The sequence below is a fragment of the Mya arenaria genome, chromosome 6 (assembly GCF_026914265.1).
Source record: "Mya arenaria isolate MELC-2E11 chromosome 6, ASM2691426v1".
Lineage (NCBI taxonomy): Eukaryota > Metazoa > Mollusca > Bivalvia > Myida > Myidae > Mya > Mya arenaria.
In genome coordinates, this window is record NC_069127.1 from 3,416,000 (window position 1) to 3,560,178 (window position 144,179).

Genomic DNA, 144,179 nt, shown 5'->3' on the forward strand with positions numbered 1-144,179 from the left:
TTTGTTGTTGTTGTTGTAAGTTGTGTGCTATTGTTCCATGTTTCTGGTGTGTAATTGCCTTTTTATATTCTATGGCATTGACGCTGACCCTGTGCCATTAAACGGGTTTTATGTTTAAATGTTCAACTACTGGACTAATTTCTGTAGTTTTTCATATAAACATTCACCCACTGCAAAATCAAGGCTTCAGTACTGTAGAACAGACCTTTTTTCAGGAACAGTTCCTTCGTAAACATTTTCAATGCAAATGTAAGGAAATATTTACATTTGAACCGCTTCCAATACCATATTTGTTTTGAAATCCAGATTTTCAAGCGAAAAAATCCTTCCATTTATCCGTAATGCTCTTTTCGAGTATTCAAAATATTGGCTGGATATTGTAAATTCCGAAATATTTCAGTGCAATCTTTATAAAATCAATTATTTAATAATATTGGTAATAATGAATTTGTAAATCAGTTTGCATGTTGAAATTAAATTGAATAATTGGCGAAAATTAGTTCTAAAATTAACCATTCTGTTATGCAACTATTAGATACCATCTCCAATAAGTGTTCTGTTCAAAACTTTAAAAGATGTGCTTCACAAATATCGTTTCTGTGCCCAAGCCTTTAATGATAAATAAAATAAAACAGTGATATAATGAAAAGTTATGAGGGAGGCGACGAACACATGAAGTGTTCCTAAACCATAATCGTAAAGGTCAACGGTTAAGAATTTCAATCAAAATAAACGTAAATCCACTTTATTTTTATTTTGGAATGGATTAAAGTACAAAACAAGATCTAAAAACGCAACTGACAGAGGTACACATAAGAGATATTGGTTTTTACCTTTTCTACTTAAATCTTTACCAATGTCACCATTTATGTCCGTGCCAAGGTTTGTCATGTAATGCATCATGTTTTTTTGTCATTGAGAATAGCAAATACAAACAACACAACCTTTTCTTTCACTACCTCGTCATGTAGCTAGAAAATAAAATAGAGTTTTATAAATCTGATTATCACTATGCAATCATTCTTATTGAAATACATTTCATATATACATGCCAAACATCGTTAGAAAGCGCTGTTTACATGCTTATATGTGCATGCCTATGTATCTGTCCTATTTAATATGTTACAGCCTGCCGACCCCCATTTACAATGCGGTTGTCATTTCCGATGTGGCCGGGATATAGATGGGATTTATTATGTCCATATCCTCATCACTGTCAGTGGTGTATTTCTCATCTCCGGGGTATTGCTCCAAATTAGGCATATGATCGTTATTGAACTTTACCGCTTCATTTTCTTCGGCTTTGTCAAACCTATTCACATTGTCACTTTTGTGACGAGTTTGGTTCTTCATAATTCCTTTCATTGGTCCGACTTGAGAGTTTGCAGTATGCATGTTTTTGTTATCTTGGTTTGATCCTGGTTTATTTACAACTGCGTACAGGTCGCTGGTTCCTGATTCTTGTGTATCGTCCACTGCTTCTGGTACTGGTGATTTAAATTGAATCCCTGGTGAACGAACGATTGATCTTTCAGCTGGAAATGTATTATTTTCATAATTAGGACCTGGGTGCTTATTTATAGATGCGTAGGTTGGTGAACTTTCCACATGAAATGACGAAAGACCGTTGTTGTTTCGAGCAACATCAAGGTTAGAGTACATAGGATTTGTAATAGCAGAGGAGTGTCTGGGGTTATAGGCGTTAATAACTGAGCCAGACGTCGGGTCGTTGATCGCATCCTCTGTATCCTTTTGATCAAAGTTCGGTCCTCTTTTCCTGGTAATGATTAAGGATATTTGTCAATTAATTGGGGTTTTTTATCGAATAGAATGTCATGATAAACAGATGGGTTACATCTCTGATAACAAATTTAATTTGATACAAATAATAAGTATCACATCCGTGCCGACTGAACAATTAACAAAATTTAACAACAGGACACATACGACGCTATTTAGTTAAGGATTGAATGTTTTAAGTATTGCGGTTTATTGGTGTACGAACACATTTGGTCAGTGCACGGCTTGTTAAGTCCAAAGGACTTCACGAGTATCCGTGTACTGACAAAATGTTAACATACACTTATGGTTCGAAATTCTGAGATATGCTATGTTTTTATTTACATTCATTATTCAAATTTCTACATCGCTGAAGGAACACTTCTAAGACATGTAAACGATCTATTAATTCGGCTGTTTGATCAACGACAACGTCTATGACGTCACTTGTTTTATGACATCATATACGTTTTGACCAATACCAATGGTTGTTGTTGTCTTTTTAAAATAGGAAGTATTCCAAAGATGTGGCGATCATAGGAATATGTATGCAATTGAAAATATATGCGTCCATCGACGGAAGCGCGAAACGAGAGTTTATAGTTAAGCATAAACCGCTTACCGGCATATTGCACATAAGCACATTGGTAATAACAAATGTAAATGTTTTGACTAGGACGTTACCCTGAATTACCTTACTACATAGACGCTGATGGCAGTCACAATGGCAATTAGCAAGATACAAGAAACGGTGCTGATCAATATAATTGCTGTAACCAGAATAAGAACAAAACGTTCAACATGTCACTACTAAAGGTATAAATCACTGAAACAAAATATTAAAATAATGAAATAAACATCTTAAACATGAACAAATGAATAATCTCAAAATCAGATACATATTTGATTGGCATACCTAGCTCTGGAAGTCTTGTTGCTGTCCTCTGTGCTCTGGTAAAGGCAGTGCTTGTAAGAGTTGTGTCAACATGATGACTAACAGAAGAAAGATCTGTCGTGATCAAAGAAGTTGAAACATCAACTGAAGCATCGTGTGATACTGGCTGTGTATATGCAGTCGTGACCATTTGAACAGTTCCGGTCGTACTGTCTGATGCTGGTGGTTTTGGTGTTGAAGAGGAGGTCAGGGAAGAAATGGTTGAAGTGGCATGCGTTTGTGATGTACTAGTATGTAACGGCGATGATGTTGATGGAAGTTCTGATATTGCTGTTGACAATATTTTCGTAGTGGCTGTTGTGTCTTGGTATTTTGTAGAAACATCAACTGAAGCACTGTGTGATACTGGCTGTGTGTATGCAGTCGTGACCCTTGGAATTGTTCCAGTCTGAGGCTGTTTCTTTTATTGTAGAAGATGAGATAAGGGAAGACATTGTTGTGATGGCATGCGTTTGTGATGTTCTATCATGTATTGTGGATGTTTGTGATGGAAGTTCTGATATTGCTGTTGATAATAGTTGTTAAATTGTACGGTTTTTGAGATGATGAAGAGGATGTTGTCTCTAGTGTTGTTAAAACCGACGTCGTCGAAGTGGCAAGATACCTGGTAGTTGTAATTTCCGTTAGTTGGTCGCCAATGCCATAGCACGTGATACTAATGTTTTTTTCACCTGTAAAATATAAACTCTTTTTCGATTTTATGAAATATTCTTTTGTTAGGTATTTATTGCACGGTAAAAAAGTAATGTTTGACATACTTATGCAAGATTTGATGGAAATCAATTCTGTTAGAAATCTCAGTCATACTATCAATACATATTTAACAGTACCTGCATCAAAGAACATGCACCACTTGTCATTATCGAGGTAGGTTTTGACGAAGTTAAGTCTTGTCGTAGTTGACACTATTGTTGTAGGACCACTATGGCAGCTAAAAACAACATTTTGTAGATAAAGTCGCGTTCCACAGTTATCGTGCCCAGGTCCATCGAACAACACGTCTATGTTTACTGGGCCCTGTGATTGGATATCACACGAACAATTAACTATTGCATCATTTGGTACATCAGAGTTGCGTATTCCGACTCTTTTTCCCGATGCACTGCCGGCGCTGCAGATATTGACCTCTAAAGAAACAAATATGTACATATCATTTTATTGTTAAGACATGTAATGTAGAATGGCATGTTAATCTGTATAATTTCCAGCATACAACTGATATTGCATTTATGGTAATCTAGTAAATGCAACTGTGAACATGTGTGTCTTTTGATGTTATTCTGTGTGGGTTCTGGTTTTCAAACCATGAATCAAAATTTCTGTAGGTGTTTGAGTTTATTGATCTATCTCTGTGGTTTCATTTGCTTTATTATCTACATAAAATAAAAGGTGATTCTTACCGTAACTCGAAGAGTATATACAGCGCTCAGTGACTGAAAGTAATATAAGAACATGTATAAGAACTCAACAGATATATAAGGCTGCTAACGTATAACATTCAATTTCTATTCCACTGGAGAGGTTGATGTTGTACCAAGGCGGGATGGTAATACTCGACAAATGGATATTAATCCCCTCTCCGTTAAAAAATATGCTTACCCTCTCCCCCCCCCCCCCCCCCCCCCCCCCCCCCCCCCCCCCCCCCCCCCCCCCCCACCTCCCCCGAGTAGATAGTTTGAATAGTCTGGATAAAGTGTCTGGTGGAGTAAGATCGATACAGTTTGTTATGCATGGATTCTGATGGGAGCATGTTTACGACAAAGGTAACAAGTGATATATAGGGATCTCCTTTTGATCATTGCGATAGTGTTTGGGGTTCAGGGATGACACTGGCTTCTGAAGCGAATATCTGGCATGTTGTGTGTGGCGACCGTATTTTGTCAACGGTGTTGTAAGTGATAACACTGGCTTATGAAGCGAATATCTGGGACTCAATGGCGGGTTACCAGATACAACTGACGGGATGCCTCTACAAGCACTGTGATGTTTTGCCGGGCTGCCTGTACATGCATTGCGATAGTGGTATACTTGGCGTTGGTAAAGTTTGCTAGACAGGGTCGCAGTGATGCTTCGTCCTGTGTAACTTTTGTATTACTGCTTGGCGCAATGATGATAAGGGACGTTTGGAACGCAGCAATATAGAATATAAGATATACTTAGTAAAGATGGACCTACATTGTTTTACAAATACAATCATATAAGTAATCATTTTAATAATGAAAGGTCAAGAAAGTCCAAATAAAGATATATATATTTGCAGATTGTATTGTAAAACTACGCTCGAAAAAACGTTTATTTTTACTTCGATATGGATATTAGAAAGCATTTCCTGGTGAAATACATTTTAGGTAGTTGATCAGCGATAAATTGACATCGCTCCAGACTAAAAGACTCAGGGAACATTATGTGTATGTCAGTCCTAAATCGGAACTTGTTGAATTCGTACAAATCTAACGCATGTATTTTACATTTTAAAAAATAGAATTGTATAATTTACATACCTGGCATATACAAAAAGCAAAGGTTAACCAGAAAAAACAATATTTCACGGTACACTGTCATTGTTGCATCCTATATTCAAGAACAAATCCAGCTTTACAGTGTCATTATGGATACGAGTGAATAAGGAAGTTTCTGCTTTTAAATATTTTATTTTACACTGAGCAAATGCAAAGCGGATATAGCGGCTATGTTAGGTGCATTTTTCAATTTGAAAACTACCCGCCTTTGTTAGGATAAATTGATGGTTGCAAGGGGCCATATCGAGGGATGAAAGCGTTCTATCTTCTTCTTTAGTTAATGTCACTTAGAACCTTTTCGCATGCACCCCTCGATATGATGCATTAATGATTTCATGGTATATGCACAATACAATCTGTGAAGGTTTGAATATTTAATGTGTGCGGTAGTGTTGAATTACATCAGTTTTTAACCTAGACAGACGTAAGTTTTTTTTATACTTTTATATGATGAATGACTTAATTTTCACATCGTTTAAATTGACACTGCAGATATTAATAACGAAATAAACGTTATATATTTATACATTATATAGTATATTATATGTACATACTCAACGTATTATACTACAAAAACTACCGGGATAAGCCCACTTGTCAAAATTAACAAGTTAACACTGCACAAGGCAAGGACATAAACGACAATGAGCTAGACACACAGACGTACAAACAAAACACATACACACACATACACACAAATACTTACACCGAAAACTTACCACATCTGCCTCGAGTATATAATGGCATTACCGCCTTGGAGCGGTCAGTGTGGCGGATCCGTGGTCTTGAGGTAACACACTTCACTATCAATCCAGGTGTCGCAGGTTCGATCCCCCGTCGCATCACTAAATGTGTTATACACTGGTGCACGTTAAAGAACCAGGGTAGCTCTAACCAGGGTAACATTCTGTCTGTGCACTGTGCTCCAAAAAAACTAAAATAACAAACAATCTTTACGGAGCACTCGCCGAATGGGCAAGGCCCGAGTGCGAGTATAAATAAGCGAGGTCACTTGAGCACGAGCCCACTTGAGCACAGCCCACTTGAGCACGAGCCCACATGAGCACGAGCCCACTTGAGCACGAGCCCACTTGAGCACGAGCCCGCTAGGTGCTTAAACTTGTTGTTTGGACATAACCATCATCTCACACTTGTCCCATCATTTATAAAACAAAATACAATACTAAAAACTTCAGCTCATCAATTGTTTATATATTTGTCAACATTACCTCATTTAAAATATATCCGCTAATGACAGCTATCCGGTTTTGCTACATTTATTTATGAAATTACGGTCGGCGTAATTTCACCAAACCAATAAATACTCGAATTTGTTTTACGAAGCCATTAAAAATCTGCATCAAAATCTGAAGTCAAAGAAAAGAGAAGCACATTTTTAATTTAAGATTTTAAGATAATACTGCAAATGTCTAGAAAAACTATCCGGCGCTGGTTAATCAAACCAAAGACTTAATCAGTTCATCATATATGCAATTGACAATATCACGAAAATACTCAAGTAAAATCTTACTCATTTTACCACATAACAGTATGACACATTATTCAAAATAAATTATGTTTTACTATTTCTCAAAATATATTCCTTTCTGAATTACGTTGATAACGATAATGTTGCAATGTTCTAAATAAGGATTTTACAACACAAAATGTCCTTGAAAAAAAACTTAAAATAAAAATTGGTACTTTTTTCGCTTACAAATCATTTTCTAAAAAATATTGACCAAAAATTATATCAAAATAATCTTGAAGGAATGCGAATATAAAAAAAGTAAAACATTTACAACTTTAAATCATATAAAGCTGTAATATGATTCGTTTGAAAGATTTAAGCGAGCGAAATCCCATTTTAGAGCTGTCAGCGGAGGCTCTCCGAAACGTATGTAAATAATATTTTTGATAACATCGATAACGCGGCAGGAACTGATGATGAGATATCTTGACGCCTTCGCAGAAAGTTGAAAAATAAAAACACTAACGGTGTTTCAAAACCTGAGGTTGACAGTGTAAAGAACGAGCGTGAGACGATAAAGAATTTACCGATCTGTATATGATATTGGCTATAATAAACCGCTCTCAGAGTTTTAGCATGAAGTAAAAGACCGAATTTATGGCAAGAATCGCGAATTTTTACCAGATGATATAACATTTGAAGACATTTCATAAAAAGAAATTAGCGACCCGAATTAAAGTTTAAAAAAGCGTCTGGTTCAGAATCGGTGTTAAATGAACACGTTTTATACGATGGGCAACCAATTATTATGGCCCTTAAGGTTCTGTTTAATAATACAGTACGCTATGAGGAGTATCCAGAGTCATGGAAATAAGTTATATCATTCCTATTTAGAAGGGAAATAGCAAGCCAAGGCCAAGTCAAAGAAGTTGCAGGCCGATTTCACTTATGTCTACTTTCTGTAAATAGATTTGATGAAAAATCATTTTCATAATTTTCAAACAAACAACAGCAATGATTTAAAAAAAGACTGAGTTTTATAACTGCAGCCTTTAATATTCAGGGAGAAATTAAGCATAATCTCGATAGTGGAAGTAATGCCTATGTAGCCCAGCTAGATATGAAAGGCGCCTTTGACGTTGTCTGCCACAACTCATTATTGTTGAAATTATACGAGCGTGGAATTTAAGGCAAGCTGTTGAAAACGCTACTTAACCAAAACCCTACATCATATATGATGTGGTCTGGCTCAACTATTAACTTACATGTACGTATATCTGACCACCAAGGGGTGCGTATTATCAGGGTTTTTTGACTAGGGCACTTGTGGCCTAGTTCATAGCGATACTCACGATATCTGCATTCTCAAGCCGCATCTGGGGGTTCACTGACGTAATGTATTCATACGCTGTATTTTGATTGAATTGCCGTTAGCGAATTTGAATAATCCAAGTAGTACCAGAACTGATTACAATGAAAAAATCCAATAAAAATAGTTCACCTAACAATTCAAGCTAACCGTATGTTCTTTTAATGAAGCATAAGAAATTCATACATAGCGAGTGAGTTAATCGGGTTAACTAAATGAATGTTCTTGCATACGGTCAGATTATATGCAATAAGAAAATGAACATATTGGAAAAGAACGCATCGAAATTTTCCCGTTCAATGCTCTGTATTGATAGACTGGTAACCTCTTTCTCTTTTATCCGAAAAAGAAACCAGTATCAGATAACCGCGGTGCCCATCGCGCATTCGAAATGTCTTGTGAATTCATACGTAAAGCGACTAAAGAGTGCGGTCTAAGTAGAAAACAACCAGGAAAGTTTGTTTAAAAAAGTATTGTTAATATTCTTTGTATAGAATGTTGGTATTTATTTATAAAAACGATATCCATTGTTAATAAAAAAAATCCGAAGTCGGTCCCTGTTCTTTTTTTCGACATAATTTGCATGTTTCCGTGATATTTTCTTTTTGATACAAAGTTTATTTTTTAACTAATTATTGCATGGCACTAAGCACTTTTTCAAACACAACATGATTTTTGGTATTTATTGTTCAAATACTATTAATGTTAACTAAAACCCATATGCCGCGTACCTGTATAACTTTATATTTTTGAGGAAAAGTAAATCAGGGTACCAGTCTACTGTATTTACCTCATTTACTCTGATCAGAGCGCCCGAATGATCCAGACATGTATGTTATCACTACTTTCGGATGCTGATGATGTGAATTTCATACGTGTTGATTGAATAAATTTATCAATAAAGCCGCCATTGAATGATTACCACCATCAAACGGATTTATTTTCATCTTACCGTGGGTAGCATTTTTAATTTGACACGTAAATTTTCAAGCAATACAAGTTCGTTTGATAAAATCATGTGATTTCAATTTTGCAACATGGAGATAAAAAATATCAAATATGCGCATACTTATTTATGAAGTTTCATTCTAAATGAAGCCAAATGTATGAATGCTCTTACCTTAGATCCCCGGGTTGCGTGGTTATTCACGGGATTTTACCACCAGTTCGTTCCCGCAGGGCAGGGATTTTACCGGGGACTGGCTGGACCGAAAGTCAAAGTACCTGCTGTTCCCTGCGGGGGGGGGGGGGTTACAATTGACTCGTGCATACTTTACAAGTTCTTTTTCTGAAGACGCTTTGTGCTCACTTTTTGTTTTCTAGCCAAGAATGAAAATCAATAGTCAGTCAGAGATACAGTTTGGTGATGCATTGTTGTTGATATATCAATATAAATTTGTGAAATATTTGAGGGAAAGGTATTTGGTTATATAATTTACAAGTGTAACTTTTGAGTTTTATTTAACAATGCAGTGCCGAATATTGTGGAGATAGAATTGAATTAATTTGTATTAATCAGTTGACTTGTGGCGTTTAGGGAACAAAATTTAAATCAAAATATTCAATAAAGTTCTATTATCACCCAATGTTGTGGAATAGTGAAGTAAAGAAGATTTAACCTCACAACAGTCTTTCTCAAATACTGTCCAGGCTTTTTTATGCTTAAGAATAACTAACCTGGCAATGTTAGAACAGAAATCGTCTTGGCATGAGATTGGATCACAAGGATCATTATACACCAGTCAATTGTAACCACGGCTCCCACATCCGGGGGTATACCGGGGATAGCCGTCGAAATGGGCCATGTTTTTGCCTTTCAGTAGGCCCCGCAGTGCCGGGTCTTCCCGGAAAATACAGTGTGGATGGGGCTTAACCTAATGTCCCTTGGGTGCGTGTGCATTTGGTGGGGACTTAACCACCAGACTATCTCCGCAGGGCGGGGAATTTAGCTGGGGTTGGCTGGACCGAAAATAAAAGTTCCCGCTATTTCGGGACCGGGAGGGGGGGGCAGGGTTACAATTGACTGATGCATTAGCTTGTGTATTCAGATTCAGGGTTTTGGTGCGCAGTTGAAAAAATAACTAATTGCCTAATTACATATTAAAAGTTAAGAATATATATTTATTTATATAAGTTATACTTTACAGTCCAAATCAAAGATACATTGTACTATCTAACGCAAGAAATGTTTGTTTATTCAAGTAAATAAAGCAATCCCATTACCAAAGAACTGCAGTATTGCTTAACCAGCTTAATTGACATTATGAGTTGGGAGTTCAAATTGCTGCAATTAAAGGCACATCTAGTTTTCAGAATTATTCAAACTCTGATTTAGCAACCTTATTATAGTTATATGAACAACTTTTGCAAAATAAAAGCTTTTTTAGATTAACAAGGACGGGTGAAAAGTATTTGCCAAATGTACTGCAACACCTGATACACCTACGAATCCAACAAATTCTAGGCACTCCAAATGTTACAGTACTATTCAATTCGAAGTGCCTGAAAAGAAAGCTTCTTGATTCTACATTCAACATCTTCGTTCTGTATGACATATTGGACCAGGGAATCATGAACCTACAACCTTTTGCATCTATTGAGATAGGGAGCTATCAGGACAGTGACACAAGACAATACAATAATGGTCAACTGCTGCATTTATTGAGTTATCTAATGCATACAAATTAAGACGGAGAAAATAATTCTCATTTTTCCAAACTACTTCCTTAGCATCTTGTATGTAGTCTGACATGTAGTTGTCTTTTACAATGATTGTTCAAAGTTACAATGGCCCTGTGGGTTAAAGATGCTCTGTCCATGGGGTAACAGGTTTTGTACATAATAGGGTTATAAGTACTGCATACAATGATTGTTCAAAGTTACAATGGCCCTGTGGGTTAAAGATGCTCTGTCCATGGGATAACAGGTTTTGTACATAATAGGGTTATAAGTACTGCGTTTTGATCCAAGAGGTTGTATTCGACTCAAGTAGATTTTTGCAGATTCGGTTTTCACAAGGCAAAAGCCGAGTAAAATCAAAGTCTACAAAAAACTATCAGAATCGAATATGACATTCCGCCATATCCGGATCAAAACGCAGTACTAATAATCCTTTTATTATATACATTACTGATTAGATCACTTAGAAGCCACATCTTTGCATAATAAATTGCATTTTAAGGATGCACTCATTGGTTTAATGACGTCAATTTAATATTGCGCAACATACTTGTTATGACGTGACGTCACAAGAGTGGTATATGGCGGTATTACACTGGAGCAGAATATGGGTTAAAGTATTTTGTGATATATATTGCATGTGGATTGATGATGGGTATATAATACAGAATATGATTATGTTTGGTATTCCATTCTCACAAGCAGTGTGATGAGCTGCTGACACCATGTTATGAAATTTGATGGTCAATGTATTTAAAAGACATTTCAATATTTCATACTTGATAAACGATATTCATCTCATCTTAGTCTATTCAACTTGCTTTGTACAAAAGTCTGCAGCAGTAATAAGAATAGCATGAGACAGAAGGCAGTGCCTAATATTTATCAACAGCATTAAGTTATCATGGTAACATTTTATATTAATTGAATACCAAGCACTAATTAAGAGGGAGAAAATAATTCTTCACTTTTCAAATAAAAACTAGTTCCTAATAGCATTGTGCATGCAGTCAGACATACGTGTACAATGTAGATGTCTTTTACAAAGATTGTTCATAGTATGGCCCTGTGGTTAAAAGCTCCCCCGAAAAAGAGGTGACAGGTTTTCTAGTATATAATCATTGAAAATCTTCTCTGAAACTGCAAATAACAGACCTTTGATATAAAATATTTGATCAAATTAAAGAAGTATGTGTACTTTGGTTAACATACGCCAAACACGTAAATTAATTTGTACAAGTCTGATTAAACGACTTTGAGAAATTCAAAAGAACTATGACTTTATCCGATCTAACGCTTTAGCCCCACACCCCGCCCCCCCCCCCCCCTCACTCTACACACACTTAACGAGATTATCAAATTTCCTTTGCAGCTTGCAAGCAATTTAAGTCAAAAGTTTAAGCTAGCCCATTAAACAGTGACCCCTTGAGATGTGAGCCGATATTTTCAATGCTTAGAACATGGTTGTCAACATTCCCCTAAATGAAGCCCTAGTCCATCAGTGCTTTCAGCACTTTGATTTATTATTTAGTGCATATTCACGACCTACTCGATCGCTTAGAAAAATCTGGCTACCGCGCAACCGTTGGTACAATTGCTGCAGGGAATCCTACCCTCGCAGACGACATAACACTCCGTCACCTTAGTGCAAGAACTGAATATCTGCTTCTTTTTCTATATGCAGTTATTGAGTTATTGTATCTAGGTGACAACTCGTTGCTTTGATGCCCTCTGGTCTTCATTAAGCTTGATATCGTTCAGGACTACGCGGTCCTCTACAAGTTTGAAATAAATATTACAAAATCGTATTGCTTGTCGTTCTCCATAAAACGCTTGTCAGTTCCATTATTGGCAATATTTGCTGGACAATTGCTTAACTGTGTCGAATCTTCCACTCATTTCTTAATAAGGGTTGTGGGCTACAACATGTATTGAACAGCGGAGCCAAAAGGGAAAAAAACTCATTCCACGCTATGAAAGGTTATGGACTACATGGTGAAGGTCTTAGTCCACTAACTTCCGTAAGCATGTATCGAAAGATCATTATTCCAACAATTTTGTATGGAAGCGAATTGTGAAATAACCTCAAGGCATCGGATCTTGATAGTATTAATATCACTCAATATTAGGTAATTAAAATGATCCAATGCTTTAATAAACATTTGACGCGACATCTATTTATAAGGAAATATAACACTTCTTAATCGCCAAACAAGAAATCAAATGCTTGGCTATATACCTGACATATGCGTAAATAAAAACCGCTTACACCATTGCCATGACGATAACATATAGTATAATGTAGCACGTTCGAAGTCGAGCTGAAAACAACTGTCCATAAAACCGTTAAACATACAGAATTTACACATTTTACAGGGATTTTTTACTATTAAAAATCTCAAGCATCGAATTGAACTATGTGCTGTGTGGCAGTCCGTAAATAATGGCTAGACAATTCCTCTTTACTGCACTCCTTGTTTTTTAATTTGCAAACGCCTTTTCTTTGACAAAACCGAATATATTGTTTTAGCTTTTCCGTACACAGCTACAATACAGGACAGTTTTTTATATTGATCTAAACATGGTAATTGTTGAACATGTCGAGTCCGAGCTTTAAAAGATTCGACTATTTCCAGAGATTTTGCTTTAGAGAGCAATTACATACAAAATGAATACCGTAATCAGTTGCTGTTATGCGAGCTCAGTTTTTATCTTGTGCAAGATGCATTCAATATATACACTACTTTCGCTTGTGTTTAAATACGGATACATTGGCCTTTGTGCACGCATGACGTTAAGCTGATTATGTTTATAGTATATGTTCGTCGTTTGTATGTCAATAATATTGTGTTTGACTTGAACCCATTGTATACGTGTATGTATTATTCTCATGTTACCTTATGCATGAAATAACTATATGTTCTAACTTATTTAATCATGCACATATGGATTACATTGCGTTCAAATCTTCCTTGCGGAGGACATATTGAAATGAATGAATGATTGATTGAACAAGAACAATACATTTATATTAAGTGTTGTCGCCAAGGACATGACTCGCGTCAAGCAAGAGAACAAATCATGACTATAACTATTCAAATGTAGTATGTCATCATTTTCTGATCTCGCAAGCTGTATGACCTGTCCAAAATGTGTTTTTGTTTTTGTGTTGTTGTTTTTTTCTAATATGTGTCTGCAAAATAGAAAATATTAAACTGTACCGTAGTTTTTGGTATGTTTTTTAATAAATAAATGGACAATAGGGTCAACGGAACAACGCGATATAAATGGTTTTCATCCTTTCATTGATAGTGTTAGTGTTCAACGCGTACTAGGAGGTTTTCGGCACTGCCTTAAATAACCGTTGGTACTTTTTAACATGTTTGTTAGTTTATACAATAATTTTAATGCATATGTTATTTTATATTGTAACAAACTTTTTACAGGGTTTCCACGATTATTTAAATAACTTAATGTGGCCCGGGTCGATTATCGGTCATCGTATTACGGCCCACCTGAGAAACGTTCGCACAATAAATCATTTTTAGTTTTAAAAAAATGTCGACCGTCGAAACCGAACGCGGTTAAGGAAAGTATGCTAGTTATTCATAACCAATATACACTAATAGGGCGGTGTGTTTTTATAGCGTTGACATTGACAAATACAAAGCAAATTTGTATTGCCTTCATCAATACGAGATTCATTTTAAAATAAAAGTTGTTCTTCTTGCTAGGAATTCCTTTTTATTTAGACATGAAAAGGAAATGTGCTATTGGTTCGTGCAGTAGAAATTCGGATAGACTTGTTGTGGAATTTTCATCCTTTCATTGATAATTTTAGTGTTCACAAAGAATGGATATGCTGAAAGAGTGAATTAGCAACACATTGAATGTGAAAATGATACAAGTTCAGTCTAGGTAAACGTAAAACATATGCATAGTAAACTTAAAAAAGAGAAAAAAATGTAATATATTTAATTGAGTCTAAAACATGGCGGAGCATTGCGTTGAGCGATATTTGGCCCTTCTGCTAAAAACGTCCCTTTTCTACGTCTCGACCATGTACTAAGCTCTTCGGTATACGTATTCCTTGAAATAGATTAGAAAAACACCAGACCCACCAGTTAACAGTGTACATGCACGTGACCAAAGCACATTATTTTATTCATACCTATTACAGACCAGGATACGAATACCAGCGTTTAAAAAATTGTTTTGAAAAAAATGAACAATCAAACAAACGCATTTTCTAAAGCTTGGTAGTATACATTTTTGTTTCTAATGTACAGTAACTATGGAAACAAATATCTCTGAACAACAACAGCCACAGGAGAACCTAGGAAACAGCGTCGCATTATGATTCAGAAGAAACTTGCACTTTGTTATAGCTCGTCTAACAAGAGTGGAGTTGAAATCTACCTGAACGGCACGTAGGGAACCTTATAAGACTTCTTCGGCTACAACACCGAGAGCAAAGACATTTGTGTTGAAGTGCGCCCAATTTCTCTGAGAACGTTATGATTTTGTTTTAATATTGTAGGTTCCTTAGATGACTTAAAGTTTTAGTTTGTATTTGTGTTTTAACTCACCTTTGTAATGACCATGAAAGTTATGGTCAACTTAAAATCTGCCTTCGCATATAACATCTCGTCAAGTGAATGGTCAACGAGCGTTCCTTGCTATACTTCAGCTTCAACAGTCAGATCGCTGGCGTCTCCGACTGTGACCACTAAGAGGACGTCGCTGCTGTGTGCCTAGAGCATTCTCATTAATTCAATGCATTGTAAAAGGGTACTTCTGTAGGTGATGTCATAAATTATATAACATATTTAAATTCGCAATTGTTCTCAAAACCTTTACTGGAACTTGATGGTTAAGCTTTTATCTACAAAATATCGTAGAAATTGATGGAATAATGGAAACGTTATTTATTAATCTGACTTAGAATTGAAACTTAGAAATGGCATTTCCCTGTTATGTCTCAATTCCCAAGGCTATAGCATTGAGTTGAGGTATTATTCTCGACAGAAAAAAAAACAAAAATGAAATTGTACTAAAGCTTAAACTTAGAAGATGTTTTCTTTTGTCTTGTTTCAGGTAAGCCATATATTACTTTAAAATAGTGTGTCAGTATCTTTTTCAAATACCAAGGGCAGACTACTCCAAAGCTTTTCGAGAATGGTTAGAAGGGTTTCTAGTGATCCAACAGGTGTACACTCTGCTCTACTGAAACACGTAAAAGTTTATACTGAGATTAACGTATGTTTATTATACCTTTTGGTTATGTTCGTTGACACTCGCTTAAAGTAGAACTGAACTGATATTTGACATTTAATTATTACATAACGATATAAAAGATTGATAATTTTCAAGTTTGATACGATATGTTATTCAGTTCAAATCATTTTCATAAGCTGGCAGTTCTGTTACAAACTACCCCCTGTTCCGCATTTTCCGAAATACTCGACTGACTTGCCTCCCTTGGCGTTGCTATACGTGCGTAGTTGCTTCCCTTTATACTGCCTCTCGGTTTTGATAGATAATGAAGATGAAACGGGAGCCAGTCAATCGACATGCCAACTTCCGCGTCCGCGAAAATTCAGTAAAAAAACATGGAATTTCCGAGGTTTTCAGTCCACTAACATGGTTTAATCACCAAAATAACGAGTAAAACATATGGATTCTGCTTAATCTTCCGAAGTAGACGCTTTTAATTTGAAAGTTAACAGAAGGAAATGGAACGAATCAGTATGTTCAACCAAGTCAAACACTGAAAGTTTGAAACAGTTTCAAACTGATGATAAATTTGGGTTCCTGAACCGGCTGAAGTCTGAATCTGTGAATAATTTAGTGTACCAGTATCAGTCTAATATGCAGGGGCAGTTCTAGAATTTCACTGGGGCTAGGTGTGTTTCCCCTAAGTACCCCAAATAGGCAACAGCCTTGCCTCTGTCCAATCCACTCCTTTGACCATATGTGCTGTTGAAAGACCAAGAAAAAAATTGCCAGCCATCAAAAATTTAGTTACTTAAATGCTCATGAAAAACTTGGCATAACAGTAGTGACACACAAAACGATGGCAATGCCAAGCTGATTTAGTGGCAGTCATTTGACTGACAAAAGGAATGTCGTGCTAGTATCAACAGCCTTTTGATGACTGTAAAAAGTACAAATTTTTAGTAAAGTCACTGAACCTTATTTTCACCCAGAATTATGAACTGAACTTTTCACAAACTCTTAAGTTGTTGAATTATGACTTTTTTCAGTCTTTCTTGTTTTTATTTGTTTTATTTGTTTTATGGATCACGCCCTAATTTTATGGGTTACTAAAAGTGTAAAAATTATGTGATTATGGGGGTTAAAGGCCCATAACTCTAGCTCAATGATTTGTTTACAGATTTATTTTACAACATATTTAAAATAAATAGGCAAAATAAGTAAGTATCACTTAAATGAAAACCAACCATTGTTGTTTTTAAAATGTGAATAACAGTCTTTAAAATCTAAAAGTCTCTTTTTGGCCAATATAAATTAATTGCTAGATTAATTGCTTTTCAACCATTTTTTTTTAAATTTGGGTATTTTGGTGTTCATTAGATGAATGTTCATGCTCTTTCTTAATGCATAAGGGGCCATAAACAAAATTTAGTTTCTAGGCGATCCACAATCAAGATCATAACATTTCTCCTATTTTACAAGTCAATGTTTTACATCGAAGAATAAACTCAGTTCCTAGACAGTTCTGGACAGATATGCAAATGCATACCGGTACACTAGATCAACATTTTTATATTAATCAATATTTCTAATTGGCGGAAAAAAACGATGTCGGGGGATGAAAATCCAGCAAAGAATTGATAGTTGCCTTATTGTTGTACTGTGCGTTGTATTTGGGGAAGCAGCAGCTTGGTTAGCTAAGTTAATAAGAATTCCATGCTAACTTTTGAGTGTTTTTTGGCTAGAGTCCAACACCGGATGCACTGTTCATTCAAGGTTTACTTTGATGTTAAATGCAAGGGTGTCTTGATAAGTCTTTAGATAAAAGGGAGAGGGGTGAAGTTTGTGGGTAATCCCATACGAACATGGGGTATCAGTTAGTGTTTTAGTGATCATAGAGTCGAGCCCATCATTGGGCCCACTTTTCCTGACAGATTTACTGTTAACTGTTATTGTGGAGGTCATTCTCTGACAAAATACAAGCAATTATCAAATCACTCACCTTTATCACTCACAATTTTATCTTCCTATGTAGAGTGCAACACAACATTCCATTAAAAATGCTGACTTAAAACAGCCAAATGTAAAGCAATATTATGGAATGCTGGTTGTTCCAATTTCCTTGTGTAAAAAAATCTTCAATTTTTATAACCTGTCCAAGTCCTCGCAAGTACGATTAAATGACACTGCATTTATTGTATGGTAAATCAATCCGTTCCAACCAGCTGCTCTAACATACGAGCAAGGTCGTACAATTTTAAGATCGTCTGCATTTCATTATCGCTACCTTATTTTGTGCCACTGACTTGTCTGTCATTGACGGTTTCTGAAAATAGTGTTGCCATGGCCTCCATTTTAAATGGCTTATTTTAATCCAAGGGAAGTAACACGTTTATATTTATCGCAGGGATAAAGAATGACTTCATATAAAACACTTCGTATCGCTATTCAAACCGACATCGTAGATTTTGTAGATATAATTTTTATATCAATATGTTGGCGATATCAGAAACTTAGAAATATCTTACATTTTCCGGGAAATTAAAGCAATGCATTGTGGTAAATGGTGCAATGCATTGTGGTACTCGCTGGGCATGCGCACTTAAAACGAAGGGAGACAACACAGTCTCCACTCATTTCAAGGGCATTAATTCATCTAGCAACCATAGAATGGGCAGAACAGAGGCCGGATTCCGTGGTAACGGTAGACCGTAGAAGCAAAATTTACGATTTGTATATCAAATTTGAGCGCGTTTAGTAGAAAGAATGAATAAAATTAAGAACTAGAAATTACAGTTCAGTTCACCTTTAATTAGTTTCCATTGTTATTACATATGTTTGATATGTCCATGTCCATGCGTGCATGTGTATGATACAAAAAAAAGGTTTCTTTACGTGAACGTACGCATTGCTTTTGTGATGTAGATAAAATATATTGACAATCTTTTACGGTCGGCTCCAGGACATTTATAAGCTGTCTTACTTTAAACACAGGGTGAGAAGGTATGCATCGGTTTCACCAGATATGTCAATACCATCACTAGTGTAATAGTTGTTAAATTATAAAGAATTTCAGACACTACATACTCCATGATATATTGACTTCTATGTCTTTACTTCAGAATTGGATATATCACCTGCACTACACGTTCCTTACATATGTCGAAGAAATTCTGTTTGAAGTTGAACCAACATTGAATAAAACATAAATGTGTTACTATATATCCATTATATATAACAATTACCTTATCGCAACCAAGCATACACCATTCTTTGGTATTGAAATTCCTTTTTATGTTAATGTTTCGTGTTTTAAATATTTATTTTGGTTTTCACATGATGTGCAGGAAATCTGGCATAGTTCCGGGATTCTTTTTAGAGTTTGAAAAACTTATATTTCTTGTAGAAATGAATATCTGTGACAGATTATGGTGTTTTTTTAACCTCAAACATGCTTAAAAATAAGTTTGTCATTTCGTTTTGTATACTGTTTTACCGGCTTTTGTTAAGTACAAAGGCGCATGTACTCAACATTAACCAAATTAAAATGCAGATTTTCTCTACGTAGTGTAACTGAACCATAATCGTTAAGGCCAACGTTTAAGAATTTCAATCAATATAAACGTATATCTACTTCATTTTTATTTAATATTCTGAAACGGATATAACTACAAAACACGATCTTAATACGTATTGACAGAGGTACATATAATGGATATTGGTTTTATCCTTTTCTACTTAAATTGTTTACCAATGTCACGGTATGTCCGTGCCAATGTTTGTCATGTAATTGATCATGTTTATGTCATTGAGAAAAGCAAATACAAACAACAACCTTTTCTTTCACTACCTCGATATGAAGCTAGAAAGTGAAACAGAGTTTTATATATCTGATTACCACTATTCTATCACACTTATTGATATATATTTCATGTATATATGCAAAACATTTTTAGAAAGCGCTATTTAGATGCTAATATGTACATGCCTATGCACATGCCTTATTCAATATGTTTCAGTCCCCACCCCCCGCCCCATTTACAATGCGGTTGTCATAGATGGGATTTATCGTGTCAATATCCTCATCACTGTCAGTGGTGTACTTCTGATCGGCGGGGTATTGCTCCAAATCAGGCATGTGATCGTTATTAAATTTGACCGCTCCAGTTTCTTCGGCTTGGTCAAACCTATTCACATTGTCACTTTTGTGACGAGTTTGGTTCTTCAGAATTCCCTTCATTGGTTCGACTTGAGAGTTTGCAGTAAGCATGTTTTTGCTACCCTGGTTTGATCTTGGTTTATTTACAACTGCGTAAAGGTCGCTGGTCCCTGATTCTTGTGTATCGTCCACTGCTTCTGGTACTGGTGATTGTATGTATGTCCCTGGTGAACGAACGTTTGATCTTTCAGTGGGAAATGTATTTTCATAGTTTGGACCTGGATTCTTATTTATAGATGCGTATGTTGGTGAACTTTCCACATGAAATGACGAAAGATCGTTGTTTTTTCGAGCAACATCAAGGTTAGAGTCCATAGGATTGGTAATAGCAGAGGAGTGTCTAGGGTTATAGGCGTTAATAACTGAGCCAGATGTCGGGTCGTTGATCGCATCCTCTGTATCCTGTTGATTGTAGTTTGGTCCTCTTTTTCTGGTAATGAAACAAAGATTTGTCCCATAAATGTTTATCTAATAAGAATGCAGTGAAAAAACGAAGGTTTAACATATGTAATAAGCCATATAGATTTTATAAAAAGATGTAGAACTTTCATGCTGTTAACTTAAATGCAGAACATTAAACAAACCGTAAAAGCAGTACACATCAGACTGTTTTTATTTAAGGATTGAAAGTTGCAGTATTGCGGTTGATCGGTGTATGAACACATTTGGTCAATGCAAGGTTACACGACTCTCTGTGAACTCACCAAATGTTAGCATACACAGATGAACCGCAAGTTCAAAATTTGTAATGTTCATATTGGCATTCTTTATTTGCAAAATCCCTTCAGTATTATATATGAATGTAAATATGAAATATATACATACTGCACATAAGCACAATTCTAAAAACGAACAATAACATCTTGACTAGTTTAAACCTCAATTTACCTTATTACATGGACAATGATGGCAATCACGGTGGCAATAAGCAAGATACCACAAACGGCGCTGATCAATATGATTGCTACAAGATACATGAATCTTTATTAAAAGTCGCGTATATGATAACAAGACACATAAGCTCAATGAGTTATTTTCCGACATTTCTGTAACTAGAAAATAAGAAAGCAAATCTAAATTTATCACTGCTCCGACTAAAAACCAATAACACTGAATAAAAATAGTGCCTTATAAAAGAGTATAATTTTGGAAATAATGCATATTATATTAGCATACCTAGCTCTGGAAGTCTTGCTGATGTCCTGCGTGCGCTAGTAAAGGCAGTGTTTGTAGGAGGTGTGTTTGAATAAGGACGAACGGAAGAACTTTCAGTCGTAATCAAAGTTGTGGAATTAGTGTCTGAAGCATCATGTGATACTGGCTGTGTGTTTCCAGTTGTGACTTTATGAATGGTTCCAGTTGTGCTGTCTGCGGTTGATGCATTGATTGTCGAAGAGGAGATAACGGAAGAAATGGTTGTAATGACATGCGTTGTACTGGGTTGTAACGAAGATGGAAGTTCGGACATTGCTGGCGACAATGTTTCCTTAGTAGGTGTTGTACTGTGGGATTTTGAAGATGATGAAGTCATGAACTTTGATTCCTGTGTTGTTGACGCTGACGTCGAAGTGATGCCAAGGGGGCTGGTAGTTATTGTCATTTCTGGTGGTTCTTTGCCAATGTTATAACACGTGATACTCATATTAACTCCTTCTGTTAAATATTTAAACTTTGGTATTGGTCGACAAAACAAAACAAAAAATTCAATTTTAAAAAAAAGTAAGGTCACAAGTTAAAATAGAGGTATCTACTTTTTCATTTGCCTACATATTGTGAAAACTTTTTACCTGGTTGAAGAAACATGCACCATTCGTCATTCTGTGGACTCAATTTCTTGAAATATAGCCTCTCCCTGTGTAATTCCATTAATGTTGTACCATCATGGCAGGAAAATTTACGGTTGTTTATTAAGAGACTTGTTCCACAGTTATCGTATCCAGGTCCATCAAAATACATCGTAGTGTTCGTCTGAGGTTGTGCTTCAATGTCACATACACATTGGACAATTTGGTCATTAGGGACTTTGCTATTTCGTATTCCGATTAATGCTCCCGATGTACTCCCCGATGTTCTTCCATCGCTGCAGATATTGATCTCTAAATCAAAATTATGGTTTGTTATTTTTTCAGAAAATATCACGTAGTAAATGGCTGTAAGCATATAATTATACACCATACAGTAGATACTTAATTATGCAAGGTTCTTTATATTATACTTCTGACATTCATATTGTTTATAATATAAACTACTTTTCCTCAAGCATCTAAGAACATTGGAATTCCGGTCATTAAACATGAACATTGTGACATAACGTCAACAGTTTTATAGGACCCTGTTTGTAATACGTATACTAAACGATGGCGTAAGCTCATTTCAATAAAGCTGTCGTTTTTGTTTCTGCTAAACTTGCGAGCAGATGATTCGCCAATGATGGCATGTGTTCGGATATTGATGTTAAATCCAGTTTCGCACTTCCCAGTCGATACCGAGAAATGACAACCTCTAACGGAAATATTTGCTTAACTTCAATTTTGTCCCTCGCAAAAAAGGACGCCGAATGCTATCGCCATATTCACGATGGTTAAGAGAGGTCGGGGGCCCACGTTAATCTATTGCGAAAGTAGAATATTTTTTATTTAAACACAATATACGCCATAAGCAGGTTTACGCGTCAAACGTAACGTTTCTCGGTCACATGATCATTGCTGAAACGGGGCTTTGGCACACAATTGTAAGCATTCATGTGGCGCTAATGACGCCAACTGAACAATTATTTGTTTAGCGCAGTATAACGTATTGTGAGATTTTAAATAGAGTATTTCTAGGCCTGAACGTAACATCATAGACAGTGCTGATTTAAAGTATCGAAAACTTACATAAATGACTAACACGCCCGTATACTAATGTATATATAAATATATGTTTCCGTTTCTGACCTAAAATCCTAATAGTCGCCTTTTTAATAGAAAAAGATCTATAATGCAGGTTTTTGTGTTGTATTCATCTAATCAGTTCTTTTTTGCTACTGTTTCCCAAATATATACTTTTGTTAAGTTGATTACCATATTGCCAGTATTGATGTTTTTAATTGTATGTTGAATATGTTTGTGTGAGCGCGCTCGTGGCTCGTGAGTGAGTGTGTGTGCGTGCGTGCGTGCGTGCGTGTGTGTGTGTGCAGGCGGGCATGCGTACGTGCGTGAGTGCGTGTGCATTTGTATGCGTGTGTTTGTTTGCGCGTCCGAAAAGCGTACCAATGAAAATAACACTTCAGATTTCAATGACCTCAGAATTTTATGAGTAAAGTACTAAAAACAACAACAGATTTAGTTTTAGATTAAGTAAAATCATATGACAGAAAAGCTCGGTGGTAGTTATAGTTTATTGTTAATAATAAATAATTTTTAACCGTTTAATACGCCATAGTCTATGAAAAAGTATTTTCTTAATATACCATTGGTAAACGTGTAGGTGCAGCCGTCAGCTTCTGAAAGTAAATTAAATATATTAAATAAACATGTAACAGCAGATAAAGAGCTGCTCATTTATGACATCTCCTCACAAAGGTCACGTGGTTGGGGTGGGGTACATGTGCGCTTTCTAAACCCACCTCGCTATTTCACTATGGTTGTTTAGTGAAATGAAAATCAACAGCACAAATCACCAATTAGCGCCAAGCCTTTACTGATAAAACACATTTTAGGTACATGTAGTTGAAGGCAAAAAAGAACAACAGCGTATTCTTCAACCAAAACAGTTTCTGCCAGCCGACACGGACGTATCTATTCCTCACATTACTAAATTACATTTAACTTACATTTTAAAAATTATCATTGTATTATTTACATACCTGGCATATACAAGAACCAAGAGTAAACCAGAACAAACAATAGTTCACGAAACTCTGTCATTGTTGAATCCTATATCCAAGAACAAATCCAGCTTTACAATATCATTATGGATACGAGTGAATAAGGAAGTTTCTACTTTTAAATAATGAATTATACACTGAGTAAATACAAAGCGTATACAGCGATTCTGTTGGGTGCATTTGCCGATTTGAAAACTACCCGCCTTTGTTTGGAATATTGGATGATTTGAAGTGAGTATAATGTTAAACAGGAAGAATATTTTACGGCCATATTATTGAACATAATTGCTTTAATGGTTTACGCACAATAAATCTGTAAAGTTTTGAATATTTAAGGTTTGTGGTAGTCATTAATTACATCAGTTATTAACCTAGCCAGGCGTATCTTATCAAGAATATCATATAATGTATCATACATTTATCGTTTAAGTTCCGTGATTAATTTTCGCAGTCTCACTTTAAACGATATGTTGGCATTACCGCCGTGTAATGGTCAGTGAAACACGGGAACACGAGTCTACTGAGCGCTTAAACGAGTTGTTTGACCATAACCTCACTATTGTACCATCATTTATCAAAAATTACAAATCGAAAAATTTCAGCTCATCAATTGTTTCTATCTTTGGCCACATTATTACATTTAATATACTCGCTAATGACAGCTACCGGGTTGCTTTAGTCATTTTGCTGCTCCAGCTTATACATTTATGGACCGTGTTATTTCACCCAACCGATCTATAGAAATGATCTACGAAACCATTAAAATCTGAATTAAATTTCTGCATCCATAAGTTTGATTTTAAAAACATTCGACTCAACAGCAGGTCTTATCAAATTGATTTTATGTTTATGATCAGGTAAATTCCAACAAAACTCTACCAATAAACAGAAAAGCTCATTCTTAATTTAAGTTTTTAAGATATGAATGCAATGGCCCATAAGCTATCCGGCACTTAATTCAAATAATTATTTTTCAAAAAACTTGTCGAATAATTTAGTTTTGAAGCATTTAATTGACGCTTTACGTAGATACAAGTTAACAATATGAACTCACTCCTGCGCCTCTATGGCATGCCGCGAGACAATAGTATCAGACTTTAAAAGAAATTTTGTCTGGTTAGCGCAGTGGTTAGCGCCTATGAGTTTGGTTTGTGGTCACCAAGCCGGACAAGTGGGTTTTCTCCGGGTTCTCCGGTTTCCCCCACAACACAAAACAACACTCTCACGTAAAAGTCGTGCCAACGAGAGTAATTAATAAAATGTTGTTATAACTTGTTTCACAACCGTTGTAAAATAAATATGTTTAAACTAAAAAGAAATTGTGTCTAAAAGTCACCTTTTGACTATTTTGCAAATTTAAATGATATAATTGGTTGAAAATATGAGATAAATATTGGTCAATCAATAAACATTTGGCTAACTTTGACCAAACCAAAGAATAAACCAGGTAAACCTCAAGTCAAATCTCAATCTTACTCTCAACTTATTTTTCCACATCACGGTATGACACATAATTCAAATTTTAATAATAATAATAATAAGTTGTCAAAACAGAAATCTGTGATGGTGCAGCTTTAATAACAATTTCAATCAATATAAACGTATAACTACTACATTTTTATTCTGGAATGGATAAATGTACAAAACAAGATTTAAATACGCAAATGACAGAGGTAAAAATAATGGATATTGGTTTTACCTTTTCTACTTAAATTCTTTACCAATGTCACGGTTTATGTCCGTGCCAATGTTTGCCATGTTATTCGTTATGTTTATGACATTCAGAAAAGCAAGCACAAACAACAAACTTTTCTTTTGCTACCTCGTCATATACGAGAGCTAGAAAATGGAATAGAGTTTTACATATCTGAGTATCACTATTCAACTACTCTAATTGAAATATATTTCATTTATACAAGCAAAACATTTTTAGAAAGCGCTATTTACATGTTAATATGTATATGCCTATGTACATGCATTTTTTAATATGTTTCAGTCCCCCATTTACAATGCGGTTGTCATTTCCGATGTGCCCGGATTATAGATGGGATTTATCGTGTTCATATCCTCATCACTGTCAGTTGTGTACTCCTGATCGACGGGGTATTGCTCCAAATCAGGCATGTGATCGTTATTGAATTTAACCGCTTCATTTTCTTCGGCTTTGTCAAACCTATTCACATTGTCACTTTTGTGACGAGTTTGAATCTTCAGAATTCCTTTCATTGGTCCGACTTGAGAGTTTGCAGTATGCATGTCTGTGTTATCTTGGTTTGATCTTTGTTTATTTACAACTGCGTAAAGGTCGCTGGTCCCTGATTCTTGCGTCTCGTCCACAGTTTCTGGTACTGGTGATTTAAATTGAATCCCTGGTGAACGAACGATTGATCTTTCAGCTGGAAATGTATTATTTTCATAATTAGGACCTGGGTGCTTATTTATAGATGCGTAGGTTGGTGAACTTTCCACATGAAATGACGAAAGACCGTTGTTGTTTCGAGCAACATCAAGGTTAGAGTCCATAGGATTTGTAATAGCAGAGGAGTGTCTGGGGTTATAGGCGTTAATAACTGAGCCAGACGTCGGGTCGTTGATCGCATCCTCTGTATCCTTTTGATCAAAGTTCGGTCCTCTTTTCCTGGTAATGATTAAGGATATTTGTCAATTAATTGGTTTTTTTTTATCGAATAGAATGTCATGATAAACAGATGTGTCACATCTGTGATAACAAAATTAATTTGATACAAAGAATAAGTATCACATCCGTGCCGACTGAAAAATTAACAAATTTTAACAACAGGACACATACGACGCTATTTAATTAAGGATTGAATGTTTTAAGTATTGCGGTTTATTGGTGTACGAACACATTTGGTCAGTGCACGGCTTGTTAGGTCCAAAGGACTTCACGAGTATCCGTGTACTGACAAAATGTTTACATACACTTATCGTTCGCAGTTCTGAGATATGTTATGTTCATATTTACATTCATTATTCAAAATTCTTCATCGCTGAAGGAACACTTCTAAGACATGTAAACGATCTATTAATTCGGCTGTTTGATCAACGACAACGTCTATGACGTCACTTGTTTTATGACATCATATACGTTTTGACCAATACCAATGGTTGTTGTTGTCTTTTTAAAATAGGAAGTATTCCAAAGATGTGGCGATCATAGGAATATGTATGCAATTGAAAATATATGCGTCCATCGACGGAAGCGCGAAAGGAGAGTTAATAGTTAAGCATAAACAGCTTACCGGCATATTGCACATAAGCACATAGGTAATAACAAATGTAAATGTTTTGACTAGGACGTTACGTTGAATTACCTTACTACATGGACGATGATGGCAGTCACAGTGGCAATAAGCAAGATACAAGAAACGGTGCTGATCAATATAATTGCTGTAACCAGAATAAGAACAAAACGTTCAACAAGTCACTACTAAAGGTATAAATCACTGAAATAAAATATTAAAATAGTGAAATAAACATCTTAAACATGAACAAAAGAATAATCTTAAAATCAGATACATATTTGATTGGCATACGTAGCTCTGGAAGTCTTGCTGCTGTCCTTTGTGCGCTGGTAAAGGCAGTGCTTGTAAGAGTTGTGTCAACATGATGACTAACAGAAGAAAGATCTGTCGTGATCAAAGAAGTTGAAACATCAACTGAAGCACCGTGTGATACTGGCTGTGTGTATGCAGTCGTGACTCTTGGAATAGTTCCAGTCGTACTGTCTGAGGCTGTTTCTTTTATTGTAGAAGATGAGATAAGGGAAGACATTGTTGTGATGGCATGCGTTTGTGATGTTCTATCATGTATTGTGGATGTTTGTGATGGAAGTTCTGATATTGCTGTTGATAATAGTTGTTAAATTGTACGGTTTTTGAGATGATGAAGAGGATGTTGTCTCTAGTGTTGTTAAAACCGACGTCGTCGAAGTGGCAAGATACCTGGTAGTTGTAATTTCCGTTAGTTGGTCGCCAATGCCATAGCACGTGATAGTAATGTTATGTCCACCTGTAAAATATAAACTCTTTTTCGATTTTATTACTTATGCAAGTTTTGATGGAAATAAATTCTGTTAGACATCTCAGTCATACTATCAATACATATTTAACAGTACCTGCATCAAAGAACATGCACCACTTGTCATTATCGGAGTAGGTTTTGTCGAAGTTAAGTCTTGACGTAGTTGACACAATTGTTGTAGAACCATGATGGCAGGTAAAAACAACATTTTGTAGATTAAGTCGCGTTCCACAGTTATCAAACCCGGGTCCTTCGAATAACGCTACTATGTTTACTTGGCCCTGTGATTGGATATCACACGAACAATTAACTATTTCATCATTTGGTACATCAGAGTTGCGTATTCCGACTCTTTTTCCCGATGCACTGCCGGCGCTGCAGATATTGACCTCTAAAGAAACAAATATGTACACATCATTTTATTGTTAAGACATGTAATGTAGAATGGCATGTTAATCTGTATAATTTCCAGCATACAACTGATATTGCATTTATGGTAATCTAGTAAATGCAACTGTGAACATGTGTGTCTTTTGATGTTATTCTGTGTGGGTTCTGGTTTTTAAACCATGAATTAAAATTTATGTAGGTGTTTGGGCTTATTGATCTATCTCTGTGGTTTCATTTGCTTTATTATCTACATAAAATAAAAGGTGATTCTTACCGTAACTCGAAGAGTATATACAGCGCTCAGCGACTGAAAGTAATATAAGAACATGTATAAGAATTTAACAGATATATACGGCTGCTAACGTATAACATTCAATTTCTATTCCACTGGAGAGGTTGATGTTGTACCAAGGCGGGATGGTAATACTCGCCAAATGGATATTAATCCCCCTCCGTTAAAAATATGCTTACCCTCTACCCCTCCCCCTCCCCCGAGTAGATAGTTTGAATAGTCTGGATAAAGTGTCTGGTGGAGTAAAATCGAGACAGTTTGTTATGCATGGATTCTGATGGAAGCATGTTTACGACAAAGGTAACAAGTGATATATAGGGATCTCCTTTTGATCATTGCGATAGTGTTTGGGGTTCAGTGATGACACTGGCTTCTGAAGCGAATATCTGGCATGTTGTGTGTAGCGCCCGTATTTTGTCAACGGTGTTGTAAGTGATGACACTGGCTTATGAAGCGAATATCTGGGACTCAATGGCGGGTTACAAGATACCACTGACGGGATGCCTCTACAAGCACCGCGATGTTTTGCCGGGCTGCCTGTACATGCATTGCGATAGTGGTATACTTGGCGTTGGTAAAGTTTGCTAGACCGGGTCGCGGTGATGCTGCGTCCTGTGTAACTTTTGTATTACTGATTGGCACAATAATGATAAGGGGCGTTTGGAACGCAGCAATATAGGATATAAGATATACTTGATTAGTGTAAAGATGGACCTACATTGTTTTACAAATACAATCATATAAGTAATCATCTTAATAATGTAAGGTCAAGAAAGTCTAGATAAAGATATATTTTTATTGTAGTTTGGTCCTACTTTCCTGGTAATGATTAAGGAAATTTGTCAATTAATTGTTTTTATCGAATAGAATGTCATGATAAACAGATGTGTTACATCTGTGATAACAAAATATATTTGATACAAAGAATAAGTATCACATCCGTGCCGACTGAACAATTAACAAAATTTAACAACAGGACACATACTATTTATATATTTGCAGATTGTATTGTAAAACTACGCTCGGAAAACGTTTATTTTTACTTCGATATGGATACTAGAAAGCATTTCCTGGTGAAATACATTTTAGGTAGTTGATCAGCGATAAATTGACATCGCTCCAGACTGAAAGACTCAGGGGACAGTATGTGTATGTCAGTCCTAAATCGGAACTTGTTGAATTCGTACAAATCTTACGCATGTTTTTTATATTTTAAAAATAGAATTGTATAATTTACATACCTGGCATATACAAGAAGAAAAGGTTAACCAGAAAAAACAATATTTCACGGTACACTGTCATTGTTGCATCCTATATTCAAGAACAAATCCAGCTTTACAGTGTCATTATGGATACAAATGAATAAGGAAGTTTCTGCTTTTAAATATTTTATTTTACACTGAGCAAATGCAAAGCGGATATAGCGGCTATGTTAGGTGCATTTGTCAATTTGAAAACTACCCGCCTTTGTTAGGATAAATGGATGGTTGCAACGGCCATACCGAGGGATGAAAGCGTTCTATCTTCTTCTTTATTTAATGTCACTTAGAACCTTTTCACATTCACCCCTCGATATGATGCATTAATAATTTCATGGTATATGCACAATACAATCTGTGAAGGTTTGAATATTTAATGTGTGCGGTAGTCTTGAATTACATCTGTTTTTAACCTAGACAGACGTAAGTTTTTTTATAGTTTTATATGATGAATGACTTAATTTTCACATCGTTTAAAGTGACACTGCATATATTAATAACGAAATAAACGTTATATATTTATACATTATATACCATATTATATTTACATACCCAACGTATTATACAACAAAAACTACCGGGATAAGCCCACTTATTAAATTAACAAATTAACACTGCACAAGGCAAGGATATAAACGACAATGAGCTAGACACACAGACGTTCAAACAAAACACACACATACACACACACACACACACACACATACACACAAATACTAACACCGAAAACTTACCACACCTGCCTCGAGTATATAATGGCATTACCGCCTGGGAGCGGTCAGTGTGGCGGATCCGTGGTCTTGAGGTAACACACTTGACTATCAATCCAGGTGTCGCAGGTTCGATCCCCCGTCGCATCACTAAAAAAACTAATCGTCTTCCGGGAGGGACGTTAAATGGGGGTCCCGTGTGACAGTGCTATACACTGGTGCACGTTAAAGAACCAGGGTAACTCTAACCAGGGTAACATTCTTTCTGTGCACTATGCTCCAAAAAAACATAAATGACTAACAATCTTAACGGAGCACTCGCCGAATGGGCAAGGCCCGAGTGCGAGTATAAATAAGCTTACACACCCGGAACGGTCAGTGATAATATATATGCAAAAAGCTAGAGCCCACTTGAGCACGAGCCCACTTGAGCATGAGCCCACTTGAGCACGAGCCCACTTAAGCATGAGCCCACTTGAGCACGAGTCCACTTGAGCACGAGCCCACTTGAGCACGAGCCCACTTGAGCACGAGTTCACTTGAGCACGAGTTCACTTGAGCACGAGCCCACTTGAGCACGAGCCCACTTGAGCACGAGTCCACTTGAATACGAGCCCACTTGAGCATGAGCCCACTTGAGCACGAGTTCACTTGAGCACGAGCCCACTTGAGCACGAGCCCACTTGAGCACGAGCCCACTTGAGCAAGAGCCCACTTGAGCTCGAGCCCACTTGAGCACGAGCCCACATGAGCACGAGCCCACTTGAGCACGAGCCCACTTGAGCACGAGTTCACTTGAGCACGAGTTCACTTGAGCACGAGCCCACTTGAGCACGAGTTCACTTGAGCACGAGTCCACTTGAGCACGAGCCCACTTAAGCATGAGCCCACTTGAGCACGAGTCCACTTGAGCACGAGCCCACTTGAGCATGAGTCCACTTGAGCACGAGCCCACTTAAGCATGAGCCCACTTGAGCATGAGTTCACTTGAGCACGAGCCCACTTGAGCACGAGCCCAATTGAGCACGAGTTCACTTGAGCAAGAGCCCACTTGAGCTCGAGCCCACTTGAGCACGAGCCCACATGAGCACGAGCCCACTTGAGCACGAGCCCACATGAGCACGAGTTCACTTGAGCACGAGTTCACTTGAGCACGAGCCCACTTGAGCACGAGTTCACTTGAGCACGAGTCCACTTGAGCACGAGCCCACATGAGCACGAGCCCACTTGAGCACGAGCCCACTTGAGCACGAGCCCACGAGCCCACTTGAGCATGAGCCCACTTGAGCAAAAACCCACTTGAGCACGAGCCAACATGAGCACGAGCCCACTTGAGCACGAGCCCACTTGAGCACGAGCCCGCTAGGTGCTGAAACTAGTAGTTTGGACATAACCATAATCTCACACTTGTCCCATTATTAATAAAACAAAATACAATACTAAAAATTTAAGCTCATCAATTGTTTATATATTTGTCAACATTACCTCATTTAAAATATATCCGCTAATGACAGCTATCCGGTTTTGCTACATTTATTTATGAATTTACGGACCGCGTAATTTCACCAAACCAATAAATACTCAAATTATTTTACGAAACCATTAAAAATCTGCATCAAAATCTGAAGTCAAAGAAAAGAGAAGCACTTTTTTAATTTAAGATTTTAAGATATTACTGCAAATGCCCAGAAATGCTACCCGGCGCTGGTTGATCAAACCAAAGAATTTCTGCATTACGTTGATAAAGATAATTTTGCAATGTTCTAAGAAAAGGATTTTACAACACAAAATGTACTTGAGAAAAACTAAAAATAAAAATTGGTACTTTTTTCGCTTACAAATCATTTTCTAAAAAATATTGACCAAAAATTCAAAATAATCTTGAGGGAATGTGATTATGAAAAGAGTAAAACATTTACAACTTTAAATCATATAAAGCTGTAATATGATTCGTTTTAAAGATTTAAGCGAGCGAAATCCCATTTTAGAGCTGTCAGCGGAGGCTCTCCGAAACGTATGTAAATAATAGTTTTGATAACATCAATAACGCGGCAGGAACTGATGATAAGATATCTTGACGACTTCTTAGAGAGTTGAAAAATTATAACTCCAACGGCGTTTCAAAACCTGAGGTTGACAGTGTAAAGTGGGAGCGTGAGACGATAAAGGATTTACCGATCTGTATATGATATTGGCTATAATGAACCGCTCTCAGAGTCTCAGAGTTTAAGCGTGAAGTAAAAGACAAAATTAATGACAAGAATAGCGAACCTTTACCAGATGATATTACATTTAAAGAAATTTCAGATGAAGAAAGTAGGGTCGCGAATGAAAGTTTAAACGTAGAAAAGCGTCTGGTTCAGATTCGGTGTTAAATGAACAAGCTTTATACGGTGGGCAACCAATTATTATGGCCCTTAAGGGTCTGTTTAATAATACAGTACGCTATGAGGAGTATCCAGAGTCATGGAAATAAGTTATATCATTCCTATTTAGAAAGGAAATAGCAAGCCAAGGCCAAGTCAAAGAAGTTGCAGGCCGATTTCACTTATGTCTACTTTCTGTAAATAGATTTGATGAAAAATCATTTTCATAATTTTCAAACAAACAACAGCAATGATTTAAAAAAAGACTGAGTTTTATAACTGCAGCCTTTAATATTCAGGGAGAAATTAAGCATAATCTCGATAGTGGAAGTAATGCCTATGTAGCACAGCTAGATATGAAAGGCGCCTTTGACGTTGTCTGCCACGACTCATTATTGTTGAAATTATACGAGCGTGGAATTTAAGGCAAGCTGTTGAAAACGCTACTTAACCAAACCCTACATCATATATGATGTAGTCTGGCTCAACTATTAACTTTATACGTGTACATAGATCTGTCAACCAAGGGGGGCGTATTATCAGGGTTTTTTATTATTTAGTGCATATTCACGACCTACTCGATCGCTTAGAAAAATCTGGCTACCGCGCAACCGTTGGTACAATTGCTGCAGGGAATCCTACCCTCGCAGACGACATAACACTCCGTCACCTTAGTGCAAGAACTGAATATCTGCTTCTATCTATATATGCAGTTATTGAGTTATTGTATCTAGGTGACAACTCGTTGCTTTGATGCCCTCTGGTCTTCATTAAGCTTGATATCGTTCAGGACTACGCGGTCCTCTACAAGTTTGAAATAAATATTACAAAATCTTATTGCTTGTCTTTTTTCTTCATAAAACGCTTGTCAGTTCCATTATTGGCAATATTTGCTGGACAATTGCTTAACTGTGCCGAATCTTCCATTCATTTCTTAATATGGGTTGTGTGCTACAACATGTATTGAACAGCGGAGCCAAAAGGGCAAAAACTCATTCCACGCTATGAAAAGTTATGGAATACATGGTGAAGGTCTTAGTCCACTAACTTCCGTAAGCATGTATCGAAAGATCATTATTCCAACAATTTTGTATGGAAGCGAACATGTTGAATAACCTGAAGGCATCTTATCTTGATAGTATCAATATAACTCAACATTAGATAATTAAAATTATCCAATGCTTTAATAAACATTTGTCGCGACATCTATTTATAAGGAAATATAACACTCTTAATCGCCAAACGAGAAATCAAATGCTTGGCTATATACCTGACATATGCGTTCTGGTAAATAAAAACCGCTTACACCATTGCCTTGACGATAACATATAACATAATGTAGCACGTTCGAAGTCGAGCTGAAAACAACTGTCAATAAAACCGTTGAACAGACAGAATTTACACATTTTACAGGGATTTTTCACTGTTAAAAATCTCAAGCATCGAATTGAACTATGTGCTGTGTGGCAGTCCGTAAATAATCGCTAGACAATTCCTCTTTACTGCACTCCTTGTTTTTTAATTTGCAAACGCCTTTTCTTTGACAAAACCGAATATATTGTTTTAGCTTTTCCGTACACAGCTGCAGTACAGGACAGTTTTTATAGTGATCTAAACATGGTATTTGTTGAACATGTCGAGTCCGAGCTTTAAAAGATTCGACTATTTCCAGAGTTTTTTTGCTTTAGAGAGCAATTACATACAAAATGAATACTGTAATCAGTCGCTGTTATGCAAGCTCAATTTTTGACATGTGTAAGATGCATTCAATATATACAATACTTTCGCTTGTGTTTAAAAACGGATACACACTTTGCTGATTATGTTTATAGTATATGTTCGTCGTCTGTATGTTAATAATATTGTGTTTGACTCGAACCCATTGTATACGTGTATGTTTTATTCTCATGTTACTTAATGCATGAAATAACTATATGTTCTAACTTATTTAATCATGCACATATAGATTACATTGCGTTCAAATTTTCCTTGCGGAGGATGTCGCCAAGGACATGACTCGCGTCAAGCAAAAGAGCAAATCATGACTATAACTATTAAAATGTAGTATGTCATCATTTTCTGATCTCGCAACCTGTATGACCTGTCCAAAATGTGTTTTTGTTTTCGTGTGTTTTTTTTTTCTAATATGTGTCTGCAAAATAGAAAATATTAAACTGTACTGTAGTTTTTGGCATGTTTTTTAATAAAAAAAATGGACAATAGAGTCAACGGAACAACGCGATATAAATGGTTTTCATCCTTTCATTGATAGTGTTAGTGTTCAACGCGTACTAAGAAAGATCTTCGGCACTGCCTTAAATTACCGTTGGTACTTTTTAACATGTTTGTCGGTTTATACAATAATTTTAATGCATATGTTATTTTATATTGTAACGAATTTTTACAGGGTTTCCACGATTATTTAAATAACTTAATGTGGCCTGGGTCGATTATCGGTCATCGTATTACGGCCCACCTGAGAAACGTTCGCACAATAAATCATTTTTAGTTTTAAAAATATGTCGACCGTCGAAACCGAACGCAGTTCAGGAAAGTATGCTAGTTATTCATAACCAGTATACACTAATAGGGCGGTGTGTTTTTATAGCGTTGACATTGACAAATACAAAACATGTATTGCCTTCATGAATACGAGATTCATATTAAAATACAAGTTGTTCTTCTTGCTAGGAATTCATTTTTATTTAGACATGAAAAGAAAATGTGCCATTGGTTCGTGCAGTAGAAATTCAGATAGACTTGTTGTGGAATTTTCATCCTTTCATTGATAGTGTTAGTGTTCACAAAGAATGGATATGCTGGAAAAGTGAATTAGCAACACATGTTTGCTTGCATTTTTTCCGACTCGGTTTATTCTCAGCAATATTTCGTATTAGAATAGGTTCAGCTTGAATGTGAAAAGGATACAAATGCAGTCTAGGTAAACGTAAAACATATGAATAGTAAACTTAAAAAAGAGAAAAAAAATCTTAATATATTTAATTGAGTCTAAAACATGGCGGCGCATTGCGGTTGAGCGATATTTGGCCCTTCTGCTAAAAACGTCCCTTTTCTACGTCTCGACCATGTACTAAGCTCTTCGGTATACGTATTCCTTGAAATAGATTAGAAAAACACCAGACCCACCAGTTAACAGTGTACATGCACGTGACCAAAGCACATTATTTTATTCATACCTATTACAGACCACTGACTTACCTTCTTTTAAAGATCGAAAGGTGAATCCAGAATACGAATACCAGCGTTTAAAAAATTGTTTTGAAAAAAATAAACAATCAAACAAACGCATGTTCTTAAAGCTTGGTAGTGTACCTTTTGTGTTTCTAATGTACAGTAACTATGGAAACAAATATTTCTGAACAACAACAGCCAAAGGAGAACCTAGGAAACAGGGTCGCATTATGATTCAGAAGAATATTTTTCAACTTGCTCTTTGTTATAGCTCGTCTAACAAGAGTGGAGTTGAAATCTACCTGAACGGCACGTAGGGAACCTTATAAGACTTCTTCGGCTACAACACCGAGAGCAAAGACTTTTGTGTTGAAGTGCACCCAATTTCTCTGAGAACGTTATTATTTTTTTTAAATATTGTAGGTTCCTTAGATGACTTAATGTTTTAGTTTGTATTTGTGTTTTAACTCACCTTTGTAATGACCATGAAAGTTATGGTCTACTGTAAAATCTGCCTTCGCATATAACATCTCGTCAAGTGAATGGTCAACGAGCGTTCCCTGCTGCACATCAGCTTCAACAGTCAGATCGCTGGCGTCTCCGACTGTGACCACCAAGAGGACGTCGCTGCTGTGTGTCTAGAGCATTCCGATTACTTCAATGCATTGTAAAAGGGTACTTCTGTAGGTGATGTCATAAATTATATAACATATTTAAATTCGCAATTGTTCTCAAAACCTTTACTGGAACTTGATGGTTAAGCTTTTATCTACAAAAAATCGTAGAAATTGATGGAGTGATGAAAACGTTATTTATTAATCTGACTTAGAATTGAAACTTAGAAATGGCATTTCCCTGTTATGTCTCAATTCCCAAGGCTATAGCATTGAGTTGAGGTATTATTCTCGACAGAAAAAAAACAAAAATGAAATTGTACTAAAGCTTAAACTTAGAAGATGTTTTCTTTTGTCTTGTTTCATAATTAAGCTATATATTACTTTAAAATAGTGTGTCAGTATCTTTATCAAATACCAAGGGCAGACTACTCCAAAGCGTTTCGACAATGGTTAGAAGGAATGCAGAAATGCTTCTTGTGATCCAACAGGTGTACACTCTGCTCTACTGAAACACGTAAAAGTTTATACTGAGATTAACGTATGTTTATTATGCGTTTCGGTTCTGTTCATTGACACTCGCTTAATTAGTTTCCATGCGTGCATGTGTATGATACAAAAAAAAGGTTTCTTTACGTGAACGTACGCATTGCTTTTGTGATGTAGATAAAATATATTGACAATCTTTTACGGTCGGCTCCAGGACATTTATAAGCTGTCTTACTTTAAACACAGGGTGCAAAGGTATGCATCGGTTTCACCAGATATGTCAATACCATCACTAGTGTAATAGTTGTTAAATTATAAAGAATTTCAGACACTACATACTCCATGATATATTGACTTCTATGTCTTTACTTCAGAATTGGATATATCACCTGCACTACACGTTCCGTACGTATATCGATGAAATTATGTTTGAAGTTGAACCAACGTTGAATAAAACATAAATGTGTTACTATATATCCATTATATATAACAATTACCTTATCGCAACCAAGCATACACCATTCTTTGGTATTGAAATTCCTTTTCATGTTAATGTCTCGTGTTTTAAATATTTATTTTGGTTTTCACATGATGTGCAGGAAATCTGGCATAGTTCCGGGATCCTTTTTAGAGTTTGAAAAACTTGAATTTCTTTGTAGAAATGATTTGTGACAGATTTTTTTTAACCTCAAACATGCTTAAAAATCGGTTTGTCATTTCATTTTGTATACTGTTTTTACTGGGGGGGGGGGGGGGGGGGTTAAGCTAAACAGGCGCATGTACTCAACATTAACCAAATTAAAATGCAGATTTTCTCTACGTAGTGTAACTGAACCATAATCGTTAAGGCCAACGTTTAAGAATTTCAATCAATATAAACGTATATCTACTTCATTTTTATTTAATATTCTGAAACGGATATAACTACAAAACACGATCTTAATACGTAATTGACGAAGGTAAACATAATGGATATTGGTTTTATCCTTTTCTACTTAAATTGTTTACCAATGTCACGGTATGTCCGTGCCAATGTCTGTCATGTAATTGATCATGTTTATGTTATTGGGAAAAGCAAATACAAAAAAAACCTTGATTTACACTACCTCGTCATGTAGCTAGAAATTGAAATAGAGTTTTATATATCTGATTACCACTATCCAATTACTCTTATTGATATATATTTCATTTATACATGCAAAACATTTTTCGAAAGCGCTATTTACATGCTAATATGTATATGCGTATGTACCTGCCTTATTTAATATGTTTAGTCCCCCCCACCCCATTTACAATGCGGTTGACATTTCCGATGTGCCCGGAATATAGTTAGGATTTATCGTGTCCATATCCTCATCACTGTCAGTGGTGTATTTCTCATCTCCGGGGTATTGCTCCAAATTAGGCATATGATCGTTATTGAATTTTACAGCTCCATTTTCTTCGGCTTTGTCAAACCTATTCACGTTGTCACTTCTGTGACCAGTTTGGTTCTTCAGAATTCCTTTCATTGGTCCGACTTGAGTGTTTGCAGAATGCATGTCTTTGTTATCTTGGTTTGATCCTGGTTTATTTACAACTGCGTACAGGTCGCTGGTTCCTGATTCTTGTGTATCGTCCACTGCTTCTGGTACTGATGATTTAAATTTAATTCCTGTTGATCGAACGTTTGATCTTTCAGTGGGAAATGTATTTTCATAGTTTGGACCTGGATTCTTATTTATAGATGCGTATGTTGGTGAACTTTCCACATGAAATGACGAAAGATCGTTGTTTTTTCGAGCAACATCAAGGTTAGAGTTCATAGGATTGGTAATAGCAGAGGAGTGTCTGGGGTTATAGGCGTTAATAACAGAGTTAGACGTCGAGTCGTTGATCGCATCCTCTGTATCCTTTTGATTGTAGTTTGGTCCTCTTTTCCTGGTAATAGATCAACGTCTTTGGCAATTTTCTTTTTTTATTAATTGATAATAATGTTATGATTCTTATATGTGTGATTATAAAATTAATTAACAAAAAAGGCAATGTTTTACTTTTATGTTGACTGAAAGACTGTACAATAAACAAAAACAAAATAACAGCAGTACACATCAGACGCTATTTACTTAAGGATGGAATGTTCTAGTATTGCGGCTCATTAGTGTCTGAACACATTCGGTCTTTGCACGGTTTGTTGAGTTCAAGAACTTCACGAGTAGCAGTGTACTTACAAAATGTTTGCATACACCTATGGTTCGCAATTCGAAGACATTCATTATTCAAAACTATTTAGGATTTTCAAAACAGCACTAAATGAACACATCCAAGACAAGTAAACGACCCATTAATTATGTTGTCCAATCAACGACAGAGTCTATGACGTCACTTGTTTTATGACGCCATAAACATTTTGACCAATAACAAGGGTATTTTGTTTTGTTTTGTTTTTAATCCGAGGAATTCCAAAGACGTGGCGCTCATCGAAATATGAATGCGATTGAAAAGATATGCGGTCATCGACGAAGGAGTTTTAATAGGTAAGCATAAACAACTTAAAGACAAACTGTACATAATCAAACTATGGCTAAACGTCCACCTACCTTACTACATGGACAATGATGGCAATCACGGTGGCAATAAGCAAGATACCACAAACGGCGCTGATCAATACAATCGCTGTAACCAGAAAAAAAAGCCAAATGACAGGTCGATATCAATGTAGTAAAATAGTGCATTAAAAAAATGTACGTAAAGAACCAAATACTTTTAGAAAAAATGCATTCTGGATTGGCATACCTAGTTTTGGAAATTTTGCGGCTGTCCTGCTTGCGTCACTTGTAGTGTTTGTAGGAGTTGTGTTCGAATGAGGACCAACAGAATAACTTTTTGTCGTTATAAATGTAGAAGATGCAGTGACTGAGGCAATGTGTGATACTGTCTGTGTGTTTCCAGTCGTGACTCTCGGGACGGTTCCGGATGTGCTGTCTGAGGCTGGAGATTTTGGTGATAAAGAGGAGGTAATGAGAGAAGTGGTTGTAATACGCGTTGTACTAGTATTTGGTATCGTTAATGTTGAGGGAAGTTCCGATATTGCCGATGTTAATGTTTCTGAAGTAGATGTTGTGCGGTGTGAGTTTGAAGACAATGATGGAGGTATTGAGTTTTCTTGAGTTGTAGACACTGACGATGCAGAGGTGCTTACAGGGCTGACCGTTTTAAGTTCTGGTAGTTCTTCGTTGATGCCATAGCAAGTGATGGCCATGTTATATATATCTGCAGATACAGACATTATATATTAATTTAACATTTGTATCCTATTTTAAACATGAAATGCATTGGTACAATTTTACATTGAAAATTAGTAAAGGGAACGGATGATAGTTGTAGGTTTGGTACCAGTTAACAACTAAATAATAGAGTTTGAGTATCATTAATAACATTTAAGATACCTGCTCGAAGCAGCATACACCACTCGTCGTTAAAAGTGTAACTTTTCTTTAGAGTTAGCCTGTTCGTTTCTGAACCGATTATTGAAGAACCATCTTTGCAGGAATAAATTGTTTTTTGTAGATAGAGTTTTGTTCCACAGGTCGTATACCCAGGTCCATCAAAAAACACAGTAATATTTGTTTGACTCTGTGCTTGAATATCACACACACAACTAGCAAGTGTATCGTTTGGGACGTTATTGTTTCGTATTCCAATTTCTGTTCCCGTTAAAGTGCCGGCATTGCAGATGTTGATCTCTAAATAAAATATATTTATTGTTATTGTCTGAAAATATAACGTAGTAAATGGCATGTAAATGCTGGCAACTGATTTAATGAATTCTACTTTGTACAATATTATTATGTTAACGTGTGTCTTTCTTGATATTTGTTTGTCTAGGTTTTTGAATAAGGTGCCATGAGGCGAAATCAGTATAGGTCTCTGTAGTTTCCATTTCTTTTATTATCTACATAAAAATAATGTTAGTCGTACCATTGTTAGACGAATATGTGCAACCGTCAGCCTCTGAAGCAATAAAATGACATTAATTAGATTCGTTCAACATGCAGTTCAATGTTGCCTAACTTTATAATCTTACCCCTCGTATGACCTTCAATTGTCAACTACACTACTCACTGTAATGAGAAGTATTGACTTTGAGTTAAAATGATTAAAACAATGCGTTTAAAAATAATCAAATATCGATTTCTTATATCAGGATTCTGTTCCGTTTTCTGTCCATATAAATAATTTGATTCTGAAATGTATACTTGTGAGCGAGTTCTAATAAAACACATTTACATAGTTGAGACTTAAAGCCGCAGGGAGCAGTAAGATATATATCATTCTTAAAACGGAACGGACTAATTACGTAAAAAATAACGCATATTTTAAATTGATAATTGTTATTCACATACCTGTCAAGAAGCAAAGGTTAACCAGAACAAACAATAGTTCACGAAACTCTGTCATTGTTGAATCCTATATTCAAGAACAAATCCAGCTTTACAATATCATTATGGATACGAGTGAATAAGGAAGTTTCTACTTTTAAATATTGAATTATACACTGAGTAAATACAAAGCCTATACAGCGATTTTGTTAGGTGCATTTGTCGATTTGAAAACTACCCGCCTTTGTTTGGAATATTGGATGGTTTCAAGTGATTATAATGTTAAACAGGAAGAATATTTTACGGGCCACATTATTGAACATAATTGCTTTAATGGTTTACGCACAATAAATCTGTAAAGTTTTGAATATTTAAGGTTTGTGGTAGTCATTAATTACATCAGTTATTAACCTAGCCAGGCGTATCTTATCAAGAATATCATATAATGTATCATACATTTATCGTTTTAATTCCGTGATTAATTTTCGCAGTCTCACTTTAAACGATATGGTTGCATTACCACCTTGTTATGGTCAGTGACACACGGGAACACGAGTCTACTGTGTGCTTAAACTATTTGATTGGCCATAACCTCACTATTGTCCCATCATTTATCAAAAATTACAAAACGAAACACTTAAGTTCATCAATTGTTTCTATCTCTGTCAACAGTATTACATTTAATATTATCGCTAATGACAGCTACCGGGTTGCTTTAGTCATTTTGCTGCTCCAGCTTATACATTTATGGACCGTGTTATTTCACCCAACCGATCTATAGAAACGATCTACGAAACCATTAAAATCTGAATTAAATTTCTGCATCCATAAGTTTGATTTTAAAAACATTCGACTCAACAGCAGGTCTTATCAAATTGATTTTATGTTTATGATCAGGTAAATTCCCAAACCCCCCTACCAATAAAATAAAAACAGTCGAAAAACAGAAAAGCTCATTCTTTATTTAAGTTTTAAAGATATGAATGCAGTGGCCCACAAGAAAAAAGTTGATGCATAGCATCAAGTCGGTGCAATAAAATCAGAAGCAAAACGTGCATGCAGATAACTAAAATGTTTATTATTTCAATTATAATATTTTTGTTTATGTTGGGTGTACATATGCTCAAAGGATATGGTTAATGATATCGTTACAATAGTTTTAGCCCGGAATTATAGATAATCTGTTTTATTTTCCCAACTTAATCCTCCGGTACAAACTAAATTATAACAAAAATATACATACGTTTCTTCGGAAGAAATAGAGTCAATGGTCTAATACATAGAGTTCAATAGCATGAAATTCACCTTTTATTTGTACCGGCAAGTTATGTGAATTCCTTGCTTTATATTTTGTATAAGTTTTTGTAACACATTTCACTAATATGAGTATATAGAACGGGGATAAAAAAAACCTATACATCAAGAGGGAATTATCTGGAGTTCATTCTTTCGAATGACATTTTCAAAACAAACAATTAAGCTCAAGGTTAATATTTTCAAAACTCGGCATTTTGCATCCACCAAGGGAGATAACTGCGTATGAGGTTTACAAACATAAAAAGGATTGTAATAGTACCGTGTAACCATCATCTATATTTAATATCAATCGGAACACCTCGGCCTGTATCTATCTCGGAGATGGCCTAGTTGTTATGATTGAGTTGGTATTTGAAATCAAAATTTTCAAAATGATAAGTACGGCTATTATTATCTAAGGTTTCATTATCAATTAAAGTGTAAAGTTTTATAAAACATACTAATCTTCATATTTTATCATGCAACGTCAAAACTATTGAAAGCATTGTTCTGCAATTTATGAACTTGTCCCTAAGTTGGAATATTTCTAAAGTAATATCAAATATAGTCGGCGCCCTTTTGTCGATAAATTTAGTTTTGAAGCATTTAAATGACGCTTTACGTAGATACAAGTTAACAATATGAACTTACTCCTGCGCCTCTATGGCATGCCGCAAGCCAATAGTATAAGAAATTTTGTCCGGTTAGCGCTGTGGCTAGAGCACTCGCTTCTCACCTAGGCGACCCGGGTTCGATTCCCGCCTTGGGCGCATATGAGTTTGGTTTGTCACCAAGCCGGACAAGTGGGTTTCTCCGGGTTCTACGGTTTTCCCCACAACACAAGACCACACTCTCGCGTAAAAATCGTGCCAACGAGAGTGATTAATATAATGTTGTAATAACTTGTTTCACAGTCGTTGTAGAATAAATATGTTTAAACTAAAAAGAAATTTTGTCTAAAAGTCACCTTTTGACTATTTTGCAAATTTAAATGATATGATTGGTTGATAGAAAATATGAGATAGATATTGACCAATCAATAAAGATTTGGCTAACTTTGACCAAACCAAGGAATAAACCAGGTAAACCTCAAGTCAAATCTCAATCTTACTCTCAACTTATTTTTCCACATCACGGTATGACACATAATTCAAAATTACTACTGTTTTATTATTTCTAAATCGCATTCCATAGTGCATTATGTTGATAAACAAAATTTCGCAATAATCTAAAAAGGAAACTTTATACAGCACAACATGTACTTGAGTAAAACATGTACAATTTTGAATCATATAATGCTGTAATGTGATCAGTCTGATATAGATATTTGACTTTTTTTGTATTTTTGTAATATTGGGGTCAGTTTTATTTACTGATTGGCTGATATTTAATATTTTCCAAACACAAATTCCTTAAAATAAAGAGATTATTATGACATTTGAAGAAAACCTTACTAACATAACGCCTCGAATTAAATCATTGATACCGTTTGTAAGAAGTAATTCATGCAAGCGGTTATTTCGTCCCCATTTACATTTGTGTACGTAATAAGCTTCGTCAAATGGAATGATTCTCATATTATGGTTCGATCTGTTGCTTTACTCTTTTACAACATTTTTAATTACCGGTTTTGTGTATGTCTCTTTCATTAAGCAAATATAAAGATGAAAGGTACTACTAACAAAGACAAGCGTCAATTGAAAATAATAAGCTCCTTCTCTAGAAAGGTTATGGTTTTCTTTTGCAGATGTGGATTAGTTTTTAATTACACTCCTGAAATGGGGATTGACTTTATCCTTTCACACGTACCTTCTGGGGGACAAACGAAGTCGCGATGTTGCAACATATGGTATTTCCAAAGGTGTACCTATAAAGAAGCGAAAGGCAGAAATTACATTAGTCCCTTGGTGCCTTATGTGTGTCGGAATGGAAATAAATTATTCCATGATTCATAACAAAAGTGCAGTGTGCGAAATATTTCAGGTCATATATAGATAAACACTCTGTTAAAGTTGCACTTTCACAGATTGACTGATTTGACAACAATTTCATTTTTTTGGCACAGACACAGCTGAATTTAACATCAGTGTTGTCAATTTAGTCATATAAGTTTACTCACATAAGAACAGGTTTCAACTGTTTGAAAAAATGCCGAAAATTTTTATTAAGCGTTAGTAACGCTTTTAGCCATAAAACATCAATTTTCAAACGTTAAAATTAAAAACTGCGATCTGATATTTTGTCTGCAGTCTTATATCACCGGTTTTCAGACACTGGCGCAAAATTTGGCTCATTTCATAACTTAATAATAATAAGTTGTCAAAACAGACAATCTGTGAGGGTGCAGCTTTAATAACAAACCTCTTCGTTCTTTTGAATTGTAAATCACTTCATTGTAGTTGGCTTAGCCGATTAACCATATCGTCATGTTTATTGGTACCTGTCTTCTACTTAAGTGAAGAAGAATCTTCAGACTATACTTAGTATAAAGTATATACTAATTTATTTTAGCTCACTTATGACGAAAGCTGAGATTATAGAAACACTCTCGGGTCCGTTTCCTGGGCAGACACCAGTACTGTGCCCTTTTTGAGAGGCCATGAGAAAATACCCCTGGTGCGGATTGAACCCGCAACCTCTTGGGTGAGAGGCGGACACCTATACCTTAAGAGTAGACATAAAACATATATTCAACTATATTTTGGTAAAAACAAAGTACTAACATGTTTGTGTTTTACTTTAATATGGAGTAGGGAATCTGTGAATAAAATCCAGATTTCTTCCAATACAATTTTCTTGGCATGATATTCACATCAAGATTTCCAAGACATGGATTTTAGATTGTTAAAGCATGCTCTTATTGTACACATCGCCATTGAAACGATTGTTTACATATTATTTTAGTTTCTGGTTATCTCTCTCTTTTTTAAAATGTTTGTTGCTTCATAACATTTGAATCTTTCATTCAAATACATTATTGCTTTGAAAACCAGTTCCATGTTTTATACGCAAAATATGTTGTTGTTTTTTGTCTTTCTTCGCCTGGCACGTGAGTATAATTGTGTTTACATTGATGTTATATTGTTCTGTGAATAACTGGTTTTATGTAAACTATGTATATTGATGATATACTTGACACACGTCTGAAACACATCTTAAACCAGGCTTGTCTCTGTTGTTTTATTGTATTATTGAAATATTATCGTGTTTTGAAAATAGGTATATTTTCCCGCTCAACGTCACCATCTATCAGTTTGGACAAATTCGAGTGGAGAGTTCGAACATATTCTTTCTAAAGAATTAAATGCAGATTATTAGAGGATATTTGAAGCACACGTGTTTTATATCATTTTGTGAAATAAACCCCACGCTTTAATTTTTAGCTGTAGCGCAACAGCCTGTAAGTGGCCCAAGGTCCTTCAATCTCCCGATACAATGATACGTATACACTTACTCAATCAAAAAATATTTCCACGTAAATACGTTTACAGGTATATCTATTAAGCCGTACAGGACTAATCAAGGGAAAAAGAAAAATACCAAATGTTGCCACCTTTTCAAATATATGTTTAAATACAGAAAGGTTATTAACGACGTGAACGCAAGTGGTATGAAAGAACGTCATTTCTAAGGACAAGTGGTGTGAACGTGCAAGATTATGAGAGGCCCTCCCTATCCTTAAAAAAACTATTTGAAATTGCCTATATCCGACTTGTAGTGCCTATTTTATGTACAGATAAGTATACAAAATACTATAATTTCTTTGTCTAAGACATCATCTTAATCGGTGTACTCACAAACAATGATATTTGTTTTACAGACATTATAACTGATTGATCATAGGCCATGATTCTATTTCAGTTCCTTATTTTGACTTTGATTTTACATGGTTAACTATATACATTTAAAAATGAAGTCCTATTAATTGTGTTATGTACGTGTATTTAGACGTTATCCCAGGATGCTTACTTTTAATAGATATGAAGCAAAATAATGAAACTAAGACAGTATTATTTCAGTTTACGACTGTAATCGAATACAATCTTTATTGAAACGGTTCCCATGACAACTATCTGAAGCAGCGTCTTATATTGTCGCATAAAAAGGAGACATTTGGATGAGGAGCCTCCAGAACTGTGCATAGGCCTTATCCGAGATCATTGTCCAATTTGGTGGCACGATTTCAAAGACAGAGAAGTAACACTCGACACTAACGGTGTCCAAGGACTCCGAGGACACTAACTTTATTAGAGGGACACCAAAGCCTCAAAACCAGCTGTCCTGGTGGGACAAACGAATTTTAGGTAGATAGTTAAATAGGAACCCAATGCATAGGTTAAGTGCAGACAGAAATTTAATCATAAGTTATTTAATCTCTATATAACACAGGAGGTTATATAGCAGACACACTGACAAAGTTGGTTAACGTGCTCGTACTAAACTCGTTTGGTGGTTCTCTTAATGCTATATTTTAGACACATAAGATATCGATTGGGGGATTTCAGAGCCTCTTTGCACCATACATTATGTGGAATTCTATGTAAAGCAGGCAAAGTATACTTTCCGTTAATAATTTGTTGTATGTATGCCCTTCCAGTTTGCCCTTCTTTGTTCGCCAATTGCCAATAAGGAAGAAAACAACGACAAATTAACAACTCTTCGAAGGAACTCCTACATTCGGGGTAGGACACATAACTTCAACTAGTGGTGTCCCTCAGGAACTCGGAAAACATAGAAAGTATCGACCCCTGTGTAGACTGTAAAGTCCAGACAGGAGCTAAATGGCCTTAATGGTTTCTTTCATATGAGAAAACACATAGATCTGTTAGAACTCATATACGAATTTAATACTAACGGAGGAAGTTTTGTATTCTGATGAGTTCTAATTAAAATAATCTAAGAATGATTTTAATTCGTTCCTGACTTTAACATTGTGTTACACAAAGAAGTTGAAATGAACTAGGCTGAAATGAGACAAGTTCGCATGACAGATAATATAAGTATTAAGTCAGCATTATTCCATATGTCCTATAGGTATGCATGCTTATTAAAATAAGATCCCATATACACGATTCACGACGTTAAGCTACGATGTGTTATGTAATAAAGTGAACGTCATGATAGGGTTTAAGTGAAATTAATATGTACGCCTACGTTATTAGTGATCAACGACGCTCTTAAGCAAACGAAAGGAAAATCGTCATGGCCTCAATATTTCCTTTATGAATGTATCCGCTCAATTGCAACAAACAACCTCAGCGATTCTCTTTTCAAAATATGTAGTGTGTTTCTTTCTTTCTTTACAATTTCCCCGTATGTAAGAGTGGAAAGCGTTACGTGTAACAGATGTCTGTATATAAATGCCGGCGCCCGGGCTTGTAGCCATACAGTAAGAAACATACCACGGAATGGAATTCCGGGTTCTTACAGTTATTGCCTGTTTAGGCGCTCTGACACTCGTCAGCGGTGGTGAGTTGACTTTTTCTTTCACAAATACAATACGTTTGAACGAAAACAAATGACATTCTTATAAGTTACAATACAAATTGTATCAATGTATTTCTGCGCGTTTAGAGTCAATTACAGTTTGTAGAGTGTATCTCAAATGCATTAGGCAATATGCCCATGCGTACCATGCAGTAAAACATATTTATGTGCTAGTTCATAGTCAATGGTCATACAACTATCAGGTCATATAAGTACGTATTACACCATTTAAGTTAATACAATACAATACAGCAAAACAAGCGTGAGGAGAAAGAGTGTAACCATTTGTCCGTGATAATTATAAAAATATATTCTTAAATCTTTAGTGTTAAAAACATACATCGTTAGCGTTCTATTTACATTGATATTTTGAGATTTTTTTCATTCTTCAAATGTTATCATATTTGATTGAACATAATAAAACTAGCATACGAATGTTGTTTATTTCTAATGTTAGCATATAGTTTACATTCAAGAACAAAATGATACTTATCTTCGAGTACATAACACAAATAACATTTTTTTCTGTATATGGTGGAGTATCTTTCTAAAATAAGCTGTTTTGTTTGATGTTTGATACTCGTTAACATAATAAAGAATCAGAATACCGGAACCGATATTCATAAAACAACAGTTTGAAATATTTTAATTCTCGTGTTGTTATATTATGGTATAAATTATTATAAAAGAAATTATGTAAATGAAGTATTGTTGACATAATCAACAAATTATTGCATATAACCAGTGAGATTCATTAAAAGGAAAATGACTTAAATAAGGACGGCCTTTAAACGCCAGCTCCACCACTTAACGGTGGTACAAAGAAGATGAGCTGTCGACACTTCCGTGATGCAGTAGTGCCCTATGTTTACCTGCACACACGTGAGTATAGTTTATATTTTATTTGATAATTTTATTAAACGGACATATTTCGAAAATCGGAGAATGTGGTACCGGGTAAAGACACTTTTGCTGTAGGCTGGCTACGATTTCGTTTCAATATTGTGCGGACTGTGGTGCCAGGAGCTTTTCTCCCTAATCGGACTTGTGCATATTTTGAGATCTGCTTGCATTTTTAGTTCAATTCGTTGCTTACACACACCGTAAGAACATTCTGGCGCATGCAAATATAACTGTTATGTACAGTACTTACGCCTGAACACAACACAACTAATAAGCACTTCTTAAAAAGAAAATATACACATATTTATAAAAGTGGTGGCGCTGTCGAGTAGTGGTGGCACTAGTGGTGGCGCTGTCGAGTATGTTTTGCGCCCGAAGTAACATAAAAAATGACTTGTAACAAGTTACTTTTAGAGTAAAGTGTTCATTGGTGTTGTATGTCTTAATAAAAGCCATGCACCGATAATTTCCCGTACTAGTTAACAAAGCAATTTTGGCATGCCCCCAAATGCATTAAGATATAATAATTTCCTTATATGGCTACCTATCCTATAATTATTAATTAAAAAGCGTACGCTCGTCTTTGGAGATCTGTCAGGATTTCTTCAATGCACTGTTTTGCACTGTGATAAAGTTTAGTATCTAAAATGTAAGAAAAATGTTGACTTTGTAAAGCTTTAACAAAAAAAAGATAACGCCATATAAGTGTTAGCTCGTTACAGATGGGAATTGTCAAAGGCAGAAAGAAAAAAAGCCCTTTTCTGATAACCAGAAAATAAGAAAGCCAGCTTTATTGCGTTTTTCGGACTGGTCTAATAAAACAAGCACGCCCTGGCAGATGCACTATTCAAAAAGAAAAAGAACTGCCAAAAAATCATTGCCATGCAAAAGGGCAAAAATTGTTTCACCAATCAAAAAGCTAAAATCCCCTTCTAGACAAATTTCAAAAGCAAAAAAATATGTCTGTAATCCTCTGATACGCATGGAAACACTACCATTAAATATTTCGATTCGGACAATGATTGTTTAGCTCTTGACGAAGTCGAATGTGAGACAGAAACAATGTCAGAAGTAATCAGAGATGTATTAAAAATATTTGAAATAGAACACAAAAAGTGAGTTTCTGACATTCCTTAAATTAGTGCCCGCCGAAAAGTTTCCTCTTGATAATGTGGCATTTATGTGGTTTCTAGATGTGATCAAATGGTTCAATTATGATGACATTCGGCAAGTTAGAAACACGTATACATTACTTCTGGCTAGGAAAAACGTTATCAGGCTCATGTCAGGTCCAAAGAACGAAGCAGATGTCAGTCGTGGTAAAACTTAACTAAGACCAATGGATTCGAAGATTACCTTTGCATTTCCAAGTGAATCCATTCTATGATAGAGGTAATTGAAGTTATTTTCGGTAAAGTACTGAAAGGTTATGAAAAGTTTACTTTTATATCGGCCACTACCCTAAACATCAGACGTTGCTTCGATGACTGAGGTTATAAAAGAGGTCGTTTGTGGTAAAATTTACGGCAACAAGTCTATTGTTTTCGGAATAGTTTTCACTTTGATTAAGGTACCTCGCGTAAAGTATTGTTTCCGCAAGTAGTGGGCATAACCAGCATAACAATGTATGATAAGCATAGCCACCTTTGTATTCATTCCAAAAAATGTTAATTCATTATACTACTTCTGGCGCAAAACATACTCAAAAGAGCCACCACTTTTCAACAGCGCCACAACTAGAACAACAGCGACGCCACTTTTATAATATAAATATGTGCATATTCCATTTTAAGAAATGCTTATAAGTGTTGTTGTTTTTTATATTCCGATGTAAGTAATATATACATAATAGTCATATTTGCATGCGCCAGAATGTTCTTACGGTGTGTGTAAGCAACCAAGTGAACTTGAAATGCAAGCAGATCACAAAATACGCACAAGTCCAATTCGGGAGAAAAGCTCCTGACACCACAGTTCGAACAATATTGAAACGAAATCGAACTCAGCAAAAGTGTTCTTTACACGATACCACATTCTCAGATTTTCGAAATATGTCCGTTAAACAAAATTATAAAATAAAATACAAATTTTACTCACGTGTGTACATGTAAACATATGGCACAGCCTCACCACGGACGTATCGACGGCTCATTTTCTTTGCACCACCGTTGAGTGGTGGAGCTGGCGTGAAGTGACCGTGTTTAAGGGGATGACTAAAGCTGATTCAACAAAACCGGCGCAGACGTATGTCCAAAAGAAATCGTGCAGCTTACAAGTAACTAGAGCTTGAGTAACTATACTTAGTCAAGTCAAGTCAATATTTTATTGGCAAATAAGTATAGCATAAGTATGCAAACTATGTGGGTTGATAAGAGCATTGTCAACACTAAACATACCAAGTATTTTATCAACATGAAAGAGGATTATTCACGCCTTTTAAAGCTGCACTCACACAGATATACCCTTTTTACGACTTTTTTTATTTTTTTGTCTTGAAAAGAGCAAATGTTTGCGTTAATATCTGCAAACCAATGATAAAATATTTCTGACAAAAGATCAGATCGCAGATTTGCATATTTCCGTTCGAAAATTAATGTTTTATGGCTTAAACCGTTACAAACGGTTTAATAAAAATGCATAAAACATTATTTTTTGAACTTAAATATAAAAATCTGCGATCTTATTTTTTGTCAGCAGTTTTATATAACTGGTTTCCATGGATTTTCGCAAAACTTGGCTTGTTCCAAGACAAAAAATAATTAAGTTGTCAAAACGTTCAATCTGTGAGAGTGCAGCTTTTAAGGCTTCATAAAATAAGCTGCATGCCGCTAGATGCCCCGAAAGTGGCGAGTTAATACCGCTGGATGCTCACTCAGTAGCGATTTAATGCCACTGGATGCTCACTCAGTAGCGATTTAACGCCGCTGGATGCTCACTCAGTAGCGATTTAATGTAGCTGGATGCTCACTCAGTAGCGATTTAATGTAGCTGGATGCTCACTCAGTAGCGATTTAATACCGCTGGATGCTCACTCAGTAGCGATTTAATGCCGCTGGATGCTCACTCAGTAGCGATTTAATGCCGCTGGATGCTCACTCAGTAGCGATTTGATACCGCTGGATGCTCACTCAGTAGCGATTTAATGCCGCTGGATGCTCACTCAGTAGCGATTTAATGCCGCTGGATGCTCACTCAGTAGCGATTTAATGCCGCTGGATGCTCACTCAGTAGCGATTTAACGCCGCTGGATGCTCACTCAGTAGCGATTTAACGCCGCTGGATGCTCACTCAGTAGCGATTTAATGCCGCTGGATGCTCACTCAGTAGCGATTTAATGCCGCTGGATGCTCACTCAGTGGCGATTTAATACCGCTGGATGCTCACTCAGTAGCGATTTAATACCGCTGGATGCTCACTCAGTAGCGATTTAATGCCGCTGGATGCTCACTCAGTGGCGATTTAATGCCGCTGGATGCTCACTCAGTAGCGATTTAATACCGCTGGATGCTCACTCAGTAGCGATTTAATGCCGCTGGATGCTCACTCAGTAGCGATTTAATGCCGCTGGATGCTCACTCAGTAGCGATTTAATGCCGCTGGATGCTCACTCAGTAGCGATTTAATGCCGCTGGATGCTCACTCAATGAACAGAACTAACTAAAAAAGAGGCGTATCTTGTATGACATGCGTCGTTGCTATACTCTAAAGATACAGTGTTCATCACTAAGAATAGTTATGGCCTTAAAACTATTTGTTCTATAATGTATTCATTAAAACTATGTTTGGACTAATAATGAAATCACTTGAAATAAATTATGGATATCTTATCTTTTAAAATCTTTTATTGAACTTATACGTTTTTACATGGGATTTTTTTATTTCGATTCATACATATTTTAAATGAATAAAGATACTACTAATATAGTTTCTTTTTTGGCTATCATTATTTGCCTTGAATAAGTATTTTACAATTATAGAACAATTCTTTTATCTTTTTTTTAGCTATAATAATTCTATTGAATAATTTTATCTGACAGAACGTTTGCCAAACCATGATGTTAATGTTGTTGTTGCTGATGTTGCTGCTGCTGTTGTTGTTGTTGTTGTTGTTGATGTTGCTTATAATAAACATGTTCTGAAATTATTATTGGAATCGATTCTTGTTGAAATTAACGAAACCTGTTTAATTTGGCTGGCAGGAAGGATCAGATCAGGAGGTGGCAAGGTTAGGCTGGCGACCTCGCTTGAAACCGAAGTCTCATGCACGGAGTCCTGTGGGGAGAACGCCGAATGTAACCCACACACTGGACAATGTCAGTGCAAAAATGGCTTCTACGGAGACGGACATTCATGCCAACGTACGGGTAGTTTCTCGGAAAAATGTAGAATTTTTTACTTTATGGTATTAAGTTGTCAAAGAACAAAATCTGTGTTTACGATATTAAAATTACTCGAGTTAAAAACCATCTTAAAATACGTTTTAAGTTAACCATTCAAGCAAAGAGTAATGCGAGTAAAATAAAAACAACTTATTACAACTACTAAAATATGTTATGGTAATGTTCACAGTGTCATGCCTGTGTGGTAAATGTTCACAGTGTCATGCCTGTGTGGTAAATGTTCACAGTGTCATGCCTGTATGGTAAATGTTCACAGTGTCATGCCTGTATGGTAATGGTCACAGTGTCATGCCTGTATGGTAAATGTTCACAGTGTCATGTCCGTATGGTAAATGTTCACAGTGTGTCATGCCTGTATGGTAATGTTCACAGTGTCATGCCTGTATGCTATATGTTCACAGTGTCATGCCTATATGGTAAATGTTCACAGTGTCATGTCCGTATGGTAAATGTTCACAGTGTCATGTCCGTATGGTAAATGTTCACAGTGTCATGCCTGTATGGTAAATGTTCACAGTGTCACGCCTGTATGTTAAATGTTCACAGAGACATGCCTGTGCTCGGCTGTTGGAGACCCACATTACACGATGTTTGACTCGGAAGGCTGTAAGAGATGCAAGGACAATATGCAGGGACCATGTTTCTACACTCTGTCCATGCGCGACAGCATTGTCGAGCCCGAGTGTAACTTCCGGTACGTTGCTTTTAAAAGTCAAGTCATAATCTTTGCAATGTGTGTCCAGTAAAGAGGCCAAAACCATAACAAAAACTGATACGGCGTATAAATATGTACAACGGTTGTTGTTTTATCTATGCATACTCTATGATAGTATTTGCAAACTCGACTTATGTGACATATTTCAATTTCAAAAAAATATATATTTAACTTTGACTCCCTTTAACTCGATTTGTTTTTACTATTTTATGATACATAAATTACAACAACAAAAAAGTTATGTCGTTGTGTTAACTGGTAACATACACCCCCTTTAAAGGATGCCTTGGCTGGTATTCAATATTGGTCTTAACTGGATCGATGTAGCTGATCGGATTACTGGTGTATTCAGACCTGAAGCCAGTAAATTATTTTAAGAACATATTAAAGCTGCACTTTCACAGATTTTTCGTTTTTCCAACTTTTTTTTACTTTTTGTCTTGGAATTAGACAAAAAAAAATAAGATCAGATCGCAGATCTTCATATTTCCATTCCAAATTTAATGTTTTATGGCTTAAACCGTTAGTAACGGTTTAAGAAAAATGCATAAAACATCAATTTTGGGACGAAAATATGTAAAGCTGCAATCTGATCTTTTGTCAGCAGTCTTTTATCACTGGTCTGCATATATTTACGCAAAAATTTGCTCGTTTCAAGACAAAAAATAAAGTTGTCAAAACGTTCAATCTGAATAAAAAAGCCTCGAATGTCGAACACAAACTAGTTCGCCTATCAAATATCCTAAATGCAAGAAGATCGCGGAAGTTTTACCGCTAAGTTAATTTCTCTGCGATGCATATAAACAAAGTAAATTCGTAAAAATATGACAAGTACGAATCAGTCAAAATGAATGTCTTTTTTATTGTGACGGAACGAAGATTTAAAAGCCGTGAATTCAATTATACATATGTACAATAGGTTTAAATGTGAGATACGACAGATATATTATGATCACTATAATAATCAGTATTTTACACATTAAATTTGTAATAAATATTGTTTAAATTGACATTGAGGATAGACAAACAAGCGTTAAGCAAAATATTAAAACTATATTTGTCACAAAGAGACATATCATATAACAAACATGTACTTTGTGAACATTTTTAATGTATGAAGAAATATTCACTATATAAATAAAATAAATAAAAAAGAGTTAAGTTCTAAACGTAAGCCATATCTAGGTGAAATTGGTTACGAAACAATATTAACAATGCTATGGCGTTCGAATCCTTTAGAAATAAATTAATGCACCAGTCAATTATAACCACGCCTCCCCCCCCCCCCCCCTCCAAGGTCCGGGGAATAGCGTTGACTTTGACTTTCGGTCCAGCCTAGCCCGGGTAAAATCCCCGCCATGGGGACGAACTGATGGTAATATCCCCGCCAAATGCCTCCGCACCCCAGGGAACAAAGGTAAGGCCCACGTCCCCGCTATAATTGGCGCGAAGACAAAACCACCGCATTCAACCGGCACTGCAGGGTAACCTAGAGGGTACAAATACGGTCCATTTCCCCGGCTATCCCCGGTATACCCCGGACCTAGGGGGGTCATTGTTACAATTGACTGGTGCATAAGTTGAATGGTATAGTTCTTATCTTGCATAATGTCAATGAATTTCACTTTGCTTTGCCTAACAAAGTAGTTTCGTTTTAAATTCCAAACATTTGAAAAACCAGCTAAGGCCAGCAATATTTTTTACATTACTAGCCCAGTTGGACTTTCCCTTCGTAGAGACTGCTACAAGACCATTAGTCATTGTGCTGACTATAAGATTATCGTTATTGAGTGTTTTACAAAATTTTATAATTCGTGTATACCTTGGTATATACAATGGTTATCTACCAAGTTCACCATATATCGACATTGATGTTCATGTTTTACGTCAAATAATACTTTACAGAGCTTTAGATGAACCCTTTCAAGCTCTTTAAAAATACATAGCTAGATAATTATCGCAAAAATAAATCATCAAAACGAAGCAATTCTCGAACACCAACTTTGCACATGTGTGTATTGATCCACTTAACAATGCAATGTGATGACGTAATAACTTAAAGCTGCGCCCTAAAACCTCAGAATCAGGCCCCAATTTCTCGAAACTTCTTAAGCTTAACAGGCTTAAGTAGCTTATTTGAATTTAAAAAAAATACATACTGAAATTGAATTTTGATAAATGAAAAATGGTTAATTAGATCAACATAAACATAACTCCTATCCTAAGTATAAAAACTCTTAAAGAAGTTAATATTACGCAAATTATTGAAGAACAAAAATAGTGAGCTTAGCTTAATCCTGTTATAAGAGATTTAAAAGAAGTTTCGAGAAATTGGGGCCAGTTGATTTTGGTATCAATACCTTCAGTTCAATCATAAAATATACAATATAACAGATCTCAATTCTTTGGGAAACGCAGGAAATTATATTTTTCTTATAGCGCTTTTAGCCATAAAATATCAATTTTCGAATGTAAATATGATAAACTGCGATCTGATCTTTTGTCAGCAGTCCTGCATCATTGTATCTATGGTCACTCTGTGAGAGTGCAGCTTTAAATCAAAATATTAACCATTGTTTATGATATATACTACTTCAAAAATAATTACTTTTCTTTACTTCATGACTCCTACGAAATATCCACACAGTGTAGAACAAAGCATGAATAATGTGTTCCAATAAAATGTATGACGAAATTTGCAACAGCCGTTCATTGATGACTGTTACTTCTAAGCTGTTTCTATACAATTTGAGTTATTAAAATACATAAATGATTTATCTATGACTGTTATTGTATTTGACCGAACGCCAGATGTCAATCAGTTGACAAAAAATAGGACCTTTTGAAGCGCCCTTGTATGCAGACGTCCATGCAAATGTGTTTCTCCTTTTTGTTCTGCCCATGCAAACGATGTTTGAACTTGTCTGGCGCCCCGGCGTCTTGAGAGGTAAGAAACATACACGTACCTGGTGTTTTCATCATTTACAGTGTAAACGTGAAGAACGAGTACCGTGGCACCAACATGGATGTTACTATCCTGCGACTGGCAGAAATCACATTCCCTGGTGAAGAAACGGTCATTTTTGGGCCAATGGCGTCAGTAAAGGTAAGAAAGAGGGTTGTCTTACATGATTTACTACGGGTAAGAGGGTCCTTTTGTATGATTCAGTATGATTCAGTATGGGTAAGAGGGTTATCGTTCATGATTCAGTGTGGGTAAAAGTGTTGTTTTTCATGATTCAGTGTGGGTAAAAGTGTGGTTTTTAATGATTCAGTGTGGGTAAAAGTGATGTCGTACATGATTCAGTGTGGGTAAGAGGGATGTCGTACATGGTCCAGTGAGGGTAAGAGGGTTGTCGTACATGATTTAGTGTGGGTAAGAGGGTTTTCGTACATGATTAAGTGTGGGTAAGAGGGTTGTTTTACATGAGTTAGTGTGGGTAAGAAGGGTTGTCGTACATGATTCAGAGGGGTCATAGGGTTGTCGTACATGATTCAGTGGGGTCAGAGGGTTTTCGTACATGATTCAGTGGGGTTAGAAGGTTTTCGTACATGATTCAGTGGGGTAAGAGGGTTTTCGTACACGATTCAGTGGGGTCAGAAGGTTGTCGAACATGATTCAGTGGGGTCAGAGGGTTGTCGTACATGATTCAGTGGGGTAAGGGTGATGTCGTACAAGATTCAGTGGGGTCAGAGGGTTGTCGTTCATGATTAAATTGGGTCAGAGGGTTGTCGTACATGATTCAGAGGGGTAAGAGGGTTGTCTTACATGATTAATTTGGGTCAGAGGGTTTTCGTACATGATTCAGTGGGGTAAGAGGGTGGTCGTACATGATTCAGTTGGGTCAGAGGGTTGTCGTGCATGATTAAGTTGGGTCAGAGGGTTGTCGTACATGATTAAGTTGGGTCAGAAGGTTAAGAGGGTGGTCGTACATTATTCAGTGCGGTCAGAGTTTTCGAACATTATTCAGTGGGGTAAATTGGTTGTCCAACATGATTAAGTTGGGTAAGAGGGTGGTCGTACATGATTCAGTTGGGTCAGAGGGTTTTTGAATATTATTAAGTGTGGGTAAGAGGGTTGTGGTACATGATTCAGTGGCGTAAGGGGGTTTTCGAGCATGATTTAGTGTGGGTAAGAGGGTTGTGGTACATGATTCAGTGGGGTACGAGAGTTGTCGAACATGATTCAGTGGGGTCGTACATGATTAAGTGTGTGTAAGAGGGTTTTCGTACATGATTCAGTTGGGTCAGAGGGTGGTCGTACATTATTAAGTGTGGGTAAGAGGGTTTTCGTATATGATCCAGTGGGGTAAGATGGTTTTCGTACATGATCCAGTGTGGCTAAGAAGGTGTTCGTATATGATTAAGTGTGGGTAAGAGGGTTTTCGTACATGATTCAGTGTGGGTAAGAGGGTTGTCGTACATGATTAAGTGCGGGTAAGAGGGTTTTCGTACATGATTCAGTGTGGGTAAGAGGGTTTTCGTACATGATTAAGTGTGGGTAAGAGGGTGGTCGTACATGATTCAGTGGGGTAAGAGGATGGTCGTACATGATTAAGTGTGGGTAAGGGGGTTGTCGTACATGATTGAGTAATGGTAAGAGGGTGGTCGTACACTATTTAGTGGGGTAAGAGGGTTGTCGTACATGATTTAATTGGGTAAGAGAGATTTCGTACATGATTCAGTGTGGGTAAGAGGGTTGTCGTACATGATTAAGTGTGGGTAAGAGGGTTGTCGTACATGATTTAGTGTGGGTAAGAGGGTTGTCGTACATGATTTAGTGTGGGTAAGAGGGTTGTCGTACATGATGTAGTTGGGTAAGAGGGTTTTCGTACATGATTCAGTGTGGGTAAGAGGGTTGTCGAACATGATTAAGTGTAGAAAAAAGAGGGTGGTCGTACGTGATTCAGTGAGGTCAGAGGGTTTTCGTACATGATTCCGTGGGGTCAGAAGGTTTTCGTACATGATTCAGTGGGGTCAGAGGGTTGTCGTACATGATTAAAATGGGTCAGAGGGTTTTCGTACATGATTCAGCTGGGTAAGAGGGTGGTCGTACATGATTCAGTGCGGTCAGAGGGGGGTTTTCGAACATTATTCAGTGGGGTGAATTGGTTGTCGTACATGATTAAGTTGGGTAAGAGGGTGGTCGTACATGATTTAGTGAGGGGAAGAGGGTGGTCGTACATGATTTAGTGTGGGTAAGAGGGTTGTCGTACATGATGTAGTTGGGTAAGAGAGATTTCGTACATGATTCAGTTTGGGTAAGAGGGTTGTCGAACATGATAAAGTGTAGAAAAAAGAGGGTGTTCGTACGTGGTTCAGTGAGGTCAGAGGGTTTTCGTACATGATTCCGTGGGGTCAGAAGGTTTTCGTACATGATTCAGTGAGGTCAGAGTGTTTTCGTACATGATTCAGTGGGGTCAGAGGGTTTTCGCACATGATTCAGTGGGGTCAGAGGGTTTTCGCACATGATTCAGTGGGGTCAGAGGGTTTTCGCACATGATTCAGTGGGGTCAGAGGGTTTTCGCACATGATTCAGTGGGGTCAGAGGGTTGTAGTACATGATTCAGTTGGGTAAGAGGGTTGTGGTACATGATTCAGTGGCGTAAGAGGGTTTTCGAGCATGATTTAGTGTGGGTAAGAGGGTTTTCGTACATGGTCCAGTTGGGGTAGAGGGTTTTCGAATATGATTAAGTTGGGTTAGAGGGTTGTCGAACTTGATTTAGTGTGGGTAAGAGGGTTGTCGTACATGATTCAGATGCGTAAGAGGGTTTTCGTTCATAATTCAGTTGGATAAGAGGGTTTTCGTTCATGATTCAGTTGGATAAGAAGGTTTTCGAACATGATTTAGTGTGTTTAAGAGGCTTGTCGTCAATGATTCAGTGTGGGTAAGAGGGTTTTCGTACATGATTCTGTTGGGTAAGAGGGTTGTCGTCAATGATTTATTGTGTTTAAGAGGGTTGTCGTACATGATTCAGTGTAGGTAAGAGGGTTTTCGTACATGATTCATTTTGGTAAGAGGCTTGTCGCTCATGATTCAGTGTGGGTAAGAGGGTTGTCGAACATTGTCCAGTGTGGGTAAAAGGGTTGTCGTACATGGTCCAAGGTGGGTAAGAGGGTTGTCGAACATGATTTAGTGTGGGTAAGAGGGTTTTCGTACATGATTCAGTTGGGTAACGGGGTTTTCGAACATGATTCAGTTGGGTAAGAAGGTTTTCGAACATGATTTAGTGTGTTTAAGAGGCTTGTCGTCAATGATTCAGTGTAGGTGGGTTTTCGTACATGATTCATTTAGGTTAGAGGGGTGTCGTACATGATTCAGTGGGGGTAAGAGGGTTTTCGTACATGATTCATTGGGGGTAAGAGGGTGGTCGTACATGATTCAGTGTGGGTAAGAGGGTTTTCGTACATGATTCAGTGTTGGTAAGAGGGTTTTCGTACATTATTCAGTGTGGGTAAGAGGGTTTTCGTACATGATTCAGTGTTGGTAAGAGGGTTTTCGTACATGATTCAGTGTGGGTAAGAGGGTTTTCGTACATGATTCAGTGTTGGTAAGAGGGTTTTCGTACATGATTCAGTGTTGGTAAGAGGGTTTTCGTACATGATTCAGTGTTGGTGAGAGGGTTTTCGTACATGATTCAGTGTGGGTAAGAGGGTGGTCGTACATGATTCAGTGTGGGTAAGAGGGCTTTCGTACATGATTCAGTGTTGGTAAGAGGGTTTTCGTACATGATTCAGTGTGGGTAAGAGGGTTTTCGTACATGATTCAGTGTGGGTAAGAGGGTTTTCGTACATGATTCAGTGTTGGTAAGAGGGTTTTCGTACATTATTCAGTGTGGGTAATAGGGTTTTCGTACACAATTCAGTTGGGTAAGAGGGTTTTCGAAGATGATTCAGTTGGGTAAGAGGGTTGGCGAACATGATTAAGTGTGGGTAAGAGGGATGTCGTTCATGATTTAGTGTGGGTTAGAGGGTTTTCGTACATGATTCAGTTGGGTAAGAGGGTTTTCGTGCATGATTCAGTGTGTGTAAGAGGCTTGTCGCTCATGATTCAGTGTGGGTAAGAGGGTTGTCGAACATTGTCCAGTGTGGGTAAAAGGGTTGTCGTACATGGTCCAAGGTGGGTAAGAGGGTTGTCGAACATGATTCAGCATGGGTAAGATGGTTGTCGAACATGATCAAGCATGGGTAAGAGGGTTGTCGAACATGATTCAGCATGTGTACGATGGTTGTCGTACATGAGTAAGTGTGGGTAAGAGGGTTGTCGTACATGATTTAGTGGGGGTAAGAGGGTTGTCGTACATGATTTAGTGGGGGTAAGAGTGTTATCGTACATGATTTTGTTGGGGTAAGAGGGTTGTCGTGAATTATTCAGTGTGCGTAAAAGGGTTGTCTTACATGATCCAGTGTGGGTAAGAACGATGTCGTACATGATTAAGTGTGGGTAAGAGGGTTGTCGTACATGATTTAGTGTGGGTAAGAGGGTTGTCGTACGTGCTTAAGTGTGGGTAAGAGGGTTGTCGTACATGATTCAGTGGGGATAAGATGGTTGTCGCACATGACTAAGTGGGGGTAAAAGGGTTGTCTTACATGATTAAGTTTGGGTAAGAGGGTTGTCCTACATGGTTAAGTGTGGGTAAGAGGGTTGTCGTACATGATTTAATGTGGGTAAGAGGGTTTTCGTACATGATTCATTTGGGTAAGAGGCTTGTCGCTCATGATTCAGTGTGGGTAAGAGGGTTGTCGAACATTGTCCAGTGTGGGTAAAAGGGTTGTCGTACATGGTCCAAGGTGGGTAAGAGGGTTGTCGAACATGATTTAGTGTGGGTAAGAGGGTTGTGGTACATGATTCAGTGGCGTAAGGGGGTTTTCGAGCATGATTTAGTGTGGGTAAGAGGGTTGTGGTACATGATTCAGTTGGATAAGAAGGTTTTCGAACATGATTTAGTGTGTTTAAGAGGCTTGTCGTCAATGATTCAGTGTAGGTGGGTTTTCGTACATGATTCATTTTGGTTAGAGGGGTGTCGTACATGATTCAGTGTGGGTAAGAGGGTTTTCGTACATGATTCATTGGGGGTAAGAGGGTGGTCGTACATGATTCAGTGTGGGTAAGAGGGTTTTCGTACATGATTCAGTGTTGGTAAGAGGGTTTTCGTACATTATTCAGTTGGGTAATAGGGTTTTCGTACATTATTCAGTGTGGGTAAGAGGGTTTTCGTACATGATTCATTGGGGGTAAGAGGGTTGTCGTACATGATTCAGTGTGGGTAAGAGGGTTTTCGTACATGATTCATTGGGGGTAAGAGGGTGGTCGTACATGATTCAGTGTGGGTAAGAGGGTTTTCGTACATGATTCAGTGTGGGTAAGAGGGTTTTCGTACATTATTCAGTGTGGGTAAGAGGGTTTTCGTACACAATTCAGTTGGGTAAGAGGGTTTTCGAAGATGATTCAGTTGGGTAAGAGGGATGTCGTTCATGATTTAGTGTGGGTTAGAGGGTTTTCGTACATGATTCAGTGTTGGTAAGAGGGTTTTCGTACATTATTCAGTTGGGTAAGAGGGTTTTCGTACATTATTCAGTGTGGGTAAGAGGGTTTTCGTACATGATTCAGTGTGGGTAAGAGGGTTGTCGTACATGATTCAGTGTGGGTAAGAGGGTTGTCGTACATGATTAAGTGTGGGTAAGAGGGTTGTCGTACATGATTCAGTGTGGGTAAGAGGGTTTTCTTACATTATTCAGTGTGGGTAAGAGGGTTTTCGTACACAATTCAGTTGGGTAAGAGGGTTTTCGAAGATGATTCAGTTGGGTAAGAGGGTTTTCGTACATGATTCAGTTGGGTAAGAGGGTTTTCGTACATGATTCAGTTGGGTAAGAGGGTTTTCGTACATGATTCAGTTGGGTAAGAGGGTTTTCGAGCATGATTCAGTTGGGTAAGAGGGTTGTCGTACATGATTCAGTTGGGTAAGAGGGTTTTCGTACATGATTCAGTGTGGGTAAGAGGCTTGTCGCTCATGATTCAGTGTGGGTAAGAAGGTTGTCGAACATTGTCCAGTGTGGGTTTTCGTACATGATTCATTGGGGGTAAGAGGGTTGTCGTACATGATTCAGTGTGGGTAAGAGGGTTGTCTTACATGATTAAGTGTGGGTAAGAGGGTTGTCGTACATGATTAAGTGTGGGTAAGAGGGTTGTCGTACATGATTTAGTGTGGGTAAGAGGGTTGTCGTACATGATTAAGTGTGTTTAAGAGGGTTGTCGTACATGATACAGTGTATGTAAGAGGGTTGTCGACCATGGTCTAGTGTGGGTAAGAGGGTTGTCGAACATTGTCTAGTGTGGATAAGAGGGTTGTCGAACATGGTCCAATGTGGATAAGAGGGTTGTCGAACATGGTCTAGTGTGGATAAAATGGTTGTCGTACATGGTCTAGTGTGGATAAGAGGGTTGTCGAACATGGTCTAATGTGGATAAGAGGGTTGTCGAACATGGTCTAGTGTAGATAAGAGGGTTGTCAAACATGGTCTAATGTGGATAAGAGGGTTGTCGAACATGGTCTAGTGTGGATAAGAGGGTTGTCGTACATGATTCAGAGTGGGTAAGAGGGTTGTCGTACATGATTCAGTGTAGGTAACAGGGTTGTGTAACATGGTCTAGTGTGGATAAGAGGGTTGTCGAACATGGTCTAGTGTGGATAAGGGGGTTGTCGAACATGGTCTAGTGTGGATAATAGGGTTGCTGAACATGGTCTAGTGTGGATAAGAGGGTTGCTGAACATGGTCTAGTGCGGGTAATAGGGTTGTCTTACATGATTCAGTGTAGGTAACAGGGTTGTGTAACATGGTCTAGTGTGGATAAGAGAGTTGTCGAACATGGTCTAATGTGGATAATAGGGTTGCTGAACATGGTCTAGTGCGGGTAATAGGGTTGTCTTACATGATTCAGTGTAGGTAACAGGGTTGTGTAACATGGTCTAGTGTGGATAAGAGAGTTGTCGAACATGGTCTAGTGTGGATAATAGGGTTGCTGAACATGGTCTAGTGCGGGTAATAGGGTTGTCTTACATGATTCAGTGTGGGTAAGAGGGTTGTCGTACATGAGTAAGTGGGGGTAAGAGGGTTGTCGTACATGATTCAGTGTGGGTAAGAGGGTTGTCGTACATGATTCAGTGTGGGTAAGAGGGTTGTCGTACATGAGTAAGTGGGGGTAAGAGGGTTGTCGTACATGGGCCAGTGTGGGTAAGAGGGTTGTCGTACATGATTCAGCGTCGGTAAGAGGGCTATCTTGCATGTTTCAGTACGGGTGAATGGGTTTGTCTTTCATTATTCAGTGCACATCAGGGTTATTTTCATTCAGTGTTCTTGTCTGGTATGTCATATATACAATTCCCCTTTTAATACATTAAACAAATGTTCTTCTTGGCTTCTTAAACAGTTATTGTAATTATTGAAATACGAAGTTATCAAAGCAAGGTATCTTGACACTAAGAGCCTAAACGATCGGTATTTATTATTTATTTCTAACTATTATATGTTTGTGACTTTTAATATTCATTGCAACCCTGATAACACTATACAATTGTAACGGTCGGCTGCATTTTCAATCGGTGTCGAAGAGCTTTTAATATGGGTCGATTGTATATAGAGTTTTCCTCAGGCTACCTTGCCTGATAAATGGAAATAATGAAGCAAAATGAATATGTTTTTTTTTAATAATAAGAAACCGCCAACGCTCACTTCTTATTTAGCTTCATTGTTTGAAAAAAAAAAATCAATAACGTTCATCACAAATGACCTTCATAATTTGACCGGTGTTGGTTTCGTAATAATGCGAAACACGCGAACATTCTCCCCGACACATGATCGTAACACTCTGAGGTCAGCTGAGGTCAACTTAAGATCCATAAGCCCGGCTCCTATCCTATATTAAACGCTGAACCATTGTCAACAAATAGATCGTAATGCTCTGAGGTCAACTGAGGTCAACTCACAAATTATATGCCCTTTTTCCTATCCTAAATTAAACGCTGAACCCGTATCAACAAACAGATCGTAATGCTCTGAGGTAAACTGAGGTCAACTCAAGAACTATATGCCGCTGTCCTAGATTTTTAGATAAATTCTTAATCATTGTTAATAAACAAATCGTAATGCTTCTGGCCAACTCATGACATTAAAAGTTTCAGTTTCAGTTTATTGGCAAAATCAGCAAATGCATGTATTTGGCCCAACACAGACATCAATATATATAAACAGATGGCTACCCACATAAAATTGCACATATCCCACAGACACCGCATATCCCACAGATTGCACATATACCACAGACCGCACATATTCCACAAACCGCAAATACACCACACACCGCACATATCCCACAGAATGCACATATACCACAAACCGCACATATTCCACAGACCGCACATATCCCACAGATTTCACAGATACCACAAACCGCATATATTCCACAAACCGCACATAAACCACAGACCGCACATATCCCACAGACCGCACATATACCACAGACCTCACATATCCCACAGACCTCACACATCCCACAGACCGCACATATACCACAGACCTCACATATCCCACAGACCTCACATATCCCATGGACCGCACATATCCCACAGACCTCACATATCCCACAGACCGCACATATTCCACAGACCTCAAATTTTCCACAGACCTCACATATCGCACCGACCACACATATCCCACATACCGCACATATCCATCAGACCTCACATATCCCACACACCGCACATATACCACAGACCTCACATATCACACAGACCGCACATATACCACAGACCTCACATATCAGACCGTACTTATACCACATACCTCTCATATCACAAAGTCCGTACATATCCCACTGACCGTACATATCCCACAGACCGCACATATCCCACTGACCGTACATATACCACGGACCGCACATATCCCATAGACCGCACATATCTCACGGACCGCACATATCCCATAGACCGCACATATCCCACAGACCGCACATATCCCACTGACCGCACATATCCCACTGACCGTACATATCCCACTGACCGCACATATCCCACAGACCGCACATATCTCACGGACCGCACATATCCCATAGACCGCACATATCCCACAGACCGCACATATCCCACAGACCGCACATATCCCATAGACCGCACATATCCCACAGACCTCACATATCCCACAGACCGCACATATCCCACTGACCGTACATATCCCACTGACCGCACATATCTCACGGACCGCACATATCCCATAGACCGCACATATCCCACTGACCGTACATATACCACGGACCGCACATATCCCATAGACCGCACATATCTCACGGACCGCACATATCCCATAGACCGCACATATCCCACTGACCGCACATATCCCACGGACCGTACATATCCCACGGACCGTACATATCCAACTGATCATACATATCCCTCAATAGACACTGATCCCTTAGAGAGTTTATAAATTCAATGAAACAATAATACAAGTCGCATTTGTTTTGAAAGGCGAATAACATGGATAGACAGCCACCAGTGGAAACATCGAAATATTCGATTGTGTACTCGGACAAAATGTACCGTCTTGTGACCTCGTGTGGAGTGACCGTGGAATATGATGGAAACAACAAGCTGTACGTCCGCGTGCCAAGGAAATACGGAAATGACCTACACGGCATATGCGGAAATTGTACGTACCACGTGTACTACTCATAATATTTGAAGGGTTTATAACCCCCAATGAATTCTTTCGTTGATTTTCATTTAAATAGGTTTGTTTTAAGTTAAAGCTGCACGCTCACAGATTGAACGTTTTGGCAACTTTTTTTTGGTCTTGGAACAAGCTAGTTTATGCGAAAATGCATGGAAACCAGTCATATTAGATTGTTGACAAAAATTAGATCACAGATTTTTATATTTATGTTCAAAAAATGATGTTTTATGCATTTTTAGCTCTACTGGCCAAAGGCCAGAGGGGCATATGCGATGGTAATGTGTACGTAGTATGTGCATCCGTGCGTCCGTGCGTCTGTAAACAATTCCTTGTTAACGCGATATAGCCTTCAGTTTTGATTGTATCTTGATGAAACTTGTACAGTATCTACATATCCATTAGAGCTCGGTTCCTTTCGAAAACCAGCCAGAACTGCCCATGCATGCCTAGATTATTGGCCTTGATAGTATAAAAAATCAGTGCGCCTGTAAACAATTCCTTGTTAACATGATACAGCCATCAGTTGTGATTGTATCTCGATGAAACTTATACAGTATTTGGATATCCATTAGAGCTCGGTTCCTTTCGAAAACCAGGTAGATCTGCCCATGCATGCCTAGATAATGGGCCTTGAAATGATTAGATTATGGGCCTTGATAGTATAAAAAATGCTATTGTGTAAAAAAATGCTTGCGAACATGATACAGTCTTCAGTTTTGATTGTATCTCGATGAAACTTGTTCAGCATTCAGATATCCATAAGAGGTTGGTTCTTTTCGAAAACAGTGTTGTTGACCACACAAACCCAGCCAGTAGAGCATAGGCCCTTTTGGGCCTCTTGTCTTTAAACCTTTAGTTACGGTTTAAGCCATAAAACAATAATTTTCGAACTTAAGTATAAAAAACGATCAGATCTGCCATCTGTCTTTTACCACTGGTTTTCAGTTATTTACGCAAAAATGTGCTCATTCCAAGACAAAAAAATTAAAAAAAAATTGTAAAAACGGTAAATCTGTGAGAGTGCAGCTTTAAGGCTTAAGGCGAGGTTAATCTTGTATACGTTGAATATGTAGAAATGGCATTTCTTTTCTTTGACATACTTTGAGAAATAGCGACTTTTTCTGACAAGGCTAGTAGTTCAAAAAAAAATAAACATGTATTGCAGTTTTCATATCGCTGTTTGTTTATTGACACATGTGGTACTCCGATGACTTATTGTTTTACTACTATATTTATTATTGTCTTGTTTCTGTAACATGAAAAAGACACATATTCTTTTAAACATAGCTTACCTGTAATATTAGAGAGGTTGATCATTATAGATGCTAAAGATGAAGTTTCTGAATAGGTAACGGAAACAGGACTGATGATTGCCGAGGGCCGGATGGGAAGAGCTATATGGCAGACGATCATTGTAACGGGGAGAGCCTTGGCTTCGCCTGGAAAATTAACAACAGTCCATATGAGCCGTTTTACTCCACGTATGTACAATGACTGCATGCTAGGTATAGAAATTAGGAAATTGTCCGTTTGGGTATAAATCATTGACCTTGTTTTATTAAATAAGATAAACCTGATATAACTGGGGCATGTTGTGTTCGAGGCTGTTGTTGTTTCAAAACTCTGGCATGTGCTCAAGTGGGGGTCCGTTTTCTTTCTCTGGTGACTTAAAGAAGGAAAAGAACAACATTATTTTCGAATAAGTGGACTTTTACCATACATACTATTTGTATATAGTCGCCAATAAATTTAATGGTAGGTGTATTCCTCTTCTCTTACAGCTGTTCAGAGAGCCAGGCCGAACCCGAGGTTAAAGACACTTGCGATATCGACACGCGCACCCTTGCCGCTGACGCCTGCAAGCTCCTCAACATGGCCGACGGCGCCAGCGGTCCTTTCTCCATTGAAGAGCTTGGACGTCTCACAGAGGATAAACTGGTACATCACTATCGTTCTTAATATGCATATCGAATTCGAACATTCCGAGTTATCATAAGGATACGGTTACCTATAATTATTGCTATTTTTACTGTAAATGTAAACACAGGTAATATTGTCACGGTAGATAAATAACGTGAAAAATAAACAGTCATGTTTAGGAAGTCCTTAATGTACGTAAAATTATCGGTAAAGCATCGTGAAATTAGTGGCATGGCGGCGTGAAATCAGCGGCCTGACGGCCTTGCGGTTTTCCCTGCGTGAAGTTTGAAAGGACAGAGTGGCTGCAAACGCGACAGTTAACGTTCGCTCGACTATCGATAGACCTGATCGCATTATTTACAGACTGCGGTGAAATTCCAACAAGCGCACTCCACCGATTACGCCCAGACCAGTCTTGAAAAATTAAAACAGTTTAATGGATTGCAAAACGTATTTTGGATCGTGTTCAGCGTGAAAACTAACACACACACATTTCGTTCTTGGAATTTAGAGCGAAGCTTTTGTTTTGATCTTTATTTAATGAAAATGGTAATGTTACTGCTACAGATTATGAAATATTTAAGGCCGCTAAGCCGACATGCTTTAGGGATACTTGGCTGCAAACTTAACGCCAACAGGCCGCTAAGGCCGCTGAGGCCGCACATTTTACACTGCCATGCCGCTTACTTTACGCCGTCAGGCCGCTAGTTTGCAAACTTCACGTACAAAGTATTTGATATTACCATAACAACCGCCTTGCATACATTTAATATAACTTGTTTCGTGTGTCCCAAAGATTAATCCTCCTTGTATCTAATGACCAGACTCAGGTGAGAGGACTGGCCGACGACGCCCTGAGTTTCTGCGAGTATGACGCGTGTGAAGATCTATCCAACGAGAAAGACCCCAAGGACATTGTCTGTGGCTACCTGGCCGGCTTCGAAGAGGAAATCGTCGAGCTTGGTGTTACCGCCCCCGACTGGAGGGATGTAGCTGGCTGTAGTAAGACTTAAATCCTTTGTCGTTGATTACTCCTATACCCGAAGTAAGATTATTATGTGTTGACATGAAATGAGATACGCAGGTGGTATTTGAGGTTTTTAAGCGAATATTCATCTCACCCGCCTCCTCTAACACTACATTGCATTATCATCTCACCCGCCTCCTCTAACACTGCAAAGAATAATTTCCTTCTACTCATCGAGTGACTCTACAACGTATCGTCATCCCGTACAAATTATCTGACATTTCAACAAGATCATCTCAAACCCATACTTTGACTCTACAACGTATCGACATCCCGTACAAATTATCTGACATTTCAACAAGATCATCTCAAACACATACTTTGACTCTACAACGTATTGTCATCCCGTACAAATTATCTGAAACTACAAGACATGATCATCTCGAACAAATCTTCAGACTCTACAACGTATCGACATCTCGTACAAATAATCTGACATTTCAACAAGATCATCTCAAACACATACTTTGACTCTACAACGTATCGACATCCCGTACAAATTATCTGACATTTCAACAAGATCATCTCAAACACATACTTTGACTCTACCACGTATCGACATCCCGTACAAATTATCTGACATTTCAACAAGATCATCTCAAACACATACTTTGACTCTACAACGTATCGACATCCCGTACAAATAATCTGACATTTCAACAAGATCATCTCAAACACATACTTTGACTCTACCACGTATCGTCATCCCGTACAAATAATCTGACATTTCAACAAGATCATCTCAAACACATACTTTGACTCTACAACGTATCGACATCCCGTACAAATTATCTGACATTTCAACAAGATCATCTCAAACACATACTTTGACTTTACAACGTATCGACATCCCGTACAAATAATCTGACATTTCAACAAGATCATCTCAAACACATACTTTGACTCTACAACGTATCGACATCCCGTACAAATTATCTGACATTTCAACAAGATCATCTCAAACACATACTTTGACTCTACCACGTATCGACATCCCGTACAAATTATCTGACATTACAACAAGATCATCTCAAACACATACTTTGACTCTACCGCGTATTGTCATCTCGTACAAATTATCTGAAACTACAATACATGATCATCTCGAACATTTCCTCAGACTCTACAACGTATCGTCATCTCGTACAAATTATCTGAAACTACAATACATGATCATCTCGAACATATCCTCAGACTCTACAACGTATCGTCATCCCGTACAAATTATCTGACATTTCAACAAGATCATCTCCAACACATACTTTGACTCTACAACGTATCGTCATCTCGTACAAATTATCTGAAACTACAATACATGATCATCTCGAACATATCCTCAGACTCTACAACGTATCGTCATCCCGTACAAATTATCTGACATTTCAACAAGATCATCTCAAACACATACTTTGACTCTACAACGTATCGTCATCTCGTACAAATTATCTGAAACTACAATACATGATCATCTCGAACATATCCTCAGACTCTACAACGTATCGTCATCCCGTACAAATTATCTGAAATTTCAACAAGATCATCTCAAACACATATTTTGGCTCTCGCACGTATTGTCATCCCGTACAAATTATCTGAAACTACAATACATGATCATCTCGAACATTTCCTCAGACTCTACAACGTATCGTCATCTCGTACAAATTATCTGAAACTACAATACATGATCATCTCGAACATATCCTCAGACTCTACAACGTATCGTCATCTCGTACAAATTATCTGAAACTACAAGACATGATCATCTCAAACATTTCCTCAGACTCTACAACGTATCGTCATCCCGTACAAATAATCTGACATTTCAACAAGATCATCTCAAACACATACTTTGACTCAACCACGTATTGTCATCCCGTACAAATTATCTGAAACTACAATACATGATCATCTCGAACATATCCTTAGACTCTATAACGTATCGTCATCCCGTACAAATAATCTGACATTTCAACAAGATCATCTCAAACACATACTTTGACTCTACAACGTATCGTCATCTCGTAAAAATTATCTGAAACTACAATACATGATCATCTCGAACATTTCCTCAGACTCTACAACGTATCGTCATCTCGTACAAATTATCTGAAACTACAATACATGATCATCTCGAACATATCCTCAGACTCTACAACGTATCGTCATCCCGTACAAATTATCTGACATTTCAACAAGATCATCTCAAACACATACTTTGACTCTACAACGTATCGTCATCGCGTACAAATTATCTGAAACTACAATACATGATCATCTCGAACATATCCTCAGACTCTACAACGTATCGTCATCTCGTACAAATTATCTGAAACTACAAGACATGATCATCTCGAACATATCTTCAGACTCTACAACGTATCGTCATCCCGTACAAATAATCTGACATTTCAACAAGATCATCTCAAACACATACTTTGACTCAACCACGTATTGTCATCCCGTACAAATTATCTGACATTTCAACAAGATCATCTCAAACACATACTTTGACTCTACAACGTATCGACATCCCGTACAAATTATCTGACATTTCAACAAGATCATCTCAAACACATACTTTGACTCTACAACGCATCATTACCTCGTACACCTGCTCTGTCTCTACAACGCATCATTAACTCGTATACCTGGCGTTACAATGCATCATTATCTCGTACACCTGGCGTTCCAATGCATCATTATCTCATACACCTGGCGTTACAATGCATCATTATCTCGTACACCTGGCGTTACAATGCATCATTATCTCGTACACCTGGCGTTACAATGCATCATTATCTCGTACACCTGCTCTGGCGCTACAACGAATTTTATCCCATGCACCTGCAGTGGCGCTTTAACGTATCTTTTTATTACGCACACCTTCTCTGGCTGTACAACGTATCGTTATCTCCTACAAATTAGCTGACTCTACAACAATGATCATCTCGAAAACATTCTCTGACACTACAACGCATCATCATCTTCTAAACCTTTCTTGACAATACAACGTATTATCATCTCGTACACATGATCTGCATCATTATCTCGTACACCAGCCTGGCGCTACAACGCACCATATCTCGAATACATGCTCTGGCTCTACAACGCACCATCATCACTTACACCTGCTCTGGCTCTACAACGCATCATTATCTCGTACACCTGCTCTGGCTCTACAACGTATCATCATCACTTACACCTGCTCTGGCTCTACAACGTATCATCATCACGTACACCTGGCGTTACAACGCATCATTAAATCGTACACCTGCTCTGGCGTTACAATGCATCATTATCTCGTACACCTGTCGTTACAATGCATCATTATCTCGTACACCTGGCATTACAATGCATCATTATATCGTACACCTGGCGTTACAATGCATCATTATCTCGTACACCTGGCGTTTCAATGCATCGTTATCTCGTACACCTGGCGTTACAACGCATTATTATCTCGTACACCTGGCGTTACAATGCATCATTATCTCGTACACTTGGCGTTACAATGCATCATTATCTCGTACACCTGCTCTAGCATTACAACGAATTTTATCCCATGCACCTGCTGTGGCGCTTTAACGTATCTTTTTATAACGCACACCTGCTCTGGCTCTACAACGTATCGTTATCTCCTACAAATTATCTGACTCTACAACAATGATAATCTCGAAAACATTCAGACACTACAACGCATCATCATCTTCTAAACCTTTCTTGACAATACAACGTATTATCATCTCGTACACATGCTCTGCATCATTATCTCGTACACCAGCCTGGCGCTACAACGCATCATTATCTCGAATACATGCTCTGGCTCTACAACGTATCATCATCACTTACACCTGCTCTGGCTCTACAACGTATCATCATCACATACACCTGCTCTGGCTCTACAACGTATCATCATCACTTACACCTGCTCTGGCTCTACAACGTATCATCATCACTTACACCTGCTCTGGCTCTACAACGCATCATCATCACATACACCTGCTCTGGCTCTACAACGTATCATCATCACTTACACCTGCTCTGGCTCTACAACGTATCATCATCACTTACACCTGCTCTGGCTCTACAACGTATCATCATCACGTACACCTGCTCTGGCTCTACAACGCATCATCATCACGTACACCTGCTCTGGCTCTACAACGCATTATTAACTCGTACCCCTGCTCTGACACTACAACGTATCATTAACTCGTACGCCTGCTCTGGCACTACAAAGCACCATTATCCCGTACCCATGCTCTGACACTTCAACGTATCATTAACTCCACCTGCTCTGGTGCTACAACGCATTATTATCTCGTACACCTAGGCCTGCCCAGGCGCAACACCGCATCATTATCTCGACGACACAGCGTCTGGTCATCTCGTAAACCTCCACTGACACTACAACGCATCATCACTTCTTACACCTTCTCATACAATTTAACGCATCATTACCATCTCGTACACATTCTCTCACAGTAAAAAGTATCGTCAAAAAAAGTACAACACCTCTGACACTAAAATGCATTAACATCTCGTTCAGTTCTCTTTGACACTACAATGCATTGTCTTCCTAAACAAATCCGCTGACACAACAATGCATGCTCACCTCATGCACCTCCTGTGACACTTCAATGCACTATCATCTCGATCAAATCCTCTGACACTATAATTCATTATCATCTCGATCAAATCCTCTGACACTACGATGAATCATTATTTCGTACACATCTTCTGTAACTACAATGCATTCTTATCTCAAACACATCATCCGACACAACAATGCATTATTATCTAGTTCACATCCTCTGACACCACAGTGCATTATTATCTCGTACACATCCTCTGACACTACAATGCATTATTATCTCATACACATCCTCTGACACAACAATGTATTATTATCTCGTATACATCCTTTGACACAACAATGCATTATTATCTAGTTCACATCCTCTGACACCACAGTGCATTATTATCTCGTACACATCCTCTGACACCACAGTGCATTATTATCTCGTACACATCCTCTGACACTACAATGCATTATTATCTCGTACACATCCTCTGACACAACAATGTATTATTATCTCGTTCACATCCTCTGACACCACAGTGCATTATTATCTCGTACACATCCTCTGACACTACAATGCATTATTATCTCGTACACATCCTCTGACACCACAATGCATTATCATCTCAAACACATCCTCTGACACCACAGTGCATTTCCTCTGACACTACAATGCATTATTATCTAGTTCACATCCTCTGACACCACAGTGCATTATTATCTCGTACACATCCTCTGACACTACAATGCATTATTATCTCGTACACATCCTCTGACACCACAGTGCATTATTATCTCGTATACATTCTCTGACACCACAGTGCATTATTATCTCAAACACATCCTCTGACACCACAGTGCATTATTATCTCGTACACATCCTCTGACACTACAATGCATTATTATCTCGAACACATCCTCTGACACCACAGTGCATTATTATCTCAAACACATCCTCTGACACCACAGTGCATTATTATCTCGTATACATCCTCTGACACCACAGTGCATTATCATCTCGTACACATCCTCTGACACCACAGTGCATTATCATCTCGTACACATCCTCTGACACCACAGTGCATTATCATCTCGTACACATCCTCTGACACCACAGTGCATTATCATCTCGTATACATCCTCTGACACCACAGTGCATTATCATCTCGTACACATCCTCTGACACCACAATGCATTATCATCTCAAACACATCCTCTGACACCACAGTGCATTATATTCTTGTACACATCCTCTGACAACACAGTGCATTATCATCTCAAACACATCCTGTGACACCACAGTGCATTATTATCTCAAACACATCCTCTGACACTACAGTGCATTATTATCTCAAACACATCCTCTGACACCACAGTGCATTATTATCTCGTACACATCCTCTGACACTACAATGCATTATTATCTCGTACACATCCTCTGACACTACAATGCATTATTATCTCGAACACATCCTCTGACACCACAGTGCATTATTATCTCAAACACATCCTCTGACACCACAGTGCATTATTATCTCAAACACATCCTCTGACACCACAGTGCATTATCATCTCGTACACATCCTCTGACACCACAGTGCATTATCATCTCAAACACATCCTCTGACACCGCAGTGCATTATTATCTCAAACACATCCTCTGACACCACAGTGCATTATCATCTCGTACACATCCTCTGACACCACAGTGTATTATTATCTCGTACACATCCTCTGACACCACAGTGCATTATCATCTCAAACACATCCTCTGACACTTCAATGCATTATTATCTCGTACACCGTCTTTGTTACTACAATGCATTATTAGCTCGTACACCGTCTTTGTCACTACAATGCATTATTATCTCGAAAACCGTCTTTGTCACTACAATGCATTATTATCTCGTACACCGTCTTTGTCACTACAATGCATTATTATCTCGAACACCGTCTGTGTCACTACAATGCATCATCATCACTTTGTATTATCATCTCGCATAGATTCTCTGACATAACAATGAATTATCATCTTTCAAACCTCCTCTGACACTATAATGTATTACTATCTCAAACACATACTCTGACATTACAATTCATTATGATCTTGAACAACTCCTTTGACATTACTACGCATCATTATGATTATCAGTACCTGGCACGCGAAGTAAATACAGCGCAAATTTTACCTTTTATTTACTTCGACTTACTACATTTCAGGACCTGTGTGTGGAGAAAACGAGCAGTATTACACGTCTATGCCGGCTGAAGGGTCCTGTGCATCTGTCGGAGAGCTGGAGGGCTCTATGGCTGGAAGGAGCGGATGTGGTTGCTCCGAGGGCTTTGTCCGCTCCGGAACTGTCTGTGTCAGTGCTGACTCGTGCGGATGTGTGCGGGACGGCGTCTACTACAATGTAAACATTTGACAATTGGCTGATGACTAATTCATCATCATCGATTATAGTTTTAAGTATCCTGATAGTAACGCTACTTAAATAACTATAAATTACGTTTAATCTAATTCTCGTCGGTTTTGCGAAAACTCTAAAAATTCTGCACACTGAAAATTCAACACATATTATTTCTTGCTCTATTATTTGAAGATTCGACAAAGTCATGTTTTGACTGATAAATTTAGAAAACTTCATAAAATAAAGCATTATACAACTTATTTCGACTTACTGTTACGATGGTATTTATAAAAGCAAATTCAACTCCACAGAAAGGTGATAAGATCTACATGGATAACTGTATTGAGGTACTGGAGTGTCTGGGCGGTGACGTCACAAGGGACCTCGATCCACAAGATGCGTGCATCTCAGGCGCCACGTGTCAGGTGAACGCGAAACTCGGTCGCTATGACTGCGTGTGCAACGACGGCTTGGTCGGAGACGGACGAAAAGAATGCGGAGGTATGCTGGCATTTTTATGTATTATGATAAGGCCTATAAATTGTGTGGTTAGGGTAACATGGCCCCCAAGAATAGGTAGGGTAGGTAGGGATCTTCTCTTTTTTTAGGTTTATAGTTTGGTACATGTTTGTTGGCTTTATTTTTGTCCTTTTACAACAGTATTTCAGTTATATTAGGACATTGCTGGGGCTAAACATTCGATAACTATGATTTTCTTGGATATTCAAACCCTAAGATTGATAGAACGGCGCTCTCCCAACTGAGCTAGCCGAGTTTCGTTATCATTCGTTACACAATGTTAATCTCGGATATAGACTCCGGCTCTCACAAAACATTATCACTACATCTTTGAAACTCATCTCGGGTGTTCTAAGCTTAGACTCCCGATGTTCTGGAGTGTTATTGCGACCAAACGCCGTTTTTACGATGTTTATGACGGCAGAATTGGTCGCTATGTTTTTGTTGTGTAGCGATTCGCACAACTTATTTTTTTGCTGAAGCGTTTCGCACAATTCATTTTTTTGCGACGCGCCGAGCATAACCCCCGTACGGTACCGTACAGTTCCGTACCGAGCACAACATGGCGATTTTTTTTGGCTAGTCCCACCAAAAAACAGTAGGGTCGGCGGTATTTTCCAGGTAGGGCGGGTGACCCGAACCACACAATTTATCTTTTAAACCTAATACATATAGTAAATTGGAAAACTCGTAAACATAGATAAAATAATAATGCATTGTAGTTTCTCTAACTTAAAAAGAAGAAATATCATACTCATAAAACCTATCATACGATTATGTATACTGATCATTCGGAACTCCTCAGCCATTTTTTATCGAAAACAACCTCGAATGTATGCCGGTGTAACGTTGTAAACTGACCCCCATAGAATAATGACCCCTGGTCATTTTTTTATATAGAATAGTGACTCCCCGGCCATTATATTATGACCGGGGGTCATAATATCATGACTCCCCATACACGTAGAAAAATGACCCTCACATAGAATTGTGACCCACTATAGAACAACGACCCCCTACCCCAAACCCTAACCATAACCCATCTAAAGTACACTTACAACATAACTATCCCCACCGATAGGCATCGGAGGAGAATATGGGAATTGCACCCGTCCGTGCATGCGTCCGTGCGTGCGTACGTGTAACATTTTTTTGTGACCGCAACACTTAATATATTATTGGACGGAATTGATTCAAACTTCCAGGGATTACTACTACCGATGCCTAGTTGTGCAGAAAGAAAAAAATGGATTTGCTTCACCTGTTCGGGAGTTATGGTCCTTAAATTCGAACAACATCTTATTGTCATATGCTTCACAGGTCATAAAACATGGGACTTCCCCACAACCGATTTGCATATCTTATGCCTTATATTGATATAATTGTTTACTTTTCCTACTTAAACACGCCTGAAAAGTGACACAAAAACCCCAAATCCAAAGAAGGATGTCTCTTTAACAATATACTGAAATTTGAATAATTTCTAACGACGAGGAGCGTCACAGGTAATAAAACCACTGGGCTACCCCCACCACACATCGCCTATTTTTGGAGGTATATATGAGTGACATATAGGTGACATTAAGAAGGTTAAGGGTATTTGACATCACTTTCAGGGGTGGCATATAACATTGTGTTTTTCCACGTATGAATTGCCTTTTTTACAATCTTGCTTTTCAGAAAATGAACTATTTTACCGTCAATAGCATTTGTTCGTAATGAACCCGCGAGCCCATGCTATTACGAAATTAGTGCAACTTGTAGGATGCAATAACAAAATGATGTTTCTTCTAAAATTTCGGACAAAATCACCGTAACTATAAGTTCCAGAATGCTTACACTACATTGTACAGAAGGTAAATTAATAATTATATACATGTATGCGTAACATAATGCGATGTCACAAAGTTATCTTGGAAAAATCTTGAAAACTGAATAAAACTTAAGCCTTTTGAAATACGTGAAGCATGATACCTTTATATGTAACAAAAAAATTATAGATCTAAAACATGTTCTAAACAAAAAGTTTATCAAGTGCCATATCTGGAGAAGCAAAGAAACAAATCTTCTCCGTAAAATAAGCTATATAAAGGCCCAACCAGCATATAAAATATATTTCAAAATGTTTCTATTTTCGTGAACGCTTTATTTCTAAAGGATGATCTCAATTTCTATCAAGAAAACATGACCAGAATCATTTCCGATGACTAATAAAAGATGATAAAACACTGTTAGTAAACAAAACCAAATTATCCTCCAGCCTAAATATCGGTTCTCTCTATAGTAACCTTAAAATGACTTAGGTATATCTTCTATTATTGTAATACTTCTCTTTAAGTACAATAATGATAATTCAAACGAAAACCATTTTAAATTTCATTTTCAATAGATGTACGCTTATTTCTTAGCGGGGCCTTTTAAGTTAAATTGCTGTTGTGTCAGCTGTAGACGCAGCAGCAGCAGCAGCAGTAACAAAAACAACAACAACAACAACAAATATAAGCAATGAAAACACGACAGTGGCTTGAATTGATATAGAGTATGTTAGTAATAGGTTAGGTGGGGGTCAATATTTTATAGATAAAATCGGGGGGTCATTATTTTATAAAGGGTGTCAGTATTTTATAGTAAAGGGTCATTATTCTATTTAAAATAATGACCGGGGGTCATTATTCTATGGGGGTCAGTTTACAACGTTACACCGGTACATCAGTTGAAGTAGTTCGTAAATATTTGAATTATATCATTAATTAAATGTAGTGTTTTAGCTTATATTTATTATTCTATGTTTAAATTGATTACGAGTGAAGTGTATTATTGCTAACATATTTAAGATTCCCAAGAGGTAAGTCTTTAAGTTTAACAGCTAAATTAAAACACTACGCGATATACTTGCAGTGGACATAAACATACTGATTTCTGAAAATGTAAACCGTCAATAACATCCGAGGTTGTTTTCGATAAAAATGGCCGAGGAGTTCCGAATGGTATACTGATATGCCTTAAACCTTTTGTGTGTGTTCACAGCGGGTTGCGGGGAGAACAACGACAAGTGCCATGAGGACGCCGAGTGTGTGACCGCCAAGTACGGGAGACGGGAGAAGTCATTCTGCCGCTGTAACAAGGGACTCTCCGGTGACGGCATCGATTCCTGTGAAAGTACGTATACCTTTGATAGACTGTTCTTATGCACGTGATGAGACCTGCAATCTGATTGGCTGACTACGCTTCATTCGCGACGGTAAATAAACAGTATCTACCGTCGCAAATTTGATGTATTCTATTCTAGCACAAAGTCTTTATTTCATTTCGTTGTTGTAGTTAATTTTTCATGCGGCCAGAGACACAGCAATATACCTTGTACTCAATCTGCAAAAAAAAGAAGTTTTACTTTTTAATGGTTCAGGCTTACGGCCATTATAGACCCTATCGACCGTCCTCAATAGTTATCCCATTTACCACTTTACAAAAGATTAGTTAAGTTAAATTATTAGAAAGTACATTTATTTTCAAATCACCTCTACTGCAATAAGCAATGTTTATATATCTTATCTTTACTTGATTGTGATTATTTGTCTGTTTCAGTGAAAGATCGTAATAAATTTCAACTCGTGGGCCCCAAAAGCAATATTCAACGATTGGCGTGGCCACGAGCGATTTGTTTGTTGTTGTTCACGAGGTGAAATTTATTGCGATCTGTACACGGAAACAAACAATTGTTCTGCTGACATTTGATTTGGAAGTGAGAGCGGGCTAAAATTTCAAAACGGGGAATGATATTAAACGACTATTTCACCATCTGATACATTTTTATTTCACTGAAAATTCTCTATAAATCACCTGGAAACATAAACATTCAATAATTGTCATTACTCTCATGGGTTACAAATGTGTTCAACAGTTTAAGTAAGTGAATACATGTTATACCGAAAGCTCTATCAATAAAACATGAACCTTCACAAATCTTACCTAATCCTGATCAAACTTGTAGAGAAGTGTAGATGTGAGTTCTGGGGCGACCCACACTTCACGACATTCGATGAACTCAGCTACAACTTCCAGGGACCATGCACGTACAACCTCTTCTCATTAAACATGAGCGACTGCCACATGAACGTCTACATCAAGAACTTCCTCGTCAAGGACGGTGACGCTTCCGTTGCCAAGGAGATGTACATCAGCCTCTTTGGTCATGAAGTTATAATCAAACCTGGAAAAATTTTGATGGTGAGTATAACCAAAAAAATGCAGGGTGACATAATGTATATCGCATTTGCTATACTTCCCCGAATAAACAATGGGCTTGTTATTATATGAATTAAAATTGCTTTAACCTTTCTTTCAATAAAAGGAATTAATATGTGTCATATACGCAACAGAAACGGGTAAATGGACGAAGGAAAAAAAACGTGAAAGTGATTTTGGTCGCCCGTTTGGAATATCACAGTAAACCAGGGATGTAAAGTACGCCTGGTTTAGGCCACACACACACACACACACGCACACACGCACACGCACCCGCACACACGCCCGCACACGCACACGCACGCACGCACGCACACACACGCACCCGCACACACGAACGCACACGCGCCCACACACACACACACACACACACACACACACATACATATTTTTGGACATTTCATATGGCAAGGGGTGGTATCGGGATGGCCTTAATAAGATTCCGTTCAAATATTTACAATATCCCGCCTTAAATTAAGATTTCGTACATATGCTATGAAATCCAATCCATGTTCCCAGTGGCGCAGTCAATGTTCCCAGTGGCGTAGTCAATGTTCCCAGTGGCGCAGTCAATGTTCCCAGTGGCGTAGTCAATGTTCCCAGTGGCGCAGTCAATGTTCCCAGTGGCGTAGTCAATGTTCCCAGTGGCGCAGTCAATGTTCCCAGTGGCGTAGTCAAAGAAGCACCATTGGGTGTCTGGGATGATATTAGTCACTGGTTTTTAACGCGTCAAAGTATGCCAATTTTCGCGACTTTTCGTACTTTTAGCGCGCTCCCATATAGCTTGTAAGGGGGAGCTAATCTCGAAGATATCTCCGGACCCAAGAATGGAATGAGGTCCGTTAAGGTCTTGAAATTTAGGTCTCTCGATGCCCTACAAGAAGCACCCTTCGGGGTGCTGGGAATTATATTCGACGACCGGTCCCATTCGCCTATAAGGCTATTCTATACTCTAAAATGCAGCGAAAAATGCCTAAAACAGGGGTATGCACCATCGAAGTTATCTCAGCATCCCTGCACCTGACGAGGCTGTGACCAATTTTGCCATTTTAGGGGACTCTAAATCTTACAAGAAGCACTCATCGGGGTGTCTGGGATGATATTTAGTCACTGGTTTTTAACGCGTCAAAGTATGCCAACTTTCGCGACTTTTCGTACTTTTAGCGCGCTCCCATATAGCTTGTAAGGGGGAGCTAATCTCGAAGATATCTCCGGACCCAACAATGGTATGAGGTCCGTTAAGGTCTTGAAATTTAGGTCTCTCGATGCCCTACAAGAAGCACCCTTCGGGGTGCCGGGAATTATATTCGACCACCGGTCCCATTCGCCTATAAGGCTATTCTATACTCTAAAATGCAGCGAAAAATGCTTAAAACTGGGGTATGCACCATCGAAGTTATCTCAGCATCCCTGCACCTGACGAGGCTGTGACCAATTTTGCCATTTAGGAGACTCTAAACCCTACATGAAGCACCCATTGGGGTGCCTGGGATGATATTTGATCACTGGTTTTTAACGCGTTAAAGTATGCCAACTTTCGCGACTTTTCGTACTTTTAGCGCGCTCCCATATAGCTTGTAAGGGGGAGCTAATCCCGAAAATATTTCCGGACCCAAAAATGGTATGAGGTCCGTTAAGGTCTTGAAATTTAGGTCTCTTGATGCCCTACAAGAAGCACCCTTCGGGGTGCCGGGAATTATATTCGACCGCCGGTCCCATTCGCCTATAAGGCTATTCTATACTCTAAAATGCAGCGAAAAATGTCTAAAACTGGGGTATGCACCATCGAAGTTATCTCAGCATCCCTGCACCTGACGAGGCTGTGACCAATTTTGCCATTTAGGGGACTCTAAATCTTACAAGAAGCACCCATTGGGGTGCCTGGGATGATATTTAGTCACTGGTTTTTAACGCGTCAAAGTATGCCAACTTTCGCGACTTTTCGTACTTTTAGCGCGCTCCCATATAGCTTGTAAGGGGGAGCTAATCTCGAAGATATCTCCGGACCCAAAAATGGTATGAGGTCCGTTAAGGTCTTGAAATTTAGGTCTCTCGATGCCCTACAAGAAGCACCCTTCGGGGTGCCGGGAATTATATTCGACCACCGGTCCCATTCGCCTATAAGGCTATTCTATACTCTAAAATGCAGCGAAAAATGTCTAAAACTGGGGTATGCACCATCGAAGTTATCTCAGCATCCTTGCACCTGACGAGGCTGTGACCAATTTTGCCATTTAGGGGACTCTAAATCCTACATGAAGCACCCATTGGGGTGCCTGGGATGATATTTAGTCACTGGTTTTTAACGCGTCAAAGTATGCCAACTTTCGCGACTTTTCGTACTTTTAGCGCGCTCCCATATAGCTTGTAAGGGGGAGCTAATCTCGAAGATATTTCCGGACCCAACAATGGTATGAGGTCCGTTAAGGTCTTGAAATTTAGGTCTCTCGATGCCCTACAAGAAGCACCCTTCGGGTGCCGGGAATTATATTCGACCACCGGTCCCATTCGCCTATAAGGCTATTCTATACTCTAAAATGCAGCGAAAAATGTCTAAAACTGGGGTATGCACCATCGAAGTTATCTCAATATCCCTGCACCTGACGAGGCTGTGACCAATTTTGCCATTTAGGAGACTCTAAATCTTACAAGAAGCACCCATTGGGGTGCCTGGGATGATATTTGGTCACTGGTTTTTAACGCGTCAAAGTATGCCAACTTTCGCGACTTTTCGTACTTTTAGCGCGCTCCCATATAGCTTGTAAGGGGGAGCTAATCTCGAAGATATCTCCGGACCCAAAAATGATATGAGGTCCGTTAAGGTCTTGAAATTTAGGTCTCTCGATGCCCTACAAGAAGCACCCTTCGGGGTGCCGGGAATTATATTCGACCACCGGTCCCATTCGCCTATAAGGCTATTCTATACTCTAAAATGCAGCGAAAAATGTCTAAAACTGGGGTATGCCCCATCGAAGTTATCTCAGCACCACTGCACCTGACGAGGCTGTGACCAATTTTGCCATTTAGGGGACTCTAACCCCTACATGAAGCACCCATTGAGGTGCCTGGGATGATATTTGGTCACTGGTTTTTAACGCGTCAAAGTATGCCAACTTTCGCGACTTTTCGTACTTTTAGCGCGCTCCCATATAGCTTGTAAGGGGGAGCTAATCTCGAAGATATTTCCGGACCCAAAAATGGTATGAGGTCCGTTAAGGTCTTGAAATTTAGGTCTCTCGATGCCCTACAAGAAGCACCCTTCGGGGTGCCGGGAATTATATTCGACCACCGGTCCCATTCGCCTATAAGGCTATTCTATACTCTAAAATGCAGCGAAAAATGTCTAAAACTGGGGTATACACCATCGAAGTTATCTCAGCATCACTGCACCTGAAGAGGCTGTGACTAATTTTGCCATTTAGGGGACTCTAAACCCTACAAGAAGCACCCATTGGGGTGCCTGGGATGATATTTGGTCACTGGTTTTTAACGCGTCAAAGTATGCCAACTTTCGCGACTTTTCGTACTTTTAGCGCGCTCCCATATAGCTTGTAAGGGGGAGCTAATCTCGAAGATATCTCCGGACCCAACAATGGTATGAGGTCCGTAAAAATCTTGAAATTTAGGTCTCTCGATGCCCTACAAGAAGCACCCTTCGGGGTGCCGGGAATTATATTCGACCACCGGTCCCATTCGCCTATAAGGCTATTCTATACTCTAAAATGCAGCGAAAAATTCCTAAAACTGGGGTATGCACCATCGAAGTTATCTCAGCATCCCTGCACCTGACGAGACTGTGACCAATTTTGCCATTTAGGGGACTCTAAACCCTACAAGAAGCACCCATTGGGGTGCCTGGGATGATATTTAGTCACTGGTTTTTAACGCGTCAAAGTATGCCAACTTTCGCGACTTTTCGTACTTTTAGCGCGCTCCCATATAGCTTGTAAGGGGGAGCTAATCCCGAAGATATCTCCGGACCCAACAATTGTATGAGGTCCGTTAAGGTCTTGAAATTTAGGTCTCTCGATGCCCTACAAGAAGCATCCTTCGGGGTGCCGGGAATTATATTCGACCACCGGTCCCATTCGCCTATAAGGCTATTCTATACTCTAAAATGCAGCGAAAAATGTCTAAAACTGGGGTATACACCATCGAAGTTATCTCAATATCCCTGCACCTGACGAGGCTGTGACCAATTTTGCCATTTAGGGTACTCTAAACCCTACATGAAGCACCCATTGGGGTGCCTGGGATGATATTTGATCACTTGTTTTTAACGCGTCAAAGTATGCCAATTTTCGCGACTTTTCGTACTTTTAGCGCGCTCCCATATAACTTGTAAGGGGGAGCTAATCTCGAAGATATCTCCGGACCCAAAAATGGTATGAGGTCCGTTAAGGTCTTGAAATTTAGGTCTCTCGATGCCCTACAAGAAGCACCCTTCGGGGTGCCGGGAATTATATTCGACCACCTGTCCCATTCGCCTATAAGGCTATTCTATACTCTAAAATGCAGCGAAAAATGCCTAAAACAGGGGTATGCACCATCGAAGTTATCTCAGCATCCCTGCACCTGACGAGGCTGTGACCAATTTTGCCATTTAGGGGACTCTAAATCCTACAAGAAGCACCCATTGGGGTGTCTGGGATGATATTTAGTCACTGGTTTTTAACGCGTCAAAGTATGCCAACTTTCGCGACTTTTCGTACTTTTAGCGCACTCCCATATAGCTTGTAAGGGGGAGTTAATCTCGAAGATATCTCCGGACCCAAAAATGGTATGAGGTCCGTTAAGGTCTTGAAATTTAGGTCTCTCGATGCCCTACAAGAAGCACCCTTCGGGGTGCCGGGAATTATATTCGACCACCGGTCCCATTCGCCTATAAGGTTATTCTATACTCTAAAATGCAGCGAAAAATGCCTAAAACTGGGGTATGCACCATCGAAGTTATCTCAGCATCCCTGCACCTGACGAGGCTGTGACCAATTTTGCCATTTAGGGGACTCTAAACCCTACAATAAGCACCCATTGGGGTGCCTGGGATGATATTTAGTCACTGGTTTTTAACGCGTCAAAATATGCCAACTTTCGCGACTGTTCGTACCTTTAACGCGCTCCCATATAGCTTGTAAGGTGGAGCTAATCTCGAAGATATCTCCGGACCCAAAAATGGTATGAGGTCCGTTAAGGTCTTGAAATTTAGGTCTCTCGATGCCCTACAAGAAGCACCCTTCGGGGTGCCGGGAATTATATTCGACCACCGGTCCCATCCGCCTATAAAGCTATTCTATACTCTAAAATGCAGCGAAAAATGTCTAAAACTAGGGTATGCACCATCGAAGTTATCTCAGCATCCCTGCACCTGACGAGGCTGTGACCAATTTTGCCATTTAGGGGACTCTAAATCTTACAAGAAGCACCCATTGTGGTGCCTGGGATGATATTTGGTCACTGGTTTTTAACGCGTCAAAATATGCCAACTTTCGCGACTTTTCGTACTTTTAGCGCGCTCCCATATAGCTTGTAAGGGGGAGCTAATCTCGAAGATATCTCCGGACCCAAAAATGGTATGAGGTCCGTTAAGGTCTTGAAATTTAGGTCTCTCGATGCCCTACAAGAAGCACCCTTCGGGGTGCCGGGAATTATATTCGACCACCGGTCCCATTCGCCTATAAGGCTATTCTATACTCTAAAATGCAGCGAAAAATGCTTAAAACTGGGGTATGCACCATCGAAGTTATCTCAGCATCCCTGCACCTGACGAAGCTGTGACTAATTTTGCCATTTAGGGGACTCTTAATCCTACAAGAAGCACCCATTGGGGTGCCTGGGATGATATTTGGTCACTGGTTTTTAACGCGTCAAAGTATGCCAACTTTCGCGACTTTTCGTACTTTTAGCGCGCTCCCATATAGCTTGTAAGGGGGAGCTAATCTCGAAGATATCTCCGGACCCAACAATGGTATGAGGTCCGTTAAGGTCTTGAAATTTAGGTCTCTCGATGCCCTACAAGAAGCACCCTTCGGGGTGCCGGGAATTATATTCGACCACCGGTCCCATTCGCCTATAAGGCTATTCTATACTCTAAAATGCAGCGAAAAATGTCTAAAACTGGGGTATGCACCATCGAAGTTATCTCAGCATCCCTGCACCTGACGAGGCTGTGACCAATTTTGCCATTTAGGGGACTCTAAACCCTACGTGAAGCACCCATTGGGGTGCCTGGGATGATATTTGGTCACTGGTTTTTAACGCGTCAAACAATGCCAACTTTCGCGACTTTTCGTACTTTTAGCGCGCTCCCATATAGCTTGTAAGGGGAGCTAATCCCGAAGATATCTCCGGACCCAAAAATGATATGAGGTCCGTTAAGGTCTTGAAATTTAGGTCTCTCGATGCCCTACAAGAAGCACCCTTCGGGGTGCCGGGAATTATATTCGACCACCGGTCCATTCGCCTATAAGGCTATTCTATACTCTAAAATGCAGCAAAAAATGTCTAAAACTGGGGTATGCACCATCGAAGTTATCTCAGCATCCCTGCACCTGACGAGGCTGTGACCAATTTTGCCATTTAGGGGACTCTAAACCCTACAAGAAGCACCCATTGGGGTGCCTGGGATGATATTTAGTCACTGGTTTTTAACGCGTCAAAGTATGCCAACTTTCGCGACTTTTCGTACTTTTAGAGCGCTCCCATATAGCTTGTAAGGGGGAGCTAATCTCGAAGATATCTCCGGACCCAACAATTGTATGAGGTCCGTTAAGGTCTTGAAATTTAGGTCTCTCGATGCCCTACAAGAAGCACCCTTCGGGGTGCCGGGAATTATATTCGACCACCGGTCCCATTCGCCTATAAGGCTATTCTATACTCTAAAATGCAGCGAAAAATGTCTAAAACTGGGGTATGCACCATCGAAGTTATCTCAATATCCCTGCACCTGACGAGGCTGTGACCAATTTTGCCATTTAGGTTACTCTAAACCCTACATGAAGCACCCATTGGGGTGCCTGGGATGATATTTGATCACTTGTTTTTAACGCGTCAAAGTATGCCAATTTTCGCGACTTTTCGTACTTTTAGCGCGCTCCCATATAACTTGTAAGGGGGAGCTAATCTCGAAAAATGTCTAAAACTGGGGTATGCACCATCGAAGTTATCTCAGCATCCCTTCACCTGACGAGGCTGTGACCAATTTTGCCATTTAGGGGACTCTAAACCCTACATGAAGCACCCATTGGGGTGGCCTGGGATGATATTTGGTCACTGGTTTTTATCGCGTCAAAGTATGCCAACTTTCGCGACTTTTCGTACTTTTAGCGCGCTCCCATATAGCTTGTAAGGGGGAGATAATCTCGAAGATATCTCCGGACCCAAAATGATATGAGGTCTGTTAAGGTCTTGAAATTTAGGTCTCACGATGCCCTACAAGAAGCACCCTTCGGGGTGCCGGGAATTATATTCGACCACCGGTCCCATGCACCTATAAAGCTATTCTATACTCTAAAATGCAGCGAAAAATGCCTAAAACTGGGGTATGCACCATCGAAGTTATCTCAGCATCCCTGCACCTGACGAGGCTGTGACCAATTTTGCCATTTAGGGGACTCTAAATCTTACAAGAACCACACATTGGGGTGCCTGGGATGATATTTGGTCACTGGTTTTTAACGCGTCAAAGTATGCCAACTTTCGCGACTTTTCGTACTTTTAGCGCGCTCCCATATAGCTTGTAAGAAGGAGCTAATCTCGAAGATATCTCCGGACCCAAAAATGCTATGAGGTCCGTTAAGGTCTTGAAAATTGGGTCTCTCGATGCCCTACAAGAAGCACCCTTCGGGGTTCTGGGAATTATATTCGACCACCGGTCCCATTCGCCTATAAGGCTATTCTATACTCTAAAATGCGGCGAAAAATGTCTATAACTGGGGTATGCACCATCGAAGTTATCTCAGCATCCCTGCACCTGACGAGGCTGTGACCAATTTTGCCATTTAGGGGACTCTAAATCCTACAAGAAGCACCCATTGGGGTGCCTGGGATGATATTTAGTCACTGGTTTTTAACGCGTCAAAGTATGCCAACTTTCGCGACTTTTCGTACTTTTAGCGCGCTCCCATATAGCTTGTAAAGGGGGGGCTAATCTCGAAGATATCTCCGGACCCAAAAATGATATGAGGTCCGTTAAGGTCTTGAAATTTAGGTCTCTCGATGCCCTACAAGAAGCACCCTTCGGAGTGCCGGGAATTATATTCGACCACCGGTTCCATTCGCCTATAAGGCTATTCTATACTCTTAAATGCAGCAAAAAATGCTTAAAACTGGGATATGCTCCATGGAAGTTATCTCAGCATCCCTACACCTGACGAGGCTGTGACCAATTTTGCCATTTAGGGGACTCTAAACCCTACAAGAAGCACCCATTGGGGTGCCTGGGATGATATTTAGTCACTGGTTTTTAACGCGTCAAAGTATGCCAACTTTCGCGACTTTTCGTACTTTTAGCGCGCTCGCATATAGCTTGTAAGGGGGAGCTAATCTCGAAGATATCTCCTGACCCAACAACGGTATGAGGTCCGTTAAGGTCTTGACATTTAGGTCTCTCGATGCCCTACAATAAGCACCCTTCGGGGTGCTGGGAATTATATTCGACCACCGGTCCCATTCGCCTTTAAGGCTATTCTATACTCTAAAATGCAGCGAAAAATGTCTAAAACTGGGGTATGCACCATCGAAGTTATCTCAGCATCCCTGCACCTGACGAGGCTGTGACCAATTTTGCCATTTAGGGGACTCTAAACCCTGCAAGAAGCACCCATTGGGGTGCCTGGGATGATATTTGGTCACTGGTTTTTAACGCGTCAAAGTATGCCAACTTTCGCGACTTTTCGCACTTTTAGCGCGCTCCCATATAGCTTGTAAGGGGGAGCTAATCTCGAAGATATTTCCGGACCCAACAATGGTATGAGGTCCGTTAAGGTCTTGAAATTTAGGTCTCTCGATGCCCTACAAGAAGCACCCTTCGGCCGGGAATTATATTCGACCACCGGTTCCATTCGCCTATAAGGCTATTCTATACTCTAAAATGCAGCAAAAAATGCTTAAAACTGGGATATGCACCATCGAAGTTATCTCAGCATCCCTGAACCTGACGAGGCTGTGATTAATTTTGCCATTTAGGGGACTCTAAACCCTACAAGAAGCACCCATTGGGGTGCCTGGGATGATATTAAGTCACTGGTTTTTAACGCGTCAAAGTATGCCAACTTTCGCGACTTTTCGTACTTTTAGCGCGCTCCCATATAGCTTGTAAGGGGGAGCTAATCTCGAAGATATCTCCGGACCCAAAAATGGTATGAGGTCCGTTAAGGTCTTGAAATTTAGGTCTCTCGATGCCCTACAAGAAGCACCCTTCGGGGTGCCGGGAATTATATTCGACCACCGGTCCCATTCGCCTATAAGGCTATTCCATACTCTAAAATGCAGCGAAAAATGTCTAAAACTGGGGTATGCACCATCGAAGTTATCTCAGCATCCCTTCACCTGACGAGGCGGTGACCAATTTTGCCATTTAGGGCACTCTAAACCCTACAAGAAGCACCCATTGGGGTGCCTGGGATGATATTTAGTAATTGTTTTTAACGCGTCAAAGTATGCCAATTTTCGCGACTTTTCGTACTTTTAGCGCGCTCCCATATAGCTTGTAAGGGGGAGCTAATCTCGAAAAATGTCTAAAACTGGGGTATGCACCATCGAAGTTATCTCAGCATCCCTTCACCTGACGAGGCTGTGACCAATTTTGCCATTTAGGGGACTCTAAACCCTACATGAAGCACCCATTGGGTTGCCTGGGATGATATTTGGTCACTGGTTTTATCGCGTCAAAGTATGCCAACTTTCGCGACTTTTCGTACTTTTAGCGCGCTCCCATATAGCTTGTAAGGGGGAGCTAATCTCGAAGATATCTCCGGACCCAAAATGATATGAGGTCTGTTAAGGTCTTGAAATTTAGGTCTCACGATGCCCTACAAGAAGCACCCTTCGGGGTGCCGGGAATTATATTCGACCACCGGTCCCATTCACCTGTAAGGCTATTCTATACTCTAAAATGCAGCGAAAAATGTCTAAAACTGGGGTATGCACCATCGAAGTTATCTCAGCATCCCTGCACCTGACGAGGCTGTGACCAATTTTGCCATTTAGGGGACTGTAAATCTTACAAGAACCACACATTGGGGTGCCTGGGATGATATTTGGTCACTGGTTTTTAACGCGTCAAAGTATGCCAACTTTCGCGACTTTTCGTACTTTTAGCGCGCTCCCATATAGCTTGTAAGAAGGAGCTAATCTCGAAGATATCTCCGGACCCAAAAATGCTATGAGGTCCGTTAAGGTCTTGAAAATTGGGTCTCTCGATGCCCTACAAGAAGCACCCTTCGGGGTTCTGGGAATTATATTCGACCACCGGTCCCATTCGCCTATAAGGCTATTCTATACTCTAAAATGCGGCGAAAAATGTCTATAACTGGGGTATGCACCATCGAAGTTATCTCAGCATCCCTGCACCTGACGAGGCTGTGACCAATTTTGCCATTTAGGGGACTCTAAATCCTACAAGAAGCACCCATTGGGGTGCCTGGGATGATATTTAGTCACTGGTTTTTAACGCGTCAAAGTATGCCAACTTTCGCGACTTTTCGTACTTTTAGCGCGCTCCCATATAGCTTGTAAAGGGGGGGCTAATCTCGAAGATATCTCCGGACCCAAAAATGATATGAGGTCCGTTAAGGTCTTGAAATTTAGGTCTCTCGATGCCCTACAAGAAGCACACTTCGGAGTTCCGGGAATTATATTCGACCACCGGTTCCATTCGCCTATAAGGCTATTCTATACTCTTAAATGCAGCAAAAAATGCTTAAAACTGGGATATGCTCCATGGAAGTTATCTCAGCATCCCTACACCTGACGAGGCTGTGACCAATTTTGCCATTTAGGGGACTCTAAACCCTACAAGAAGCACCCATTGGGGTGCCTGGGATGATATTTAGTCACTGGTTTTTAACGCGTCAAAGTATGCCAACTTTCGCGACTTTTCGTACTTTTAGCGCGCTCGCATATAGCTTGTAAGGGGGAGCTAATCTCGAAGATATCTCCTGACCCAACAACGGTATGAGGTCCGTTAAGGTCTTGACATTTAGGTCTCTCGATGCCCTACAATAAGCACCCTTCGGGGTGCTGGGAATTATATTCGACCACCGGTCCCATTCGCCTATAAGGCTATTCTATACTCTAAAATGCAGCGAAAAATGTCTAAAACTGGGGTATGCACCATCGAAGTTATCTCAGCATCCCTGCACCTGACGAGGCTGTGACCAATTTTGCCATTTAGGGGACTCTAAATCTTACAAGAAGCACCCATTGGGGTGCCTGGGATGATATTTGGTCACTGGTTTTTAACGCGTCAAAGTATGCCAACTTTCGCGACTTTTCGGACTTTTAGCGCGCTCCCATATAGCTTGTAAGGGGGAGCTAATCTCGAAGATATTTCCGGACCCAACAATGGTATGAGGTCCGTTAAGGTCTTGAAATTTAGGTCTCTCGATGCCCTACAAGAAGCACCCTTCGGCCGGGAATTATATTCGACCACCGGTTCCATTCGCCTATAAGGCTATTCTATACTCTAAAATGCAGCAAAAAATGCCTAAAACTGGGGTATGCACCATCGAAGTTATCTCAGCATCCCTGCACCTGACGAGGCTGTGACCAATTTTGCCATTTAGGGGACTCTAAACCCTACAAGAAGCACCCATTGGGGTGCCTGGGATGATATTAAGTCACTGGTTTTTAACGCGTCAAAGTATGCCAACTTTCGCGACTTTTCGTACTTTTAGCGCGCTCCCATATAGCTTGTAAGGGGGAGCTAATCTCGAAGATATCTCCGGACCCAAAAATGGTATGAGGTCCGTTAAGGTCTTGAAATTTAGGTCTCTCGATGCCCTACAAGAAGCACCCTTCGGGGTGCCGGGAATTATATTCGACCACCGGTCCCATTCGCCTATAAGGCTATTCCATACTCTAAAATGCAGCGAAAAATGTCTAAAACTGGGGTATGCACCATCGAAGTTATCTCAGCATCCCTTCACCTGACGAGGCGGTGACCAATTTTGCCATTTAGGGCACTCTAAACCCTACAAGAAGCACCCATTGGGGTGCCTGGGATGATATTTGGTCACTGGTTTTTAACGCGTCAAAGTATGCCAACTTTCGCGACTTTTCGTACTTTTAGCGCGCTCCCATATAGCTTGTAAGGGGGAGCTAATCTCGAAGATATCTCCGGACCCAACAATGGTATGAGGTCCGTTAAGGTCTTGAAATTTAGGTCTCTCGATGCCCTACAAGAAGCACCCTTCGGGGTGCCGGGAATTATATTCGACCACCGGTCCCATTCGCCTATAAGGCTATTCTATACTCTAAAATGCAGCGAAAAATGTCTAAAACTGGGGTATGCACCATCGAAGTTATCTCAGCATCCCTGCACCTGAGGAGGCTGTGACCAATTTTGCCATTTAGGGGGCTCTAAACCCTACATGAAGCACCCATTGGGGTACCTGGGATGATATTTAGTCACTGGTTTTTAACGCGTCAAAGTATGCCAACTTTCGCGACTTTTCGTACTTTTAGCGCGCTCCCATAAAGATTGTAAGGGGGGGGGGGCTAATCTCGAAGATATTACCGGACACAAAAATGATATGAGGTCCGTTAAGGTCTTGAAATTTAGGTCTCTCGATGCCCTACAAGAAGCACTCTTCGGGGTGCCGGGAATTATATTCGACCACCGGTCCCATTCCCCTATAAGGCTATTCTATACTCTAAAATGCAGAGAAAAATGCTTAAAACTGGGGTATACACAATCGAAGTTATCTCGGCATCCCTACACCTGACGAGGCTGTGATTAATTTTGCCATTTAGGGGACTCTAAACCCTACAAGAAGCACCCATTGGGGTGCCTGGGATGATATTTAGTCACTGGTTTTTAACGCGTCAAAGTATGCCAACTTTCGCGACTTTTCGTACTTTTAGCGCGCTCCCATATAGCTTGTAAGGGGGAGCTAATCTCGAAGATATCTCCGGACCCAAAAATGGTATGAGGTCCGTTAAGGTCTTGAAATTTAGGTCTCTCGATGCCCTACAAGAAGCACCCTTCGGGGTGCCGGGAATTATATTCGACCACCGGTCCCATTCGCCTATAAGGCTATTCTATACTCTAAAATGCAGCGGAAAATGCCTAAAACTGGGGTATGCACCATCGAAGTTATCTCAGCATCCCTGCACCTGACGAGGCTGTGACCAATTTTGCCATTTAGGGGATTCTAAATCTTACAAGAAGCAACCATTGGGGTGCCAGGGATGATATTTTGTCACTGGTTTTTAACGCGTCAAAGTATGCCAACTTTCGCGACTTTTCGTACTTTTAGCGCGCTCCCATATAGCTTGTAAGGGGGAGCTAATCTCAAAGATATTTCCGGACCCAACAATGGTATGAGGTCTGTTAAGGTCTTGAAATTTAGGTCTCTCGATGCCCTACAAGAAGCACCCTTCGGGGTGCCGGGAATTATATTCGACCACCGGTCCCATTCGCCTATAAGGCTATTCCATACTCTAAAATGCAGCGAAAAATGTCTAAAACTGGGGTATGCACCATCGAAGTTATCACAGCATCCCTGCACCTGACGAGGCTGTGACCAATTTTGCCATTTAGGGGACTCTAAACCCTACATGAAGCACCCATTGGGGTGCCTGGGATGATATTTAGTCACTTGTTTTTAACGCGTCAAAGTATGCCAACTTTCGCGACTTTTCGTACTTTTAGCGCGCTCCCATATAGCTTGTAAGGGGGAGCTAATCTCGAAGATATCTCCGGACCCAAAAATGGTATGAGGTCCGTTAAGGTCTTGAAATTTAGGTCTCTCGATGCCCTACAAGAAGCACCCTTCGGGGTGCCGGGAATTATATTCGACCACCGGTCCCATTCGCCTATAAGGCTATTCTATACTCTAAAATGCAGCGAAAAATGCCTAAAACTGGGGTATGCACCATCGAAGTTATCTCAGCATCCCTGCACCTGACGAGGCTGTGACCAATTTTGCCATTTAGGGGACTCTAAACCCTACAAGAAGCACCCATTGGGGTGCCTGGGATGATATTTGGTCACTGGTTTTTAACGCGTCAAAGTATGCCAACTTTCGCGACTTTTCGTACTTTTAGCGCGCTCCCATATAGCTTGTAAGGGGGAGCTAATCTCGAAGATATTTCCGGACCCAACAATGGTATGAGGTCCGTTAAGGTCTTGAAATTTAGGTCTCTCGATGCCCTACAAGAAGCACCCTTCGGGGTGCCGGGAATTATATTCGACCACCGGTCCCATTCGCCTATAAGGCTATTCCATACTCTAAAATGCAGCGAAAAATGTCTAAAACTGGGGTATGCACCATCGAAGTTATCTCAGCATCCCTGCACCTGACGAGGCTGTGACCAATTTTGCCATTTAGGGGACTCTAAACCCTACATGAAGCACCCATTGGGGTGCCTGGGATGATATTTAGTCACTGGTTTTTAACGCGTCAAAGTATGCCAACTTTCGCGACTTTTCGTACTTTTAGCGCGCTCCCATATAGCTTGTAAGGGGGAGCTAATCTCGAAGATATCTCCGGACCCAAAAATGGTATGAGGTCCGTTAAGGTCTTGAAATTTAGGTCTCTCGATGCCCTACAAGAAGCATCCTTCGGGGTGCCTGGAATTATATTCGACCACCGGTCCCATTCGCCTATAAGGCTATTCTATACTCTAAAATGCAGCGAAAAATGCCTAAAACTGGGGTATGCACCATCGAAGTTATCTCAGCATCCCTGCACCTGACGAGGCTGTGACCAATTTTGCCATTTAGGGGACTCTATATCGCTCCGACTTTTGTTTTCATTGTAATCAAGAACCGCTCCTGCGGGGTAGCATAACTTGTTTTGTAGTGTTATGTAACCGTTGTTTCGTATTTTTTCTCGAGAATATTATGAAAGTAAGTACAGTGTCATTCGAGAATCACAGTTGTAAAAATCGTTGTTTTGAAAATGCTGTATTAATAAATTTGGGATCCCCAGTCTGTATATACTAAAATATATTTTCTGTAACGAGCTTTACCAACGCCGTAAACTGTTGACTGTTACCACGGGATTTTTAAGTAGTTGTCTGCAACAACAAGACGAAGACCAACAAAAGACAAAGAACAAATTTTATCGCGTGCAGTTCTTACTAATGTATCGCATTGGTGGTTGTACGTGATTTAAATGGCATCAACGAAACATTCAGTTCAAAGGTCATATTTTGCCAACCTTGTCTATTTAAGCACCACGAGCACAGGTAACTAACGGTCGGATAAACAATTATTCGGATATCATAATCTTGTAATGCACCAGTCAATTGTAATCAAGGCCCCCAAGGTCCTGGGAATAGCGGGGACTTTGACTTTCAGTTCTGCCAACCCCGGGTAAAATTCCCGCCCTGCGGAGATGAACTGATGGTAAAATCCCCGCCAAATGCCCCTGTAGTCTAAAATAATAGACGTGTTGTACGGGATTCTTCCAATCCCTAACGTCTAAACGGGAATGTGCAAAAAACAGGGGTGTTTTGAAAATACTGTATTAATAAATTTGGGATCCCCAATCTGTGCTTACTTATATATATATATTCTGTAACGAGCTTTACCAACGCCGTAAACTGTTGACTGTTACCACGGGATTTTTAAGTAGTTGTCTGCAACAACAAGACGAAGACCAACAAAAGACAAAGAACAAATTTTATCGCGTGCAGTTCTTACTAATGTATCGCATAGGTGGTTGTACGGGATTTAAATGGCATCAACGAAACATTCAGTTCAAAGGTCATATTTTGCCAACCTTGTCTATTTAAGCACCACGAGCACAGGTAACTAACGGTCGGATAAACAATTATTCGGATATCATAATCTTGTAATGCACCAGTCAATTGTAACCAAGGCCCCCAAGGTCCTGGGAATAGCGGGGACTTTGATTTTCAGTTCTGCCAACCCCGGGTAAAATTCCCGCCCTACGGAGATGAACTGATGGTAAAATCCCCACCAAATGCCCCTGTAGTCTAAAATTATAGACGTGTTGTACGGGATTCTTCCAATCCCTAACGTCTAAACGGGAATGTGCAAAAACAGGGGTGTTTTGAAAATGCTGTATTAATAAATTTGGGATGCCCAATCTGTGCTTACTTATATATATATTCTGTAACGAGCTTTACCAACGCCGTAAACTGTTGACTGTTACCACGGGATTTTTAAGTAGTTGTCTGCAACAACAAGACGAAGACCAACAAAAGACAAAGAACAAATTTTATCGCGTGCAGTTCTTACTAATGTATCGCATAGGTGGTTGTACGTGATTTAAATGGCATCAACAAAACATTCAGTTCAAAGGTCATATTTTGCCAACCTTGTCTATTTAAGCACCACGAGCACAGGTTACTAACGGTCGGATAAACAATTATTCGGATATCATAATCTTGTAATGCACCAGTCAATTGTAACCAAGGCCCCCAAGGTCCTGGGAATAGCGGGGACTTTGACTTTCAGTTCTGCCAACCCCGGGTAAAATTCCCGCCCTGCGGAGATGAACTGATGGTAAAATCCCCGCCAAATGCCCCTGTAGTCTAAAATAATAGACGTGTTGTACGGGATTCTTCCAATCCCTAACGTCTAAACGGGAATGTGCAAAAAACAGGGGTGTTTAACTTTTGAAAATATTGAAATTGTTTTAAGTGAAGTATTTTATGGTTGAAATTGATCATAAAGAGTTATATTCATATTTTACCATGTAAGTGAAATGTTATTTTGCACTAAACAAGCATTTAATGCATTAAAACAAGTTGTTTACCTTTCCAATAAAACTGACACAGACAACAATTATGCGAAGGGGAACAACTCGATACAATCGTAATAACTCGGCCTCCTCCGACAAAGCTTCGAGATAGACCTCGTTATACAATCGTAACAACTCGGCCATGTCCGAAATGTTCTGAGCGATTTAAAACTGTGCCCTGAAGCCTTGCAGGTGCCCTTCATGTATATATTGTTATGTTTTGACAGAATGAAATGAAGAAAAGCCCTCAAACTCATAATTATAAGTTGGATACTTATTTTTTGTGTACGGAACTAATATAAAATAACATTATCTGGTAATATTTCTTGTTTTTATGATATTTTATAGACGCTATATGCTTTAACCCGGAATCCTGATCGGAACAACTACCCACTTTTGATACTAAACAATTTGTACGTGAAGGATTTGCCATATCAAAAATCTAAAAAAAATCCGTCAACGTACAATTATTTGGACTAAAAGCCCCTGCACCCCAGCGACCCTAGGTTAAGTAAAGGCCCATTCCCCGCTATGGTTTGCGCAGAAACAAAACCACCACATTCATCCGGAACCGCGGGTACTCCTGAAAGATTTAAATATGGCCCTTTTTCCTGGCTATCTCTGGTATACTCCCGGACTAGTCTTAAATAAATTTTAAATAATAGACATGTTATGCAGGATTCTGCTTATCACTTGCATCTAAACCAGTTTGTGCAAAAACTGGGGGGTTTAAAAAAATATTGAAATTGTATAAAGTGAAGTTTTTTATGGTTGAAATGGATAATAAAGATTTATATTGATATAATTATTTTACAATGTAAGTGAAAAGTTATTTTGCACAAAACAAGTATAAAATGCATTAAAACACATTATTTACCTTTCTAATAAAACGAAAGTTGACTGATACAGACAACAATTATGCCAAGCAGAACAACTCGACCAAATCATAATAACTTGGCCACCTCCGACGAGCTTCGAGAAAGGCCTCGTAAATACAATCGTAAATACAATCGTAACAACAGGGCCATGGCTAAAATGTTCCGATTGTTTCAAAATTTTGAACTAAAGCCTTGCAGGTGCCCTTCATGGATATATCGTTATGTTTTGACAGAATGAAATGAAGGAAAACCCGTCAAACTCATTATTATTCGTTGGATATTTATTGTTTGTGTGGGGAACTAATATAAAATAACATTACCTTGTCCTGGTAATATTTCTTGGTTTTATGATATTTAATTTGTAGATGCGCTAATATGCTTTAATCCGGAATCCGACCGGAATAACTACTCACTTTTGGTAAGAAACAATTTGTACGTGAAAGATTTGCCATATCTAAAACCTTAAAAAAGCTATCAACGTACAATTATTTGGACCAACCCCCGGACCTGGTTACAATTGACTGGTGCATAATAGGGTCACGTCTCAAATCTATGCAAACAAAAAGACTGACATCTCAATTCTATACAAACGTTAATTATGTGGTAAACATTAAAAACATCATTTTATTTTATCTCACAATGTTATGTTTTGTATAAGAACAGATTGAACATATTTAATGAGTGAAATCAACTTTACAATGACTCATTTGATAAATTGCACTTTGTATAGAATTTGGATGGTCGTGTTTTTATTGTATTGAATCGAGATGTCAAATATTTAGATGAAAAGCAGCTACAAACATAGCCACAAAAAAAAACATTTGGATATTCATTTTGTTCCCTTAACACCACAAGTCCACTGTTTCAATTTGATGAAAATTTGACAAATGTTATGTTTTTGCACGACAATGTGCTAATTAAATGCAATATAAGGCTCTTAAAATGCTTAAACCCCATGAGCTTCAGGGGGCTTCGCCCCCTTGGCCCCACAAGGGCGCTGCCCTGGACCCATAAGGGGGCCTTTCGCGTCCCCCTTAACCCCCGCGAAAAAGTGGCGACAACTTTTTAGAACCCAGGGGGAACCCTGTCAAACCAATGTGAAATTTATTCTTCAGCGGTAACTCCACAAGATTTAACACTGCATTGTTAAATAAAAACAAAAAAAGTTACACTTCAATTATTTTAACTGTGTTTAAGCCAATTATTTTTCATAGTACACTTGAGTGTTTCATGAAACACTAATTCAGAATGATTTCTGTCAAAAAGCGCTGCCATTTGACAAATGGCAACGCTTTTTGACAGAAATCATTCTGAATTACATCACCTTTTCAGTAAATGTTTTCAAAGTTTATTTATAAAATATTCATGATGAAAATTTCTTTGTAATCCACAAAATTATGTTGATGCTTTATTTAGTATTTACTTATCATGTCCACGTTCTTGTCAAAATTCGCCGAAACCGCCATTTTGTCAGAACGATTTTATCAATGTTCTATGTTTAATAAGTGATTTTTTAAACCAGGGTAGTGATTTTTATTGTCATTTTATTCTAAAACATCAGCATATTAAACATTATTTTACCAAAGACAATTAAATAACAAACAGGCTGAATGTAACATTCGTACCCAAACCCGATCGTACCAAACTAATATGTGACATTGCACTAAAGAAGATGCCAAACAAGTACAATCATACTACCACAGACAAAAGGACAAATTTTAATTTTGATATTAAAACACACCCTTCTAAATTTTGAGAAAAAACAACAACACCATTTTGTATAAGTCTGAAAATCATGGAAAATGATTTAAATTGAGTATAAAAACAAAACAAATTCTAGGGGGAGACCCCCCCCCCCCCCCCCCCCCAAAAAAAAAAAAAAAAAAAAAAAAAAAAAAAAACACCTTGTGACAGGGGTCCACCCCCCCACAACCACCCCAACCTCTACACGACTCATGTAGCTTGCCCTTTTCAAAACTCCACCCTGCCCTTTTCAAATCCTGGCTGGAGCACAGATTTGTGTTCCACTCAATAAACTTTGTGCTGGGATCTGTCATTCTTGGCTAGGAAAACAACAAGTGGGATATGGAAGCAAACAGTCGCCAAAACAAAAATCATCAAAGACTCTGAATCGGCTGTTTATATGGAGTACTACAAACATTAATTTTCTGTTAAATGTAATTCACAATAGTTTAGACTGAAATGATTGTCATTCAATTTGTTGTTGTTTGTGTACATTTGAAATGTCATTTTATAAGGAAAGAAAATCAACATGTAATTTCTATGGAAATTTTCTGTAAAATGTGATTTGCATTTGTATGGACTGAAATGTTTGTCATAGCGATGGAATTAATGCTTCTGTATACTGAAAACCTTGTTCTGAGAATTGAATTCATGTTTGTTTTTGTTTGTGTAGTGTTCGTGTAGATTTTAGACTTCGATCTTTAAAGAAAACCATGGATATGAGAATTCTAAACAAACCTTCCTTAGCGCCCTATCGTAATGTCAATTCCTGACCCCACCCCTGTTCTTAGACTGGATTTGACTGCGCGTTACTGAATTAAAATCCCTTATTGTAATTGTATTAAAACTGTTTTTGAACACAATATATTCCCCATCAACTAAATTAAAATGTATGTGTTTTTCTTCCAGCACCTATTTCTTCAGAAAAGCAAACAAATGTTTTTTTATCACTTGGGTCGCACCATCTACTAAAAATTAGTTATTTTTTTATGAGCGCTAATTTGTTTAGTGGAATGTAGCCTTTTTTTATATAACCACCTTTTTTGATCATCAGAATTATCAAAACACTGGCTAGTTTCGATCATTCAGGCGCTCTGATCAGCTCTTCAGACCAGGATGTAAGTGTCTTGCTGATAGAGACTAAACATAGAGTTTAAATTTTATAAAGTCTTCATTATATCTATGGTCACTTAAGGGTAATTATTGTTCATTTTTTAAGTTTATAGGTTCAAATAGTTATTATACACTTTATTCTTTAGAAGAAATTTCATTTTTACTTAATAATAAATTTAATAATCAGACTTTTTCATTGAACTTCATGTAGAAACACTATACCGACAAACCTCAAACATGATACTAACACTGTACCGACATACCTTAAACATGATACTAACACTATACCGACATACCTCAAACATGATACTAACACTATACCGATATACCTCAAACATGATACTAACACTGTACCGACATTCCTCCTCAAACATGATACTTACACTGTACTGACATACCTCAAACATAATACGAACACTATACCGACATACCTCAAACATGATACTAACACTGTATCGACATACCTCAAACATGATACTAACACTGTACCGACATACCTCAAACAGGATACTAACACTACATACCGACATACCTCAAACATGATACTAACACTGTACCGACATACCTCAAACATGATACTAACACTACATACCGACATACCTCAAACATGATACTAACACTGTACCGACATACCCCAAACATGATACTAACACTATACCGACATACCTCAAACATGATACGAACACTATACCGACATACCTCAAACATGATACGAACACTATACCGACATACCTCAAACATGATACTAACACTGTACCGACATAACTCAAACATGATACTAACACTGTACCGGCATTCCTCCTCAAACATGATACTAACACTGTACCGACATACCTCAAACATGATACTAACACTGTACCGACATACCTCAAACATGATACGAACACTATACCGACAAACCTCAAACATGATACTAACACGGTACCGACATACCTCAAACATGATACTAGCACTGTATCGACATACCTCAAACATGATACTAACACTATACCGACAAACCTCAAACATGATACTAACACTGTACCGACATACCTCAAACATGATACTAACACTATACCGACATACCTCAAATGATACTAACACTGTACCGACATACCTCAAACATGACACTAACACTATACCGACAAACCTCAAATATGATACTAACACTGTACCGACATACCTCAAACATGATACTAACACTATACCGACATACCTCAAACATGATACTAACACTATACCGACATACCTCAAACATGATACTAACACTGTACCGACATACCTCAAACATGATACTAACACTGTTCCAACATGACTCAAACATGATACTTACACTGTACCGACATGACTCAAACATAATACGAACACTATACCGACATACCTCAAATATGATACTAACACTATACCGACATACCTCAAACATGATACGAACACTATACCGACATACCTCAAACATGATACTAACACTGTACCGACATACCTCAAACATGATACGAACACTGTACCGACATATCTCAAACATGATACCAACACTGTACCGACATACCTCAAACATGATACTAACACTGTACCGACATACCTCAAACATGATACTAGCACTGTACCGACATATCTCAAGCATGATACTAACACTGTACCGACATACCTCAAACATGATACGAACACTATACCGACATACCTCAAACATGATACTAACACTGTACCGACATACCTCAAACATGATACTAACACTATACCGACATACTTCAAACATGATACTAACACTGTACCGACATGACTCAAACATAATACGAACACTATACCGACATACCTCAGACATGATACTAACACTATACCGACATACTTCAAACAAGATACTAACACTGTACCGACATGACTCAAACATAATACGAACACTATACCGACATACCTCAAACATGATACTAACACTGTACCGACATACCTCAAACATGATACTAACACTGTACCGACATTCCTCCTCAAACATGATACTAACACTGTACCGACATACCTCAAACATGATACTAACACTGTACCGACATACCTCAAACATGATACGAACACTATACCGATATACCTCAAACATGATACTAACACTGTACCGACATACCTCAAACATGATTCTTACACTGTACCGATATGACTCAAACATAATACGAACACTATACCGACATACCTCAAACATGAGACCAACACTGTACTGACATACCTCAAACATAATACGACCACTGTACCGACATACCTCAAACATGAGACCAACACTGTACTGACATACCTCAAACATGAGACCAACACTGTACTGACATACCTCAAACATGATACTAACACTGTACCGACATACCTCAAACATAATACGACCACTGTACCGACATACCTCAAACATGAGACCAACACTGTACTGACATACCTCAAACATGATACTAACACTGTACTGACATACCTCAAACATAATACAACCACTGTACCGACATACCTCAGGCATGAGACCAACACTGTACTAACATACCTCAAACATGATACTAACACTGTACCGACATTCCTCAAACATAATACGACCACTGCACCGACATACCTCAAACATGATACTAACACTGTACCGACATACCTCAAACATAATACGACCACTGTTCCGACATACCTCAAACATGAGACCAACACTGTACTGACATACCTCAAATATGATACTAACACTATACCGACATACCTCAAACATGATACTTACACTGTACTACTTTGCAAACTTGCTTGCCATTATACATTTTGATCATTATAAATGGATATTATGTTATGGTACAGGCTCTTCCATTTAAAGGCTTTTTACCTTTTTTTCTTTATTTGGAAGACAATGCATGCAGAACATATCCCAACTTGAGCATTTGAAACATGGAGAACGCTAAGATAGATAGTGTTCTTTGTAACATTTTCTTGCCCGAAGCATAAAACTAATTAATTATACTTCATACAATGGTGAAGCACAATGTAAGAAAATGCAGTGTACATGAACAATAAATACATTGTATATGTTTAATTAGCAAACTTCATAGTTGTGTAACTTTTGATTACTCTATGGATATAAATCAAAACAGCAAACATTGGTTAAACATGAATAGTTCAACTGCAATGTACAATAACCTCTGAGTAAAAGCCTCATTTTAAGGGAAGAAACAGAGTCCATGTGGCATGCGGGTGTTTACTTTACTCCCGTGTCAGCTATAGTTTCCCTGAAAAACAACAAAACAACTAACTTTAGTTTAGCTCAACTGTGTTCTTGTTTTAATATTATATTTAATACAAAACAATATTCAATAATTATAAAAGTTAATTATTTAGATATTTTCTCCATTTCCAACTAATACTTGCACATACTGTGTGAGTTTATGATATTATCCTATTAAATAAGACTTATAAAATGTTGCTTAAGTTCTTCGGAAAATGAAACATTTCTTTCATAGTTTCTGCATGTTATGAAACTTAAATGAAATCAATGTCTAATAAGAAGTTTACATCTGACCTTATGCGTTCACATAGTTCTTAAAAGCTGCAGACTCTCACAAATCGACAGTTTTAACAATGAAGTTTTGTCCCAAAGCCAGCTGATGTTAGTATAAATCCCCTCAATATAGTCATATATTAAGATAAAGTGCAATGGAGCAGATCTGAATTGTTTGGCAAACAGTTGAAAACTTCATTTTCTTTCAGTATATTAAGTAACCCTTTCAGCAAATAAATATCACGTTTTGAACATAATTATGAAAAACTGTGATCCGATTTTTTTGTCGGCAGCTCTGTATCACTGGTTTCGTGAAAATTTGCAAAAATTGTCTCATTCCAATACAACAAGTGAAAAAAGTTGTAAACCTATGAGAGTGCAGCTTTAAATATGAGTCTTTTTTAACTTAAGCTCCTTTACTTTATGTTTAATGCATCTTCTTTCATATTTGTTTTATGATTACATTAATAGTTTTAAAATGTATTTCAGGCTAGAGCTACAGCTACAGCCAATAAAAATGGAATTATGAGGGTGGTGGATTACTTGTTTATTCAAACCTTCCACTGAGATTGAGACCAACATGCAATACCAAGGTAATTCATGTATACAAGACATGTAGTCTAATTGGGGTTTTTTTGTCACTGTTTGTAACCTGTCTCTGAGCTGTTGAAATAATGCTCTGCACTGAAGAATTATTTTAAGGTATTAGCCGCGTAATACACACTTTTATAAAAGCTTTAACCGACAACATAGTTATAATCATGGTACACTATGGGACTTTTATCCAAAATTTGAAGATTTTTTACCGTGAATTAAAAAAGTTATTTATGTTTCATTACACCCACCCCCAAACTCCAAGGGCTATAAAGAGCGACAAGTAAATATTTTGTCTATATTTGATTTTTGTTCGCATTATCAGAGATAATGAAATAAACACAACAGTATCTGGTAAAATAATACTTCAGTTAACAGAAAACTAAAGTGCAAACGAACAAATTATTGATACACATGGAAAAAAATCATTTTGATTGATCTTGTGAGTCTTCGAAACAGAGCAGTATTTCGATGTTTGAAAAAATATAGCAGTTTTACAAAATTCATAAAACTAGTTAAATATAAGGCAAGTTGCTGAAATCCTTTTAAATATTATCTATGATGTCTATTGAACAATTTAGAAGACAATTTATGATAGTTTACCGTCCAGTTCTGAAGAAAATATACATAATGTCATGTAACCATACATTTTTATAGCTAATTAAATGCTTAAAAATCAATCTTTTTCTTGTAAAAATTTATAAAGCTTAAATGGACTTATTCATAAAATGTACTTTTTCAATTAAATGAATTTAATTATAATACTAACTCAGAATACAGAGTTTAAAACAATGAGTGTACTTTTAAACTAAAATATGTAAAGAAACAAGAACACTAAGTGGGCGGTAATGCCCCTCCAAAAATGTCAGAGTGAAAATTCTCAACTAATGTCTTTTTAATATTATAACATGTAAACAATCTCTGTGGGTAATTTGATGTCTATCTGTCTTATTTTGTCATTGGTATTCTAACATTTAGATTTTTTCACAATAATTCTTCACTCTTAAACATTTGAAGTTTGGTCTGTTCCCAAGCGTTTGTACTTGTACATGCTTAATTTAAACTTTATTTATTTTACATCAGCTGTGAAGGACGTTTTATAAACTTGTAAAAATTCGCTAACCTGGCATGTTGTTGTTCGAGAGCCTGAAGTTGAGGGGGAACTGGACAACCTGTAGAAGCTTGATAGTAATAGCTAGTTATTGCTTGGTTTAAACTCGGCATTTTGGGAGCAAATATGCTTTTTTTTTTAGAATAAAACAAAAAAACAAAAATATGTTAGAAATATTTCAAATTTTATTCTTTAATATTTTGTCTTAGAGAGTTTTGATTTGATTACATAAAATTTTATAACATTTTGTTAGTTTTGATAAGTTTTTATATTTTAAACTCATAATAAAATGTTTATGAAGTATTTAAAGGGACTTGCTCATGCTTTATGAACAACTAATGCATTTGAACTTTTATTTTATCATTATTTGATTCTTTGATACCAAACTTAAACAACAACAATTAAAGTATTAGAAAGTAGAAGTAGACAATATATGAGTGATATCATTTGTTTGAGGGTTCTAGCAGTCAGTATCTTAGTTTAAAATTGACACTCAAAATGATTTGTCATTTTAAATCAATCTTAATTTATTTAAAGGGACTGTACACCAGATTGGCACCAAAAAGAAGTGTTTTTTTCTGTAATGAATCTCAGGACAATTATTTAATAAAATGATTTACTCTTTGGTATCATAATTTCAAAAAAAATACCAAAAGGTAAAATATAAATTTAGTCAGACAACAGGTTTGAACCAAAGTTGCAGTCCAGTGTTGTATCCTCTGTGCTACGAAGGCTTACTCTAAACTGTGGGAATATTAAACTATATACCTAACTTAGTAATTTCACGTGATAACATCGACTAGCCAATCATGCATAAGGAATTAATTTTACTAGGTATGTCTACTTAGTAATCTTTTTAAATGGGAAAATACGAAAAGCTGCCCAAAATAAATTAATTGAAAACTATGTGGTACTTGAGTTAGTAGGTTTCAATGAATTGTACACATCGATACCAAGTTTATGTCAGTTTTCGACAATTTTTTTGCTATTAATTTTATCATACGGAGTACAGCCCCTTTAATAGAAAAATAATCGAAAAAGTATGTAATCAAATATGTAATCAAACTATGTCTGTCTATATTCAGGGTTTATATTAAAATGCTAATGAAACACATTTTTCATGCATTTGATATGCTCATGTTCAATATTCTAAAAAGAATTGTCTGGCATGAAAAAGAGTAAAATAATTATTATAGCATGAACCATGGACAAATTGTCACAGATGTCCTCATAGATGTTTTCTCACTTTCTCATGGGTCCTGTACTGTTCGGAATTGGCATTATTCATACCTACGATGTCGATTTAAAACAATGGTATGTATTAAGTGAGATATTATCTGTGCGCGTGGTTCTCTAGAAACACATGTTTATGATCCATTGTGCAATAACATAGTCCATGGAGCGAGAAACAGTCAATATAAAGTATAAAATGTCACCAATGCCCCCCCCCCCTCCCCCCCAGGGAAAAACAAGATGAAAATTTAACAATTAATTTATATTGGCCTAACACATCATTAAAGGCTCAATGACAACATATCCCACATGACTGTTGGCTGTGCATGTAGATGACACCCTTTTATAAGGAAACCGTTTACAGAATTGATTTTCTATTCTTAATTTGTTACTTTTACATTCTTGTTTCAGTTTTCGGTAAGCTACATGATGTAACTGATTTTGGGGGGCATTATTGTGGAAAACAAATTTAATCAATGTGTAAAACCGCTCTTGTTTTTATCAGTTGCCAACAGGAGAGAGAAGCAGAGAGGAAGAGCTGGAAAACAACTGAAGAAAGCAGAGAAAGGAAGTGAGTAAATAGTATTAAGGGTTTTATCTTTAGTTTGACTATTCCAACAATAAGGAGAGCTATTAAACTCACCCTAGCGATGACGTTTGTGTCAGCGTAACGCCATGTTTAAGATTGTGCTTTTAAACACCTTTAAGTGATTATCTCAGCAAATGCATCATGTTTTGCACTGAAATGTGTTCCCATCTATCTTAGGACTAACAACCTTTTTAACAAATAAAGTAAGATTCTTTTTTGGAATATAATGCAAATTGGCATTTTGAGGGCTCAACGCTATAGCGTCGTAACTCCTTTTTTTTCACAAAATGATGTTTTTGCATTTTTCACATGCTTTAATAGTTTTCCATCTGTCATAAAAGTATTTTTCAAAAATATTGATTTTTAGGTACTTTAAATGAAAAGTTGTCCAAAAGTCGTATCTTAATTTGACTATTTTCATTTATGCAACACTGTCCTAACTTGAGTTACATACAGTGTTGCACTGAAAACTATGCCAAGTTCGATTTTAAAAAATATGCAACAATGTAGTAACTCAATGAATTTCAGCAAAATGATGTCATAATAATGATGCCAAAGTGCTGTGATTTCACATTTTTCAGAAAAGAAAACAACAACAGTAAACATATGCATGTACATGTTAAGAATTATGAAATCCAAAGAATTTTGAAGATTTATTTGCGCCATATCTGAAGATGACAGTTTTTAGGTGTTTTTATTTGTTTTGTTTTTTAAATATACTGATGAAATATTCCTTATCCTAGTTATGTATTGTAACTTGTGCTTAAAGAAGTTAAATGATTACCTTAATATTTGATATTCTGAGGCGATATAAGTTATTGCAGTAGAATCTTAAGTGAATGAAGTCTTATCCTAATAAAACTGACCTTTTCCATAACTAAGTACTTATCAAACTTACAGGATATTTCAACCAACAGACTGGAATGAGGAAACAATGGATGCAATTTTATTTAGGGGTGACAAACTTATAGCAATGTCAATTTGAAAAGGCTATACTGGTCAACAGATGACATACCTATGTTCTGGTCTTTGTTAACATAATAATGTAAAGGAACATCCACTGCATGGAACTTTAGATAGGTTTGGGTTGTCCGGTTAACTTTCTTCACAATCGTTGTAAAATATATACTGTTTAAACTAACTTTAGATAGAAAAAGTACAGAAGTTCCCTTTAGGTCTCTAAAAGATGCCCTAGCAGATACATTAGAGTTGGATTCTTCCAAATGCATATTTTCCATGGGGTGTTCCAGTCCAGCATACACATGCGCAATCATGAAAAGCAGAGAAAGCATCTTCTTTTTCGATCCCCATAGTAGGTCCAATAAAGGAATGCCAGTATGATGGGTCAGCTGTCCTGATAGGTCATGAAGATATTGAGCTCATGACATAGTGTATTGACAAATTAGCCGAGTCTCTTGAGCCTAGGACAAGTAGAAAGGTACCGTTTGATGTTCTCAAAGTCAAAATGATTGGTCAGGGTTTAGAGAGATGAGTGAGGGGGAAATAACTTGCAAACCATATTTAGATAATGAGCATGTTTGCGAAGTCCTGGCTCAGGAAATGTCAGATTATCAGACATCAGCAGTGAAGAATGTGGTTGTTTAGATGATGAGGACACAGACAGCTACATTTTAGATGACCTGTTTCTGAATGAGGCAATGACAGACTTAAATAACAGTTCAGAACTTCTTCAAACATTTGATTTGAATACTTTAAGAGATGCTTGTGAAAATAATGTAAATGTTTGTGAACGCTTGTACAATGATGATGTTACAGTTTAAATTATAATTGACAGCATTGATGGGCATAATATGAGCTGATAGTTATGATGTTGATAGTTATGATGTTGATAGTTATGATGGTGATGTTGATTGGGGTGATGTTGAGAGTTATGATGTTGAAGGGAGTGGTATGGATAGTTATGTTGTTGATGAGAATAATCCTGGTGGCAATGATGTTGATGGAGTTGATTGCAATGATGTTGATGGGGGAGGTGTAAATGGTTATGATGCCGATGTGGTTGATGGCAATCTTGTTGATGGGGTTGATATTAATGGTTATGATGCTGATGTGGTTGAAGGCAATGCTGTTGATGGGGTTGATGTTAATGGTTATGATGCTGTTGTGGTTGATGGCAATGATGTTGATGAGGGAGGTTCTAATGGTTATGATGCTGATGTGGTTGATGGCAATGATGTTAACAGGGGAGGTGTTAATGGTTATGATGCTGATGTGGTTGATGGCAATGATGCTGATGGGGGAGGTGTTAATGGTTATGATGCTGATGTGGTCAATGGCAATTATGTTGATGGGGGAGATGTTAATGGTTATGGTGCTGATGTGGTTGATGGCAATGATGTTGATGGGGGAGGTGTAAATGGTTATGATGCTGATGTGGTTGATGGCAATGCTGTTGATGGGGGAGATGTTAATAGTTATGATGCTGATGTGGTTGGTGGGAATGCTGTTGATGGGGTTGATGGCAATGATGATGATGGGGAAGGTGTAAATGGTCATTATGCTGATGTGGTTAATGGTAATGATGTTGATGTGTGAGATGTTAACGGTAATGATGCTGATGTGGTTGGTGGCAATGCTGTTGATGTGGGTCTTGTTAATGATTATGATGTTGATTGGGGTGATGGCAATGATGATGATGTTGATGATGATGGTGGTCTTTTTGAGGAAGATGATGATAATTTTTATACCGTTGATTTATCTTGTTGACAAAGGGGAAATTTCATTAGCTAATGTTAGTCAAAGCCCAATTTAAAAGCCAACCAATGTAGTAAACATATTTATAAAGCTTGTGCATAAAGCAGATCATTCCAGATGTCCACCACCTCTTTTTCCTCCTACACCTACATGACACTGCAGTGTCAAACATTCAGGATAGCCATAGCAAATAAGAAAACTTGATTGTTTTGTATTGAAACAGATGCATTCCACAATTTGTATAGTCTGAAAAAAGTTTTTAAAAGTCATCCGAAAAAATTAGTTAATTTGTTTTTCTTGTTTTACTTGGTGTTATGCTGCTTTGGCTAAAACATATTTTCTGGCAATGACCTTAAGTGTTTTTGTATCAGTTGAGTAGAGCTCATTAGGACAAGTGACCTTGTGTATATTAATAAAAACTTCCCCTTTATGGAAACAAACCAAATATTTGAAAACAATGGTCAATATTGTCATTATTAGATTCCGTTGAAGGTCATTTTTTCTGATATTTTCAAAAACATTTTTACTGATTGTTTTATTGGACAGTCAGATAGAATTATCAAGAAATTTGTAAATTTTTGTCAGTTAAATTAGAATGATTGTTATAAAGTAAAGCATATAAAATGAAAGTGTTTCAAAATTGAATGACAGTATTGAAAGCTTTGCAAAAATAATGTTAATTAGAGCTGTTTTTTAAATTATCTTTAAATCAAGTATCTATTCTTTGTTAAAGCTTAAACATTGTTAAACAAAATCTTGTTGTGAAAATTAAATACTTCAGTGATTAAATGTACAAAAGTAATACAGTCATGATGTGCTATGTTCTGATTTATGCTTTATTGTTTTAAGGCTCATAGAGCCTGCCCTTTTCCCATTATTTAAATGTAAAGTTAGACCTCTATTCAACTCAAATAACGAGCATTTTCAAACATGATGCACTACGGGGTTGTAATAATTATAATATATATAAAAGTTGTCCATTAGCATTCAGTTATTAACCATATTTCTCATTGATAATGACAAAAATAAAAAGTGCTACAGTGTTGCATAAATATATTTTCTCAAATTGAAATATTATCAGGTGGAAAACTCTCGTAAGTCAATTTACAACAGTGTTGCATAAATATATACTTTGATGAAATCTGACTTTTGAGGTGGAAAACTGTAGTAAGTCAAATTTTCATCAAATTCATCTTTTGTGTTCAATGTTTGAAGATAATATATTTTTTTGGTTTAAAACTAGCATACAGTACAGCATTGTTATAAATGTTCAAATACTTCAAAGATATCAAACACAAATAAATTAAGAAAGTTTTTTCCTTCTCCTGAACAATTTTGAAAAATGGAGTTACCACAGTATTGCGTTGAGCCCTCGATTTTTTAATTTACTGACAAATAACGGATATTCGCATGTAAGCACACATACATCAGCAACTACTGCATGTGTTGTATTCATATTTTACGCAAAAGTAATCAACCAACTAACCTACTTTTAAAAATAACCAAGTTTGTTAACTCTTTTTGAATAAAGTAAAAATTATGGCCCATTCATTTTCAACTTTAAAATGTAAGTCAGGCATTGGACCTTAAGACCTGAGTTATCACTTATACAACCTATTTAATGAATCAAGTTAGATATCTATTGTGTATTAAGTAAATTATTGCCATAAAGTGATGTCATGTTCGTGACATCTATTTGGGATTGGTCTCAATTTTGTACCATGAAGGATCACGTAATAAAAATAAAAAAGCCTCTATAAGTTTGTAAAATAAAACTATAAAATATGTTTGATAAAAATCCTTTGTTAACAAACAATGGTATGAACTGGATAAAAGAAACATCAAGATACCAAAACAAAAAGTTTGTTTTATACCATTATTGCAAACCCTTGGGCATTTTTAATGGATATTTTATAACTCGTAGGCAATGGTTTTTTATAGCTTGACTATTCGAAGAATAAGGAGGGCTATACTACTCACACCAGCGTCGGTGTCGGCGTCCGGTTAGAGTTTTAGGGATTGGGATTTTCACTAATAAGTCCAATACCCTTCATTCAATTGACTTAATAATTCATACAGTTGTTCAGGACCATCACATAATGAGGTTAGATAACTCCATATTATCCTTAATACAAGTTATGGCCCCTGATTGACTGAGATTAAAGTTTTAGAGCAGGTTAAAGTTTTAGAGCAAGTTGGGATTTTCACTTATAAGTTTAATACCCTTCATTTAATTGACTTAATACTTCACACAGTTGTTCAGGGCCATCACATAATGAGGTAAGATAGCTCCATATTATATTTTATACAAATTATGGCCCCTGATTGACTATGGAACTAAGCTTAAAGATTTAGGGCAGGATGGGATACTTATTGATAATTTATGTACCCTTCATTCAATTGACTTAATACTTCACACTATTATTCAGGACCATCACACAATGAGGTTACATAAATCCATATTATCCTAAATACAAGTTATGGCCCCTGATTGACCTACTAGGTTAAATTTTTAAGGCAGGTTAAGGGCAAGTTGGGAGCTTAATAAAAAAAACTTCTATGCCCTTCATTCAATGCTCTTAACATTCACAGAATTATTGAAGACCATCTTACAACAAGGAACATAACTCGAAAGGCACATTGTTATATTCTCAACTTTTATGCCCCCCTTCGAAGAAGAGGGGTATATTGCTTTGCACATGTCGGTCGGTAGGTTGGTCGGTGGGTCGGTCAGTCCGTCGGTAGACCAAAGCTTGTCCGAGTGATAAGTCAACAATTCTTTGACGTAACTATGGTCATTAAACTTGACATAAAGATAGGGCCCGACCAGTAGATGATCCCTATTGATTTTGGAGGTCATCGGGTCAAAGGTCAAGGTCACAGTGACCTTGAATGATGAAGGGTTGTCTGATTCGTAATCTGACAATGCCTGCACCCATGGCACTCAATCTTGAATTTTAGGCTGGGTCTGACCAGTAGATGACCTCTATTGATTTTGGGTTTCATCAGGCCAAAGGTCAAGGTCACATTGACCTTGAATGATAAAAAGTTGTCCGAGTGATAACTCGACAATGCCTGCACCAATGGCCCTCAACTTGACTTGGAGGTTCGGCCTGACCAGTACATGACCCCTATTGATTTTGGTGTTCATCAGGCCAAAGGTCAAGGTCACAGTTGCCGAATGATAAAAAGTTGTCCGAGTGGTAACTTGACAATGCCTTCACCCATGGCCATCAAACTTGACTTGGAGATTCGTCTTGACCAGAAGATGACCCTTTTGATTTTCGGGGTCATCAGGCCAAAGGTCACATTGACCTTGAATGATAAAAAGTTGTCAAAGTAACAACTCGACAATGCCTGCACCCATGCCCCTCAAACTTAAGTTGTAGGTTTGGCCTGACCAGTTGACGACCCCTCTTTGTATTGGGGGTCATCAGGTCAAAGGTCAAGGTCACAGTGACCCTGAATGATAAAAAGTTGTCCGAGTGATAACTCCACAATGCCCTCACCCATTGCCCTCAAATTTACTTGGAGGTTCGGCCTGACCAGTAGATGACTCCTTTTGATGTTTGGGGTCATCAGGCCAAAGGTCAAGGTCACATTTACCTTGAATGATAACATGCCTGCCCCCATGGCCCTCAAACTTAACTTGTAGGTTGTGTCTGACCAGTTGATGAAACCTATTTATATTGGGGGTCATCAGGTCAAAGGTCAAGGTCACAGTGACCTTAAAGGCAAACTCGACAATTTCAGGATCAATGGTCATCAAACTTGACATGAATGTTGGGCTGACCAGTAGATGACCACTCTTGATTTTGGGTTTCACCCGGTCAAGGTCACAGTGACCTTTAACATGAAAAATTTAACAAAGCTTCTCCCAGTGATATCTCAACCAAGCCTGGACCTATGATCATCAAACATGACTAGGGGGTAGGGCCTGACCTGTAGATGACCCTTTAAATTTTTGGGGCCATCGGGTCAAAGGTCAAGGTCACAGTTACCTTGAACATAAAATGCTTGTGTGACTGCACCTATGGCCCTAAAACTTGGAGGTACATTCATATTTCATTCAATTGTCCAAATAATCCTGACAACATGGCGCTCAGGGGGGCATAATGTTTGACAAACATCTCTTTTACAAAGGGAAAACAAGAAACAAGTCTGAATGACTTGCGTCTTTGTTCGGGTGGGCTAGTGCGAGGGCAGCGTCAAAGTCACCTTATGTATCTAATAATTATACCCTGGACAAACAAAGTTTGAAGTGGGTAAATTGGAGTCACCCTGAGGTCGGTGGGTCGGTTTGTTGGTTTGTCGGTCGGTCTGTTGCAATTTACCTTGTCCGGAGCATAACTTAAAAACTACTGGATGGAATTGGATTAAACTTCATACAATGGTAGAGAATAATGAGATGAAGTGCAGTGTACAATAACCATAACTCTTTTCTTGCTTAATACTGAGTTATTGCCCTTAGTTATTTTTTTTGTCCGGAGTATTTGAAAAGTACTTGAAGGAATTCATTGGAACTTCATACAATGGTAAAGCACAATGAGAGGAAGTGCAGTGTTCAAGAACTATAACTCTGCTTTAGCTAATTACTGAGTTATTGCCCTTTATTTTATTTTTTGCTGTCAATTTTTTTTCCAGACATTAACTTGCAAACTACTTGATGAAATTTATTGAAACTTCGTACAATGGTAAAGCACAATTTCATATCAGGGCAGCGTTCAGGTGTATGAATCACCTTCAGTGATAGCTCTAGTTTAAGCTAGGTTTGACAGAAAGAGGCCAAACTTGGTATATACGAAGAGTTTATGAATACCTTATATGGGAATGCATTTGATGCCCCTAGGATCAAGGTCAATGTCACTATAAAAAGAAAAGGGTGGGTATTGAATAACTTAAGTAAGGGTATTCATAATGATTGGTACCAAATTTGGTATATAGGAAGAGTTTATAGAGACCTTTCGATAAAATTGTCCGTCTGTCTGTCTGTCTGTCTGTCCGTCCGTCCGTAGGTCCGTCCGTCCATCCGTCCTGCTGTAATATTTCGTGTCCGGGCTATAATTTACTTATGCATTGATGGATTACCATATTACTTGGTACAAATGTTGTCCTCCTTAAGATGATGTTTAGTGACCTTTACCCGGGTCCATACCTCAAAGGTCAAGGTCACATGAGGCATTTAAAGGTGAGAGTACACATGCTCGTGTCCGCGCTATAATTTACTTATGCATTGATGGATTACCATATTACTTGGTACAAATGTTTTCCTCATTGAGACGATGTGCAGTGACTTTGACCCGGGTCCATAGCTCAAAGGTCAAGGTCGCATGAGGCGTTTAAAGGTCAGAGTACTCATGCTTGTGTCTGCGCTATAACTTACTTATGCATTGATGTATTACGATATTACTTGGAACACATGTTGTCCTCATTGAGACGATGTGCAGTGACCTTGACCTAGGTTAATCTTAACCATATTCTATGGTATTTCAGGTGTGATCAAGCAGTGCACATACTCCTATATTATAGTTTATATGAATACATATGTTGTGCCCTATGTTCTATCATTATTCAGTGTTGATGATTCGAAATCAGGCCTTTTCGGCCGAAAGTCAAGGATGCATGATTAGGCTTGTGATCTGCTACATGTACATGTGGTTTACCTTTTGTGCACCACACCATCTAGGTATGTACATTGTACACAATAGTGATAAATTCAAGTTCAAAAATCTACTGTGACGTTAACATAAAGGTTAAGTTACATATCAAAATACACGTATATTATGGGTCTATATCTATGTTAAGCTACACAAACCAGTACACGTACATTGAGGGTCTATATATAATATTATGCAAATCTACACATACCAGTACACGTACATTTCGGATCTATATTTTTGTAAGTCCACACATACCAGTACAAGTACATTTTGGGTCTATATGTACGTTAAGCTACACATATCAATTTCGGGTCTATATGTATGTAAAGCTACAAATATCAGTACAAGTAGATTTCGGGTCTTTATGTATGCAAATCTAGACATATCAGTACACGTACATTTCGAGTCTATATGTATGTAAAGCTACACATATCATATACGTTCATTTCGAGTATATATGTTTGCAAAGCTACACATAGCAGAACACGTACATTTCGGGTCTATATGTATGTAAAGCTACACATATCATACACGTACATTTCAGGTATATAGATACACATATCAGCACACGTTCATTTTGGTCTATTTGTACATTAAGCTACATATATCATACACGTAGACTTCGGGTCTTTATATATGCAAAGCTACACATATCATACACGTACATTTCGGGTCTATATGTATGCAAATCTACACATACCAGTATACGTACATTTCGGGTCTATATGTATGCAAATCTAAACATACCAGAACATGAGCATTGCTGGTCTATATGTATGTACAGCTACACATACCAGTAAACGTACATCTCGGGTATATATGTATGCAAATCTACACATACCAGTACACATATATTTCGGGTCTATATGTATGTAAAGCTACACATATCAGTACACGTACATTTCGGGTCTATATGTATGCAAATCTACACATACCAGTACACGTACATTGCTGGTCTATATGTATGTAAAGCTACACGTATAAATACACGTGGAGACTTAAAGCTACCAGAACCAGTACACGAACACGGTTGATTTCACAACCTCTCTATCATCTGATGGAAGTGAAGGGTGCTATGAAAAATACATATTTACTGTGGAATTTGCCAGCATTGTAATGAATTATGTCAATTTTTAAATGTTTAATTAGTATTATTATTTGTTAACAAACACTGGAGCCGATGATGTCGTTATAATAAGATTACGGTCAAAAATTGGAGATACTCGCACTTAAAGTGCACGAATGCATGAATACTGTAACATGAAAGTGTATGCTAACTCTGGGACAAGATTTCGCCTACAATATAGCTGTTGGCATACATATCTGAACCTTAGTTTTCGTAACCTACATTTACGCTTTGTTAACAAATATCGGACACTATTGTTAAGATAAACATTTAAATCTAGGTCCCGTCCCGTCCAAAATTCTAAGTGTCACAATGCCTCCGATCTCGCCACTGTAACGGAGATGTTTTTATACTCCCTGTTCAATATGTAAAACATCCAGATGAAACACTGAAATTCATTTTAAAGACATAATACATGTATATGCATTGCAAGACCGCTAAAAACTCATTCCACATATAGCTCAAAATAATAATCGTATATTACTATAAGCTTACAGCCTTTGAGTTATATATGATTTAACATGTACATAAACATGCTCAACATTTCTGGTTCAACAATTTTCAAGAATGGTTGCCTGTACAAAATATATTTGGAGACATTAGAGTATGAACCACAATCATTTGAAACATAAAATTTTGAAAAATGTTATAACTCTGGTTGCTCAGTTGGTTACTGCTGCGTTATTTTTTAATGTCAATTGATTAATTAATTAATAAGATTGTGTTATATTTAAATTTGATTAACTTTCTTTACTCCGTCATTGTTTTTATGATGTTTGATAAGCGGTTGACATTGTTTAATGGAATCATACCTAAATACACCTAATTATCAGTTTTTACCTCTACTATTCGAAGAATAGGTGGGCTATACTACTCGCCCCAGCGTCGGTGTCGACGTCGGCGTCGGCGTCCGGTTAAAGTTTTAGGACAAGTTGGGATTTTCACTAATAAGTCAAATACCCTTTATTCAATTGACTTAATACTTCACACAGTTGTATAGGGCCATCACATGATGAGGTTAGATAACTCTATATTATTATTTACACAGTTTATGGCCCCTGATTGACTATGGAACTTAGGTTAAAGTTTTACGGCAGGTTGGGATATTTATTGATAACTTCTAAACCCTTTGTTCAATTGACTTAATACTTCACATAGTTGTTCAGGACCATCACACAATGAGTTTACATAACTCCATTGTATCCTTAATACAAATTATGGCCCCTGATTGACTTAGGTTAAAGTTTTATGGCAGGTTAAAGTTTTAGGCCAAGTTTGGATTTTCCCTTAAAACTCCAATACCATTTATTCAATTGACTTAATACTTCACGCAGTTGTTCAGAGCCATCACATAATGAGGTAAGATAACTCCATATTATATTTTATACAAATTATGGCCCCTGATTGACTATGGAACTTAGGTTAAAGTTTTAGGGCAGGTTGGGATATTTATTAATAACTTCTATACCCTTCATTCAATTGGCTTAATACTTCACACAATTGTTCAGGACCATCACCCAATGAGGTTACATAACTCCATATTCTTAATACAAGTTATGGCCCCTGATTGACTAAGGTTAAAGTTTTAGGCAAGTAAAAGTTAAGGCCAAGTTGGGATTTTAATAAAAAAAACTTCTATACCAAGGATATACTTAGTATATTTTATCCCACGATAGGGTCCCTTAAAACTGACTGAACAAAATAAATAGCTTTTGAAGAGTGAAAACTTTTGACATTCCCCAATGTTATCTGTATGACGAAGAACCCTAAAAGTTCAAGCGAAAAAAATCAGTTTACGTTGAAAAGCGAACTTATGCAAATACAAATAGGCCTATTACATCATTCCTCCAAACAAGGTCGACATGTCATACCTAAAAAAAAGGTCTCTCGATTCCCTACAAGAAGTACCCGTCGGAGTGCCTGGAATGATATTCGATCACCGGTACACAAGCATTAGCTTAATCCTCATTTTATTGACGTTTTATCTGTTAGCGGAAATCTTTCTGCAATAGACACACATATCAGTGGAAAGACAAATGCACAGACGCACCTTTACCAAGAGTTAAATTGTACATGGGTAATTCATTTATACTCCGTAACATATCTTGTTGTGTATTTGTAGGGGAGCATTGTGTAAAGGTTGTCATCTGGGATATTGATGGTAAGTATTCTAGGGCTTTTACAAATTAATTGGTGCGAGAGTGAATGAGTAAGTGGACCATCATTGGGTCTGGCGGAATCCATGTTTTGCGGTTCGCTCAGTAAGATTTTCATGTCAGTTCGTATATTATAGAAACATATTTGTAGGATTTCGTCGCTGGTGTACACTGATTGCTTGGTTGATGTTTACCAACAAGCGACAGTTTTCACAGAAATTATTTGGTCGATGTCGCCATTTTGTATTTATTTGATTGTTTTGGTTTGCATGTGTCCGGTAAAAGCAATGTCATGTGACTGTCTACACCAGCGTACAACAATAAGAGCGAAGCGACTTTCCTTTTAATGTTTACACTAGGAATTGTTTTGTTTTAATATATTTCTTAGATGCTTGATAACAATTTTATCTTATTTGATACCTGCATTACCTATATTAACATTGAGTGGACTTCATTTATTTTTTCTAATTCTTACCTTTGATACCCCGTTATATTGTTAACAAACTTACAACACTTCCATATCTGCAGCGTGATCCCGGAGGCCAATACGCCACTGCTGCAAACACTCCTAACCAATGCGGATGATCTAAAGGAATACGAAGACTTCTGTTCGTTCAGAAATAAAAATAAAACATTAAAGCACCTGGCCCCAATTTCTCGAAACTTTTTAAGCGTAACAGGCTTAAGTCGCTTATTTCAATTAGCTTAAATACATACTGAAAATGGATTTTGATAAATGAAAAATGGCTTACTGTCATTATCATATAAAACATTCCTACATAATTTCTAAAAACTCTTTCAGAAGTTAATAAGACGCATATTATAGAACAACAAAAATAGTGAGTTTAGCTTAATCCTGTTATAAGAGACTTAAGAAGTTTCGAGAAATTGGGGCCAGATGATCATTTTGCAAGAAAAAAAGAAAATTGTCGAAAACTGACATAAAATTGTTTTTCATGTGTACAATACATTGACATTTACTAACTGAAGTACATATAGTTGACAATTTATTTAAGTTTAGAAGTTATTTCGTATTTTTTTCAAAAAAGATTACTGGTTATGTCTACCCAGTAGAATTTATTCCTTATGCGTGAATTGCTAGTCGATGCTATCACGTGATATTATCAAGTAAGGTATAAAGCTTAAATATACCACTCGATTGGTGTAAGCCTTCGTAGCACAGTGGATACAACACTGGACTGCAATTTTGGCGATACCGGATCGAACCCGGTCTCCGACACATTTTTGTTTACATTTTGGCACTTTTTTACAATAATGATATCAAAGCGTTACACATTCTATTAAATAATTGTCCTGAGATTCGTTAGGCCACTCCTTTTTTATTTTTTGGTTTACAATAATTTTTGGAAAAAATGTCCACCGGGTGGTCGAAAAAAAAAAAAAAAAAAAAAAAAGGAAAAAAGTCACAAAACATACTCTTAAAGGGTGAAAATCAGAGAACAACATAAAAACATTGAAAATTTATATCATTTACTTGACATTTTAAATTTTTAAACTGCTATTAATGCATGTTTTAATACACTCAAAGTTTCAAACTTCTAATTAAACACACAGTTTAAATCTTACATACTGTGCATATAAAACATCAATGAAATTGACTATAAAACATGTTTACATGTATAAACTACACTTTTTATCAAAGATACATTGAATATTACTCAGCAGGACATTTGTTTAGCTTTAAGGGTATGCTAAAGCAAAAGTGAATGCAAAACACTTAAAAACTGACCAATATTAAATTGGAAAAAAAGGGAAGGCAAATTTTACGCTTTAAAATACACAAGAATTGCACTGTATTAAGACAATACATTACATTTTCTAAGCATTGTTTCAGTTATTTCAATATTGGAAAATGTCAATAAAGTGAAATAATTTCCAATTTTGTAAATAAGGAAGTAATATTGTATGAAGACATTGTGCTTTAATATTGTGCAAACAATTCCTGAAAAACTAAAAACCAAACTAGACCTAGATTTGAGTTTTAATAACCTTTACCATGCGGGGTCCTAGTTGTGTGTGACCCAATCCATGCTAAGTCCGGATATTTTCGGACCGGGGTATTTACCATGCGATGTTCAGCAAATCCATTTCAAATTCAAATCTTGCAGCAAATTACCACATCAGTACATAAAAATCACATAGCAAAATAATAAATCTAGCATGTGACTTAACTTTATGTACCAATGATAGTAACAGTGAAATCCATAATTATTTATCGGATATTTTCATCTTCTCCCAACTCCGCCATTTTGTGTATCATGCGTTCACAGGGCATCTATACTTCATGATTGTTTATTTTTCATTTTAAAGAGAATTCCTTGGTTACAACAACAAACCTCATTTATAGTGAAATATCAAGTTCACAACAAATTAAAATGGACTTATTCAAAATAGTTTTCCGTGTTGTTTTATCTTAATGTTTTGCACACAACTCCTGGCATTAGTAAATGGCATTGACACATGTGTTCAACTCTTGCATTGTTTTTACTCTTCTATTAACCCAAACATGAATAAACATGTAATCTAGAATAAACACAAGCTTTACATTGACTCAATGACAAGTATTTCCAAACCAGTTTGTGATTTAAAATCCATAAACACAACCGACCGAACTTGTGAAACTAGATCACCGGTGTCAACTTAGAAATTTTACTTTCGATTTCACCACTCACACTAAGTGCAGTGTTATTTGATATCTAACCATAAAATGTTATAAAATATTTTTCTCACACATAATTTACAGATATTTGTGTCTACTTATTCGATGGCAGCCGCTGCCACTTATTTTTCATCTATAAACAACAATATTTTCATGACCTAAATTTGCGGGGAAAAACAACAATCACGTGACAGTTATTGTTTGTGTCGGCTGTTAAATTTGCCAATGTATTTTGCTATTGCTATTTTAACAACTCCGGCATATTTAACTTAATTATTTCATACAAAGAATGACTGCTATCGTCAATTTCGCCATTGCCAACGGCGCTGCCATAACAGTTGACTGGCTCACATGTTATCACTATAAATCGGCAAATACGGCTACGGAACAACAAACCAGTCGAGATCTACTGCATTCGTACTCTTATCTGTTTGTTTTTCTTTCGTTTCGCACCAAAATCAATACGGTCGGGAAAATAACCTTGAAAAAAAAAGTGAAATTCATTTTTTATTTTTTTTGTACTTTTCGGAAAATTAGACCCGCCGGTTTTGTAAACCAATTTATATAAAAGTAGTGGCCTTACAGAAAAAAACTTTTTTTGGTGCCAATCTGGTGTACAGTCCCTTTAAAACTTTGCCTGGTTTACTCGATAAAAAGAGAATTAACTTTACATTGAATCGATACAAAGAGTGTGTTTTTTGTTTTGGTAAATCAGTAGCCAGTGGTTATTTATTGGAACGCACAAAGTGTCTAATTTATAACTATAAGCTGGATGTGTGTATCAAATTAAAGTCTACCAAGATGCACCACATTTACATTTATATATGCATAATTAAAAACACTACACTAAAATGGACAGAGAGACTTTAAAAACTCAAAACATGTGTTTCGGTAATTGCTCATTTTATTCTATAAAACCTATTTTCACAAGGAATTGACTGGGCTGAATATATTCCGTCGTTCGAAAATAGTCTTCTTAGTACGACATGCATGTATTGCATTTTTAAAATCTCTCAGTCTTTATTTAATTTTAATGCAGATAGCTTCCGACATTTAAGGCCTTTTATAATTCACCAAATACCTCTCTTACCAGTACTGATCTATACCCAGTAAAGGGACTCGAGTGATCCTATAGGCCTGTCAATTTTGTCATAATCATGTTAAATTAAAATAAGTTAAAACCACATTTTCAGCCAGTTTTAATTGACACACTTCATACAATTTAATCCATGAATTTTATCCAAACTTGTATCTACATTTAGACTTGTTTTATTTCCACATTTTTCAGGCGTTTCGACGTCTCGGCGAACCGGAAGAGATAGGACACGTGTGCTTGCAATCGTAACAACTCGGCCATCTCCGGCAAGCTTCGAGATATACCTCGTAAATAGTAGTAAGGATATACGAAAGTTCGATGCGGCCGGCGGCGATTAACACCGTTTTCAATCCGCGTAAAGAAGGCCCATTGTAACAACAAGGAAATAGATTGTGTTAAATTAAATGTGCGTGTTTAAGAGAAAATGTTTATTGTAACATCAAAGAATGCTCGTTTTTGAATATTTAGATGTTTTTTTTATACTTGAAGCACTTTGTTTCCTCTAGAAAAATCGTGAGCACACAGAAAATGTGCTTGGCAATTATTGAAATGATCATACGGTTCATGGCATGCATGAATCATAACATCTGATTAAATGCATGCATGGACTAAATGTCAGCATTTTCTCAACAGTCGTGCGATTACTCTATGAAATGCAAGTTTTAAGTCTAGTCTAAATTAATAGACGTGTTATACGGGATTCATCAAATCCCTAACGTCTAAACGGGAATGTGCAAAAAACGGGGGTGTTTTAAAAATATTGAAATTGTTTTAAGTGAAGTATTTTATGGTTGAAATTGATCGTAAAGAGTTATATTAATAATTTACCATGTAAGTGAAATGTTATTTTGCACTAAACAAGCATTTAATGCATTAAAACAAGTTGTTTACCTTTCCAATAAAACGAAAGTTGACTGACACAGACAACAATTATGCGAAGGGGAATAACTCGATACAATCGTAATAACTCGGCCTCCTCCGACAAAGCTTCGAGAGACCTCGTTATACAATCGTAACAACTCGGCCATGGCCGAAATGTTCCGAGCGATTTAAAACTGTGCCCTGAAGCCTTGCAGGTGCCCTTCACATATATCGTTATGTTTTGACAGAATGAAATGAAGAAAAGCCGTCAAACTCATAATTATAAGTTGGATATTTATTTTTTGTGTACGAAACTAATATAAAGTAACATTATCTGGTAATATTTCTTGTGTTTATGATATTTTATAGACACTATATGATTTAACCCGGAATCCTGATCGGAACAACTACCCACTTTTGACACTTAACAATTTGTACGTGAAGGATTTGCCATATCAAAAATCTAAATAAAATCCGTCAACGTATAATTATTTGGACTAGTTTTAAGTCATACTTTGCTTGTGTTATTATTCACACATAATTCAGCTTTCCTGGCCATTAAAACAACATTACTATTCTGTTAAATCATTGATTGCATTGTGCAAAGTTTTGTTACTTGTGGTAGGGTGGGTGTGAGCTTGGCAACTAGTCAGCTTTATCAGTTGATAGCCATGCATGCCTTTACTTCAGCATTTTGGGGTTTGGGCTGCAAAATGAATGTTTTTTTTGTGTGTAAACAGTTTTGTGGGGTTGGGTGGGGCAGTGACTAGCCATCCAGTTAGTTTAAATGGTAGAGTACAGGTACCATTCAAAGTTCATTGGAGTGCAGCTAAAATGTTTAGTTAGCTAAGTTGGCAGAACTTGTCTTCAAATAGTATTTGTTCATGGCAGATCATGCTTCACTTTACCTCCTAGGCTGTGGATAAACCCACTCATTAAAAGTTTCCATACACATTATATTTGTCTTAATCAATACTTATTAGTCTTAATCTCTTTGAGTAAATTGTCATTTTTATCAAAAACAACACCAAAACAGTAACTGATAAGATACTCAATTGAACATATTTTTTTTATAAATAAAAGCCTAAAAAAATATTTAGCCAGGTAACTAAGCTTTTCAGCAATGTATACCAGAACGTTTTTCAAGAATACTTTCAAGAGACCTATTTTGAATAATAAGCCTTTTGATCACATTTCACACATAATGACACTTTTTAATGTCTGACTCCATATAATGCAAACAATTCCAGTCACTTTCAATTTTTTATCAACATGTCCCTTAGTTTTGTATTAGATATTAGTCAAGCAATATCAGAGGCATCTGTATGCAATCCAATGTTATATTGAGTATAATTTAGGTTTTGCTCCCATCTTTTAATTTAACTTCTGTGCTAAGCCCTTCTAAGTGGATTGAGTATTTGGGAGACTTCATAATCTTTCTGGTTATTTACCCTTATTCATGGCTTTAAGTTGCCAATACAAAATTAAACCTTCTTCATTATAAAAAATACTAAATGTCTCAATCTTAACCAGAAACTTACAATAAGAGAACTTGCGTCAGAGTTAGTCTCTTTGGCAAAACCTTGTGCCTCTTGAGTACTTGGCTGGACCGTATGGTTTTTATTACATTGTTTGAATGTGTTGGGTTGTTTTATTTGCATACAACAAGGACGATACTACTATGCTATGCCTAAACCTCAAAACATTTTCTTCAAACAAAAACAATGAAATTCAGAATAACTTTTATTACATCATTTTAGAAAATACACCCATACAATCAATGAAATAAAAATGTATCTTTAAAATCACAATTCATGTTATGTGTTTATTAAATTCAGCTTAATAAATTAAATAAATATTTGTTGCAGTAAGCAATGCTCATCACTTCTTATAAACTTTCCAACAGACTGAAAACAAATAAAAATAAATAGAAAAACCTGTTTGCAAGTCAGCTTGTACATATTTTATGCCTTATCATTTCAGCTAGATTGCTATGCAAGCTGGAAGCTTACAGAATTACTCAAGTCTGTCGCCTTAGTAGAAACTAGTACAGACACCCTTTTTCTGAGGTCATGCGAAAGTATCTTGGTGGGGCTTGAACCCACAACCTTGGATTTGAGGCAGACACCTAGGCTTATCATCTAGACCACTTTCACATTTCAAAGAGCCAAATTTACAATATGGCATTTCAAAGGATGTGCCCTATTAAAGGATTTTCTGAAGTGTTTAAAATTGAACTGAACAAAATAGTTCCCCTTCATTTGGTATGCCAATGCCATCTGTTTCTGTTTTTGTAGTTATCTTCCCGCATTCATAGGAGAACCACTTTAAATGTAGATAAATCCTTTACCACACACTTGAATAAATATATGTATATGTTCCATGGTAAAAAAGTTAATTCAAACACTTTGTGAAATATATTTTAAAAAGTTGACTGCAAGAGGGTTACCACTGAGTAGCACTACCAAGCATTATTAAGGAGTCTGGCTCTATCTAGGTTGTAAAGTAAATATCCAGCTTCGGATTGTATTGCTTCAGGCATGGAAGGTTTAATGTAACTTTTTTATTTAATAATCACGGGCCAACAGTTGACTATTATCTGCATCTTCACATCAGTATGTAAGTCATCAAATATTTGAGATGACAAGTTGTTCCACTGAACACGTTATTTTCATCTTGCCCTTATTTTGCCTTCCAGGTTGGCTTTGCAGTTGTCTTACATGTTTTCCATGTATTGCAGGTCAATCCTCAGTACAATTTTGATACCACTCCAGTGCCTGAAATAGAAAAAAATAAAATACAACAGAAATAATAGGGATGAGGTTTTCAAATCAATTATTTTAAGAGCATGTACAAGACATATAAAAGTATTCACGAAATATTTAGTGCCACACCAGTTTAAAGCTGCATTCTCACAGATTTACTGTTCCGACAACTTTTTTTATTTTTGTCTTGTAATAAGTCAACTGGCAAGTATTGTGCAAATGTTTAGTAAGTTATAGTAGACTGCTGACATAATATCAGATCACAGTCTTTTATATTCAAGTTCGATTTTTTTGTATAAATCCTTCAATTAAGTCATATCAATTGTTCGGAAAACTGACGAAAAAATAATTTTTCGCTATTGCTTTAAGCCATATATTTGTGTTTATTTAATTTAAATTATCACCTTCCTAACTCCTTTGATATCAATTGAAAAGCTTTTGAAAAATGACCAAGAATAACTGTCATACTGTGAAAGAGCAGCTTAAAGCTTTGGAACAAATTTAAGAATTGATTAAAAATGAAATTGATACCATGTTGAAATTCCACTACAATGTTGATATTTTAATACCGGCTTTTTTTGTTGATTAATTGTACAAACATGCAGGTACATTTTGGCTGAAACCAGTAGGGTACTTGATTGTTGAATGATTGTCCAAAATTTAGAAAATAGCACACGAAAATATCTCAGCATCCCTGCACCTGAAGAGACTGGGACCAATTTTGCCACTCTATTTCCTACAGGAAGCACCTGTCGGTGTGCCTAGAATGATATTTTGTCACCAGTTCCTAATGCGTCAAAGTATGCCAAATTTGGCGATTATTCGTACTGTTAACGCGCTCCCATATACCTTGTAAGGGGGAGCTAATCTCGAATATACCACCGGACCTAAAAATGGTATGAGGTCCGTAAAGGTCGTAATATTTAGGTCTCTCGATTCCCTACAATAGCACCCGTCGGGTGCCTGGAAGGATATTCGATCACCGTTTCCATTCGCCTATGAGGCTATTTTATACTGTAAAATGCAGCGAAAAATGCCTAAAACTGGGGTATGCATTGTCGACGATATATCAGCATCCCTGCACATGACGATGCTAGGGCTAATTTTGCCATTTAGGGGACTCTATACCCTACAAGAAGCACCCGTCGGGGTGCCGCGATTGATATTTGGTCACCGGTTCCTAACGCGTCAAAGTATGCCAAATTTCGCGACTTTTCGTACTTTTAACGCGCTCTCATATAGCTTGTAATAGGGAGCTTATCTCGAAGATATCTCCAGACCCCAAAATGGTATGAAGTTTCTTAAGGTCTTGAAATTTAGGCTTCTCGATTCCCTACAAGTAGCTCTCGTCGGGATGCCTGCAATGATATTCGATCACCGGTTCCATTCGCCTATAAGGCTATTTTATACTTTAAATGCAGCAACAAAATGCCTAAAACTGGGGTATGCATTGTCGAGGATATCTCAGCATCTCTGCCCCTGACGAGGCTGGGACCAATTTTGCCATTTAGGGGACCCTATTACCTTACAACGAGCCCCCGTCGGGGTGCCTCGAATGATATTTGGTCACCGGTTCCTAACGCGTCAACGTATGCCAAATTTCGAGTCTTTTCGTACTTTTAACGCGCTCCCATATAGCTTGTAATGGTGTGGGGCGAATCTCGAAGATATCTCCGGACTCAAAAATGGTATGAGGTCCGTTAAGGTCTTGAAATTTAGATCTTTTGATTCCCTACAAAAAGCAGCCGTTGCGGTCCTGGAATGTTATTCCACTATCGGTTCCATTCGCCTATAAGACTATTTTATGCTGTAAAATGAAGCGAAAATGACTAAAACTGGGGTATGCATTGTCGAAGATATCTCAGCATCCCTGCACATGACAATGCTAGGGCTAATTTTGCCATTTAGGGGACTCTATACCCTACAAGAACCCCCCTCGGGGTGCCTCGAATGATATTTGGTTACCGGTTATATTCGCCTGTAAGGCTATTTTATAATCAAAAATGCAGTGAAAAATGGCTAAAACTGGGGTATGCATTGTCGAAGATATCTCATTATCCCTGCACCTGAAGAGACTAGGACCAATTTGGCCATTTAGGGGACTCTATACTCTACAAGAAGCACCCGTCGTGATGCCTCGAATAATATTTGGTCACCGGTTCATAACAAGTCAAAGTATGCCAAATTTCGCGACTTTTCGTCCTTTTAACGCGCTCCTATATAACTTGTAAGGGTGGGGGCGAATCTCGAAGATATCTCAGGACCCAAAAATGTAATGAAGTTTCTTAAGGTCTTGAAATTTAGATCTCTCAATTCCCTACAAATAGCACCCGTCGGGTGCCTGGAATGTTATTCGACGATCGGATGCTCTAAAATGCAGCGAAAAATGACTAAAATTGGAGTATGCATTGTCGAAGATATCTCAGCATCCCTGCACATGACGATGCTGGGGCTAATTTTACCATTTAGGGGACTCTATACCCTACAAGAAGCACCCGTCGGGGTGCCTCGAATGATCGGTCACCGGTTCCTAACGCGTCAAAGTATGCCAAATTTCGCGACATTTCGTACTTTTAACGCGCTCCCATATAGCTTGTGATGAGGAGCTAATCTCGAAGATATCTCCGGACCCAAAAATGGTATGAAGTTTCTTAAGGTCTTGAAATTTAGGTTTCTCGATTCCCTACAAGAAGCTCCCGTCGGGGTGCCTGGTTTTATATTGGATCATCGGTTCCATTCGCCTATAAGGCTAAATGCAGCGAAAAATGCCTAAAACTGGGGTTTGCATTGTCGAGGATATCTCAGCATCTCCGCACCTGACGAGGCTGGGACAAATTTTGCCATTTAGGGGACCCTATTCTACAAAAAGCACCCGTCGGGGTGCCTCGAATGATATTTGGTCACCGGTTCCTAACGCGTCAAAGTATGCCAAATTTCGCGACTTTTCGTACTTTTAACGCGCTCCCATAATGCTAGTAAGGGGGAGCTAATCTCGAAGATATTTCCGGACCCCACAGTGGTATGAGGTCCGTTAAGGCCTTAAAATATAGGTATCTCGATTCCCTAAAAGAAGCAACCGTCGGGGTGCCTGGAATGATATTCGATCAGCGTTTACATTCGCCTATAAGGCTATTTTCACAAAGTATCGTGATATCATTCAGTGGGAGGAGATGATTGAGGAAGCGTCATGGTATCAATCAGTGGGAGGGGGTAATTGAGGAGGCATCATGGTATCATTCAGTGTGAGGGGGTAAATGATGAAACATCGTGATATCATTCAGTGGGAGGAGTTAACTGAGGAGGCATCATGGTATCATTCAGTGGGAGGAGGTAATTTATAAAACATCATGGTATCATTCAGTGGGAGGGGGTAATTGATAAAACATCATGGTATCAACAAGTGGGATGGTTATTGGAGTAGGCTTCATGGTATCATTCAGTTGGAGGGGTAATTGAGGAGGCATCATGGTGTCAATTAGTGGGATGTGATTATTGAGGTGGCATCATGGTATCAATTAGTGGGATGGGATTATTGAGATGGAATCATGGTATCATTCAGTGGGAGGGGGGAATTGAGGAGGCATCATGGTATCAAATAGTTGGATGGGATAATTGAGGTGGCATCATCGTATCAATTAGTGGGAGGGGGTTATTGAGGTGTAATCATGGTATCAATCAGTGGGATGGGATTATTGAGGTGGCATCTTGGTATCAATAAGTGGGAGGGGATTATTGAGGTGGCATCATGGTATCATTCAGTTGGAGGGGTAATTGAGGAGGCATCATGGTGTCAATTAGTGGGATGGGATTATTGAGGTGGCATCATGGTATCAATTAGTGGGATGGGATTATTGAGATGGAATCATGGTATCATTCAGTGGGAGGGGGGAATTGAGGTGGCATCATGGTATCAATCAGTGGGATGGGATAATTGAGGTGGCATCATCGTATCAATTAGTGGGTGGGGGTTATTGAAGTGGAATCATGGTATCAATCAGTGGGATGGGATTATTGAGGTGGCATCTTGGTATCAATAAGTGGGAGGGGATTATTGAGGTGGCATCATGGTATCAATCAGTTGAAGGGGGTAACTGAGGTGGCGTCTTGGTATCTATCAGTGGAAGGGAATAATTGAGGAGGCATCTTGGTATCAAGGAGTGGGAGGGGGGCGGTATTTTCGAGGCACCATAGTATCTATCAGTATCGATTTGTGCATGAACATGGAGTGAGGAATCACGTGACTTCCAAAGGGTTCACATATGGCTCATAACGGGTCCCAACCTATAGCGTTGCATCGTTCTACAAAAGTCCATGAATTTTATGTTGGTCGAGGATTGCATTATTAAAATACAAGCAAATGTAAAATATTGTTCACGCGTAGTAGCAGAAAACAGTCGTTTAAGGCCAAAGAAAGTTATTTAAAAATTGGCGTTACTGACTTGCTTGTTTACATCGGTTGTGACACGTGGAGACCCTCGTGAGAATCCCCTTTAAAGAAAATATATCTTTAATAGGCTGATGTGCTGGCTTTACCCATTTGATTATATTTATTTGATAACTTATACCATGGTCTTGTGTACTTTGCTATTATTGTAGTTTAATGTGTTGTGCACTTTGCTACCAGTGTGGTGTTATATGTTGGGCACATTGCTACCAGTGTGATGTAAATGGTTGTGTACTTTGCTACCAGTGTTATGTAATGTGTTGGGCACTTTGCTACTGGTGTACAATACGGACGCTGTCTCAGAAAACAGCTGCAACATGTCTGGAATTCTCCGAGATGACAAATTCTACCGGCGGGAATATAACCGTTTGGTCGTTTGGTTCAGAGAATTGCCGTCGGGAATGTTCGTATCTCGCCTTCTTCGGGAATACGCCTGTAGTGAGATTTATGTTTTTGACGCTATCAAGGCATATGATGACTTCCCATTCTTAGATACTGCTCAGCCTAAGCGAAGGGTGGAGACACGCAATGGCGAGAAACGTTCAGTGAAACTAGCTAATTACATATATGCACTAGTGTCTGTACTCGAGGGCGAAGACTACTCACATATCAATGATATGATAAGCGCCGCCAAGCGCTCTGTCTCGTAAACTCCAGGGAAAAAGGTGTATGATGACAAGAGTCAGATCCATAAAACGAAAGTGCGCTTATTAAGGGACTCAACTGCAGCTATCCAGGCTGATATCCTGATTATAAAACAAACAATGTATGCAAATGATAAGTTTCGTGGAGAGCAAGGGAAACTTCTATTAAAAGCTGTTTCCAGCATAAAAGAAGAGTTAGTTAGCTGTGGTAAAACTATCAACGACTGTGTTTTAAAAGTGTCCGCCTACTCGCAGGATGTAGGAGTGCTTCTTAAACCTGTAGAAAGCGTGCTTGAAACGCTTGACTCGCGTGTTTCTCATCTTGAAAGGTTCGTTGATGAAGGTCAGATATTTGCAGTTTCTAGTCTCAATAAAAGATTTTACTCAGGCGATGTTCGTTTGAGCGACATGGAGAATCCGCAGGATAGGCCAATAATATATGATACCGTGACAAATAATGACGTCATAGCACCTACCGAGGAATCAGCTTACGGTCACTGATGATCGCCGCACCGGAAGTGACGTGAGCGTTGGTCCTATTAAGGGCGCTGAATGCCATTCAACACGTTCTTCTGCTGAGGAGACTTTTAAAAGTATCCCCGTGATAGTACCTAACACCGGTGATGGACACTTCAACACGGTGATAAAACATTCGTCAAAACGTTTATTTGTCGGAGGATACTACATATCTATGACAGTGCAAATATGTATTCTTATGTTAATAGCCGGGGTCCAACGGTTACCAACGTTCGGATTTTCCCATTGCGTAAATCTCCAAACAGAGTTAGTATCCGTGTTAATGTTGAAGCGGACGACGCAAGTGATTTGCTTCTGTGTGATGGGTTTTGGCCGGATAATGTGATATGCATCCCTGGCTCACGCGAAACGCTCTTCGGGACCATTACCACGGCGTAGCTGTTGGCGCTAACCGTTTTTGACCTGAGCATCATGGCCGCAACGGGGACTATCGTGCTCAACCTGGCGAGGGGGAACCGCAGCCTGGACGCGCCGTGCGTTCTCATCATATGCCCAGCGGCCATTGCGTGATGTACCCTGTCCGCACCGGGGACAGAGACCACCGTCAGGACAGCGGGGGCCTTTACCTCCCTGAACGAGGCAACACGAGTGATGAACGCCGAAACCACACTGGTACCCAGAGAGGGTATCGACACTGATACATCGCGCACAGGTTCGAATCGCGTGGTGGTGGACGGACCGGAAGTGGCTACAGCCGGCAGAAAAAGGAGGCGCTCAGTGACACATTCAGTGACAATAGATACAAGTGCCTTGAACATGTAAACAAGTATTATAATGTTGACTAGTATAAATGACTGATCACAAATTAATGATACACGTGTTTCTGTGTTAAATGAATTTAAATATCATTACATGGAATGTAACTGGATATTTTTTCCAGTGCTGCTTACCTTGTTGACATTCTTGTTAAACATAACATTGATCTATGTGGAATTTCTGAACATTGACTCAGGCCACAGAATGTTTACCTATTTGATAATCTGACATCAGATTATTGCTACCATGCTGTATGTGATAATGCTTTGTATGACATATCTAACAGTAGAACAGTTGGAAAGGGCGGGGAAGCCATTTTATGGCATAAAAAGTATAATGACTTAATAGTGCCTCTAAGCATCGATAGTGACCGCATTATTGGCATACAAGTTCAAATATCACATAACCAATACATGTTCTTTTTTTAGGTATATTTACCTTGTTGTAAACACTCAATTTCAATGTATAGGGAGCATATTGATAAGTTATAAGATCTATGGTATCAATACTCCAACAGTGGAGTCTGCATATTCCTAGGTGATTTTAATGCCAAGTATGTCTTGGATAACGTTAGTTCACGTGATAACTTGTTAAGACGTTTCTTGAATGATTGTAATATGTTGCCTGTAAACTGTTTACCACTTTGTACAGGATCGCCATATTCATATGTATCATACGATGACAAATACCATACATTGATCGACTTCATTTGCGTACCAAGTGAGTTGTATGATTGTGTTAGGAAGTGTGACATTTTTGATGACATTTGTCTTAATGTTTATAGACACTTACCTGTGTTTGTAAGATTGTATGTTCCACCAATTGTATTTCAAAATAGTGAATGTTCCTTGACAAACGAACGTCCGAATTGGCAAAAAGGCTAAAGCTAGTGATGTGTTTGAGTATGAAAACCTTATCAAGACGGAAAATGAGCTATTGTATTTGGATTTTTGTGATATAGATACTAATGGTAGTAGATAAATTATCTTACTGCGCCGATTAGTGTATTCCCAAAACAAGGTATGTTAATCATTTAAAACCGTTCTGGAACGATAATCTCAAAAATGCACATAAGCACATGCGATCATTGAGGGCGGCTTAGTGTGCAGACGGACGCCCACGTAGTGGCACAAACAGATCTTATGTTGATTACAAACGGGCAAAATGCGAATTTTGGTAGGTACTTTGTGTCGCAATATTTGCAAAAACGGGACCAAGACCTAGATAGAATGGCTGAAGTTGATGCAAATGTTTTTTTTTGGAATTAGTGAATGGTAGGAGAAATGCTGGTAAAAACTAGCTGTGTTCAGGTGTAAACTTTAACGGGGAAGAGGTACGAGACCCAAAGGTGATAACGGATGGATGGGCTAACTACGCATAGCAAAACTTATAAGTATACACTATAAATTACCGTATAACTTTTTAATTTATTAATAAATCTGCACGAATTTTCGTATATTGGCTATTGGCTATATCTTAATTATGATTATCGGGGTTAATTGATCGATTTAAATAATACGGTGCATTGAGCCATGATACGACAAAAACATCAAAATGCACGAGGAAATGGTGGATTAGCGCGAAATATAATTGCACGTGGTCTGGTCAATGTCGATTGTACGGCAATCCACACATCCAAAAAACCACTAAATGGGACGATTGTCGATTCAACAACGTGGGGTAGCCGTCGGGCTAGTCACCGCCGGTGTTCCGCATTCGCAGGTGAGTTTCAAAACTAAGTTGATTTCATTATTTGTTATTGTTTTACAGCAAAATGTTGGTGACATTTAGTTTTGGTCCAAAATAACCTTAGAAATAAAATTTATTTTTCAAGGTTATAATTTATACTGCCTGTATCTTTGACAGGTTGCGCGACAAATGGGAGTTAACCGAAATACCATCAGAACGCTTATGGTGAAATACACAAGGATCAATAGTGTTGATAACCTGCCTCGTAGACCACGTGGACGTTGTACAACAGCCGCGAAAGATGACCAGATAGTACATGTGCATCGTCAGCAGCGAACGCGTACAGCTGCCACGACGGCCGGCGAAACGCGAGGGACACACGGACGCAACGTCTTTGCACAGACCGTTAGAACTCGTCTAAGAACTCTGGCCAACATGCGGTGTAGATGTCCCTTTAAGGGTATTGTTTTGACCCAGCGACACAGGGCACTACGGAATCGTTGGGCGCGGCGTCATCGCAGACTTACACAGGCGGAATGGAGTCAGGTCCTTTATACAGATGAAAAGAGGTTCCGCCTACAGAAGAATGATTGCCGGACACATGTATATAGAGAGAGGGGTGAACGTTTCAATGACAATTGCGTCATCGAACGTGACAGGTACGGGGGAGGGTCACTTATGGTACGGACGGGTGTGTCTTTACATCATAAAACTAACATAGTTTTTATTGACGGAAACCTCACCGCCGTGCGGTATCAACACGAAGTGCTTCAGCCCGAGGTGTTGCCTATGATGAGGAACAACAGGGGTTTACGTCTTCTGCAAGACGGTGCACCAGCGCACACCGCTATAGCTACGGCCCAGTTTCTTCACGCCAATAACGTTAACGTTATGGACTTACCTCCTAAATCACTAGATCTAAACATTATAGAAAACATTTGGGATTAATTAAATCGCCGTGTCAGAAGAAATGGAAATGCTCCACAAACTATCGCCCAGATGCGAGCAAAAATTGTTCAAGAGTGGGCCAACCTGCCCCAAAATTATTTAAAAAGATATGTCATGTCAATGCGTCGACGCTGCATTGCTGTGATCAACAGTTAGGGTGGACACACACGTTATTACTACTTATTAGACTTGGTCAAATTTAACCGTGGGTTGCAGATTCTCTTTTTTGATGTATTGTGACATTGACATTTTACGCGTCATCACATTTTTTGATTTTTGTGTGTTAAATCTGATCGTTTAAGAAATGTAATAATAAAAAAAAGCCTTACCGTATATCTAAGCAATATTTGTTGAAAAATTCAGCCAAATCAGGCCAGTATTTACCGAGAAATGAGCATATTTATACCTGTATACGTAAGTGTTGTTAAGAGGCGCGGACAAAATCCAGTATGAACATTTAAGATACGCTAAAGATTTTTTATCAACTATTATTGCTAACGTGTTTACATGGATGTTACGGACTGGATACATTCCTTTTTCGCTAAAGAGGGGTGTTATTATAAAGTTGCATAAAGGTGACAGGAAGCCCAAGGATAACCCGGACAATTATCGAGCAATAACGCTTTCATCAGCTTTTATTAAATTATCTGAGCATATTCTTTAAGGGCGATCTAAGGAGTGTATAATGAAACATATTAACAAGCAGCAAGGAGGATTCCAAGAAGGTCTTGGATGTACCATGACTTCCTTCATTTTTCGGAAGTGTTAATTTTTCACGCGAACATGGGTCTAAGGTTTATGTAGCGTTTATGGACTGCAGAAAGGCCTTCGACACTGTTTGGCACTCAGGTATCATATACAAACTGAAAAAGGAGTGTGATCTAGACCCAACTTCGTTACTATGTTATTCAACGATGTATACCGATATGACAAGCTGCGTACGTTACCACGGACATACATCAGAGTGGTTCTCAGTACGACAGGGCACCAGACAGGGGGGCAAGTCGTCGCCGATTATATATCTCTTATATGTCAATGAGCTTCTAAGCTTACAAGAAACTAGTGGACAAGGATTGTGTATGTATGACATGAAACTTGGAACACCCACCTTGGCTGCCGACATGGTCCTCATTTCCTTTTCCGTTAATGGACTTAATAAAGTGCTTGTCATTTGCGAAAACTATTCATGACGCTGGAGATATACTTACAATGTTAACAAATGCTCGGTTATTGTAATCAACGAAAAACCGAACGTGCGCAGCGCACGAACCTTCAAACTGGAAAGTAAAATCATCAATGAGGCAAAAAACTATACTCATCTGGGAATTAAATGTGACGCATATCTCAATATTTCTGACACCATCGACGACGCGTGTGTTAAAATGAGCGGTACGTTTATAAGCATTTGTAATAGTGGTGTTCACCCAGGTACATTAAATCCATTGACGTCAAAAACAATATAACGTCTGTTGTTATCCCGAAGTGTTTGTATGGCTGCGAGTTGTGGTAAAATATTTCACCCTCGGAGCTACTAAAGTTAAAAAGAGCGCACAGGTTTTGTGTGAAGTATATGCAGTCTCTACCTAGAAGCAGCAGTACGGACTGGTCACTTTTTGCAATACGGATTGCTCCCATTGAAAATTCCATTGATGTGAGGAAGCTGCAATTTTTTGGACAATTGTGTCGGTTACCAAATAAATGTCTTGCCAAACAAATATTTAATAGTAGGTTATGCAGATTTATTGGCTATAATAACCAGTCCAGGGGAACTATTCCAGAAATGTATAGGCTATTGTCAAAATATGGGCTGCTGGATATTCTGTACAGACTGGGACATTTCCACCAACGTTAACGTGGAAGGCGATTTTGGATGGATACATTAAGGCCCCAGCATTGCAATGTCAATTTCAGAAACTTAGTCAAACGTATTGCCGGTCGTTTGTCCGAAGTGTTTTAAGGGAGAAAACTGGGTCAACCCCGTGGGAAGTTTTCAGAAGGCAACCATTGTCGCCTTTATCTCCCTTGTGTCGCATGTTGATGTGCTTGATGTGCACCTTGCTGTCCAATAATTTTATACAGCGTTGTTGTTAATGCGATTCATTGACTTAAAGACTAATTGTGCATAGATTGTGTTTTTGCTCAACCATATTTAGCACAAGGATTAAAATGTGGGATTATGTAATGTCAAAATATAACTCTAGAACATTTATTGGATTGCGGATGGAAAGCCCGGCCAATCAATGCGTACAATTGTTAACACTTGCAGCAAATTTACCATGTGATGTATATCTTGCAAAATTTATTTGCACCATGTGCAAGTAAAATATTGTTTAAGTCGAAATTAGAAAGCCAATAGGCAGTGTTTATCAACACTACATTTTGCATACTTAGTTACTTCGTTTTCGGGCTAGGTCTGCACTAATGTGTATATAACATTTCATTTTGTGATGTTTTACATAATTATGTTGATGAAAAACATGTTAAATGATTGATTTATAACTTATAACTTAAGTGTGATGCAAAGGTGGATTCTAGAAGTTCGCTTTCGGTCTAGCCTTCGCCTAATAATTTGCATCTGAACTATGTTCTGCGTATCACTGCATGTGTGTGTATAAATGTGTATATAAGTGTCAATGTATCTTACTTTGTATTTCAAGTGTGATGTTCTTTGACCTTCATTTATTGGAGGAAAATGTATATCTATCCAATATGTTGGGCACCATGTTACCAATGTGCAGTAGTGTGTTGAGCTCTTTGCTACCATTATGATGTAATGTGTTTGGCACTTTGTTACCAGTGTGATGTAATGTGTTTGGCATTTTGTAACCAGTGTTATGTAATGTGTTGGGTACTTTGCTATCATTGTGATGCAATGTGTTTGGCACTTTGTTACCACTGTGATCAAATGTGTTGGGCACTTTGTTATCAGTGTAATGTTATGTGTTTGGCACTTTGTTACCAGTTTTATTTAATGTGTTTGGCACTTTGTTACCAGTGTGATGTAATGTGTTGGGCACTTTGCCACCAGTGTGATGTAATGCTGTGGGCACTTTGGCACCAGTATGATGTAATGCTTTGGGCACTTTGCCACCAGTATGATGTAATGCTTTGGGCACTTTACTACCAGTGTGATGTAATGTGTTGTGTACGTTGCTACCAGTGTTATTCAATGTGTTGGGTACTTTACTACCAGTGTGATGTAATGTGTAAGGCACTTTACTGCCAGTGTGATGTAATGTGTTGGACACTTTACTACCAGTGTGATGTAATGTGTTGGGAACTTTACTACCAGTGTGAAGTTATATGTTGTGTACGTTGCTACCAGTGTGATGCAATATGTTGGGCACTTTACTACCAGTGTGATGTAATGTGTTGGGCACTTTACTACCAGTGTGATGTAATGTGTTATGCACTTTACTACCAGTGTGATGTAATGTGTTGTGTACGTTGCTACCATTGTGATGTGATGTGATGGGCACTTTGCTACCAGTGTGATATAATGTGGTGGGCACTTTACTACCAGTGTGATGTAATGTGTTGGGCACTTTGCTACCAGTGTGATGTAATGTGTTGGGCACTTTACTACCAGTGTGATGTAATGTGTTATGCACTTTACTACCAGTGTGATGTAATATGTTGTGTACGTTGCTACCATTGTGATGTAATGTGATGGGCACTTTGCTACCAGTGTGATATAATGTGCTGGTCACTTTACTACCAGTGTGATGTAATGTGTTGGGCACTTTGCTACCAGTGTGATGTAATGTGTTGGGCACTTTACTACCAGTGTGATGTAATGTGTTGTGTACGTTACTACCAGTGTGATGTTATGTGTTTGGCACTTTGCTACTAGTGTGATGTAATGTGTTGGGCACTTTGCTACCAGTGTGATGTAATGTGTTGGGCACTTTACTACCAGGATGATGCAATGTGCTGAGCATTTTACTACCAGTGTGATGTAATGTGTTGTGTACGTTGCTACCAGTGTGATGTAATGTGTTGGGCTCTTTACTACCAGGATGATGTAATATGCTGGGCACTTTACTACCAGTGTGATGTAATGTGTTGTGTACGTTGCTACCAGTGTGATGTAATGTGTTTGGCACTTTGTTACCAGTGTAATGAAATGTGTTGGGCGCTTTGTTACCAGTGTTATGTTATGTGTGGGGCACTTTACTACCAGTGTGATGTAATGTTTTGGGCACTTTGTTACCAGTGTGATGTAATGCGTTATGCACTTTACTTCCAGTTTGATGTAATGTGTTGTGTACGTTACAACCAGTATGATGTAATGTGTTGTGTACGTTGATACCAGTGTGATGTAATGTGTAGTGCACTTTACTACCAGTAAGATGTAATGTGGTATGCAATTTACTACCAGTGTGATGTAATGTGTTGTGCTCTTTGTTACCAGTGTTATGTAATGTGTTGCGCACTTTGTTACCAGTGTGATGTAATGTGCTGGGCACTTTGCTACCAGTGTTTTGTAATGTGTTATGCACTTTACTACCAGTGTGATGCAATGTGTTGTGTATGTTGCTACCAGTGTTATGTAATGTGTTGCGCACTTTATTACCAGTGTGATGTAATGTGTTTGGCACTTTATTACCAGTGTTATGTAATGTGATGGGCACTTTACTACCATTGTGATGTAATCTAGCATTTAAATATTTTACAAGCATAGTGTACGCAGTAGAATGAATTGGTATTCGCTTTAGCCAGGAACCTGCGTTTTTGCGAAAGGCTTGTTTTTTTGCATGAACAATGGAATAAGTTCCTTTACTGCAGCAGATTCAGGGCGATGTATAATAAATAACAAAAACATATAAACCCGCGCAGCTTATATTAAAGGGAAACTATACATCCTGTGCTCTTTTTTCAAAATACAAAGATGACAATTGTGTTACAGTATTCACAGCCGAATGCATTTACTTCAAACAAAACTTTTGTACAAAAAAATGACAAATTGAGTTGATTCTGGTGAGTGCTGAACATGTAATAACTTAACAAATGTATATATTGAATGGAATATATACTTTGTTTATGTACCATTAAAGTATACATTTAATCATGTTATTTATTTTATACTAAAATCAAAAGAACATAACGGTTTGAGCAATGTAGAGTGAAGCGGATGGGAGTGTAATGTAGACAGTACCGGATGTAGACTGTACCGGGCGAGAGAAAAATGAAGACAGTACCGGGTGTAGACTTTAACGGACGAAAGTGTAATGTAGACAGTACCGGGTGTAGACTTTACAGTACGATAGTGTAATGTAGACAGTACCGGATGTAGACTTTACAGTACGAGAGTGTAATGTAGACAGTACCGGATGTAGACTGTACCGGACGAGAGAAAAATGAAGACAGTACCGGGTGTAGACTTTACCGTACGAAAGTGTAATGTAGACAGTACCGGATGTAGACTGTACCGGACGAGAGTAAAATGAAGACAATACCGGGTGCAGACTTTACCGTACGAAAGTGTAATGTAGACAGTACCGGATGTAGACTGTACCGGACGAGAGTGTAATGAAGACAATACCGGATGCAGACTTTACCGGACGAGAGTGTAATGAAGACAATACCGGGTGCAGACTTTACCGGACGAGAGTGTAATGAAGACAATACCGGATGCAGACTTTACCGGACGAGAGTGTAATGAAGACAATACCGGATGCAGACTTTACCGGACGAGAGTGTAATGTAGACAATACCGGATGCAGACTTTACCGGACGAGAGTGTAATGAAGACAATACCGGGTGCAGACTTTACCGGACGAGAGTGTAATGTAGACAATACCGGATGCAGACTTTACCGGACGAGAGTGTAATGAAGACAATACCGGATGCAGACTTTACCGGACGAGAGTGTAATGAAGACAATACCGGATGCAGACTTTACCGTACGAGAGTGTAATGAAGACAGTACCGGATGTAGACTGTACCGGACGAGAGAAAAATGAAGACAGTACCGGGTGTAGACTTTACCGTACGAAAGTGTAATGTAGACAGTACCGGATGTAGACTGTACCGGACGAGAGTGTAATGAAGACAATACCGGATGCAGACTTTACCGGACGAGAGTGTAATGAAGACAGTACCGGATGTAGACTTTATCGTACGAGAGTGTAATGTAGACAGTACCGGATGTAGACTTTACAGTACGATAGTGTAATAAAGACAGTACCGGATGTAGACTGTACCGTACGAGAGTGTAATTAAGACAGTACCGGGTGTAAACTGTACCGTACGAGAGTGTAATGAGGACAGTACCGGGTGTAGACTTTACCGTACGAGAGTCTAATGAAGAAAATACCGGATGTAGACTTTACAGTACGAGAGTGTAATATAGACAGTACCGGATGTAGACTTTACCGTACGAGAGTAAAATAAAGACAGTACCGGGTG

General features: G+C 38.2%; 6 protein-coding genes across 6 annotated transcripts; 1 reads left to right on the forward strand and 5 right to left on the reverse strand.

Moving 5' to 3' along the window:
• Positions 1–739: 739 nt before the first annotated feature.
• LOC128238813 (uncharacterized) lies at positions 740–5,415 on the reverse strand. The gene is made up of 5 exons (XM_052955074.1): positions 5,236–5,415; positions 4,135–4,167; positions 3,565–3,861; positions 2,696–3,405; positions 740–1,777 (listed from the first exon to the last, which is right to left on the reverse strand). Exons 1-4 carry the CDS (start codon positions 5,294–5,296, stop codon positions 3,200–3,202), a joined length of 597 nt encoding a protein of 198 aa, XP_052811034.1. The 5' UTR covers positions 5,297–5,415; the 3' UTR covers positions 740–1,777; positions 2,696–3,199.
• A 14,312-nt stretch (positions 5,416–19,727) lies between these two features.
• Positions 19,728–21,185, reverse strand: LOC128236894 (uncharacterized). Its single transcript, XM_052952025.1, has 2 exons — positions 21,097–21,185; positions 19,728–20,638 (listed from the first exon to the last, which is right to left on the reverse strand). Exons 1-2 carry the CDS (start codon positions 21,183–21,185, stop codon positions 20,005–20,007), a joined length of 723 nt encoding a protein of 240 aa, XP_052807985.1. The 3' UTR covers positions 19,728–20,004.
• A 23-nt stretch (positions 21,186–21,208) lies between these two features.
• Positions 21,209–23,689, reverse strand: LOC128236650 (integumentary mucin C.1-like). Its single transcript, XM_052951659.1, has 3 exons — positions 23,660–23,689; positions 21,996–22,304; positions 21,209–21,861 (listed from the first exon to the last, which is right to left on the reverse strand). Exons 2-3 carry the CDS (start codon positions 22,162–22,164, stop codon positions 21,371–21,373), a joined length of 660 nt encoding a protein of 219 aa, XP_052807619.1. The 5' UTR covers positions 22,165–22,304; positions 23,660–23,689; the 3' UTR covers positions 21,209–21,370.
• Positions 23,690–25,633: 1,944 nt separating this feature from the next.
• LOC128236646 (uncharacterized) lies at positions 25,634–30,227 on the reverse strand. The gene is made up of 6 exons (XM_052951654.1): positions 30,044–30,227; positions 28,785–28,817; positions 28,215–28,511; positions 27,634–28,108; positions 27,412–27,487; positions 25,634–26,714 (listed from the first exon to the last, which is right to left on the reverse strand). The coding sequence occupies exons 4-6, from the start codon at positions 27,869–27,871 to the stop codon at positions 26,081–26,083; spliced, it is 948 nt and encodes a 315-aa protein (XP_052807614.1). The 5' UTR covers positions 27,872–28,108; positions 28,215–28,511; positions 28,785–28,817; positions 30,044–30,227; the 3' UTR covers positions 25,634–26,080.
• Positions 30,228–38,405: 8,178 nt separating this feature from the next.
• LOC128236644 (uncharacterized) lies at positions 38,406–41,996 on the reverse strand. The gene is made up of 6 exons (XM_052951651.1): positions 41,818–41,996; positions 41,393–41,425; positions 40,861–41,157; positions 40,208–40,684; positions 40,012–40,087; positions 38,406–39,352 (listed from the first exon to the last, which is right to left on the reverse strand). Exons 1-6 carry the CDS (start codon positions 41,870–41,872, stop codon positions 38,722–38,724), a joined length of 1,569 nt encoding a protein of 522 aa, XP_052807611.1. The 5' UTR covers positions 41,873–41,996; the 3' UTR covers positions 38,406–38,721.
• A 6,425-nt stretch (positions 41,997–48,421) lies between these two features.
• On the forward strand, positions 48,422–112,247 carry LOC128236898 (zonadhesin-like). The gene is made up of 16 exons (XM_052952028.1): positions 48,422–48,558; positions 53,679–53,837; positions 54,426–54,573; positions 57,583–57,700; positions 67,116–67,296; positions 68,669–68,801; positions 69,102–69,258; positions 70,065–70,242; positions 77,070–77,263; positions 77,572–77,761; positions 80,807–80,938; positions 81,771–82,041; positions 82,544–82,741; positions 109,608–109,673; positions 111,545–111,734; positions 111,843–112,247. Exons 1-16 carry the CDS (start codon positions 48,498–48,500, stop codon positions 112,245–112,247), a joined length of 2,781 nt encoding a protein of 926 aa, XP_052807988.1. The 5' UTR covers positions 48,422–48,497.
• Positions 112,248–144,179: the final 31,932 nt, after the last annotated feature.

Excerpts from the sequence above, each read along its gene's own strand:
- LOC128238813 (XM_052955074.1), bottom strand. The coding sequence starts at position 5,296 with ATGACAGTGTACCGTGAAATATTGTTTTTTCTGGTTAACCTTTGCTTT. Across the intron at positions 4,168-5,235 it reads TTGCTTTTTGTATATGCCAG|TCACTGAGCGCTGTATATAC; the intron begins GTATGTAAATTA and ends TATTACTTTCAG. Across the intron at positions 3,862-4,134 it reads TATATACTCTTCGAGTTACG|AGGTCAATATCTGCAGCGCC; the intron begins GTAAGAATCACC and ends TTGTTTCTTTAG.
- LOC128236894 (XM_052952025.1), bottom strand. The coding sequence starts at position 21,185 with ATGTATCTTGTAGCAATCATATTGATCAGCGCCGTTTGTGGTATCTTG. Across the intron at positions 20,639-21,096 it reads ATCATTGTCCATGTAATAAG|AAAAAGAGGACCAAACTACA; the intron begins GTAAATTGAGGT and ends TTTCATTACCAG.
- LOC128236650 (XM_052951659.1), bottom strand. The coding sequence starts at position 22,164 with ATGTATTTTGATGGACCTGGATACGATAACTGTGGAACAAGTCTCTTA. Across the intron at positions 21,862-21,995 it reads GTGCATGTTTCTTCAACCAG|AAGGAGTTAATATGAGTATC; the intron begins GTAAAAAGTTTT and ends AATATTTAACAG.
- LOC128236646 (XM_052951654.1), bottom strand. The coding sequence starts at position 27,871 with ATGTCTTCCCTTATCTCATCTTCTACAATAAAAGAAACAGCCTCAGAC. Across the intron at positions 27,488-27,633 it reads AGCAAGACTTCCAGAGCTAC|CAATTATATTGATCAGCACC; the intron begins GTATGCCAATCA and ends TTCTGGTTACAG. Across the intron at positions 26,715-27,411 it reads ATCATCGTCCATGTAGTAAG|GAAAAGAGGACCGAACTTTG; the intron begins GTAATTCAACGT and ends AATCATTACCAG.
- LOC128236644 (XM_052951651.1), bottom strand. The coding sequence starts at position 41,872 with ATGACAGAGTTTCGTGAACTATTGTTTGTTCTGGTTAACCTTTGCTTC. Across the intron at positions 41,426-41,817 it reads TAACCTTTGCTTCTTGACAG|AGGCTGACGGTTGCACATAT; the intron begins GTATGTGAATAA and ends TTATTGCTTCAG. Across the intron at positions 40,088-40,207 it reads CGCAAAATTTCCAAAACTAG|CGATTGTATTGATCAGCGCC; the intron begins GTATGCCAATCC and ends TTCTGGTTACAG.
- LOC128236898 (XM_052952028.1), top strand. The coding sequence starts at position 48,498 with ATGGAATTCCGGGTTCTTACAGTTATTGCCTGTTTAGGCGCTCTGACA. Across the intron at positions 57,701-67,115 it reads GGCCAATGGCGTCAGTAAAG|GCGAATAACATGGATAGACA; the intron begins GTAAGAAAGAGG and ends TTGTTTTGAAAG. Across the intron at positions 77,762-80,806 it reads CGGACGAAAAGAATGCGGAG|CGGGTTGCGGGGAGAACAAC; the intron begins GTATGCTGGCAT and ends GTGTGTTCACAG.